General features: G+C 47.5%; 2 protein-coding genes across 9 annotated transcripts; both read left to right on the plus strand.

Annotated features, from left to right (window-relative positions):
• Positions 1 to 18,270: 18,270 nt before the first annotated feature.
• Bgn (biglycan) lies at positions 18,271 to 30,210 on the plus strand. Its single transcript, XM_021627954.2, has 8 exons — positions 18,271 to 18,428; positions 25,322 to 25,573; positions 25,939 to 26,051; positions 26,552 to 26,765; positions 27,387 to 27,497; positions 27,647 to 27,740; positions 27,878 to 28,016; positions 28,880 to 30,210. Exons 2-8 carry the CDS (start codon positions 25,333 to 25,335, stop codon positions 29,075 to 29,077), a joined length of 1,110 nt encoding a protein of 369 aa, XP_021483629.1. The 5' UTR covers positions 18,271 to 18,428; positions 25,322 to 25,332; the 3' UTR covers positions 29,078 to 30,210.
• Positions 30,211 to 37,714: 7,504 nt separating this feature from the next.
• Positions 37,715 to 108,254, plus strand: Atp2b3 (ATPase plasma membrane Ca2+ transporting 3). Of its 8 annotated transcripts, none has more exons than XM_060375259.1 (22): positions 37,715 to 37,938; positions 57,483 to 57,816; positions 62,940 to 63,137; positions 63,237 to 63,494; positions 63,951 to 64,076; positions 64,728 to 64,853; positions 68,095 to 68,136; positions 69,579 to 69,743; positions 70,355 to 70,569; positions 71,245 to 71,487; positions 72,238 to 72,479; positions 78,549 to 78,783; positions 81,002 to 81,181; positions 81,295 to 81,382; positions 81,782 to 81,888; positions 82,928 to 83,119; positions 85,247 to 85,460; positions 85,737 to 85,948; positions 87,210 to 87,317; positions 89,634 to 89,816; positions 94,525 to 94,611; positions 105,073 to 108,254. In XM_060375259.1, exons 2-22 carry the CDS (start codon positions 57,609 to 57,611, stop codon positions 105,391 to 105,393), a joined length of 3,750 nt encoding a protein of 1,249 aa, XP_060231242.1. In that variant the 5' UTR covers positions 37,715 to 37,938; positions 57,483 to 57,608; the 3' UTR covers positions 105,394 to 108,254. The 8 variants fall into 8 exon arrangements, with proteins under 8 accessions (XP_060231242.1, XP_060231243.1, XP_060231244.1 ...); XM_060375260.1 differs by having other exon boundaries at positions 57,530 to 57,816; XM_060375261.1 differs by having other exon boundaries at positions 57,544 to 57,816.
• The last annotated feature ends 35,030 nt before the right edge of the window (positions 108,255 to 143,284 follow it).

Below are 143,284 nucleotides of genomic sequence, written 5' to 3' on the forward strand. Positions count from 1 at the left end.
CCAGGGGCATCTCCAGAGACCTGGATTCTAGGCCAACCTCTGTGATGCCTAGATCAGGAGATTCAAGGACTTGAGCAAGTCTCCTGCCCTTTCTCCGTAAAATGGTGGTGGTGAAGGGGTGTTCCCTCTCTCTGGCCTTCCAGAATAAGGGAGGACTGCATACTTCAGCCTCTCAGGCCTGAGAAGTCCCTTCCACTAGCCTCAGAAATGGCTTCTCAGACAGAAGACTAGATGTTGGCCTCATCCCTGGCTCCCAAGGCAGGCCCAGTGTCTGATTTGTCTGGTGTAGTCCCAATTTTCAGGTCATAAAACAGAACCCTGCATGGCAGGAGTGGGGAAAGGACTGTGAATGGAGTTTGTGTGATTCAGAGTGGGGGCTCCTCCAGAACAGTGACTCCCAGTTCCCTCTCTCAGCAACTCTAGACTCAGGTAGGGAAATGTTGACAAACCCAGTGAAAATCTACTTGCCAGAAATTTCTTCAAACCTCAACTCCTGTCCCTAACCCTCTCCCAGGGCAACCCACACTGCCCTATGGCCCAGGATAGAGACTCAAACGTGCAGATTTTAGCCTTTAGCCCTTATTTGCCTATGCCCCTCCCCCACTACTTCCTTTTCTCCTCTTATCCAAGCCTTGCCCACAATTAACTCATTTTTTTCAGATCCCTTCCAAACATAAGTCAACACTGGACAGAACTGTAGGAAAAGCTTCCTCAATGCTGGCCCCAAACAACTGAGCCCTGTGGCAAGCTGTGCTGCTTGCCAGACCCAGACATCTGCCCCCTCATCCCACAGAGCTGGGTTTGGAGCTGGGGCAGTGGGAAGGCCAGTGGCTGATATCCAGACCACGTGTTGGAGCAGAGATTGCTGAAACGTCTGAGAGCTGTTTAAGGGACTCATGTAGACGACTCTGCCTTTTGCTCTATTCTCCACTCCTTTGCCTCTACACAGCATCACCTTCATGCAGGCCCAATCTCCTTTCTATCTGGTATTATCTTAACCCACAGGGTCCCCTTAGATCCACCTGGTGTTGGGAAAGTACAGAGGCATATGTGGCCTCGGACTCTTGATCAAGAAACCTTGAGTCTTGTGAGATGGATATAACCAGGCAGTGCCTACTACACACACACATTCTGATAAGGGATAAAGGGTACATGTTGCTCCCCATTTCACAGAGGAGAAAATAGAGGCATAGAAGAACGGGAAATGGCAGAAGCACTGGGAGCTAGCACTATCCACAAGTAGGCCAGTGTCCAGAGAGCCAAAGTCTCTTGTCTGTGGATGGGAAGCTTCCCACTACTTCCTAAGGTAGAAACCCATGGGATGAACAGGTTCTGTGGACACCAGAGTCTTCACTGTCCACAGACAGCCCTGGCACCTGGCCCATTTCCTGGGGACCTAGGAGGCTCTGGCCCTTTTGCTTTCCCTGCCATGAAGGTGGGACCTGGCAGCCTGTGGTGGGTATCCTGCCCTGTAATGGGCCTCATAGGCCCACAGTGTATGGAAACAGATGCCCTATTCATGGAGGTACTGGGCCTGGGCCAGTGGAGAGTCAATATGGGCCTTACAGGGAAAGCACAAGCTCTTGGATCCAGAAAAGAATCCCCGTCTTTCTCCTCAGGTAGAAGCAGTGGACATTGTGGGGAACTAGGCACAAGGGGCCCCTTGGTTTGGTAGAAGGACATTTTGAGAAGGGAAGGGGAGATAGAGTGGGCAGAGGTAGCTCCTAGTAACAAAGCCAGAGCCTCGGAGCTCAGGCTGGATTGTCACAGGCTGTCTTACCATCCCTGTGGCCCAATGTGTTCCATCCTATTGTGGCCACCATTCTACCTCTCCCAGCCCTTCATGTCCTCTGCTAACCAGTGGAGGCTTCCCGTGGGGGCCATGAAAGGTATGACACTCCCCATCCTGGCTCTTTGCGTGGGATTCTGCTCTGTAGGGGCCCTGGTCAGACAGGGGATGAATGGGAGAGAACAAGTGGCCCGACCAGCCTCAGCAGCTTTGCCCATCCTGCAGCCGCCACTCAGCTGGTTCTGGTCCTTCAAATGCTGTCACTGGCAGGAAGAAGAGCACCTAGCTCTGCCTCTGGAGTGCCCTTAGGTTAGAGTAGATGGGGAGAAAGCCAATTACCAGAGGCTGACCACCTGAGACATCCAGAATGAATCAGGGTTTACTAGTAGGGAGTTAATCTAGCTGTCTCAAAGCCTACTGGGACAAGAGAGTCTTGGGAGGCTGGAAATGTGGGAAGAGGTTGGCAGCAGATCTGGGTTCAAGGGGCCCCAAGTCAAGAAGTATGTGTGTGGCCTGATTAGTGCTGTGCTATGGTGGCCCTTGCTTAGGCCTAGAGAATCAGGAGGAACAAGTTGGGTGGGTGTAGGCCCTCATCCTATTCCCCGGACACAGAGTAGTGAGAGCCCTCTGAGCTACTGGGCTTCTAGGAAATGGGAATACCCAGGAATTATCAGCCTTTCTTTAAGGTGGCTGACAGTCCCTTAAAATAGCCTTCAAGCTTAAGTACCCCACAACAAGTCCTGCGTTCCAGCAGGTACTGGGGTTACCACCCCCAAAAGTGAAATGTGACAGTAGCACCTTCATCTCCTCAAAGACTTTCTCCACACATTAGGCTCCTGCTCAGCACTGGATCAGGGCAGAGAGTGATGCTGAAGCAATGCATAAGATGGTATTCTGCTTGCTCTGTGGTTCTCTGGAAAAGGAAGAATGACAGTGGATTGCCTGTGGAGAAAAGAGGCTATGACTACTCTGCCATGAGTATCCTACGGTGGGTGAGGCCTAGACTTGTAAGCCACTCCAACCCACATTGGCTCCTTTTACAGAACTGGGCAACCCAAATAGTCCTGAAGATGAGCAGCTAGACTGGGGACAGAGCTGGGCTTGGCCAACTCTAAGGAGCAAGTTCACTCAGCTCCCATCTGGAAGTCACCTGGCAGGCCAGGCCAGGCCAGTCCCCGAGGAAGAAGTCACTTCCAATAATCTCTGGGTAAACACAGAATCTGAACAATGGAATGAGCACCCATCAGGTTCAAACCCTGGTGATAGCTATCCTAGGGATCAGGAAAGAGAAGCCTAACCTAAAGTGAAGAAGCTGAAACCTTTATAAGTCATCAGGGTTCCAGGAGCCCAAGAAGGGGCAGTGATCATAGCTGAGTGCCAGGGAAGAAAGAGGCAGGATGTCAGAAAAACAAGAAGGAATCTGAAGCCCAAGAGGACCCTCCAATGCACCATAGAGCAGGCTATTCCCTCCCTGCCAGCCTTGTGTGTACAGATCCAGATGGCTATTGCACACCACAGTGTCAAAATAAAATATGTTCCAACCCTGATGGATCCTGGCCTTACCACATTCTTCCTGACAGGTGGGTAGCCTCTCTCTGCCAGCACTTATCCCAACAGCAGGCGTGAGAGGGTGCAGACCAGCTCTCGGCCACTGTGGGGCTTCTTGCCACTCTTGCTGTGGGTCCTGGTTGGCAGTGCCCCTGCTCTGGACAATCAGAAGAACTGGCTACTTCAAAGAAACGGGAGGACAGAAGATGGTGCATAGTTACCCTATGTGTATACAGAGAATGAAACTGCCAAAGTTTCAGCTTGCATGTTCCTGGGACTGTCCAACCTGGAATGGCTAGATCTGAGCAAGAACAAACTGGACAGGTAAGACCTACATGTCCATGCCTCCAAGGTGCACTGAAGCCTCTTCACCTGGGCCTGGGTCTGGGAATGGGGACTGCAGGTTTCAGAAGGCCCAAATGGTCCATTGTCTGTTGCTTTGCATTGGTCTACAACATCCATCTGCCAGAGGTCATATCTAGAAAAAGCACTGCAGAAAGTTCTCCAGCATGGATGAATCCCATGATTTGGGGTACTGGACCTACTGGGGAAGTCCCCTTTGCAATAGATTCTTCAATCGGCCTAGGTTCAGTGACAGCTAAGAAGCCACAGTGAAGCCAATTAGGAGTTCCTTGGCTAAGATGAGCATAAAGTCATGCCCAGGAAGGCTTATGCCCTGACCAAAAGTGGCTAGACCCCTATCCTACCTCCTCTCCCTTCCTCCTAGAATCAGAGGCAGCTGAAGCAGCTTAATCTAAAATTCACGGCCCACATTGCCAGCCTTGCTCTGCTCCCCCGCATGAGTTCAAATGATCTGCTCCCCCGCATGAGTTTCCTGCAGGGCCTACAGCACAGCAGCTTTCGGAGTGCAGAAGGGGTATTGACCAGGGCAGCTGGGAAGCAGTGAAGAGGCACAAGTAGCAAGGAATCATCAGTCAGCTCACCCAGTCCCTCTGTTTTCCCCACAGAGCTCAGCCAACTGCTGATGCTGGAGGTACAAGGGAACGATCTGCATGACAAGGACATCTCCGCACAGGTTTTTTGTCAGTTTAACACAAATCAGCTGGGAGAAGGAAGCCTCAAATGAACTGCTTCCATCAGATTAGCCTGTGAGGATGTCTGTGGGACTTTTTCTTGATTAAAGATGTGGGAAGGCCCAGTCAACCACAGGTTTTACCACCCCTCCAACCCAGGCAGGTAGCTCTGAGTTGTTTAATAAAGCAGACTGAGCAAACCAAGAGGAGCAAACCAATAAACAGCATTCCTCCATGATTTCTGCTTCAGTGCCTGCCTTGTGTTCCCTTGATGATGAGCTGGAAACTGTAAGTTGAAATAAACCCTTTCCTCTCCAAGTTGCTTTTGGTCATGGTGTTATCACAGCAATAGAAAGCCTACTAAAATAGTTGGCTTCTACACCCCCCCCGGCCTTTATGCAATTTAGGACCATAGGATAGTACCACTTACATTCAGAGCAGGTCCTCACTTAATCTTCTCCACACACACACACACACACACACACACACACACACACACAGGTGTGCCTCACTAATACCCTAGGTGCTTATAAATCAAATGTAGTCAGAAATCAAAATTTACCATTACCTTGAGTAAAGCCCATGATTTCTTGGAGCACACCATCTCCTGAAATGTTTCCCACCATTTGGTAGTGCTTTCTGGAGATGTGAGCTGTGGGACTCACCCTGAGTCATGACCTAGCCAGCCCGTGCTGCCAGGATCCTTGGCATAGAACGAGCATTGGACCTTCTTTATGAGGCCCAGTTCTAGGAACTGGGCACCATCTTCCTCAAAAAAAATGATAAAGTGTTCTGAATTGCAGCTATGCCTTAGTGTGCCTCCCTCAACAGCAACTAGCTTCAGGAAGACCACCCAGCACTCCAGGCATGGATCAATCTCCCATGAGTGTCCACTCTTGGGAGACATTCCCCTGACATGCATGTGGAAACTCAAAAAGAAGGAAAGGCCCCAGAAACACAGAGATAGGGCAGGAAACTACATGGGGCAGCATGGAATTGGAAAACTCCAGAGGATCTCTAGCAGTAGGCCTGATCTCAGATGGTGACAGAGGGATCTGTCGCCACCTGCTCCTCTAAGCTGTTGCCAGTTTCTAAGGCCTTCCCCTACCCGACACACCCCTCAACCTCAAGATCCTCCTACTTCAGCCATATCCATGCCTGCCCTGCTGGCACTCAGGAACCCCGTGTGGAGCTGGCTCAGAGCTGGTCTTAGCTGAGGCAATAGCTATAAGAAGGGACATGAAAAGAAGGGGCAGGACATAGACCAGTGGTGTCTGCCCTAGAGCTGCCATCACAAAGCCGCATAACTGGGTGTTCTAACACAACAGAAACCTAGAACCTAGGTACAAGAGAGCAGGTTCCCTCAGAAGGCTCTAAAATGAGATCCTTTCCCTCTGATTTGAATAGCTGGTTAGGGTGTTAGCACATACAGACATTTCACCATGACAATGACCGGAGGCAATAGGATTAAGGGGACAGAATCTTGTTCCAGAAAGAGTGGGACAGGAGAAGAGGACCTCCCCTATTAGTGGACTTGGGGAGGGGCAAGGGAGGAGATGAGGGAGGGAGGGTGTGGTTGGGAGAGGGTGAGGGAGGGGGCTACAGCTAGGATCCAAAGTGAATAAACTGTAATTTATAAAAAAAAAATTAACACATCAAAAAAAATAGTGGGACAAGCTAAGGGAGGTTAGGAGAGGGCTATCAAGAGGCTAATGAAGATCTGTGGATCGCCAAGACAGAACAGACTGGAGTGTGGACTGAAGGCAAGGGTCCACAGACAGTCCCGCCCCTCATTCCCAGGACCAGAGCCTCCCATCCTGTGTCTTCTTGTTCCAGGAAAAAGTTACCAGGACGTTTGGGTTTAATTATTCTTTTTTCCTCTCCCCCTCTTGCCAAGGGGGCAAAAGAAAGCAGACAGCAGCCTGGGAGGGGCCACCCAGCTGCTTTCCACTCTCCCCTCCCTGCTGCCTGCCGATGATGTGGGGCCTGGGCAGGGGCCTGGCTGCCAGTTAAACACAGGCTCAGCCCCTGCTTCTCCTTGACTGCAGCACTGTGGTGTTTTCTCTGCTAGTAGAAGGCATGGAGGCTGAAGCCTGCAGGGATAGGAGACAGAGGAGCTGCCTCAGTGGGTTGTCCCACAGGCACTGTGTGGGGGGGTGGTGAGAGGTCACTGAAAGAAGCTACTTTTCCTGCCTTCACCCATTCTGGCCATTACCGCTCCTCTGCTCTTTCAGTCTTGGAAGGACCAGATCTTGCTTGCCAGCAGAGTCAGGACCTCAGGGATATACCATGAAGTAACAGAGGCTCAGAGTAAAGTAGTGACCTGATCACCACCATCAGCCTAGCTTCCCTAAATCCTTCTGTCCCAGTAGATCTCTCTCTGTCTGTCTCTCTCTCTCTCTTTGTCTGTCTCTCTCTCCCCTTCTTTTTCTCTCTCTCCTCCCCACCCCCATCATCTGATTTCTACATGGAAGAAGCTAAGATCTACTTGATCTTTGCACCAGTGGGACTGTTTTAGATGCTCACATTTGTTCACATGATCAATGAAGGCCTTTTCATTCAAATGACCCAGTGGAGTTCAAGGGGCTGGGGGAACACTGATTTGCTGATGGGATAAGAGAGAGGAAAGTGGGAAAGAAAGAAGGAGAGGACTCTAGGACCTATAACAAACAGGGGCTACAGATTTTAGTCTCTGCTAGGTGCTAGGCCCAAGAGGCCAGGAGGTCATGTGACAAGGCACAGAGGAAGGGGAAGGAGTGAGAGAAGGGGTAAATGTCTACAAGAAATGGTGGACTAATGCAGCAGAGAGAACAAAGACCTCCCTCAGTTCTCTTCTTCAGAGTTTTGGGGGGTCAAAGGTAGACACAGAAGCCACATAGGATGTGGCCTGACTCAGTAGTACTATGTGTCTACTCTGAGAAGAGCTCCAGGTGGCAAGTGTCATCTAGGGACACAGCTTCATGCTTCTCTTAGGAATGGACTCAGGGCTTCTGTCGGGTATGGCTTTCTAGTGTCTACAGCTCCCTCAGTAGCTGGGCCTGGTACACTGGAGCCCTTCAGGCAACCAGCTCTCTCTGCAAGTGTGTACCACCTTACAGGAAGCTGAAGACCCTTGACTTGTCCCACAACCAGCTGGTACATGTTCCCTCCTTTCTGCAATGGAGCCTGAGGCACCCAATGCTGCTTCATAACGTCATTAAGCACATCTCAGGCTATGTGTTTACACACATGAAGCCTTCCCTGCAGTTCTTTCACTTGTCACATAGCAGGCTGAACGTCCATTTTGGGCCTCTACAACTTCTCTGGCAGATCTGTTGCTCTATCGTAACCAGTTTCAGGCAATCCCAACTCATACAGTCTCATATAGCCTCCTGAGGTTCAAGGGTCTGCAGGTGCCGCACCTAAGCCCCAATAAAATCAAGTAGGGCCACTAATATTTACCCATAGTTACTCCAGCCAAGAGAAAAAGATGCAGCCAACAAGAAGAGCTTGGGCTAGCATTGGTACCTCACGCTCAGGCCTCAGAGGTCTGGGAGAAGCTAAGAGCAACAGGAGGAGGATTCTCCTTTCCAGCTAGGGATGTAGCACCGTGCCTGTGTTTGGCAAGCCTGGGAAGCCAAGGAAGTGGGCTTCAGGCAGCTGAATCTGGGCAGTGGATGGCAGAGGGAAACCAGAGCTCTTATACAAGTCAGCAAGGGCTGGAGGTGGGTCCCAGGTACTAAGCACTGAGTATGAGGAGCTGGGAACCCACCTCCTCCCAAGTTCCCATTCCATTGTACTACTTTCTCTCTCAACCATGTCGTTCTCTCTTTCTCTCTCTGCATGCTGCTTGACCTTCTTCTCTGGATTCATATCTCCCCTTGCCACTATTTTCACAGACTCATGTTCCTGAATTCCATTTGTGACACATATGTGGCCCAGGACTCCAACATATTAACAAACACACACACACACACACACACAGAGAGAGAGAGAGAGAGAGAGAGAGAGAGAGAGACAGAGAGACAGAGAGACAGAGAGACAGAGACAGAGAGAGAGAGACAGAGAGAGACAGAGAGACAGAGAGACAGAGACAGAGAGAGAGAGACAGAGAGAGACAGAGACAGAGAGAGACAGAGACAGAGAGAGAGACAGACACATACACACAACTTGAAATACACCCTTAATTTGTGTCACCCCATCCCTAGCCTTCTTTTGTATCTAGGGCTACAATACTGTGGTTCTTCAGCCAACCTGCCCTGCCAACCTCCCCCACCACACACACACACTGCTTATTGGTGGGGGCAGGAACAGCTAAGCTAAACTCCACTTGATCTTTGCACCACTGGGACAGTTTCAGATGCCCCCACTTCTTCACATAATTGATAAAAGCCCTTTAATTCAGCAAATGACCTGGTGGAGTTCAAGAGGCTGAGGGAACACTGCTTTACACTTTAATGTAATAAATTCACCTCGTCCAAGCCTCTGCAGCCCCCACATCCACCTCAGATTTAAGCTGCATGCACTTAGATCTCTGGCTCTCCTTGCCATGGAATCCCTCACCATGCCTTACCATATTCATCAGCAAGGGGCTCAGAGACCTGGTCCCCACAGCTCCTCTGAGAGCCTCCCTACATTTCTGTCCTCATCAGAGTTCTGGCCCCAATTGTTCCAGGAACCACCTGTAGCTGAGCCCTCTTCTCTATTAGGTTTTCCTGTCCTGGGCTAGGATCTACAGTAGTATTTGGTGGCTGGTGCAGGTTGGTAGAGAAGCTTAAAGCTTTTGTCCTAAAGCAGCCAGGAGCTGGCAGCTGCTGCATATTAATACCTTTAAGGCTCCGTATCTGTTCCATATCCTATGACCCTTATCTTTGTCCACGTATGCCCATCCCAAGTCAACCTGCTCAATCCCCAGGGTTCTACACACAATTTGAAGATGGGAAACTAAGATGCAGGCAGGTAAAACAATTTGCCCAATGGCATACACCTCGCTTCCTGTGAAAGCAGGTTATATTGGGCCTGATGACAGAGTTATTACACTCACCCAGCAGGTACTGGAGACTAAACTAAGTCTTGGTCTGTGCAAAGCCAGGCCTGCCCCAGAGGCCCAGCTCTGGGGCTCTAGCAGTGACCGTTCCCTGATACAAGTCACTGACTGACTTCCTGACCAGCTTGCAGTAACAGAGTGGTAATGGCTCAGCCCGCCTGAGTCCTGAAGACAGGGCTAGCCAGTTGTACTGGGTTGAAGATATTACTCTGAGGAGGCCCCAGGCCACTGGAGCATTGTCTTTGAAGGGGCTCTAGCTGTCCTGAGCATGGCAAGCATGGCTCTTTCAAGCCTTGCCCTTCTCCCAATTCCTTCCGCCTTACTAAAAACAAAACAAATAAACAAAAGCCATTAGATTATATTCCTCCAGCTAGGCTTCAAGGTCTATTCCCTTATTTGGCCACTTCCTCCTCCTGAGGCTGACTACCGAGGTCCAGCTGTCAAAGTACTGAAGTCTAGCAATCAGAAGCCCTCTTTGACTCACGTAGTTAACATGCCCAATCAGAACTGAACACCTCATCCTAACACAGAGTTTCCTCTTTTGCCTTTATAAATCACCTTTTGATTATGGGCCTCGTCTGTCTCCTCTATCCAGAGGCAGTCCTTTGTCCCACTCTAGGACAAATATCCCTTCCCCCTCTCCTTTGTTTCCTTCCTCTTTTCCCTCTTCCTCTGTCTCCTGTCTTTGTCCTTTATCCCTGGCCCCTGGAACAAATAAATCTCCTTTGTGCTTAGAATTTGGTCTTGGGAGGTCCTGGGATGGACTTTTCTTTCAGTCTTGCCTGTGCTAAGAGAGCCACAGGGAAAAGTCTGGGGTCCCTGTTTCCACAGCTTAAGAGACCAGAGCATCACCGTGGCAAGGCAGGTAGAATCCATCAGAAGGACTGTCCCTGCTTTGGGGTATAAAAAGAGGAGAGCACAAAAAAATACCTACTAAAACTGCTCTAAAACTGCCACCAGTTCCAGCTAAGCTCTGGGCCCGTGAATTCAGTCTTGCTTTGTTCTCATTCTGTAGCAATTCCCTCCTACCCCCCCCCACCACATTCTCAGCAGAAATAGGACAAGCAGACTGGGAGTGGGGGTGACTAGGAAGCTGGTGGAATGTTTACTTTGGACTCATCCCCACATTCCTTCTCCTCTGGGGTCTAGGCCCACAGATATGGCACTTCCTGTTTGGGCTGGGTCAGAGGTCAGCAGCCCTGGAGGCGCTGGACCTGCTTTCCCAGCTTTCCCAACTCTTCCTTCCCAGCCTAGTCACTCCAGGCCCTGCCCATCCTGCTCTGGCCTCTTAGTCCATCCAGCCCCTCCCTCTTCACAGTCTCAATTCAGACCCAGAAGGCACAGGATGTGTGAGCTAGGTAGCTAAGACTTCCCATCCTCCCTCTTCTTAGCCCTGCTGAACTAATGAGTCAAGGAGGCCCGCCATGTGTCAGGGCAACAAATTCCAAGCCCTGGTCTAGACCCTTGAGGACAGGGTATGGTCTATGGTCTGTGGAACCTGAAGGCTCTAGTTACTCTACTGGAGTCTAATGAGGACCTGCATTTCAAGCCCTCTAGCCAGATGCCTGGCAGAACACTGTACATACCCCGAGGACTATAGAACCCAGCATCTACAAGTGATGGCAACTGCTATGGGATTAGTATCTAGGGTGGTCTTGGTACCAAGCATAGCATGTTGAGCAACTTATCCAGACCTGAGGTCTAAACCAAGAGGGAGGTTTGTTGTAATAGAATAGGGAGACGAGGCATGAGCTTGTGGGTTCCAGAACTTGGAAAGTGATTGCATGGGGGGAGGCAGATAAAAAGGAGTAGAGGTACAAAGTCCTGTTGAGGTCTCCTGTAGGAGACACAGATCAGCCCCATCACTCCCCATTCTCATTTTCCACTTGAACTTGACAGCTACAGAAGTACCCTCTGGTCCCCACTGCCATTACCTTCAGTCCCATTCTGTTACCTCAGTGTTCCAATTTAATTTAGAGATTTATGAGTATCTCCTTTTTTACCACATGACCCTAGGCACCCTATCTCAGCTGACACCACCAACTAGGTTTCTACTGTTGTAATCTCTCAGAGGCTCAGTACCCTGAGGTTTTGAGTTGGACTGCCTATACTGCTGGTGCCAGCCAAGTGACTACCAAAGGGAAAAGCAGGCCAAGTAAGCATGGCATCATGGAATAGAGGATGTTGGGAAGCTCAGCCTTGCCTGGGGTTCTTTTGGGGCTTGTCGCTTGCACTACAAGCCAATGTCTGTTGCTGGTCAACCCCTCTCACATCACCATAGGACTGAAGGTCCTGGCCTCCAGGTGCTGAGACCCTCTAGCTCTAAGTTCCTGGCTTTCTTGGAAAATTAGATCATCCTTGCCTCAGCTTTGCCTTGTTTGCTGGGCATCCTTAATTACTTATGATGTGGGGACATAAAGCCGTGTTCCTTTTGTCTCAACTTTATATCAGCCCAATTCTAGATCACTCTTTTAGGGCTAGTAGAGTTAGGTTGATCACAGCCCAATTCAAGCTTGATCAGGATGTGAATCAAAGAATCATCTCATAGAATTTTTAAATTTAAATTTCCTGCATCTGTGTGGGGAACATCACAGTAGGTCCTCCTTGTCCCAGGCTCTGCCACTGCTTACCAGTCTTATAGACAAACTGGAAATAACTCAGGAGCCATTTTTGAGGAGTGCCTGTCCTTTGCTGTCCTCTACCCATGCAGCTTCCAAGTTCTGGAACCCACAAGCTCATGCCTGGTCTCCCTATTCTATTACAACAAACCTCCCTCTTGGTTTAGACCTCAGGTCTGGATAAGTTGCTCAACATGCTATGCTTGGTACCAAGACCACCCTAGATACTAATCCCATAGCAGTTGCCATCACTTGTAGATGCTGGGCTCTGTAGTCCTCAGGGTATGTACTGTCCTCTGCCAGGCACCTGGCTAGAAGGCCTGAAAGGCAGGTCCTCACTAGACTCCAGTAGTGTAACAAGAGCCTTCAGGTTCCATAGACCATAGGCAGAGCCAGGCAGCATGCTTAAGGTCTAGCTTTATTCAAAATAAGAACACAGCCTCCCAGAGTGCCTCATGGTCTCTTTCTGGCTCCTCAGCTTTGAAGACCATCCACGTAAGTCACTGGACAGTCCTGGTCCACTTTCTCTCTTCTGACCATGCCCCAGACTGTGTCTTTAAAGATAGCTAGACAGAAGCAGGCTGGGCCTTCAAGGAGCCCCTTCAATCCCTGAAATTACAGCCTTGGTGGCCCAGAGGGGAGAGATGCTGTGTGATTATGTCCTCAGGGGAAGGTCAAAAAAAGCTCCTGGTGTACAGAGTGCCAGCTTTCACCAGCCACGCCTTGGCCATCAGCACTTGGAAGCTCCCAGACAGTGGAGGCTATACTCACTAGCACTACCTCAGCTATCTCTTGGGCGTGTTAGCAGAAGTGGTATCCCTAATTGCTCCACCTCCTGTACCCAGAGGGTACCCTCACACACACACACCAAACATCCATTTCATACCAGCTTGAGGCTCCAGGTCATCATTCAGTAGCCACTTTAATGGTAGTAGGAGTTGCCCTCTACAGACTATGGATCTCCTACCCTGACTGTGTTCAACCATCAAGGGCATGGGCACAGCCATGGACATAGCCAGAAGGCTGAGAGTGAGGATCTAGCAAGATTGTGAACCTGGGGCATTCTGGGCAAGATACTTGCTAAAGAAGTGGCCCTGACATGCATGTGAAATGTCTCTAGCTGGGCATTGTCCTTAAGGCTGAGGCCCCTTGCTCAGAGCTGGCTATGTGGGAGCCCACAGGAGCACTACAGAGAGTGCTGAAAGACAGCCTAGGGTACTGCCTTCTTCTCTGCAAGTCTTCCCTGCCCCCTCAGGCTAGTGCACTCATTGCCCACCATCTCTTTGATTCTCCAGGCATGGTCTTGCTCACAGTCTAGCAGTATGTAAATTCCACATGGACCAGGCCACTACCTGTTCAACTCAAGCACTGCAGATTCCCTTGAGTTCTAAAGTGTCTCCTGGGTCTCTTCAGTTTATCCAGAAGCCAGGCACTGGACTGTCCCTTAACACTGACTGGCAGAACAAACAAGAGAAGTGTTGTATAGAGCCGAGATGCAAACAGCAGTCACCCACCAGGCTGGCTGGACATACTAGGGGAACAGGACTGGGAGGGTCTTAAAACATGGACTAGCAGAAGGACCCTGAAGCCCAAAGACTCATTAGCTAAGCAGCTGGGTTGGCAGGAGCTCTGGTGGGAGGAGCCTCTGGGTCAGTTTTCTCAGCAGCTGTCACCTCTGCAAGGGGGCACCTGCCAGGCTTCCAGACCCTGCCTGCCCCCATGTATTCTCACCAAAAGTCCACATTTTGTATTCACAGAGAACCGACGTGTTCACAGCTGCTCTGTGGGTGCCCTGTCTCTCTCTCTCTCTCAGCACACATATCCCTTCAGCTTTGAAGCTAGGGCAAGAACAGCTGCAAACCAGCTGTAGGGGGACAGGCTGTAGCTGATGCCAGGTCTTTTTCCACACAGGCCAGGCTGAGATCCTTCTGCCTAGGAAAAGAGGCCTCTACCCTTTTCTTAGCTCCCTTCCTCCATGGCCCTTCCACAAGGCATAGCCTCTTCTATATATTTCATGTACTGCTTTTCTGTCAGCTCTTGCCACGGGGTTTTCCCTGGGCAAGCCAAGGGAGTAACTGCATAATGATTGGACGTAGAGCAGCTGCTGTGAACAAGACGTCAGCAGTGTCTCCTAGCCAGGTGCCCAGGCAGTGCAGGTACCCAAGACAGGTGCTCACAGAAGTACAACTTCTCCCAGAAGAAGTGCTGGCTTCTCACGAATGTGCTTCCCATATATCTAAAGGGCTAGGCTCCTCCTCACATTCTTGGCTCTAGTGAGCAAAAGAAAGGGCTTCTCAGGCTGTAATGCAGGCCAGGGGAGGCATGGTAGCTCCTCAAGATAGTCTAACCTCCCCCAAGCTTCTGGGGAATCATGTAAGCTAGAGTTGTATGGGTCCTGTCCCTGTCTGGGGTAACCTAGAGTCACATACAGAGGTGTACTGAAGATGATGAGCCCTGTCTCCCAACCCCCCATGTACAAGGTTGCCCTGGTTCCTGGGGAGTTAAAACAGCTGTGTAGTTTGTTGCCTCCTCCTTAGGAGTCCTGGAGGCTACAGGAAATGCCTATTCTTCCTTCCTGTCTTGTCTCCCCCGACTGCCCCTCTACCCCCGCCTTCCCTTCCTCCTTCAAGGCATGGGAGGCCAGAGGGTAAGAGAATGCTGCAGCTGCTGCTCTGTACTGCTAGACAGCAAGGATGTTCAGTCCCCAGCCTTGTTACAGCTGGGGTCCAGGTTGTTTCTGGGCCTCCTTGGAGAGAGCTGAGGCACGAGGAAGGGAGGGGGCAGACTCAAAGACCGAGGTGCTGCCTGGATGGTCTGGGAGTTGCCTCCAAATTAGAGGGCCAGGCTGAGTGATTCAGTGGGCCTTGGACTGGGCATGCAGTTATAGCTTATTGCATATTGCAAACCACAGACACAAGGACCTTCCAGGCACAAAACCATAGTTACCGAAGTGCTGCCCAGGCCTATCGCCTAACTTGGAGGAAGAATGTCAAAGTGCACAGTGTACTCTTCTCCTGGCCGCCATGCCAAACGGTCACTTCCTTACTACCTCAAGCTCCACCTAGGAAGGAAGACAGGCTGGCTTACTGCTCAGCCTCCCACCTACCACTGGGGCACATTTTTTTTTCTCAGGTGTTCCCTACACCCTCGGCAAGGAAAAGGCTCTCTTCTACAGGTCCTAGTCTGCTCACTCTTTGTGGCGTCTCTAGAAAGTCTTCTTGGGCCTCTCTCCGATGTTGGGTGTAGTAGCCCTGTTGAGGCCACAAAGAAGAATACATACCTGCCTTCTTGTGGAACTTGGCTTTGCCCTAGGAGTCAACTCTAGTGCAGTGGTTCTCTCAGCCTGTGGGTCATGACTCCTTTGAGAGTTGAATTAACCTTTCATTAAACTAAGAACGCCTTAGCGTAAGACCACTGAAAAACACAGATATTTACATTATAATTCATAAGAGGAGCTAAATTACAGTTATGAAGTAGCAATGGAATAATTTAATAGTTGGGGTCATCACAGCATAAGGAGCTGTGTTAAAGGATTGCAGCATTAGGAAGGTCATGAACCACTGATCTAGTGGGGCATGGCAGCTCCATCTTGTGATCACTAGCTCCAGGGTAATTCTCTTGGAAGGCTGGGACTCTTGGAGGCTTGAATAACAACTCCTAGAACAATGTAGGCTCAGGCCAGGTGGTACCATATTTAATAAGGACTTTGTACACAGGTGCCTGGGGCAGTGGGTATATATTCTGTGAGGTTTCCTCCTTAAAATGAAAATCCTACCTAGGCATGGTGGCATGTGCCTCTAATTCCAGCACTCAGGAGGTAGAGGCAGAAGGATCAGGAGTTCAAGGTCATTCTGGACTACATAGCAAATTTGAGTTCAGCATGAGCTACAAGAAGCCATTATCTCAAAAATTAAAACAAAAAAGAAAAATTTATTGAAATATACTTGCTGGGTGTAGTAATGCCCACTCCTGTAATCTCAGCATTCAGGAGGCAAATTCAGGAGAATTACCATGAGTTCAAGTTTACTTTATCTCCAAAATGGGGTGGAAAGTGATAAAAGATATATAAAACACAAAGTATGTAGTTTTTCATTCAGAGCACTTTTATTGTTTCAAACTCAAGACTCAGAACTGGCGAGATGACTCAGTGGGGCTGATTACCTCAGTTTTGGTCTCTGGGACCCACATGATGGAGGGAGAGAAACGACTTCCAGTGACTGTCTTCTGACTTCTACTCACATGTCATGGCATGTACGCCTACCCACTCCACTCCCCCCCACACAAAATAAGTAAAATGTAATAATTTTTGAAGCCCAGAAGACGCATGTACTCAGCTGTCCCTCCTCTATTCCCCTGTTCCTACTCCTCTGCTGTTTCTTTGAATCTACTGGAGAGCTTATTCTGGACATCTCACATGAACAGGCCAGACATAATGTGGCCTTTTGCCATTGGCTACACTCACCAAGCAGAATGTTCCTTATGTGCCTTGGACCTGCTTCAACCCTGGTCTCTGCTGACACGTTTAGCCTGGATGAGTAGGTATTGGAGTCCAAATCCACTGGAGATCAGGGCCGGAGTTATGACAAAGCGGCTGTGAATAGAGAATTGGAGGTTCCATGAGGCTCTGTAGCTTCTAGGCTATTACTCTGTCAATGGCTGGGTATGTTTGCGTATAGATAGAACAAAAGCAAAAGACAGGGGCTGGAAGTAGCTCAATGGGAGACCATTTGCTTGGCATACACAAGATCCTGCCCTCATTGCCAGTACTGAAAAGATGAGAAAAAAATAAAAGCCTAAAAGATGTGACAGATGGGACATGGGAAAGTACTCTGCAATCCTGGCACTCAGGAGGCAGAGATGTGGAGTTCAAGACCAGCTTCACTTACAGAGTTAGTTGAAGGCCAGCTGGAGTTACATGAGATCCTGTCTCTAAATATATATATATATATATATGAAGGAATAAGCAAACAAACAAACAAACAAAGGAAGAGAGCAGACAGAACAGAAGCAACAGACTCAGGCTGGAGGGCCTGTGTACTCATTCCTCTCCTTGTCTGGACCATGGAAACCAAAGGTAGCTACAGGCTCCCAATCCCTATCCTGCTTCTCCCATTTTCCTCCTTTCAGCAGCCTAAGGATAAGGTTCTTGAAGGAAAGCTCAACAGTGAGCTGATTCTGGCTCCAGGCAAAATCCTTACTCTGTCCTCAGCTGGGAACTTGCAGTGACCTTCACCCCTTGCCTTGCCCTCTATCCAGTGGGCCTCTACCTCCCTCTGTATCTGCCCCTTTGAGATTTTCCCCTCACCTGAAGTTTCCTTGCTTTCTCTTCCCCACTCTTGGTCCCTCATTCCTTCTTCAGATTTCAGTGTGGCTCCTTGATTCAGTCTCTTCCACCATCTAAGGGCAAAGGAGAGGTAAGACATCACTGGTTAGGTAGAAGGTACACTAGGGACCATGACTCATTTTGGCCATCCAGAAGCAGCTGAGATTTAGCAGGCTAGCCCAGTTAGGGCTAGAAAATGACCAGAGGAAATGCCCCCACCATGGCTACGGCCTCCTGGCCAGCCTTTAGGGGTTGAGCAAGAAGATGAGAAGTTTGGTTCCTCTTCTCCCAATGAGTTTTGCCAACTTCTCAAAGGCTTCAGGGATGTGAACCAAAAAGGTCTCCAGAATCTGGGAGCAAACACCTTAAAGGAGGAAGGGATGAAGAGGAAAGTCTTACAGACAGGAGCCTAGATCAAGCCTTTCGAGAAAACTACAGTCCTTTAGATCCCCAAACTACCCCCTGGTTTCAGACCAGGCAGAGGGTCTGGGTGGAATTAGAACCACTCACTGTCTTAGCCATCAGGTTACCTCCCGCTCATCTTCCTCTCACTTTCTTCTGCTTGTTAGCTGCCAGCAACCACCTCAGTATCCCCATTTGGACAGTGGAAAGTTTGACTCTGGAAAGCTGTCTGCCCAGAGACACCAAGGGTCTGTCCCTAAGTAAGTGAATGTGTGTCCTTTCAAACTGTGCTTGAGGCAGGGGCCAGAGTTGGGGGGGAGTGTGAGGGGGAGGGGTGCCACATAGCCCAGCCATCTACAAGAAAATTGCTTTCTTTGAAGCTGCCAGGGGGGCAGGAAGCCTGCCCCCTCCCTCCCAGCTGCCTTTCCTCCTTCCTTTGCTCCCTCTCTGCTCCACCAGCCCCCTCCCTCCTTCTCTCCCTCTCCACCCCTCCCTGTTTGTCCCCTCCCTGTCGGCCCGGCCCGCCCAGCCTTTAGCCTCCCTCCCACCGCCTCTGTCTCCCTCTCTCCGCGAACTGCCCAGGAGTGAGCAGCTGCTCCGGTTGGCCCTGCCTGACAGACACACCGACAGCCTGACATCCTAGCCCACCAACTAACCAGCCTGCACCTGGCTGCTTCCCCCTCCCCAGGTAGGGCCTAATCAAGCCTGAAACTGACTCCACTCTCCTCACAAAGACCTCAATCTGCCCTTGCTGTCTTCATTCCTGACTATGCTATCCCCTCAACCAACCCAAAGATGCTGGCAATCCTGTTGTCCCCCACCAGCCCTGCTGCATCTACTACCTCAACCTGTAGTCTTGTGTCTGTACCTCCACTGCCTCCTTACTTCTTTCTTTATCTCCCACGGCATCCACCAAAGGCTCCTGGTTTGTGTCGTTTCAACACCCTTTGGTCTCTATCCCATTTCAGCCTCTTCTCCCCACGCTCTCTCTCTTCCCTGAACTTTATTCCTAGCGTCCTTTCCCTTTCCCTTCTAACCTGTGCTCAGTTGCCAAGCTCACCCATGTTTTCCCTCTCTGCTTCTGGGAGGGTGGGCAGGGAACTCCCCCCTGGGCTACCTCCAGAGCATCACTGAGGCAGGGCTGGATGGCTGGCATGGTAGCTCTACCCACAGCCCTATCCCTTCATAGCAAGGTCCAGGCACAGCCTCCACTCCTGCTAGCCTTGCTTTCCCAGCTCAGCCTTTCTTGGAGGCTTGGCACCTGGCCAGGTCAGGAAGGATGGGGCCAATGCAAAACTCAGCACTGGCACAGTCTCCCCTTGAAGTAGTCTGAGAGACTTGTGCTCCCAGGCACACATCAGGCACCTTGCTCTGATATTCCACACTCACCACTGACTAATGCCCTGCTTCCACCCTCTCTTGGGCAAAGTGTGGGTCCATGGAGCCTCAGCTATAGGGATCCTAGATTGCCTGCCTGGTTACCTCAGTCCTATTTTCAGAACCCTCTCGAGCTGAGATGCACAATGAGCAGAGGGTGGGATGGAGTTAGAAAATGGAGCAATTGTGTCATGTTCTCAGGGACCAACATGGCTTGGGGCCCTGAGGTGCTGTCAAGGGATTCAGGAGAAACAAGAGAGACAGAGTCAATTGGGCATTCGCCACGTCCAGTGAAGGTTGGGGGACTGGAGTACCTTGTCACTGCCCTAGGGGTGGGACCAGGCTCCCATCTGCCCAGAGTAAGAGGTCCAGGACCCTACAAGGTGGAGCTGTAGTGGGGCCAGGCAAAGGAAATTGTCGTTAAGCCAAGGACATAGCACCTGGGTGGCTCTGGTTCCATCCTTAGGAGTTTCTGCCTGTGTTCCCCTCTTGTCTACCAGCTTTCTGCTTTGTAATGACTGGTTCTGAGACTGGTTCTGAAGATGCTCCCTAGGTGCCAACAAGATTCCCAAGGACTGGCATCCAGGCATACAATCAGCTGCCTGTGCCACCCACAGCTTAGAAGAGCTTGTGGGTGGGCAGGGGTACTTTGTGTAGAACATGACTAGCTCTACACCCACCATGACTCCCTCCTGCTCTTCCTCCTTTCCCCTGCTCTCAAGTGCCCCACCCATTTTGTAGTCTGGTCTCCACATCCCAACGGTCTTGGCAGCAGGACTTCTCCATAGTAGGGAGGTAAATTGGTTGTAGGGAGACAACCCAGGGCAGGGTCTCACTCACACCAAGGAATAGAAGCAGTGTGAATGGATGTTCCTGGACACCCAGCCATGGATGGGCCAAAGATTGCAGAGCCCCCTCCAAAGACAAACTAACTGGCTCTGGCTCTGCCTGCTAGGTTCTGGGGCAGTTAGCATCTTTCCTCGCCCCTTCCTGTTCTCCAGGGGACTCCTCCTTTTGTGTATGTGGGGGGGGGAAGGTCAGCATCACATATCACACCTTGGCCACCCACCATGTCCTTTCTTCAAATTTCATGGGGGTGGGGTATGGGGAAGGGAGGGTATGGCTCACACATTCAGATTTCAGAGGATCCTCCGGCCTTCCAGAAAGCAACAGATTCAGGTGTTCTCAGAATAAAGCTAGAGTTTTCCTCTGGGGCTTAAGAACAGGGCTTTCTTTCCTGTCCTCTTCCAGGTCAGTTAAGTCCCTTACCCCACTTTTACAGCCCACAGCCAAAGGCTCCCAGGATATGTCTGGGAATCCAAGTATGTCTCTTCACTCTAATTACCTTCTTCCTTATTGCTCTGAGTATGGGAAGCCCCAGGTGTGACCTTTCCAGCTTTTAGTTGATCTATGGGCTTATAGTTGATCCAGGAACCCAGTCAACCTGGAAAGAATGAAGCTAAGAGGGTCTTGGCCTTTCCAGCTTAATACATAGGGCTGAATCCCACCCTGGCCAGGTTCCTGACAAGTCGTAGAGATCCTGGTATTGGGTAGACAATTCAGGAACCCCTAGACATGGGAAGAAAGGGGGCTCTCTAGGGTCTGGAACCTGTTGCCTTGCTACTCTATTCCTCCAGGAGTGGGGCTTAGGATGACAGACACAGTTGACATCCCAGCCTGACTTTTACCTCACTGTCAGTCCCATGGGAAGAGTTTAGGACAAATTCTCTGAGCCTCTCAGCTTACTAGACACTTATCAAATGTCGAAAGTGTTATGGTCGCCAAGGGTGGGGTAGATAAAGAAATCACTTGAGTCTCCTTTCCTACCATTGAGAAGTGACAACATCTTCCTGTTCTTTGAAAATTCTAGCACATGGTAAGTAGGAGCCCAGACTTTGTTGGGAAGTGGGAGGAGGTAAGTGGACACATGGGTCAGGTGCAAGGGGATGAGGAAACCTGGTACTTCCAACTTACTAAGGTCATTTGCTGTCTGGCTCCTTTCCAGAAGTTTCTCAGTAGGGCAGGGAATGAGGGATAGAAAGTGGTCTCTTGATACACCCAGCACTTCTATGTATCCCAGGCACTTCTGATACCCACATTCAGATAAAGCCCACCCCTAAGACTGTTGGAGAGCTGTATCTGACTACCCAGCTACTCTGTCAGTGCCAGAGCCACAGGTACTAAGAAGTGCTCTGGCCAATGAGACTTGGATTCTGCTAACCTTGTGGCATACAGGAAAGCACACATCTCATCCCTCTGGTTGACACTCAAGTGTTAGGCTGGAGCTAGGTGGCCTTAAAAGGCAGCAGGAAGCAGGCCAGCTGTCAGCTTACCTTCAGAAGAAGGAAAAACAGTGCCTAGGGTCTCCTGTCTCTCATAAATTTCCTCACCTACACAGTCCCAGAAACCCAGTAGAACTTGGTAGAAGGGAGCACCTTGCATTTTTAGCAGTTGAGATAGGATTGTTTAGCAAGGCTCAATGCCTCAGGACAAGGCTGCTGAGACTGCACATGGTGTCTGTTCCTTGGCAGCTGCCAGTCCCACATCTACAGGCAAGCTCCCTGAGGCTGCCAGACCTCAAGCCTTGCCCCTGCCACCCTTGGCCTGGCCTAAATGCCTGGCAGAGCCCTTCCATGTTCTCAGAGACTGCCAGCAAGTCTTGCTTGGCTCTTGCCCAGAGCAATCCTGTGTGGAGAACTACACTGGCTTTCAGAGGGGCAGACAAGGAGGGCCCTATTGGGGTGGTGGCACAAGCTCCAGGAAGCCGTCTTTTCCCTTGTCCACCCCTGTGGTTGTGAAGCTCAGCTCACCATGATGACCACTTTTTTTTTTTTTTTTTTTTTTTTTTTTGCTCTGAGGAGCCCTTGCCCAGCAAGCTCAGAGCTCACTTTGATGGAACATAAGGACATAACCAAAGAGTCCAATGAAGGTAAATTGAGGCCTGGAAGCCTGGGTGGCAGGGGGAAGTGGGATGGGAGGAACTTCCGATAGGACTTACAGGATCTGACACCTTCCTGACTGCAACTTTGCCTATCTTCTCAGTGTGCAGGGATAAGGGATCAGGTTGAGGGAGTTGAAAAATGGAGGCATATAATACTATCTGCAGCACCACCACTATCACTATCACCCTACTTAGTGATTCTCCCCATCCCCTGGCTGTCTGCAGTACCCACTTATAGGCCCAGAATTTTCTAGAAGCCTCTGTCATCCATGGCCCAGCAGCAAGACTGAAAGCTCACTAGTGTGACCAAACCTGGACTCTGTTCAGGCTGAAATAAACTGGGGTCTTGGGAGAAATCAGTTCCTCTTTGTAGGCCTCAGTTCTCTCATCATAAAGTAGCAGTACTTCTGGTACAGGCACCAAGACGGCTTTGATGAAATCCCCTTCTGTGGGCTTTGTGCTTGGCATAACCCCTCCCTTGCAGAATATGGGTACCTAGTCTAGTGCCAGTTTTTGGAGTGAAAATGAAGGCTGTGCTGGGAAAACTACCTGGCCCCTATGCCTCAAGCCTTGAGCCCTGAGCCCTGAAAAGGCATGCAGACTCCATCCTGCCTCTGCATGGGCCTTGAGCCTCCGATCCCAGGTTGAGCCTGGACTGAAATTGACAACAGATTGGTATCTCCCTGTGTTACCCAGGGTCCTGTAGCTCCTTTCTCTGGGTGGAGGAGGCTTGTAATCTGAAGAGGCTATGATGCCCACAGAGGAGCATCATGTCCTCAGTGTCTGAGTGCCAAACAAGTCTTCTACAGGAGGTTCCTATATTGGAAAGGGATGCTCGGTGGAAATTTCCAGGCCACTCTGTAGTTCCAAAGGATCTAGGTTGACTCCATGCAGATGGTCTTTTGTCCAATTGTATCCCCAATCCATGCCATCTTTCCTTGTAGACTCTGGATCCTATAGCTCAGCTGAGCAGAAATTCTAGCCCTGACTCATCTAGCTCCTTCAGAGTAGCAGCTTTGGTAGAGGGGACAGGTAGGTGGGTGGTCAGTGCAGAGGGGTCGGGGCGGTGTCTTACTCCTTCCCTGCCATTCCATCTTGCTCTCTGGCTTCCCTTCAGCCTCTTTTGCCTGGTCTGGGTTGCTCTTCCTCCTCCTCCCAAGCCTTCCAGTCCTTCTGCCCTGGGCAAGATCCTACCCTGTTCTGGAGTCTGCTGGCTGAGGAAGAAATGGTCTTTCTTGCTACCCTGGAGCCAAGACCTTCTGGGGGTGGGGTGGTCCGCTGTGTCTTTCTGGGTCATTTTGGGTAGAAATCTTGAGACTACTTTGAAGGAATGAAGGAGACTGGAAACTCCTCCAGCTGAGTACTACCTGTGACCTCAGGAGTCATCATCATAACCATGTCTGTATAGAAAAAAAGGAATTGAGCAAAGCCTTTGGCTATGCCCCCTACTTTGTTGTGTGACCTTTGAGGACCTTTGAGGAAGGCTGCTCTATTCTCTCCAGGAAGCAGCTCTAACCTCTGTGCAGGCCCTTCTGTCCACTGATATACGATGGGAGCCAGGGAGCCAGGGAAGGCCTTTGAGAACCACTGGGGTTGGGTCTGTCGATGTGGATACTCTCCTCCCCCACTAACCTAGGACTTCCCAAGCAACAATACAGGGTGAGATTTCTTCTGGGACTGACAGGCATTGTATGGGCAGTACTTATGCCTAGGTCTAACCAAACCAGGGTGTTCCAGCCTCCCCCTACCCCAGCATACACACACACACACACACACACACACACACACACACACACACACCTGCTGATGCTGAGGATTTTAAAACAGCAAGCAGTCTGCCCAGCCCCCTTGTCAACTGAGTTCCTTCCACTTTTGCCTCTAGCAGTTGAGCTCAGGAAGGTCTTATTTAGCCCAGATGGAGCCCCAAATATCCCAACTTCGCCACCAAAATGTACCTCATATGACGCCTCCTTAAAATGGGCCTCCTTCAAATCTTCATGAGGCTGGGCTTCCTGTCCACCCATGAACCAGGGCAACCCCAGATATCCAAGCCTGGGAGGCTAGCAAGACCAGCACAGATTCCCTATTTGGCAGATAGAGCAAACAGACCAAAATACCCTGAGCCTTTGCCGTGGAGTTGGGGAAGGAGGGGTAGTAAGAGAGGCAGGGGCTCCAGTCTTGTCCTGAAGTCTAGGCCCTGCTTGGGTGGTTGAATGCAGTTTAAAGAAACAGGAGGTGTGGGTGCTGGGGGCAGGCTCAGGCAGTGCAAAGTCTCCACTCCCACCCCACTGCCTCAGCCTTGGGGGGGCAGGGTATCCAGACAAGTCTGACCCTGCCCTGTTACTCTGGCAGCAGCCTACTCTTCTTGGGATCCTTTCCAGGATGCCATGGCCATGGGCACAGACAAAGAGCAGAGGTAAATGTGGAAGCCCCAAGTTCTGTAGGCTGAGTCCTAGGGAATGAAAGGAAGGAAGATGAGAAGTGCTCATGGCCTTAATTCTCAGGATCCTTGTTTGGTGCTGCCGCAGTACTGGAGACTCTATCTTCCACCTCCCACCTCCCCTCCCTGCCTGCCTGCCCTCTCTCTCTCTTTCCGTTTCCCTTCCCCCCTCTCCCTCCCTTTTCCTCTCCTCCCACTTCATGCCTTGGCCTCTGGACCTTCTTAGAACAACATGGGCACTGTGGAGGGGCTCAGGCAGTGAAGGGGATGACTCATTCATCGCCCAGTTAAACTAATAGCATCTGAATCTTCCAAGCTCACTCTCAGGAGGGATTGGCCAGATGGCCTGTGGGGCTAATAGCTGGGCTTCATCTCAGTCTCCAATTGGCCTTGCTGACCCCCAATCCTCAGACAGTGAGGCAGGATCTGGCTGACTCATTGGGGGAGGAGGGCAGCCTTGAGCTAATTGGGAAGATATTTCATTGCCCAATGAAACCAAGTCCTTCCAGGAAGAGGAGGGGAGTGGAAAGAGGCGCCCTCCTGGCCAGCCAGCACTCCTACCCTGACTGGTGCCTCTTACCCACGCCTCCTCCCTCTGCTGCCTCCTATCCATCCCTGGTGAGGGATGAGCAAACATATGGCCCCCTTCTCTTCTCTCTCTCTCTCTCTCTCTCTCTCTCTCTCTCTCTCTCTCTCTCTCTCCACACACACACACACACACAGCTATCCACTGCTGCTGGGAAGACAGACTGGAGACAGCACAAAAAGGTCCAGATGGTAGTGCTGTTGTTGACCTAAAGCTCTTCTTATTTTTTACTCCCAGGAACATTGGCCATGCGTCCCCTGTGGTTACTCACCTTGCTGCTGGCCCTGAGCCAGGCCCTACCCTTTGAGCAGAAGGGCTTCTGGGACTTCACCTTGGATGATGGGCTGCTCATGATGAATGATGAGGAGGCTTCAGGCTCAGATACCACCTCAGGTGTCCCCGACCTGGACTCTTTCACACCTACTTTCAGTGCCATGTGTCCTTTTGGCTGCCACTGCCACCTGCGGGTTGTTCAATGCTCTGACTTGGGTGAGTCAATAGGCAGTTAGGGTGAGAGTATACAGAGGCCTAGGCCCTGCCTGGGATCCCCTACTAAAAGGGACACATAGGCTTTTCTGTGAGATGGGTGTAGACTGGTAGGAGTGAGAATGGTATGAGTCACCACAGGCTGAGGTGTTAGAATATGAGTATATGAGGGTATCTAGTGTCTGACACATGAAAAGCAACTAGAATATGCAAGCTCTGAAGCTGGCACCTGTTGTCTCAGAGTCTCTATATTTGTACCAGTTTTGCTGTGTGTTTCCATATGCATGTATATGCCCAGCACTTTACACTAGCTGTGACAAACAGACTGGGTGATCCAGGCTTATGCTGGTGATGGTGCTGGCCCCCAGGTCTGAAGACTGTGCCCAAGGAGATCTCACCTGACACCACACTGCTAGACCTGCAGAACAATGACATCTCTGAGCTCCGCAAGGATGACTTCAAAGGCCTTCAGCACCTCTATGTAAGCCTCCTCCTACCTCCTGCCCTTTCCAAGGAAGAGTTTGATGTTCCTGTGCCTGGGGGGGAGGGGTACTCACAAACAGGGCTGGGAACCAATGGAATCCCAAGGTAAGTCAGGAGCTGGCTAGATGGGAACACCCAAGACCATGGGTTATCAGTGTGGGTGCAAGACAAAATCCCTTCAGTTAGTCCCCTTTATGACTGAAAGCTTTGCATTTTATTGGCTCCTCTGTACAACAAACAAAGCTATATTCTCTTATAGCTCTTAGAGAAACTGCCTGGCAGAATATGCTAGGCAGTAATGGCATTCCCAGGGCAGCTTGGAGATAACCTCAGCTCATTGCCGTACACTCTGCTCACCAACACAGACTGGCCTCCTTGAGACTAAATAGGTTCAGATGTCTCTCAAGCGTCATCATTAGCAAGTTCAGGAGGCAGAGGAAAGGGGAGGTGGAGTGGGGGGGGCTGGGATGCTCACCTTGGATGTCTGCTCCGCCTTAGGCCCTGGTCCTGGTAAACAATAAGATCTCCAAGATCCATGAGAAGGCCTTTAGCCCTCTGCGGAAGCTGCAGAAACTCTACATCTCCAAGAACCACCTGGTGGAGATCCCTCCCAACCTGCCCAGCTCCCTGGTAGAGCTACGCATCCATGACAACCGTATCCGAAAAGTACCCAAGGGCGTGTTCAGCGGGCTCCGAAACATGAATTGCATTGGTGAGAGTAGTCTGTACCTTGGCATCAGGCATAAAGGAGACAGGTAGAGGAGATTTCTTCCAGCCAGGACAGCTGGGTTCTGGACTGTCCTGTGCAGTCATGGAGAAGCCCTGTGTGACTCAGAATGTTCCAGATGGTTGTTTCAGGACATGATGAGGGAGACTGGGGTGGCTACAAAGGCTCAGTTCAAGAAAAAATCTCAGACATAGTATAAAAGAAGACCAGTATGTTTCTGGAAAAAAATTGAGTTATCATTGTGGGTAAAGGGAAGGTATAGGACACAGAAACACTGGACTGATAGAGAGAAGAGAGAAGGGCAATGCATCACCACAGCAGCAGGAATTGGGTGGCTTTCTGTAAGCCCTGACTTTATTTCTGGGTCTCCACACTTTCTTCTTGTTTCCCAGATCCTGGAGTCCAAGAACAGTTCCAAAGCCCTTGAGCTAGGCTTCTTGAACAGCTGGAGTTTGTATTTAGTTAGCTGGGCAAATTCATAAGCTTCTTTTTAAGGAGGTGGGAAGACCCAGTGATCAGCAAAGCTCTAGTCCAGAAAAGAAAAGGCTCTCGTGGTATATGGGACAACACTGACCGGCTCCCGGGCTGACAACGCTTCTCTCCTAGAGATGGGTGGAAATCCCTTGGAGAACAGTGGCTTTGAACCAGGAGCCTTTGATGGCCTGAAGCTCAACTACCTTCGCATCTCAGAGGCCAAGCTCACTGGCATCCCCAAAGGTAGGAAAGTGTCAATACCTGACCTCCAGGAGCACTGATGGGGGTTTGCCCTCTGTGCTTAAGCAGGGCCTTCCTCTTGGAGCAGAGAGCAGGCCTTCTACCTGCCCCAGACCCTGCACTTACCTCCCAGCATGCTCTCTTCTGGGTAGATCTCCCTGAGACCCTGAATGAACTTCACCTGGACCACAACAAAATCCAGGCTATTGAGTTGGAGGACCTACTTCGCTACTCCAAGCTGTACAGGTGGGGCTGGGGTAGCCCTTGGGGGCTGCAGGGAACCATTAGCCAATAGGGCAGTTTATGGGGTGGCACCCAAGTCCTCTATCCCAGAGTTCTAGTCTCCTCCAACCTCTGATAGCCTCTCATTCATCTATCTTCAGGCTTGGCTTAGGCCACAACCAGATCCGGATGATTGAGAATGGGAGCCTGAGTTTTCTGCCTACCCTGAGGGAACTTCACTTGGACAATAATAAGCTGTCCCGGGTACCCGCTGGCCTGCCAGACCTCAAGCTCCTCCAGGTAAGAGCTGGCTCTCTAAGAGTGGGTGGGGTTGTGGCACCAACCTCTTAACTGCCTGGATCCCCTTGACCTCTCTTTTACAGGGGCCCAGGGTAGAGAGCAGAACAGGGACCTAGATTCTCCTCTGGGTGTCATGCCCTTATCCAAACCTCACTGGAACAGTGCCCACTCCCTCTTTGCAGGGAGGCAGTGCTAACTCCCATTTGTGGGTTATCTGAGGAAGAGGAGTCTTCCTCCCTGACTTAACTTCCAACCACATGGGCAAACTAAGTCTTTTCTAACCTTATTTTGAACCTCGAATTTTATCTCAGCTCCATTCATAACGGAAGAAAACACATTCACCCTCCCCTAGAGCCACACAAGCCAATGCCAGGCTGAGACCACCCTCTAGTGGCCAGTAACCTTTCTAACACCAGTGAGCTCCTAATGTAAGGCACTGTATTTCCTACATAGATACCATGTCAGGATCAATGTTTCCTACGGCCTCAATTTACCAAACACAGTCCCTACCCCACCCATCCCAACTCACCACTTGATTATACCCTTTACATGAGCTCCTCATCCTGACCTTTGTCTAGCCAAACACCAATGCCCTAATCACAGACAATATCCACTAACATACTTGGGTATGTCCTCCTTTCAACTGTGGGAAAAATCACCAAGTGGCCTTCAAAGGATGACCATGAAATGACACTAAGAAGTGACTGACGGCATCTAATATGGAGGCAGGCTTGACCCTGCTTACTACATCTATCCTCCATCTTGTCCACAACTTACAGCACCTGCCCAGGTTGGGACAGCTTGGGATGGGTGGTCTATGGCACTGAACCCTAACAAAAAGCCTGCATCTGCTCTACCCCCAGGTGGTCTATCTGCATTCCAACAACATCACCAAGGTGGGAATCAACGACTTCTGCCCCATGGGCTTCGGAGTCAAGAGGGCCTACTATAATGGCATCAGCCTCTTTAACAACCCTGTGCCTTACTGGGAAGTGCAGCCAGCCACCTTCCGCTGCGTCACTGACCACCTGGCCATCCAGTTTGGAAATTATAAGAAGTAGAGGCAGTGGTGGCCACCATGGTGGCCTTGGTGAGAGTCTCCGAAGGAACATAGCCTGATGTTCCACAGGGGAAGGGGAAGCAAAGAAGCAAAGCCCCAAAGACAACACCTTTGTTCCCCAACATTAACTTCCTGCTCCACCACAGCCTCTCCCTGGCTCCCCAGCATGCACATATACACATGGCCTTGCCCCCTCATCCATTCCCCTCAGCTTTTGAGATTTAACACTCACTCATATTGTCCACTCAAGGATTCTCTATTAATCTTTTTTCTTGTTCATCCTGAAATTCAGATTTCTGTGGCAGGAGGGGTAGCAAAGGTAGACACAGAACACTGCCACAGCTACTGTTCCATCCAGGCATATTTTATTCCTCTTCCTCACCCATGTCTGATTTCTAGCTCTCCTGGTCCTTTCCTGCTGCCCTTGGCAGCCACCACCTGGCTCTACTAACTCCTGGATCAGTCTCTCTTTCCAAGCCTGTTATGCTTCCTGGCATGTCTCTTCCTTCTGGGGTTGTAGATTTGTCCCCTGCCGTCTCTCTGGACCCAGTTCATCTCTCTCTCTCTCTCTCATCCACTCTTTGTCTCTGTATTTCTCTGCATCTATCTCAGTCTTCTCTGGCTATTTCTGTTTCTGTCTGTCTGTCTGTATGTATGTATGTCTCTCTCTCTCTCTTACACACACACACACACACACACACAGACACACACACACACACTGACTGTCTGCCCCAGGCTGCTTTCTGCTTCACAGGTCTCTGGCCAGTCCCTGCACAAAAAAATCTGGGGCAACTATCTCCATGATTGCCCTGCCCATCACTTGATCCCCAGCCCTGGAGGAAGCTGGAAGGTGGAGGCCCAGAATCCTGTCTACACTATCCAGGAAAGGGGCCATACTTTGTTATCAAGATGGGGAGCAGGAAGCTTCCCAGCCCCTGGAAAGGCTCAGCAGGCCACCAGAGCCCCCAGTTTTCATTGACCCCTGCCCTTTACCCAAGATGGCTAGGTCCCCCTCCCTCACCCCTGGGTCCCTTCTGTGGGAGAAGTTGGTTGGTAATCAGTTGTATCCAGCAGGAGGGAGTGCTGCTTATGAGGTCAGTTGTCTTTCAATTAAAGAAACACTGTGCAATACGACTCTGTGTGCCACTTCCCTGGGACATCACTGGGAATCAAGAGGAGAGAAGAGGTGAAACAAGGGCCTCCTCAGTCCACCTCAAAGGCTTTGCATTTCCATGCTCACCTTCTATCATTTGTGCTTCCTCTTTGTTGTTGTACTTGGCCTCAGAAGAAGGACCTCCTTACCCTCAGTTCCAGAGCTATAAAAACACATCCCAAGTGACCACATGGGCCCAGGCCCTGTCTGATTTCCCCTCCTTTTTTGGTTCTTCCATTGCCTCAACTGTTCTTAAGCTGAACCCAAAACTCAGGCCACACCTGAGGTGCCATCTGCCCTCCCAGAGTGGAGCATTTGCAAAATACCTGCTGGCTATGGAATATCAACCTAAGTCTCACTCCCTTCAGGATGGGAGCATCAATAACCAAGCAGAGAGAGTCCTGTCTGCCTGTCTAGATGGAATTCAGAGAAAAGCGTAATACTAGAATCCTGTTGCAGTCTGGGCTATGACCAGTACCTGGAAAGGGCAGAGAGGAGGAGCCCTTGGCATTAGGCAGCATATTGGTACAGCTACTTGGGCCAGCCAGCTTTCCCACCCAGCACCCCACAGATCTCTGAGAGCTGAGAGCAGGCTGTAGCTGAATCCTGAGGGAGACTCTAGTTTGGGTCCAGTGGGGACACTAGCTTCTCCCAAAAGGAACAGACCTCCAGAGGGCTGAAGTTGGCTTGAACTAAGACCAAGGCCTCCTGCTCAAGTCATAAGAACTGGGGCTTCCCTATGCAGTGGCAGCCAGCCAGCAAAAATAGAGCAGCCAAGGCCAGTATGAGTGACAGGCCAGAAGGGTGCACCCAGAGACATTGCTTGTGGATTCTCCCACACAGCCATATCCTCCTGGCCTGGTAACCAGGGCATCCAGTGTCTGTCCCCAGGTTTCTCCTTTTTTGGGGGTGGGAGGTGCTACTCAGTGTGGTGGCCCAGCGATAGAATGTCACCCAGCAGCATCATAGCACTATTCTGGGGCATGTGCTCCACAGCCTGGCAATCTCTGCTGAGCTGGGCAGACACAGGGCAAGGGCACTGGCCAAGAGCCAGGAGTCAGGGCCTCAGTCCTGTTCTTATGCTGGTGGGAAGGAGGGGCAGGCAGCAATGAGCCCTCATAGAAACAGAAAGATGAAACCCTCAGTGTGTTTCTCTAGGGGCTGTTCTTGGGGGCAGGATTCACTTCAACAGATCCTCCATAGCCCCACTGCACTCCACCCCCAATTTCTCTCTGGCTGTTCACTTTTTTTTTTTCAGTTGGCTCTCTCATTTCAGGAAAGTTTACAAACCTATCCTCTTCAGGTCTCAAATCAGGTACCCAGTAGGTCAGTGCCACCACCACCAGCTCAAGGGACAAATATTATATAGGTCTTAAGTTCAGAGAAAAGATTCCACAGACAGCTCCACACTATCTAGACCAAAGGCTTCAAGGCCCCAGGCAGGAGCCCATGAGACTAGTAGGTCACAGTTACGGGTGGACTCATCTTATAGCACTTGGTCTCGGCTACAAGGATAAAGTCCTCTGCCTCAGGACTGGAGACATGGCTCAGCAATTATGAGCATTTGCTGTTTTTGCAGAAGACCCAGGTTTGGTTCCCAGCACCCACATTGGGTAGCTCACAACTAGAAGATCCAAATTTCCTCTTTTGGGCACCAAATGCCCTCCTGTGTAGACATCAGGCTTGCACATGCTGCACATATATATACTTGGGCACATACACATAAAATAAGAATAAATATATCCTCATATATATTTAAATTGTTCAACCTCACTCTACTATTGAGTGCGTTTCAAATTATTAGGAAATAATGAATTGAAAAAAAAATCACCAGGTGAAACTAGGTGTGGAGGTTGCACTCTCTAATCCTAGCACTTGACAGGTAGAAGCAAGAGAATAAGGAGTTCAAGAGTGACCTTGGCCACATGAGACTTGGTCTCAAAAAAAGCTCACAGTTACATTCAAATAGTCCCTGGAACCCAGCAGTCTCCCCTACTTTCATTTTCATTGGGTTGGAAAGTAGGGTTATATCCTGGGCACTGGCTTTGGCTGTGATTCTGCAGAGCATAGAGGACAAGTTCCAGCCCACCATTTGCTTGAGTATGAGTTCCTGGACAGACTTTGAATAAAGAATGAAAGGAAGAGCATATTGCAGGGTCATGGCACCAAAGCAGCCTGATGTACTAAGCAGGGAACAGTGTGGTAAGGGGGAAAGAGCTGTGAGCACCAGAGCTACCAAAGGCAGTGGACATGTTCATATGGAGCTCAAAGCACAGACCACCTGGGCAGCCATCAGACTGTTGAGCATTCACATGTGCACACATGAACGTACTGAGACAAAAATACAGAGATGCACACACAAACACACAAGCTTGTGCATGAGCATGCATGAATATGTGCAAATATATGAGCACACATGTACAGAGAGAAACACATACACATAGATACAAATTAACACATACAAAAGTGTTACAAGCATATACAAGCATATACATGGTCCATGGTCTCTGGCACATATGTACACACAAGCCTGTATATGAAGACTTCTATGCTTAATGTGCATAGAAACTTAGGTAAATACACGATGTCTACAAACATGAACACATGAACATACATCAAGCAAACATATACCTACACGGGTATGCCCATTCATGCACTACAGAGAACCTCATAGACACGTGAGCACATAGAAGTACATACATATATGCATAGTTATGTATGTCATTGGAAACAACTGTTCTATAAACAGGGTAGTTGCCAAGGCGTAGCCTTTGAGAGGCATGCAGCTGGGAAAAGGGATTGTTTTCTGAGCACTTACTACAGGTCAGGTGCCTTATGCATTTAGTGGGTCCCAGCTGGAGCCTAAGCCAAATCCACTGCTTAGGTTTAAACAAGTCAGATCTTGTAGAAGGGGCAATTGGCCAGGCATCCTGGCCCAAGAGCTAGATGGAAACAAGGGCCCTGGGGAGAAAATCCCTCCTTAAGAGTCTGAGGGGAGGGAAGAAGGTGAAGGGCCTAGGAGTTGGGGCAGGAGGGCTGCTCTGAGAGTGTGGACTGTAAGGTCTCCCCATGGTAGAGGTCTTGTTTCCCTTGGCTTCTGAGGGACACACATACCTTGTGAACCCAAAGAATCCAAGGTAGCATCATGCTGAAGAGCCCCAGTGTCCCCTGCATAAGGGGTGACACTGCATAAGGGGTGAAGGGGAATACAACACACACACACACACACACACACACACACACACACGCACACACACACAGCTAACCAGAGCTTTCCAGAAGTTCCAAGTGTGCAATCTGGAATCTACTGAGGCCAAGCAGGCTAGGAAGTTGCAGGTATGCAATGAACACTCCTTTAATCCTTTGAAAGTTGAGGTTTATGATTATCCTGGGACGTTTATGACAACTTTTTGGAGATGACAAAATACACCATAACTTGTTCTTTGTGGTTTAGGGGTTATGTTGGCAGAGAGGTACTCTTTGATGAGGTCCAGGAGAATGCATCTTGCCTCTTGCAGCTCCTGGTGACTCCTGGTGCTCCTTGTCTGTGGCTACTTCACTGAAACTTTGCAGTCCATGGTCTCTGGCTCTATGTGCATGGGAAATTCTTCTCTGCCTCTGTCTTAGAAAGACACTCTCATCGCACACAGGGCCTGCCTAAAGAACCAGAGAGCATCTTCTCAGCCCACCATCATTCATTTAATCACATCTGCATAGACCCCATTTTCAAATAAAGCCCATTCCAGATATGGGAATTAGCCAGGAGGACTAAAGGTTGACACTGACCCTGAAGCCTTGGAAAGGAGCTATAGTATCAGCCAGAAAAGAGCAGAGATGAAAGGAGGAATAAATCAGGACCCACCAGAGGGACAAGGCATCTGGGTCCAACCAAGAAACTGCCACCCCAGAGGAGCCTGTGACAGCCACAACAAGTGGAAGAAGGGAATTTGAACAGGCAAAGGGCATGGCCTAGAGTTCAACGTAAGCAAGGTGGGAAGCCATAGGGTAGAGAGGGGTGCTTTGGTGGCAGTGACAGAGAATGGACTGAGGTCTCAGGAAAATGAGAGCTGCTGAGCACAAGGAGGCCAAGCAGGAAGGTATACAGCTGGCTGCTTCCTACAGGTTTCTTAAGCAAAACTGACTTTTTTTGAGGTTGCCCAAGAGTAACCATGAACAACACAAGAGAGGACCAAGATTAGATCCTGGAGTGGCAGGACCAGACACAGCGTGGGTAAGGGAAGAACCAAGAGGAAAAGACAGAAACAGGAAGGGAGCAGAGCATCTGCTTAGCGGCTGTCCCTATCATGGACATCTCTGGATCTAGCTCCCTAAGGATTCCTAGTGCAGCGAACTGGGCCAGGGCTTGGTGGAAGGAGGAACTTTCTAGCAAAGGCCACTAACAGCAGGTTCCCCCCTCTTCTCACTCTAGAGCCAGGGCCTTCAGCACTGGCACAGAAGGACAGTGACATCAAAGATCTCAATACACTGGGCAGGGCCGCAAAGGGGACTTCTTCAGTGACCTCCCCCCACTCCCCACGAGCCTCTGCTTGTTTATGGAGAATGTGGGGTGGTCAAAGAAGAACAACTGGAAAGTGGCCAGCTCTGGCGCCTGCAGCCCAGAGTTACTCTTCAGGGAAGTGAGGGATGGTTCCACTTTTAGTCCCCATATTCTAGGCAGTGGAAGTCATGGGGAGTACCAAGAGGCTCTCAAGTGTACCCAGTCCCTAAGGCACCAGCTGCTAATTGCAAGCATGCCCAAGTTCCAGGATAGCCATGGAGCCTCTAGCAGAACTACAGCCAATGGCAGTGTGCTGGGGGTTTGCGAGCTTTCACATGAAAGATAACCAGTGCCCAGGGAAAGCCACCATCGTTGCAAGAGGAAAAAAGTGTAGGGGAGGGGGTGCACTGTAGTGTGTGACCAAACAGGTGAACAGGAGTGTCAGAAAACGTGAATGAGCATGAGTGTGAAAAGAAACTAAGTGCTCATGTGTGAATGTGTGTGTGTGTGTGAGAAAGAGAGAGAGAGAGAGGGGGATAAACTCTGTGTGTGTGTGACAGTATATGTCGTTGGATATCAATAAGTATGTATGGGTGACTGTATGCAGGCCAGCTCATGTAAGTGTGAGAAAATATGTGTAAACGACCTTCTGTGAGAGTAAGTGAGCATGTGACTCTGTGTAGCACATGAGTCTGTGAATGTAGGTATCCATGAACCTGTGAGTGGTGCTTAACTAGTGTGTGGGGTGTGAGGGAGCGTGTGTGTGAGTTTGGAGAACATGAGGTTGTGTGGGTGCACTTGTGAGGATAGGTGTTGGATGAATGCAGCACTCGGTAAGCTTACAAGTATGCATGTTGGGTGACTGCCGTGTAACGGAACCCTTGAACGCACCTGTCAGGGGAGTGTAGGTAGGCGGAGAGCAAGTGAGTGTGCACTTGAATGTATGTGTCAAGTGATTGTGGGCTGGGGGTGGCGTGTGAGTGTGCGTGGTCGTGAATGTGGGTGGACTTAATATATGAGGGCAGGCAGTTGACTGAGCGTGGGATGGGGATGGGGATGGGGATGTGACTGTACCTGTCGGCGACGATGGGTGGGTGTGAATGTGTATGTTAAGTGTGGGTAGGAGTGAACAAGTGAGTGTGTAGGTTCAGTGGGGGGGGAGGCAGATACATAAGGATGTGTGTCGGGTGAAAGTAGGGTATGGGCGAGCATGTGATTCTGTATGTTGGTGAATGTGTATGTTGGGTGACTGTGGGTTGGGCTAAGCACAGGAGCGTGTGTTTTGGTGAGTGTGGGTGTGTGTGAAGCAGGAAGCATATATGTTGAGTGAGTGTGTGGGTAAGCACATGAATGAGCATGTTGGGTATGGGGTGGGTGTGAAGATGAGTGCTCATAATGGGTGAGTATGAAGTGGCTGTGTGAGTATGCACGCTGCTGAGTGTGGACTGGGTGTAAATGTGGGAGTGTTCACATTGTCTGAGTGTGGGTGGCTGTATGGGTGTGCATGGGGGTGTGCAAATGGTCTGCCTGTGCTGAGGAGTGCCAGTATCAGTCTTGGCTTTATAGGACACCAGGTCCCACTGGTTTTCCCCCAGAACTAGCTGCTTACTGTGGGGGAGGGGCTGGCAATAGGGGTATGATCTCTGGCCCAGGGTGAGACCGCAGCAAGGCAGTCTTTGTTCTTTAAATGGGTGTCTTACATGGTGGCAGAGCCTCAAAATAATAATAATAATAATAATAATAATAATAATAATAATAATAATAAATTTTTAAAAAGCCTTCTTTGAGCCCCGGGGCACATTATGTCATCCTGTCATCCTCAGTTAATGGTTTCCCCATATCCCTTATCCCAACTATCTGAGCACTCACTGCCTACCAACTGCTCCCTTTCAGTAGACTCCATTATATCCCTCATCACCTAACCCAGCCTAGTGCATAGGCTCCCTTGGTGCCCTGAGTGTTCAGGCTTCTCTGTCTCTCTCTTCAGCAGCTCCAGCAGGCCAAGTTACCCCAAGGTTTGGCTCATAGCCTTCTCAGAAGTTCAGGCCTCCTCTTCAGCCTCCTTGCCTCCTACCTCTGTTCACAGACCAAAGCAAGGTGGGGTCAGAGCTTCTGCTGTCCCAGCAGCTGGCAAGTTCAGTGCTGCAAAGACTAGTGGCAGGTGCAGCTCCAGGAACACACATGGTGCATGAGTGTTGGTGGGTACACGTGGGTGACTGTCTAGAGTATCCTCTGTATCTGTCTCTGGGTGTCCACTTGGGTGCAGCATCACCCACTTTGTCCTGGAAAATGGTGTTCATTCAATAACCTTTAGGGTCATAGAGTGAAAATCTGTTATAAGTCCCAGCTTCCCTCTGGGGAAATGTATTTGGATGCCTGCACTCCCAATGCTTACCAGGCAGTTTCAGATAACCAACCACCAACCACAGGAACCCACCAAGAGCCCAGATACCCCATGCTACAAATCAGCTCCAATGCCAGAGGGTGGAGAGGGTCCTGAGAATTATGGCAACCTGCTACTCCAGTCACATGCGAGGGAGGGGGGCTTTTTCTCTGCACCAGCAGCTTCTCTCAGCCCCCACTTTCCAACCACGCCCACCGCTATTCTGCCAGTGTCCTTGGAGGGCCATGCCAGGCTAGGAAGTGCTGGCATTCCCTCGCATCCTGGGAACAGAAGGGCGCACACCGGGCACAAGGCTCAGGAGCACCTTGTCCCCAGAGTCTGTTCGCCAGTGCACTGCCCCTCCATCCACTGCTCCTCCTCCTCCTCTACCACCTCCTCCTCCACTACCACCACCACTACCACCAGCACCACCAACCCTCCCCCCTTCCACCAGCTCCTCCACCATCACTACTACCGCTGCAGCGGCCACCACCACCACCACCACCACCACCACCACCACCACCACCACCACCACCACCACCACCAGCTCCCTCCCTCCCCCACCCCTTCCTTCCTCCCTCCCTCCGCGCTCAGAGCTGCGGCTGGAGTCAAGCGCGCAGCGTCGCCAGCCGCTGCAGGTGCGGATCGTGGGGAGCACTGGGCAACAACCATAGCCTGCCGCGGAGGGTCCTGCTCCGCACTGCTGGCCAGGCTGCCCAGTGCCAGGGCCTTTCAGTCTTTGGAGCGGATCGCTGTCACCGGGAACCCTCCCGCAGCAACAGCAACAGCCAGACCAGAGGCCGCGGTGGCGGCTGTGCCCATGCCGGGGTAAGTGGTGCCGTGGCGCACAGTTGGGCGCAGAAGGGGTGGGCGCGCAAGCAGGCGGGGGCGAGAGGGCGGCCCAGCAGGTGGCGCGGCGGCTGGTGGGGGTGGGGGGTACGAAGGATCCCGCCCAAGGCACCTGCTCCCTACTCCCTACGGGCCGGGCCTGCGTGTCCTTGCGGCACCACGGGCGCGCGTCACCCCGGGGCCTCAGAGCTGGCGGGCAGCGCCCTGCACCCGCACCTGTACCTTCACCCGCACCCTGCACCCGGCATCTCACGCGCACGCGCATCTGTGTCTAGGGAACAAGGACGCTGGGGGCTGCAGGCTGCGGGCTGCGGGCTATGGGCTACGGGCTGGGGCTCCAGGCAGGCACAGCCAGAGACGCCAGGCCTGGGCCAAGAGTCTAGCCTCTACGCACACACCTTCCCAGGGCCTCGAGGTATCCCCTCCCCCGCCTCCTAGCACTGTATCATCCTTCCCCTCACATGTTCCTACACTGTCCCCTGCACGCCCACATAGCTGCACAGCTGACCCTGCCACTGGCATGGACAGTGCCACCGGCAAGTGGCAGAGTCACACTTGAACAAGTCCTTCATCTGTGCCAACAGTTGCCTTCCCCTCTTCACCTGTGTGACCTTGGCCAGAGGGTTTCTGTGATGGGAAGACTCGGTGTTCTTGGGGTTGAAGGCTTCAGCTCTGCTATTCTGGGAGGTGGAGCCACTGACAGCATCTCTGGAGCCCAGGAAGACCTGCTCCTCTTTCTATGACCTGGTCTCCCTAGCCTCCTGTGAACCACTATGGGGCTTGGTGACTCAGCCAACAGAGGAGATGCAGAAGGCAGGGTCGGGGGTCGGAGTTCTGGTTCCTTACCTGAGCAGGACAGATAGGCAGGAACTCCTAGACTGGGAGCTCTGGCCAAGGGCTCAGGGAAGGTAGCGGAGTATGCAAGTCCCCTTCTGTCACTCTCCTGCTGCAAGGTAGGCAGGGCCAGGAGCTCCCTCTCCCCACTGAATGTTTGCCACTCCAAGGACAGACCCTGAATGAGGCTGCTACTTCTTTCACAGATGGGGCCTTGGGTTTCTGGACGAAAGTGGGTCCTGGCATGCTACAAGATCAAGTCCCCACCTCATTCTCCCCTAGTTCTCTACAAGGAGTTTGCCCCCAGCCTAGCAGATGACACCTGTACAGACACCCATAGCTCCGGGCTCTGGATCTTTGCTATTGCCCCTCCTTAGGATGTGACCATTTAAAGCAAGGGTTTGATTCTTAATCTACATGGACTTCTCTGGTGCCTAGCACAGGCCTGGCAGAGTGGGCACTTGGTTTTTGTGTGGCACATTCATGACCTTGATCCTGCTGAATCTGAAGACTCACTAATGAGATGCAATGCCTTGATTTCTGTCCCCATTTCCCAGATAGGATCATTGAGGCCCCAGGAAGGGAGGAGACTTGGCAGCACACTGAGGTCATAGATGGAAATTCCTTTGTTTTCTGTTTGTTTTGTTTGAGCTAGCTGGGGTTCTCCGGTAGATCTATGGGGGTGTTATATGAATAATACCATATCACTCCCTTTCCTGAGCATCTTTTACATCCACACATGATTCTAAGCAGGTTCCAAGACCCCTAGTGGAGCCTTCCATCAACCATCACAACAACCCTTCATAGTCAAGGAAACTAAGGCTTTCTGGCCTGGAGAGGGGACCTTGGAGGAGTGGTCCAAGAGCTGCCAAATTCTACCAGGACCCAGATTAGGCCTAGCAGAAGAGCCCAAGGGTGAATCTGAACCACCAATTCTGCACCAGAACAGAGAGCTGGTCAATCGGAAGGAAATGGGCACTTGTGGTCCTGAGACATCGATTGCCTGCCACTAGCCTCAAGGCAGGAAAGGGCCAAGGGCACAGGCAGTCTTGATCAGCTCCAACTGGTCCAATCCCAGCCCTACCAGGTGGTTTGAGTAGAGGGCAGCCATGCTCTGGCACAGAGGAAGGGAGGAAGGCAGATTGGAGCAGCGTGGGCATGGGAGGGGGTTCTGCTCAGAGCCAGAAGGAGAGCCAGTCCTTGGGGAGAGGAGTCCCCAAAGCTAGAAGCATGCTTGGAAGTGTGCCAGCTTCGGTATAGAGGGAATGCCACTATGAGCACCTAGGGGCAAGCAGGGGCACCAGCAGCCTGTGGCAGACACCCATCTTGGTCTGTAATGACAGGAGCTCCAGGGTATCTGCCAGCTCTATGCCTGATGATTTCTGTGACCTTGACTGAGTCCCTTTCCTTATCCAAATCTGGGGGCAGGGTGCACCTTGCAGGTCCTGCACTGCCATTTCAGGATCCCTAGCTGGAGATGCTAAGCTGAATCATTTGGAAAAGCAGAAGAGCTGAAAAGCTAGCTAGTGAGTGAGCAAGACAAAAGTGAGCAGGAGAGACAAGCCTGTGGATCACTGCATACTCTTTATTCCAGTTTGGCCCAGCCAACCAGAGAGGCAGCCAAAGTGGGCCATGATGAGCTGCTAAAGCCCCTATGAGTATGGCTGCTGTAAGGTAAGCTTGGTTGAACTCTTAAGAGCTAATGCAGCTATGTCCAACTTCCTCCAGCCATTTGCCCTGCTCTGCTCACCTCTCAGAGCAAGTTGGTATAACATACTCCCTTCCAATTTTAAGCTGGTAGATTCTGTGATTCAGTAATAGCTGTTGTCTCCATCCTAGGTTACTGGCACATCAAATGGCAATAATGACAGCACTAACAATGGGAGTCATCTTGTACCAGATAGTGTTCTGAGTACTCCACAGACATCCCTTGTCCTGCCCTTCAATAATAACTGAATAAAGCAAGTGCTATTATCATCTACATTTGAAAGTTTATCAGACTGAAGCCCAAAGAAATTAGGTAACTTGCTCAAGGTCACCCAGCTAGAGGATAGCAAAACCAGGACTGATTTATGTACATAGCCATCTGTTATGATGTCTCCAGAAGTTTCTTCTGTTGTCTCTAGAAGTATGTGTTGAACTTTACAGCAGGGAGCACTGGCTGAGCTGACTGTCTGGGGAAACATTCTGGGTGAAAATTATGAATTCTTAAGAACATCCTGCAGCACAGGAGCTGAGATATTGGTGTCCCCACTCCATGTTTCCACTGAGAGAAATGGATAAAAGGTGATTTCTACCCATCCAAAGCACATAGAGAATGATTATCTATGTGATGCCTTTTGGGACACACATAAAGATAACGGATGGGGACCTGGACTGTGGCACTGAAGCCCCCCTGAAGCCTCTCCAGTGCTATCTCTGAATTCAGAGTGAGCCCTAGCTGTACCCCAGGCTGTGCATGGCAAATGGAGACCTGCAATACACAGATTGCATTGTCCCTGTCTTTTCCCAACTCCTCACTGTCACCCTCCTCCCTGCCCTGACTGGGCCAGTGTAAGCCAGACCAACTGTGCCTGGCTGGAAAGCCCTCCCCTGCCAGGACACCTTCTGTTGGGTGGGAGGTGCTGGCAGCAGGCCAGGGAGAAGCCTAGGGAGAAAGGTCTAGAGCACACATCACCAGGACAGAGAAAAGGAGGTTCTCAGATGTAGAGGAATTTGGGCATCTGAGACTGTGACAAGCTTGGGAAGGGAACGAGTAAAGGTCACATGGCTGAGTACACGACAAAAATGAAACAGAGCAGACTTTTGGAGCTCAAAAGGCTCCCAGACACTTGTGCCCATACAAAATGTGTGCAAAGGGGGGATACTATCATTTACCTCAAAGTTTGTTTTTTTTTTCTTTTTAAATATTTATTACTTTTATTTTATGTGTACGTGTGTATGCCTGAGTGTATATATGTGCACCATGTGACTACACACCATGTGCATGCAGGAATCTGTGGAGGTCAGATGAAAGCATCAGCTCCCCAAGACCTACAATTACAGGCAGTTGCAAACCACCATATGGGTGCTGGGAACCAAACTGGGTCCCCTGAAAGAGCAATAAGTGCTCTTAAACACCAAGTCATCTCTCCATCCTGAAATGTGCCTTTTTCAAAGAGATATAGAACCTGCTGTTCTTGGTTCTCCCAGGAAATGGACCACCATTCCTTCAAATGTGGCTCTTTCATGGGCCACAGTCTTCAGACACTTTCTAAATCAACACTGTCTGTTATGCCAGCTACTAGCCACAGTGTCAGTTTAAATTAAAATGAAATTACAAATTTCCTTTTTTCCTTGCACTGAACGTGTTACAAGTGCTTGGTAGCCTTGTATGGCTACAGGCTTCCCTATTGGATGAGGAGGTATAAAGGTTCTCATTGCTGTCTTATGGTGCCATCTCTTAGTGTATGCAGACCTAAGTCCTGACATGGGTTCTAATGCCACCTGTGCTGCACTCCCTGTGGCTCAGGTTCTTCCACAACACCTACCAGAAATGAAGCCCTCAGGGAGTTCTGGGCACTCATGAACATTTGAGGAAGTGTTCTTTGATTAGCCAGGCTCTGATTGGCTGGCTTAACAACTGTGGACACAAGGTGCCAGGATGGGTTTGAGTGGATTGTCTCTCAGAATGAATGTGTTCCATTGTTGAGACGTAGCCAGTGATGCCAGGGAGCACATCTTATTGGTGTGATGGCCCTTGGGAATTCTGCCTCATAATCATTCAACCATATTCAACCCTGTGCCCTGTGTCTGGTTCTGCGAGGGCAGTGAGGAAAGCAAATGTGCTTCCCACCCTCGCATAGCAAATGTGCTTTACTGTGTTCATCAAAGAATCTGCTGCCACAGAAGCATCCAGCTGGATGGATCCAGCAGCTTGAGTGGAGGCTGAGAGGCAAGGCTGCATCTTTCAGGGCTCATACTTCAACTTTTGCCCTGCCCTGCCTGGCTAAGTAACTCAGATTTAGCTAAATAGTCTGAGCCCCAGTTTCTCAGGAGCCACGTGGGGCTGGTGGTTGCTAGATTGGTCATGGAAACTAGAAAATATAATGCTCAACAAGGTGCCACTCAAAGTCCCTACATGGATCCTAAGCCTCTCTCTCCTGACTCCTTGAAAGGGAGTAATGGGGGGTAGGGGAAGACACTCCAGGTTAGCCTGTCCATACCTTGGAGAGTCCATTAAGAGCGATGCTTCACAAGGGTCAACTCAGGTGCCTGGACACTCAAGAGCATAAAGCCCAACAATCTGGGAAAGGGTATTGGGCCAGGCTTCCTGCTGACTCCAGGGCCCACACACCCAGCTCGGAGCCAGCCCCAGATCCTAACACTACTAGATTCTGATGGTCCTAGTTAAGCCTCACTATGTGCAGACACTCTTTGCATTTGGGAGCTGGGAGAAGTCAGAAATAGGAAGCCACAGTTGAGAGGCCCAGGAAGCTCTGTATAAATTAGGTCAGATGTTGTTTGGGTTTTTTGTTTTGTTTTGTTTTGCTTTGTATTTGTTTGTTTTTTGAGATAGAGTTTCTTTGTGTAGACATGGCTGTCCTAGAACTCACTCTGTAGACCGGGCTGGCTTCTAACTCAGAGATATGCCTGCTTATATCTCCCAAGTTCTGTGATCACAAGTGTGCGCCACTACCACCCAGCTGGGGTTTTTTTAATTTTTTTTATTAAAAAAAATAATAATAAAGCTAATGCTTTACACAGACATACTCTTTATTTTTTTACTATTAAAAATAAAACAGAAAAAAAGCTAAGATGTAAGAAGTCCCTTTCTGAAGGGGAGGAGGACCTCCCCTATCAGTGGACTTGGGGAGGGGTATGGGAGGAGATGAGGGAGGTACGGTGGGAATGGGAGGGGACTAGGGAGGGGGCTACAAGTCCTATACAAAGTGAATAAACTGTAATTAATAAAACAATAAATACTAAAGAAGTCCCTTTCCAACCCATTGTATCACCAAAGTAGAAGCCAGTTTTCCATTCCACTGGACTTATTTCTGCTCTCTTTTCTTTGCATAACCTATTTATTTTCACATTACTGTAATTAAACCATGGGCTTTTGTGATCTGTTTTTTTTTTTTTTTTTTTTTTTTTTTACTTCACATAAGCATTTTCTTTATTAATATAATCCCTTCCTAAATTAACTTTTTTTCCCAAAATGGACATAGTTCAATTTGTTACTTACCACCCCCCCAAAAAAAAAGTCAATTTGAGCTGTGCCACAGAGAAACTGCAAATGATCACTCACTCATTTGACAGTTATTTATTAGGCACACTGATGCATCAGGGCAATCCTCAGTAATTACAATTTTTAATGGCTGAATAGTATTCTCTCAGGAGATTGTAATTCACTTAATTATTTGGCTATTTTTGGAAATGTAGGCAGCCGGATTTGTTTCACTCTTTTGATGAGACTCTGCTGAGCATCTTGAGGCAGAACACTCACCCTGTCCTGAGGACCCAGACAACAGTGCAGCTTGCCAAATGTCTCTCCAGAAGGGCTTCTGAATGTGCCAGAAGGGCTCACTCACTGCAGCCTTACCAGCTTTAGGTATTTCAGTCAAATGATCTGCCATAAGTATCTAGGTCAGAAAATATCTACTTTGCTTTGTCTTCAGCTAATTGCCATTAAGGGTGAACATTTTCTACACTTTTCTAAATTAGGTCTGTTTTGTTTTTTAGTAAATTACCTGTACTTAACTTTTATTTACTGAGGTTTTCAATGTTTTCCCTGTATGTTTGAGTTAAGAGAATTAATTTTATACAAGGGAAATAATGGTGAGATATATTAGCTCCAAAACATTTTAACCTCTTGGTTCTTTGCCTTTTGATTTCTTCCACTCATAAGATAAACACTTTTCTCAGGTCTTATATGGATTTCAGGCTTACAGAATCTCTGCTTCTTAATTAATTAAAACAAAATTTTATGTGTATGTGGTTTTGTGTGTGTGTGTGTGTGTGTGTGTGTGTGTGTGTGTGTCTGTGTCTGTGTCTGTGTGTCTGTGTGTCTGTGCCTGTGCCTGGTGTCAAAGGAAGCCAGAAGATGGTGTCAAATCATTTGGAACTGGAGCTGCATATGGTTGTAAGGCTCCATATGAGTTCTGGGAACTGAACCCAGGTCCTCTGAAAGAGCAGCAAAGAGCAGCAAAGGGCAGCCAGGACTTTTAACCACTGAGTCTTCTCTACAGCCCCATTACATGAGCTCTTTACAAAATTCTAAGTGCTATCAATTCTAGGTTTGCCCCCCTCCCCTTATTGGAGTTACAATTCTTAAGATACTTAAATCTTTTTTTTCCTGACTGGGGATTGATGCCAGGGCCTTGGGCATGTTCCCAGAGAGCTACACCCCATAATTCCTTATTATTTTTGATTTAAGGTTTTAATTTAATTTAAGGATGGCCTTAAACTTGCAGTCCTTTTGAGCTCAGCCTCTGCAACAGCTGTAATACAAGTATGTGACCCCACACCTAATAAAATATTTAAGTCTAATATCCAGGGGCCAGCATTCTCTTTAGTAGAGTCAGATGGTAAATATTTTCCACTTTGCAGAGTACATGGTTTCTATCTCAGCTACAACACTCTTTATGGAAGCACAAACATAGACACAAACCATACGGAAATGAATGAGTAAAACAATCTGCTAATAAAACTTTATTCACAAGCAAATTTTGTTGGATTTGGCCCTTGAGCTGTAGTTACTAAACCTCATTTTATTCAAAAGAAATTAATTTCAGGACTATGGGGTAAAGAGTTTATGTGTCCCTCAGCCCGGTTGCTATTTCCTTTATCAAGTAATTTGTTCCTTAGAGAGCTTATATTTGATCTCTCATCTTTCCCTCAAAATAACCTGTCCTCTGATAACATTGGAGTTCCTAGGCAGCAAAAGCACAACCTGAGCTTCTTACCTAAATAACAGAAAAGCAAGGAGGGAATCAAGGAAGAGGAGAGATGGAGAAGGCTCTGTGGCCAGCTGATGCCAGCCTTGAATGGTGGCCATAGGACTCTGTTTTTCTGAATGAATGCATTTGAAAATGAGCCATTCCATTTTCCCTTTCTGAACTCACTTGGGAACTTTGTTAGTCCCTGGACTGCCTTAGAACTCAGAATTCCTTGTGCTTTGGTATTTTGACATAAACCAGAACCAGGTTATAAAACAGTGTCAAGACAGGTCCGATATTATTGAACCAAAGTTTGCATGGCTGGCCAGCCAGGGCCATGATCATGGCATGACACATGACAGAGCAGTGAGGGGTTCTTGCTCCAGATTAGGCCATCCCTGCTGAAACCATTTGGTGTTTGCAGAGCACAGCTCTGTTTCCAGGGCAGAGCTTGGGTTCTGTGTCATATCTCATCCTCAAACTGACTACCTCTTCAGGCACAAGGGTCTTTTCCTGTCTCTGTAGGCTCTTTCCCTATTTCTCGCAGTAGAATGTGGGTTCAGATACATTACATCTTGGCTTAGTGACACAGGAATAACTGTGGCCCAGGGTTGGAGATTCCTAGGGAGTTTCAGGAGGGAGGCTGCCACTGGGAATGGAAACCCCGTGCAGAAAACAAAGGAAGAGGGTGTGGGCACATAGACGGGACAGACTCTGTTCTCAACACCTTTCCCACACAATCTAGTTTTCCTTGTGGCCTGTGACTCATTGACCCCAGCTCAATGGACAGTGGCTGGACATTTGTTTGGAAAAGGCCCAATCCTGGAGAGCAGAGCAAGAATAGCCACTATGATCTATTTTGGGGGTCCAGGGAAGAGAGAATGCAGGCCCTGGGATAGTTGCTTGGGGTCCGTGGCCTGATGGTCCCTGAGATGTCTGTTGGGCTGTCTGGGCATGTAAGTAAGGCCAGGCAGGGCCAGAACTCTCAGGATGCAGGCTGTCTCCTATGTCCCTGCCACCCTTCCGTAGAGGAGGAAGCAGAACCCGATCAGCCTCACAGGGCAGCTATCCATGGGCATCTATGGAGCACATGGAGAGTCTGGGTTGGGCCCCTGATGGGCTCTGCAGCCTGCTGAAAGGGTAAACTTAGACTTCTGACTTAGTGTTCGTGTGCCCTAATGTATAGGGGGCCCCTTCAGGGCCAAGCCCCTCCAGGGCTACCCCATGGACATACAGAACCTTTGTGGTGCAAAGCTCAGTCCATATAATCCTGATGACAACCAGGCCCTGGGTGACCTTCAGGTCCAGCGATCATAGTTAGTTGTGGTTGGTGAGGATGCTGGAGCTGTACCTAACAGCCTTTCAGGTGACCCTTCCTGTGCTGCAGCTTCTGAGGCATCCTTACTTGAGGCCACCATGGGTCACTGATCTTTACTTCCTCTGTTACTGCAATTGACAGTAGTTGGGTCAACCTGGGGAAAGGATGCCTAGAACTGAGTGTGCTGAGTTGCTGCTGCTGTGTCAGAGAGGCAACAGTGAGAATTGATTCCCATCTCTAGTTTTTTGGGTTTTTTTCTATTCCCCAGCACCCTTGCCCTTTGCTCTGCTAAGAATATCATGGTCAAGGATTTTTCAAAGTGAAGAAAGGTACCTTTGAGACCCCTGTGGCCTCATAATTCCTCACAGTGGCAAGCCCATTTCTTTACAGCTCTTTTTCCATGAAGGACTGGTCCCAGCTTGTCCTGGCTGGAAGGACTCAGCCTGGCCTGTATAGCCACAGTGGCCTCCAGCTGTCTATAATTTCCTTAATTACCTGTTTAGGCCTTCGCTATTTCCGGTTGTTAGGCTGACTCTCAGATTGGGCTGGTACCACAGTAGCCAGCAGAGCTGGGAGACTTGGGTGTGTGGGAGACAGGAGGTTTTCTGGCTGTGAAGGGCTGGAGGACTAGAACCTGCTGCCTCCTGGACAGGAGGCTTTCACAGAGGCTAGCCATGGTGGGTTTGGGTCTCTTTCCCTCTCTAGAGACCACAGTGTGGACCAGCTGTCTGTGCTTCAGGGCAGGAGGGAAGTTGGGGCCAGCATGTGCAGGACGTGTGTGGGGGTGGGGCATGGGGCTGGCTTGGCTCCTGCTGCAAAGCAGCTCTCTGAGCGCACAGCTCGCTGTAATTGGATAATTAGTGTCATTATGCTTCCTGCCCATTGGCTTCTCTAGCTCCTGCTCCCTAGCTCTCTCCCTTTTCAGCTTCTGCCTTCTCTGGCAGAAAACAAATGACTGTCCCGTTTCTCCATTTAGAGTCGTGACCCCAGCAACCATACTGCATGGCCCCAGTCAGAGAAGCATTTTTAACTTCTCTTTGTGACCCAGGGCCATTCAGCTTTGTAAGAATCACTTGCGTGGGCATTTTGACTCATCCCACAAAAAAAAATTCTGGAGACCCCAGAACAATGAGGGATCCAAGCAGGCCAAGGAATAGCCCTAAAATGGAAAAACATCCTGAGAAGCACATGAACCCCATCCTAGTCAAGCAGAATGCTCTGGCCTCAACAGTGGAGCCTGGTCCTGCCTTTTGAACTCTGGGGTCTGGCTGATGTCAGCTTCAGGACAGACAGAGGTGGAAGGTTTGGGAAAGACAAGTGAGGCCAAATTGATAGACTGAACAAAGACCTTGTCCTTCCCTGCTTTCCTTTCACTGGCCTTACGGTCAGGGGGAAGCCTCCAGAGCAATGAATCAAGACCCCTGAAGACCTGCACTGGGTGCACACCAACTCAGCAAGTAAAAACAGAGTTCTGTTTCCAGGGAGGCTGAGTGACTCTGCAGCCAGTGCATGAGCTACACAGGGACACAGCCTACTCAGCCACTTTATTAACTGTTTTAATTGGTCCTAATCAGGTGTCCATTGCTTTCCTGGATGTACTAGGCAGTCACTTAGCAGAGGAGCCATACAGAATCCTCTGAAGCCAAATTACTAAAGTTTCCAGCAGCCTCTACTCCTTGCTGGTGATTTGACCTTGAGTAAGCACTTCAATCTCTATGCTTTAGATACCTCTACTCCACAGTAGGCATCCTCATCCCTTAACATAGAACCTCATTGTGCAGAGCAATCATAATCATTCTCACAATGCCTTGGTGCACAATACTTGGCACAGTCTACTGGCTTGGCTTGCATGCGACAGGATTGACCTTTTGTCTCTTTCTTATGGTCCTCTCTTCTCCCTTCTGCTTTGACTAGAACATCTAGGACAGTGTCAAATAATACAGGTGAGAGGGATCCAGGCTACAGATGATTGCATGCTGTAGGGAACCAATAAGAGTGCAGAATTTGGAAGATACCGGAAAATTTGGGAAGCCTCCCAACTCCCCATAACCAGCTTGCATTGGGCATATAGTGGAGAAGGCTCTGGTTTTCCAGTTTCTTCGGCTTATCCTATTTAGTATATATCAGGAATAATAACAGCTTTGTCAACAAAGAAGTTCATTTCTGGGCCTGGAGAGATTAAGAGCACTGGCTGCTCTTCTAGAGGTCCTGAGTTCAATTCCCATCAACCACATGGTGGCTCATAACCACCTATAATGAGATCTGGTGCCCTCTTCTGGCATACAAGCACACCTGGAGGCAGAATAGTGTATAAATAAATAAATCTTATTATTTTTTTAAGAAGTTCATTTCTTGCTCACATAGAAGTCTAGCTGCATAACCTGTGGCTGCTGTGATGACTTCTTTGTATATGGGCTCCTACTTATATAATACACATAGATCCATATGCAAGATGACACAAGATAACTGTTCCCACCTGATCCTCACGCCAGCATTTCAGTCAATAGGAAGCAGAAGAGCAGGGAAGAACATGTCACTTCTCTTTCACACTTCAACTTAAACCTTGAAGTTGTCCCTGTCACATCTATTTATATCCAATTGGCCAGAGTGTAGTCACATGGTTTATGTAGCTGCAAGGGAGTCAAAAGAATATAGTTACTAACTAGACAGCAAGACATCTAGCTAGCAAAATATCATATAGTCTCTTCCAGAACATTCTAAGTGTTCAGTAGCACTTCCCAAAGTCATTTTTGGCACTAGAGGTTGAACTCTGGGCCTTATGATGGCTAAGCAAGGACTTTACCATGAAGCTGTGTCCCCAGCCCTCCTTTTACTTGTTTATTTAGAGACAGACTCTCACTAAGTTACCCTGGAGTATCACAAGGGTAGACCACTTGCTTAGACTAGTTGGACCACGAGCTTCACCTCTAGAACCACAAGACAGAAGCAAATGTGATCCAAGTAGGTGGGCAATAATGGTGGCAGCAGCCAGTATGAAGCAGGGATGGTGCACAAAGGCTGTGGGATGTCAGTAGGGCACATGGTGAAAGGGCTACTTAGATTGCCATTTTTCTGACAGGAGTCTCCCTATAACTGCTCATTTTCACATGACAGAATGAACCACTGATTTGACCTGTCCAGGGAGTAAGATAATATGAATTGGGACACCACAGGAAACTTCTCAGGCTCCCTGTCTACCACTTTGGACACTAATTTCAAAATGGCTTTTTTTCCTTTTGGCATTATAGAAAAAAAAAATACTACCACCACCAACAACATATAACACAAAAAAAGACATGTCCACCATTAAATCCAGCAGGCCTGAAGCATGACCCACATCCTCACTGCTATACCACCATCAACACCATCAATCTCCAGAACTTGCTCATTGAAGATGCAGCTCAGCCCCACTAAACACAGGCTCTTCATCCTCCTGCCCAGCCCTCAGCACTCATCATCCTACTGCTTCTCTCTATAAAGCTAGTGACTCTCAGGACTTCCCAGAAGTGAAGCCAGACAGGCTCTGTCCTTTTATATCAACCACATTAGAGCATGTGTGGGAATCCCCTGCCTTTTAAAGGCTGACTGATGTTTCATTATATGCAAATGGAGGGACACCCAATCTGTTTGTCCAGCCATCTATCTGTGGACATTGGGATGCTTCCACCTTTTGGCTACAGTGAGTAATGTTTTTGTGAACATGTATATATAGGTCTCTGTGGGTCTCTGCTTCCTATTCTGAGGAGATGAGAGCTAATGATGCTGAATTTTTTTTCAGAAACTGCCATGGTATATTGCATTGTAGTTGCAGCATCTATCATTCTTTCCTGAGGCCAGTTCTGACTGGAGAACTTGGGGCCCTCCCAGAACACAAATTTGGCTGGGCATTGGATGCCCTTGAAAGGTGTTTGTTTGGGTAGAGGTCCCAAACCCCCTTTTGGAGTGGGCAGTTCTCCAGGTGGGGGTAGGCTACACAGGGTTTGCCAGGGCTGTCCTATGTGAGACTAAAGCGATTGGCCATCAATAAGATGTTGATCCACCCACAAGCAATGATAGACTTAGGCATTGTCTGTATCCCTACCACCCCCATGATTCTAGGTACGGGTTTTTCTGAGATCATACTCTTTGCTGGAGCCTCTGCAGGGACTTCTTTTCCTATGTGCGTCTGTCTCTCTGTGGAATGAGCAGGGTTCCTGTGGCCTTGCTGACAGCTCCCAGCCATTCTCCAGGTGGCTTTGGTAGACTTGCCTGCCAGGACAAGACTTCAAGCAGGTAGATGTGTGAGCAGGGACGGGGTTACCATGGTGGCGGTTGACCCTCCTCTGTTGTTATTGTTTTTGCTCTCAAAGCTTAGAGCTGTTCTACAGCAGCGGCAGCAAGAGCAGAGTGTGCACAGATTGTACCAGGAACAGGGGGAGGGCTGAATGGAGCGGGGGGGGGGGGTCTGTCCCTTTAAATCTGTTTTCTCAGTTTTATTTCCTTCTCTTTTCCCATCCTCCTTCCTCAACCAGCAAAAGTGGTGGGGCTGTGAGGACCCAAGAGCTGCAGTGACAGTGTCTCTGAAATATTAATGAGGCCGTTCCATGCCTGGCTCCTTTCCCCTCTCTGGCTGCATGCAGGACTTGTCCTTGGGTGGTCACCAAGGTGCATGAAGCAGAGGGGTGGGGCAGAAGTGGACAGAAAAGCAAGGGCCCTGTGCTGAGAAGGAAGAGGTGGGAAAGCAAGGGTTAAAGCACCACCCCCAGGCCCCAAGCCAAGCCTATATCTGCCCCATCATGTTAGACCCAGGAGTGGACAGCAGCTGCCATGCAACATTCTCTCCTCCCAGACCTTCTCCTGACCTGCTCCTTAGCTAGGCCCCAGGCCCCACCCAGTGTGCAAGAGTGGCTGGGATGTCTGACTACCAGGCAGGGGCTAGGCCTCTGCTCCTGTTCCTGGACCTGCTCTCTCCACTGCATGGGGCAGGCTGGTGTTCCCTGGGTGCCTGGAGATCGAGAAAGGCCATGGCCTATTAATTCAAGGCCCCTCTCAGTGACTCACACTGCTGAGCACTAGTCATATCTGGAAGGAGAGTCCTAACTTGGTGAGTCCATAGGGAGATACTAGTGGGTGGTGAGAGGGCCCAGGGTAGAAGCATGTGCCAGTTCAGCCCAGGCTTCTGCCTCCTGCCAATCTAGATAGACTCTTGCCTTGGGTCCTGGACCTGGCCCTAGCACCAGGACATTGGCAAACCCAGGCACCATACACTGGATTTGTTCGGGGACATTGTTCTTGTCACTCAGGACCCAGAAACTATGAATGCAACTTGGGACTGGGACTTCCTGGCCTGCAGCTGCTGCTGGTGTCTGGCTGTATTTACCTCAAGAACTGTGGCAGCACTTGGTAGCCAGATGACCCATCACTAGTATGGGACATGTGTCCACACAGACTTGGCTGGTGCAAGGTGAGGGCAACCCTGGAATGTTTTTAGACCGTGTAATGAATTTCAACTCATTTTTTTTTTTTTTTTTTTAGTTCTCACATGGGAAATAGCAGTGGACTTTGCTCTCTATTCCTTGACCCTTCTGAACAGGAAGATGGGCAGCCCCACAGAACATGTAGACCAAAAGGTTCCACCTGAGCCTGCTGGGGAAGGTACTCAGGGTAACAACAAGATGTCCTAGTGTGGACAGCTAGGACTTACCTCTGGCCATTAAACAAGAGCCTGATGCCTGAGGTCTCTGGTCCCATCTGAGCCCCAGTGACCCCTGTGTGAAACAGGTATTGTGCACAGTGAACTGCAGTGAGGGTTTGAGGGTATTGTAGGTATTATTATCCCAGTCTTAAAAGTGGTATGACAAGAGGAAGCCCAGAAGCGGAGGGCCTTTCCCTTAGGAACTGCGCCATTTCCTGAAGGGCCTAGGGTCAGTGGAAGCACATATATATTAAGTCTGAGGAGCTGGCAGAGAACCCATTCAAAGTGTCCAGAGGAGGGAGAGGGAGAGAGAGAATGGGGGAAGAGAGAGAGAGAGAGAGAGAGAGAGAGAGAGAGAGAGAGAGAGAGAACCAAGAAGGAAAAGCCTTGAACTTCTGGTCAAGCATATTTGAGTCACTAGAAAAATAGGTAATCCATTTGGGCCTGAAGGGATTAAAGTGTCCAGGCCTTACTAAAAGGAAGGGTCCAGAAGTCATTTTGGATGATGGATCTAGACTTGTACTATCTTCTTCAACACCCACTGTCTCCTAAGGTAGCAACCTGTTGACAGTCACACAGTGAAGGTGAGCTGAACCAGGAAATTCAATGCATAGGGTAGAGAGGTTTCTCCTCTCTCTTGTGCCAGGCTAGAGCCAATGCCAGAAGGTCCAAGTGCCCCTCTATGGAGGTTCTCAATTCAATTAAGCCAATTAAGGTCTGAAAGATGAAAGAGTACAGAAATGGTACATTCCCTGCCCTTTCAATGCCTACAGGCCAGTCTCACAGCCAACCCAAGCAGGAAACTCTGTCAGGCCAGCAGAACTCATAGGCCTGGTCACTTCTGTTCTTGGCCATTTCAGTGATGGCTGCTGTCCTTATTAAAACTGGAGAAGGCCATCATCCCGATTTACAGACAACCCAGGGATGATGAGAACATATGCCTTCTGCTCTCTCTAGCAGCTAAGAGTCACTCAAAGGGGGCCTCCTCTTAAGTGATGCCTTCTGTCTGTCCTGTGAATGATGATGAGGAAAGCTTGACTATCCACACCTACTGGTTTCATGCTGCCCAGGATAGTGCTCCCACCTCCCAGAGCTCCAAGCTTTTTCTCTGTGAACCAGGCCCCACTCACTAATATCTCCAGTCCCATCACCATCAGGGATACACCACTCAGCATACTTGGGCAACTCAGTGGTCAGCCATGTGCTGCAAAGAATTAAAGATGCAAGGAAAGGTATTTTCTGTTTATGGCTGTGGCCAGCCCTGGGAATTAGGAATGGACTGTAGGATCTTGGGCTCATCAGCAATTAATTATGGCTGGAAAATTAACTGGTAAATAAATCCTAGAGAACATTCCACAGGAACTGTGATTAATGCAAGCCATTGGATGTCAACAGGTGGTGATGAGAGAGAAGGATGTGTTGTTGGAGCTCAGACATGGTCTCTGATAGAGTGAGTGAAGGCCACTGGTAGGTCTCTGTGGGGCATGGGGAACAGGCCAAGGACAGAATAAGAACTGGAAGGTGCTTTGAAGGAATTTGCTCTTCTGCTTGACTAGTTGCTACTTTGCTCTGAAAACCAATGGCTTAGGCACCACCACTCCAGGAAACTCTTCTTATAATCCACGATTGGTTCTGCCACATGCTTCTTCAACCCTCAGTTGCTATGCTATAGGGAAACCTGTCTGCTAGTAGATATGATGTCAGGTTTGCTTCTTTGGGGATGGGGGAAAAAGAAACTAGCTGTGGTTGCCAGTCAGGGTGTTGGGGGATACAGACCCCAGGACAGTCATACAAGAGCAGGGGTGCTGTGAGCTCCAGTGGTTCCTCTGGATACAAGGAGGTAACATGGCTTGACTTCCTCAGAAACAATGGCCTTACCTCCCTACCCAGGGTCCTTACTATGAGTCACCAAATGTCTGGCCATCTTCAGCAATGTCAACATTCCAAAGTCAGGAGCAGCTTTACACTGCTAGTGACAAAGTGCACCAGCTACATTAGGGAAGCCCTGGCCTCCACTAGAATGACTGGACCTGGGTAACTATAGCAGTGGCCTACAGGTACCTGCTCTTAAGAACATGTACACATCTCAGAGCCCACCCACCAGGCTGTTCACCTCACATTCCGAGCCTAAGAGCAGTCCCATCTCCAGGAGGGCAGAATGGATGAAAAGATTAATGGGCCCAAGGACTAAAATCCTTCATCTGGCTCCCCTTTCCCAAAGAGTCCCTGTGGAGTCTCCTTAGGCAACTCAGCTGGGAACATGCAGATCCTCAGCTGGAACCCTGGGGCTTCAAGCTCAGCATGAGTGAACATAGTACTGAGCCTTTGCCTATGAGGGCATCAGAGGCTGAGGCAAGTCCTGGCCACCCCTCCACAAGGGCTGAAAGGGTCAGAGGGCCCATGGGGACCCTCCCACATTTTCACTTGCTCGTACCTGGGTATATATAGCCTTGTTGATCTGGCATTTCCTGGCATCCTTGCCTGGCTAGGGCCTAAGAAGCCAGTGCCTAGTCAAACAAGGCAGACCTATTCATCTTCTCCAGCAGCTAGCAGAACTCAAACCTGACAAGTACTCAATTGCTTATGCGCTGGAACTTTGGGGAGCAACTGCAGCTCAGGTCAGAGATAGGAAGGGAGGAGCACCCTCAGGAGTCAGGATACCATCCTAAACCAAAGTCATCTGGGGTAGGGGAGGAAGGTATCAGTTGAAAGCTAACATGGCTACCTTGAGGCAGCAGTCTCAATTTTTTTCTGGCTCTGTCATTTCCCTTAACTAAGCCCTAGCTTCTTGTGCTGACATGAGAATAATATTTGTTCACTCCCTCCTAGGTGGTTGGTCTGGCACATTCACAGAGTGCTGGCAAAAGGAACACACTCTGCCCAGCTTCCCATGGGCCCACTGCTTGCCCCTGGCATCCCTGAGCCAGTGCTTCAGGCTGCTGCTGCTCAGCCATGCAGAAGGGTTCCAGTCCCTGCCCCTCCATCATCCTTGCTTAGCTACTTTTTTTCCTTTCAGTCTTTTCTTCCCTTTGCCCTTCCTAGAGGCCTTGCCTGAAACCCCAGGGCTTTGGACCTCTGAATTGAACCTTGTTTCTATAGCTCAGCCACACAGAGAAAAGCAATTCATTTAGTGTTGACTTCTAGCACAAAAAGCCAGTCCCCGCATGTAGTAGAGTTTAATAAATATTTGTAAGATGAGCAACTGGGAGAACGGGTAGGAGAGATGTGCATGGGATTAGGAGAAGAAGGGAAAGTCATCCTGTATTTGCCATTTTCATCCCACATCTTCCAGAGTGAAGACTGGTCTATGTAAAAATTGATGAAACAGTTAACACTGTGGTGCTTAAACTGTGAAGTGGTGACCACTTGGGATAGACATTTTCTAAGTGCCCCCCACACTGCCCACCAGATCTTGCAGATAGGCACACACACTTTTTCTTGAGAGCTGAAGCCTCCATGTTTGGACATTGTGGGAATGTTTCATTGCTCCCTGAAGCCTCTACTCTTTCTCTAGATGTGATACTTACAGTTCATGACACCTCATAGGGCTCAAGGGACCTAACCAACTGGGATCTCCTGAGTGAGGGCCATGGAGTTAACTACCTCTATTTTAGCTGTATAAGGTCCTTTTTGCCTTTTTTTTTTTTCAGGGCCTTAGGTTATTTTTTCCCCCACAGGTGGTTCTCTATCAGAAACCAAGATTGATGTCTGGGCTCTGAGTTTGAAAGAGCCAGTTTTTCTGAGCCAGGAAGGTGGTTTGCTGATAGAAAAGACTAAAGCCTTGTGCTCTGAGACTAATTCAGTTCTAGGGGGACAAATGTGGCAAGTTTGGCACATGGCCTTGGGGAAGGAGGAGGACCCCATGAACGCTGAAGATAGTAACTACAGAGGACAGCAGTTTCTTAGTTAAGTTGCACTGGTACAGAAGAGAGAGAGAAAGACAATAGTCCCAGGAAGCCCCACAAAGTGGGAAAGTGTTATGGCTTGGCAGCAATTGGGATGTTTTCAGAAAAGAAGACCTTAGTTCCTTTGTTATTCTGTTGTGGTATCAGGGTGTCAGCAGAGTCACTTGTGACCTGTGGTTGCTTTGGGCTTTCTCTTGTGTAGCACCTCCTGGTCCCCTCCACTTTCATTCCTCTTATGCCTACTCTACACTCCCTATCCATTCCTCTTTACTGCCTTCCTCCATCATCTTTTTTTTCTAATCTCTACTTGCCACTGGACCTCCTCTCTTCCTCCTCCCACCCCTAGGTACTCTGAGGGCCACAGAAACACCATTTACACACAGCATTGACAAGGAGCCCAGCTCCATGGCGCAGTCTATCCCCTGGAGCCCCGAACAGCCCAGGCCTGAGCCACTGAGGACTGCTGGGGATTTAGATCATGTCAGTGGCACTGGGCAAGTCTTATTCAGGCAAACACAGGAAGCAAGGTTTCGGGTCAAGCAAGAAGCTGCTGGGGGTGGGGGGGCACCGATCTCTTGTGCATATGAAGCAAGAGCAGCTACTGCTAACCCCTTACTTCCAAATGTGTTTGAGAGCTGGCTGGTGCTGGTGGCAGGAGGGCCCTACCACTCCCTGCTCCCCCACCTAAGAAACCCTCTGGCTCTGAGTGCTCATGATGTGTGTGTGGGGTCTATCTAGTGAGACCTGGAAGGTCAATCTGGCACTTGTGACTCACAGAGCACACTGAATGAAGATGGCCAGAGCAATCCCAGAACCCTGGGCCTTTATTTTGCTTGAACCAGTCCCTTGGCCTCCTCTTTCCTCCTTTTCCCCAGGTGTTCACACTTAGCCTCTTTTCCACCACCACCTTGCCTCACCTCAGCACTGGGATCTTAGGTGGCCGCCTGTCCCAAGCTGCATCTGAGCGGAGGCTGAATCTGTGAAAAGGCCTGACAGACAGGATGGGAGACATGGTGAACAGTTCCATCGAGTTCCACCCCAAGCCCCAGCAGCAGCGAGAAGCACCCCATGTGGGTGGCTTTGGGTGCACGCTGGCAGAGCTACGCAGCCTCATGGAGCTCCGAGGGGCTGAGGCACTGCAGAAGATACAGGAAGCCTATGGAGATGTCAGCGGGCTGTGCAGGAGACTGAAGACCTCACCTACTGAGGGTAAGTCCACCAGGTTGGGCAAGGAAAAGGTTCATGTGCTTAAACTTAGGCTCAGTTCAGAGGAACCAGAGAAAAGAAGATGCATCGTGAAAGCCCTCTGGGGATCAAGTTGCAGGGGTCTCCTTGGGAAGGAAGGGGTAGCCTAAGGATGGCACAGAGGCAACCCAAAGCTAGGGCTCAATAGTCACATGATACCATTAGCAGTGGCAGTGGTTGGGACTGAGGCGATTGCTCAGTAGGTGAAATACAAACACAAGGACATGGGTCTACATTTTCAGCTCCCATGTGAAAAGCTATGGAGTGTGTTCTTGTAATCACAGCACTGAGGAGGCACAGATAGGAAAATCCATTGTTTTGTTTATCAATCCATCTATCCAACCAATGAACTCTAGTTTCAGTGAAAGAGTCCCTCACAAAAAAATTAGGTGGAGAGCAACTGAGAAAGACGCCTGACATTGAGCGCATGCATGCATGCATGCATGCGTGCGCGCACACGAGCATGCACACACACACACACACACACTCACTCACACACGAATATAAGTGACAGCAGTAACAGGCTGTGCCAGAGAGCTACAAACCTGAGACAGTGCAGGTCTCACACTAGTAAGCCTCTGGAAAAAAAACATGGTGAGAGTAGAAGATCCAGAGTGGAGGTTGAACTGCCCTTGGGTTCTCAACTCCTTGGTCTTCTGTGAGACTAGGGTCACCAAAGAGCCAAACCTAGCCTCAGATTTCAGGAGCTGGATCCCTTTCAGGCCTGTCTGATACTGGCCTGGTAGGGTTCCTGGAGCTATCCCCATCTAATACCAGGCCTGCTTCCTAGCCAGTGCTGATTGATTTTATGAGCTGCTTACCTTAGTGGCAGCACTTTGGCCCACCTCATCCTGCAAGTCCTGGCCACCATCTGGTTTCCCTGTGCTCACTGGTTCCCCTGGCCTACCTATCACCAGATCTTACCCATTCTTGTACTCATTGCCCCCAGCCTCCTTGCTCTGCTCTTGTCCCACTCAGAGCCTCTAGGGCACACACCAGATGCTCTTACTCTAGCCTTGCCCCAAGTGGATTGAAGGAAGCATCCTCTGTCCACAGATAGTGGTACATGGGCCCAAGGAAGCATTACATATAGGAGAAGGCCGGCCCATGGGCCAAGTTAAGGACTCCAGATATGGTGGCCTCCCTGCGCCACTGTGGCCTCCCTAAGCCATCACAGTCTTCATGAACTGAGCTGTAGAGCTGCTGCACCCATGAACATCCTATTCAGCCTGCCTTCCCAACCTCCCACTCCCCACCAGTCTGAAGCAGAGTTTTGACAGGGCAGATGTCTGGGATCCGTGCCAAAGGATCTCTTTCCTTCCTCCTCCTTGTGCCCCCCCATGAGGACCTGGGGCCTCTGAGAAGGCTGAGGTAGAGGACCTTTTAGCCACAAGGGCTCTGGCCTCTCCCAGATCAAAGGAAGCAGATGGGCTTTGGCTGGCAGCTCTTCCCTCTGCCTGTCAGGCCTTGTTAAATATTTAAAATGTCAAGGCCCCTGGGAACCTGCCCGATTCTGCCACAGAGCTCCAAAACTCATCTGGTGCCTGTAAATGGGTGGGCGTGAAGAAGGGCAGGTACCCAGGTGGGTGATTCAGCCCCTGAAAGGCCTCTGAAACCCTAAGTCCACATGGCAGCCTAGGGACCAGCCCTTCCCCCTAGGCTCCTTGGGCCCAGCTGTCTGGGGCCAGGAGCAGGTGACTCTTACTCCTGCATTTCCTCGGCTCAGCAAACCTTGAACAGGCAGGCTCCTCAGCATGCCTTCTTAGTGGGAGGGGCAGGCTTAACTGTACTTTGGACCCCATTCTAATCCCCTGATGCCCAGAGGGGTTTGATAGAAGACAGGGGGGTCAGGTAGGTATGTGGCACATTGGTAGAAGGTACTTCGGCAGTTATTGCATCAATCAAGTGATCTCTCAGCCTCTGCAGAGCTTCAGACAGATTCCAGAACCCATGCTGAAGAAGGGCCTTGCCTGCTGGTCAAGAACCTCAGAGCAGGCTGGTTGGAGGGCTTTGTGCCCTGTTCCTGTCTTGTCCACTCTCCACAGGCAGTCAAAAGAAGGAGGGAGCAGATTAGCTGAGAGCTGACACAATGTGGTCCTAATCCAATTCTGATGGCATCTGGCCTCTGCTCTGGGCAAGCAGCCCATATGTGTCCATGCCAACCACCCAGACTCTGTCCCCACGTCTTGGACCTGCTAGATAGACACGTGCTTGGAACCAGAGGGACCACAGCTGCCTTCTTTAACACACACACACACACACACGCGCGCACACACACACGCACACACACACACACACACACACACACACAATGATACCACAGCAGTTGGAGAAAGGCCAACACTTCAGGGTCAATCTGAATGCAGCTGGCAGGATCAAGAAAAGGAGACGGGGAAGCTTTGCTGCAGTAGCAAGGACGATCCAAGGCCAAGGGCAAGGCAGAGGAGGAAAAGTGAGTGAGCTGCTGGGAAAAGGGGCCTAAAGGCCTCACTGGCCTTGGGGACAATCTGGGCATGGAGGTATGGAACTGTCAGAAAGCAGAATCACATGGTACAGCGGGACTCACAGGCTTTCTAGAAGTTAGAATGAATCATGTCCTCTCTCTGGGGGCTCCAGGCAAAGAGCAGTGTAAACCCTAAGTATCTAGGAGCTCAGAGTTCCAGTGCATCCTTTGTAATGTTGCATGTCTCATGGCTCTCAGTTGAAGGGGAAAAAAGGCTCAATCTAGAGGAAAGGCTGCCTCCCTTCCAGCTTCATTCTTGTCCCCACCACTGTTACCACAGAGGCTGAGGTCTCCCAGACACCCTACCGGGGAAGCTGTGGGACTTTAGAAAGAAGCCTTTGGCCCCAGCAGAAATCTGAGCTGCCAGCCCAGGCCAGGCTCAATGAGGCCAGGAAAAGAAAGGCAGGGACAGCTGCAGCCTTCAGGGTGGGAAGGACACCGTGTGGCTAGATGATGTGGACGTGCCAAGGCTGTGTTTGTTGTGACTTTTGCTCTTCTCAGCCCTTCCACTTCATTCAAGCTCCACCCTGCTCCTCTGCGGAAGGCCCACTGTCAGCAGTTTCTTATTGGTGATTGGTCTGGGGCTGAGTCTTATGAGCCGTCCTAAACTCAGCCTGCTGTGTATGCATGCCCTGTGTACTGGATGGCCCTTTTAATCACCACCCAGCTCCTTCAGCAGGTAGTAGAAGCTATGCCAGTGACTCTGGTGGGAGCGTCAAGCTGCCGTTCATCCACTAGGTGTCAGTATGGAGCTGGTCCCTTTGGGGTGTAGCACTGGAGTCCTGGCTGAACCTAAGGCAAGGCTAGATCAGCCTGCAGAGGTTTTCGAGCCCGGATAACGGTAATGGCTTCAACTTACTTGCCTGAGGTCTGTATGGAGGTTACCTCCAAGGACCTGAAGCCATGAGTTAAGGTCTTCCCTGCCCTTGAACCCTGCTTTGACTGAAGTGTCTCATGTTAGAACTGAGAGAGCCTGGACTAGAACCTCCCTTTCCTCTCCACCCCCCTTGTTTTCCCGCATGAACCATTGATAATCTCCTTAGCTTCAGCCATCCCCATCTCTCATCCTCAGGGATGACAAGTGAAATGAAAACCCTGGGGCTTCTGGGGAAGCTAGTCACTGAATTTTGCAGAGCAGTCTCTAGACAATAATAGCTCATGTTTGGCCCCATAGCCATGCTCTAAGAAGGTGTGAGTTATAGGGAAGCTATGTGCCCGAACACTGTGGGCACTGTGGGCACTGTGGACACTATGGCCACCAGACCTTGGGATATCATCTCCTCAACTCTGTCACGGTAGCTCAGCCTCTGTAGAACTCTGTTGTCCTTTCCTTGTGCTGGTCCTTTCAACCTCCAGCCTTACCAGTTTCTCTGGAACTGGTGAACAGAGTCCCTCCCTTTCCAATGGAGAGCAGCCTCCCTGCACAACCTAGAGGATCAGCTTCCTGGGCCGCAGCTTCTTCCATACTTCTGCCTTGAAGGGCTTCCAGACTCCCTCTCATCTCCTCACAAGACAGTCTCCTTCTAGGTTTGTTTTAGACCTAAGAACTTTCTCTGACACTTATTCTCTCTGCTCCTTACCTGAGAAACTTCTAGAAAGTAGGCCTCCCATCCAGCTCCAGAAGACCTTGCTCTATCTTCTTCAACAAGCTATGCTTCTGGACACTCCCATGTCCCTGGTTTCTGATTCCACTGTACCTCTTTTGCAGGTTGAGCTGTGTGGCTCTGACTGTCTTTGGAAACAGTAGGCCATAAGGAGGTGTGGCCAAGGTCCAGGGATTGCCTCACTTCCAGCCAGTGTCTCAAACACACAGTCCCATCTTGCAATCCTGTGTGTGTGCCAGAGCACTCTGAAAGAGACATGGAATCTAAGTGTTAAGAGACAGACAGCTTGTCTGATCCCTTTGGAGAGGGCCCTGGCCACTTCTTTGATGCTTGGGTGAATCTTGGGTAATATTACCTGGACCCTCTTGATAGGTGATCTCCTCACAAATCCACTGAAGCCACCTAGATACTGGACCACCCCAGCCCCAGCCCCAGCCCAGGGAGCCACTGGCTGACCTGTCCTGCTCCTGTCTCAGCTACTCTTGGCACATACTACCATACTCTTGGATCCTTGCTGCCCTCCCCCTTGTTGGCTGTTATCACTTTCCTGAAAACATTTCCCCCAGATATCCTGGACATGGAAGTGACAGCAAACATGGAAGGTGTATGGGCTGGGCTAGTGTTTCAGTAATCGAGATACCCACAGTCCCAAGGCTTCCCTCCCTAGCCCTGCTGTCGTATAAGTGCATCAGAAAATTGATAACCCCTTTTCCTGGGCTACCATCCCTTCCTTGAGCTAGGTACTCCCTGTGAGTGAGAGCTTGGCTTCCATGCTTGGTCTTGGAGCTTATAGTACCACATCTGTACTGCTCTGCCTTCTCTAAGCATCCACTCCAGAGTTCCAAGGATGCAGACTTTGGTCAGAGACTCACAAGGGCCACTCTTGCTGTAGCAGCAGCTTAGTCAGGGATGCTTATGGTACTGAGGTCTAACCTGTGTCATCTTCTGTGCTTCTTCCAATTTCCTGGGGCACTATGTAGGACTGGCAGACAACGCCAATGACTTGGAGAAACGTAGGCAGATCTATGGGCAGAACTTCATCCCCCCCAAACAGCCCAAGACCTTCCTGCAGCTGGTGTGGGAAGCCCTACAGGACGTGACTCTCATCATCCTGGAGGTGGCTGCCATTGTCTCCCTGGGTCTCTCCTTCTATGTACCGCCTGGAGAGGAAAGTGAAGGTAAGGGGCAAAGAATGTGGGCTGAAAGGAGGTCCCAGCTCTTGGTTTCCATGGCTTCACCTCTCCTTCCTTCCTATTCTCCTTTATCCTTGGACACAGCCTGTGGGAATGTGTCAGGTGGGGCAGAGGATGAAGGTGAGGCCGAGGCTGGCTGGATTGAGGGGGCTGCCATCCTACTCTCTGTCATCTGTGTGGTACTGGTCACAGCCTTCAATGACTGGAGTAAAGAAAAGCAGTTTCGAGGTCTTCAGAGCCGTATTGAACAGGAGCAGAAGTTTACTGTCATTCGAAATGGACAGCTCCTCCAGGTCCCTGTGGCAGCACTGGTGGTAGGGGACATTGCCCAGGTCAAATACGGTAAGTGTTCCCATCTTCATCCACCCTGCTAAGAAAGCCTGAATACCATTTCTGAGAAGGGTGTGCCAGAGGAACCCCTCCCAAGCTCAGACTGTCTCCCCAGTCATCTATGTGTTTTCACCCACAGGGGCCTGAGATTGGAGTGTAGAGGGTTTGGGGAACCAGAAAAGGAAGCTGAGACAGACACAACAATGCCTACAGGAAGCAGGGTAGCCTCACAGCCTCTGAAGAGGTCTTCTCCCACTACTGCAGGATACAAGTGTTGTCTTTGTTCCATGAGAGCTAGACAACATGGTTAGATGTGGATGACCCACCTCAAAGGAGGAGGCTGAAAGAAGAGAGCTCCCCAGTCCTTTCCCAGATGACAGGACCTCTCCTGGGAATGGCGGGAAGAAGCAAGGGTAGGGAGATCCCATGGATCCGTAGTCTCTGATTCTGGCCTGGCCTGGCCTGTAGGAGACCTTCTGCCTGCTGATGGTGTGCTCATCCAAGGCAATGACCTCAAGATCGACGAGAGCTCCCTGACTGGCGAGTCGGACCATGTACGCAAATCAGCAGACAAAGATCCTATGCTGCTCTCAGGTGAGGGTCACCTGTCCAAACAGCCCAGTGTATGGTCACTTTGAAAGCCATCGGTTTGGCATTCCCAGCTAAGCCATTCTGCTGGACTTGCCTTAACTAGGGTCTCCCTGAATAGCTGTTTGGGTTGGGAAGTCTGAGAATGGTACCCACTGCCATGCCAGAACAGGTCACTGGAGGCCTGATGGTGTGGCTCCAGCCATATGGCAAAGTAATGGGTCTTTTCTGCTCAAGACGGCCCTTAGTATCATGAATGGGACATCCCATGGGGAGGGCTTTCTGGAGTCAATATTGTACTCCTTACACATCTATACTTTGGAAATGACCCAGTGGGCGCTTTGTTCCTTTTCTAGAAGGTTCTCATTCAGGCTAATTTTGTCTTAATGGGAAATGTAGTATGAAAGTAGACAGAAAGACCAGAGCCCCTGGTGGGCCCTGTGAATGGCTCACTCCCATAAGGACCTGCCACTCTGTGGTCCTCTGGGTCATATCCACTACCCCAAGCCTGGAGACAGGTTGCACTCTAGACATAGGGGTCAACAGTTGCAGTGACTTCTGTCTCAGGGAAACCCTAAGAAACAGCCTATGGCTGCTGAATATGTCCTACCAGGCTGTGAAATTTTCTATATTAGTTCCTCTGTATTTCTATGCCAGGCACTCATGTCATGGAAGGTTCTGGAAGAATGGTGATAACAGCTGTTGGTGTAAACTCCCAGACAGGCATTATCTTTACATTGCTTGGGGCAGGTGGAGAAGAGGAGGAGAAGAAAGACAAGAAAGGTGAGGCAGCTATGACTTCTAATGTCAGAGATGATGAAGCAACTCCCTTGTATGTCACTGTTCTTGTTTCTTCATCTGCCTGCTGGCCAATCCAGTGAGATGGGTAGTAGGCCACCACCCTCTTCTGGGTCTTCTGATTTTTCTGGTATTTTTCCAAAAGAGCCAGCAGGTATAGGGGCAACTTTCCTTAGATGGCTATTCCCTGATGGCTTTGGTACATTTGTCCCTGGGGTGGAGTGTGCTCACAGATATGTAAGCTCTTACCTCATTATGAAAGATGCAACTGGAAGCTGGGTTTGGTGACGCATGCCTTTAATTCCAGCGCTAGGAAGACAGAGGCAGGCAGATCTCTGTGAGTTTGAGGTCAGCCTGGTCTACAAAGCAAATCCAGGATAACCAGGGCTGCACAGAAAAACCTTGTCTCAAAACAACAAAAAAGGAACAAAAGAAGAAGCTGCTGGGGAGTCTTCATGCCCACCCTGAAAGCACTCCACTCCTATAGGGAAGAAGCCCTATAGGACTTTGTGAGGGGGGTCACAAAGTCCAAATTGGAAGTCTCCTGAGCAGATAGTGATATTTTTCAAAATGATAGCCAAGGCCAAAGATGCTGGATGGGTTTGGGAAGGACAGACTCTCCAGCAAGTGATAACCCTGTCCCTGGAGACAGTAATGGCTAGAAACAAAAGATTTTAGAGTCTAGCTTCCGTATGGCCCAGGACTCCCTACCACAAAACTACTATCCTACCCCATTCTGCCATAGCACTCAAAATTGAGGCGTTACAGCGCTTCCCCACACCAGGCAGACCCCGCTTTTCTGTGACTCAGGTGAGCAATCTGTCCACAGCCCCAGGTAACCAGGGAGCAGACATTTCCAGGCGCATGCCTGTCCATTTTAGAGGACCTAGAGGCAGAGCAATCAGTCTTCGACTTGACAGGGACAAACCAGCATGAGGAAGAGCAAGTTAGTAGTCCTGACCTTAGGCAACTTCGTAAAGCCCCCTGTACTAAGGGACAGAGAAACATGAGCTGGCAGGACTGCTATAATCAAAAAAGCTTTCATTATCCATGTTTCCTGGCAGTCTGGTCATCTGACTTTCTGTATGGGCACCTCCCTGCTGCTGGTAAGCCAGGTTTCCCACCACCTGCACCAAGCACCCTATCTCTACTGAGCTTGTCCCACTGTTATCCCACAACTTTATTCTGTGCTCCAGACAAGCTTAGCTGGGCTTAGTATGAGTCCTCAAGCTAGAGGACCTTGCCTGGTGCCCTCTTAGTTCTGCCTAGTTGACAGAAGCTCCTTCCACATAAGGCCCTCTAGGAAACACACCCCTTCCCCTTGAAGGCAGGGGTCTCTCCATTGAACAGCCATAACCTGCATTTTTTTTTTTTTGGTGTCCCTGCAGCTCTTTTCCAAGCTCCTGGCCTTCTGGCTTTATCCCTTAAATATTCTTCACAGTTTGGTCCTAGGCTTCTCCCTCCTCTTTCAACTTGACTATTCCTCATCCAGATATGCCCAGACTATTTGCACTTCTCCAACACTTCTAGGTTGTAAGACTTAGGGAGTCAGAGTGGGCCAACTTCTTGTAGGAATACCCTGAGGGGCTGGAGGGAGCAGCATTTATCTTGTCCTGTGTTTTCTGTCCTCTTCTATTTTCTGAATCCTGTGGTTCTGTCAACCCATTGTCTGAAGTTGCTCCCTGTCAGCACTGTCAACCTGCCACCCTTTCCATCTATTCCTGTCTTTTATAATGACTCCTGTGTACCCTTTTCTTCTTGAGTACCTCCCTCACCTTCTGTGTTCTCCTTTACTCCAGGCTACCTCTTCTAGTTATGCTCACTCCAAACCTCACTTCCTTCATCCTCTGGAGCCTATGCTTTCTCCCTCTGCAGGTTGGCTTTGTAGTCAACCTTCCCTTAGATGTCTATAGGTCTAGAACTTCCAGGTCTATAGAGCATCCTCACTGTGCCTTGTTTTCATTGCCTTGTCATCCTGTATCCATCGGTGTCTTTCTTCTACTCTTAGAAGTCTGCCTCTTTCATGAGACTGAAGAGATTCCTCTGTGGTTAAGAGCACTTTGCTTCCCAGCACCATATTGGGCATTTTACAACCACCTGTAACTCCAGCTCCAGAGGCCCTAATGTCCTCTCCTGACATCCATTGACATGGACACACACACACACACACACACACACACACACACACACACACATAAAAAGTAATCTCCCTCACCTCTAAACTACCCCTGAACAGAGAGGGTCCAATATATGAGCAGAGAGGGTCCAATATATGAGCAGAGAGGGTCCAATATATGCCATGCTTCTGGCTGGAAGTGTCTCTCTTCTTGGGACTTCAGACCCTGGTTCCATTGTCTAGAAGCTACCTGACCCCACCCCCACCCCCCATCTGTCCTTTAAAACCCCAGGGACATGAGCTACTGGGTGGGAACTGATACTGTACTGGCCAATTCCTCCTTAAATGGGGACCAGAGCACATGTGGCTCCCAGATGAACTCCTCTGACTGCCACCTGAGCTGCGCAGCCCTCAGAAATAATGGCTGGCAGTGTGGGTCGTATCAAAACTGAGGCTTCAGGTGGAGCCACCAGTCATCCAGTCTGGTGGCTTCTACCTAGTGCTGCTAGGTGCCCAACACTTAGGCTTCCTCTGTACACTGATCCTGGACCCATAGTTTGACTGTGCCTAACAGGTCCCTGAAACAGACAGAGCTCTTAGTCCTTTTAAACACACATACCTGCTAGTGGTGGTCTCAGAGCGGAGTAGAAAACTGGGGTTGGGTACCTCCTGTTGAGTCCAAAAGACCAGACCTTTGAGGAGTGGACAGTACTTAGGGCAGCGGGCCTTCCAGAAACTGTCCACAGCCACTTCATCTGACCAGGGACCCATCCAGTCTCTGGCTTTAGAGACTTACTGTAGAGTTGAGGTAAAGGCCTAATGGGAAACACTGGCAGGGGCTTGGCCCAGGATGCCCAGAGTATATGTGGTGAACATGTGCTGGGAGGTACTGACAGATTGCTCTTGGAAAGTATAAGACATCAAGAAGGCCCCTCCATAGGCAAGGTCAAGGCTACCAGTAATGAGCCTCTCTTTCCATCCTCTACCCCATAGAGCCACAAATTACTGCATGTGCCCAAGCTCTTCCTATTCTCTTGTGCTTCTTTGTATGTCATGGACACATGGGTGTTCTCAAGTCTCTCTGTGTCTGTCATTCCTCTTCCATTGTAGGCAAGCAGCAGGATGGGGCGATGGACAATAGCCAGACCAGAGGTAACATGTGTGTGCGTGCGCGCGTGTGTGCCTACGTGCATGGCTCAAAGCAGCTGAGGAGCCTGGGGGAGGAGGGAGAGAAGGGAGGATAGGAAGGGACCACCTGCTACCATGGCAGAAGCAGTACTTAAAGACAGGTGAGTGGACCCCAAAGTCCCTTCCTGGCTTGACAGTGAAGGGGACACCCTTGGAGGATGCTCCAGTTTCTACCAGACACCGCTTTCCTAAAGCCTAGATGGGCCACCTAGAAAACAACTGGTCAGTGCCAAGGCTATCAGCATGGCTTAAGCTTATCCACAAATGAGAATTACCCATGAATGGACACCCTGAGATCACTTTGGCCAGATGATGAAACTGAGACATAGCAAGAGAGACCGTAACTTGCTAAAATTCCCTGGGTGCCAGTCCTTTGAATTTTCCAGGTAAGAGGAGTCAGCTAGAGCTTGGAAGATAACTGAAACTGGTAGGGATTTGGGTAGAGGACACATGCTCATGTCTGGGGCTCTTACTAGGTGGAATAACAGTAGGCAGGGGCTCAAAGCTATAGTGACACAACTGGACAGAGTCTGGCATATCCTCAAGGCTGCTAGGAGGACTGAAGTACGGTAAGTGGATTTGGGCTCCCAGGTGAGGTGAATGGACGCACAAGGAAAGCTAAAAAGACAAACTGGGGGACACTCCCACAACTGCTAAGTCAGGCAGCCCCTTCCTTAGTAAGAGTGGAGGAAGTAGGTAGAGTGGACCTGATTACCTTTTGGCAGTATACCTGGAGAAGCCCAAGGCCCAGGACTATGTAAAGCTTGGCAAAGAGAGAGATGAGACATACATCTCACCACCACAAAGGCAGCAAGAATGAAAATTGAGAAGTGTAAAAAGGAGGAATGAGGGGAGCCACCTGAGCCAAGAGAGAGTCAGGGAAATAGCAGAAGGACAGGACAGGCTTGTCCACAGAGCCCATGGAAAGAGGCAGTCTGAGCAGGGGTGCTTGGGATAAAAGGAGTGTATACTGGGACTCCTTAGTGTCCCTGAGGGGAAAGTGGAGGTGGCTTGGTCATCTGTGGGCAAATGAGTCAGATTTTGGTTCCAGAACATTCCTTGGACCAACCACAGGACTTCTCAGGTATTAAGATTTGGGACATTCCAAGACTGGCCATCCTGTCTGTGCACAAATTCCTTGTGCTACTGTCTGTCCACCCTTCCCACAAAAGAACCATCTCTCTGTCCCACATAGAACAATGCTGCAGCTGTGTGCTTACTGCAGGAGGGCCTGGGATTAGGAAGCAACAGAGGAAGGCCTACAGATTCCCTTTGAAAAACTTGAAATTAAAAGTGCTCCATTGAATCCCATATGATGAGACATGTCTTTCCTTGTGATAGCCTTTTTGTAGCCTCTTTACCCTCGCTCGGCCCTAATTTCATCCCAGGGTTTCTTCTATGTACAGCTAAGAAGCAGGATGGGGCTGTTGCCATGGAAATGCAGCCCCTGAAGAGTGCCGAGGGTGGGGAAATGGAGGAGCGTGAAAAGAAGAAAGCCAACGTACCCAAGAAGGAGAAGTCAGTCCTGCAAGGGAAGCTCACAAAACTGGCTGTGCAGATTGGGAAAGCAGGTACGTTCAGACAGAGGCAGCGGGCCAGAAGCCTAGAGGACACTGGGCTCCTGGAAGCAGTATCAGTTCCAGATGCTGTGAATGCAATGAACAGAATATTGTCTTGGCCCTAGGCAAGTTCATGTACAGAGAGATGGACAGTATTCTAGAAGAGTGTGGTATACTGTAGATGCAGGCCAGAGTCAACCATGACTGTACAGTCCTGGTTTGGCATCCCCACCTTAATGAGTCATAAGTCACACACTCTTTTATTACCTAGCAGACTCCCTGACTCCAGGCTTCTGGCCACATCACAGTCAAGAGGAAGTCAACTATACTAAGAACCTGCTGGCCAGAACCCCAACATCTGAAGATGACTAGTCCCTCACAAAATATGCCTCTCATACACTCAGCTTCCTGCTCTTTACATCACACTATCCTGGGGAATTGGAGCATATGCTATCCCAAAACCTCACACTCTGTGGAGTCATCCCTCAGGCTGTTTATCTTGAAAGATGACCCAAATACATCAACCCCTTTGCAAAGGCCCTGGCTGGGCTCAGGCCAGCTGTGACTATATTGTCCTCAACTTTTCTTCCCACCTTTTCTCCTGCTCTGTCATGGCTGAACAGGATTGGTGATGTCTGCTATCACTGTCATCATCCTGGTCCTCTACTTTGTGATTGAGACCTTCGTCGTGGATGGCAGGGTGTGGCTAGCAGAGTGCACACCTGTCTATGTGCAGTACTTTGTGAAGTTCTTCATTATTGGAGTCACTGTGTTGGTTGTAGCTGTCCCTGAAGGCCTTCCTCTTGCTGTCACTATCTCCTTGGCTTACTCTGTCAAGGTAATAATACTACTACTTAGAATTAATTCTATCACACAGGCCCCAAAACTAGAGTGGGATGTCATCAAGCACCTTAGATGTAGTTGGGGCTATGGAAGGCTGAGGATGTCTCTATAAGAGGGAAGGGACTGGGTGAGATGGATTTCTCTAATACATCCTAACAGAGGGTCCCCACCACACCCACTTAGCCCTTAGATGCAATGGGGAGAGGTAGAAAACAAGCTGGTATTGAGTCCTGGTTCTGGCATCAGTGGAACACTGGCAGGGAGAGTCGGAAGAGCCAAGAAATAAGGGAACTGTTGCTGCTTGCAGGGGTAGAGGCGAGAAGGCAGGGAGGCAGGAGTCTTATGAAAGGTTTGGGGACACTGGGAGGCAGTGGGAGCATAAAGACGACCCAGGGGAGTGTGGAGGAAAACTGAGCTAGCAGGAAATTGAAGAGGGAGCTCTGATAGATAGTTTTCTATGTCAGCCATGCAGAGAGTAGCTTCCTGGAAGCTCGCTGTCTCCCATCTCATGGCAGCCCTTGCATCTCACATATCTACTCTCTTAGTTTTACTACCACCTAGCCCAAAGATTACCAAGGTCACCAAATGGACTATTAGTGTCACTCACATTGTTTTTATCCTTATGAATAAACAACTAAAACACTTCCCACTTGGTCTCTGCCTCTTACAGAAAATGATGAAGGACAACAACCTGGTTCGCCACCTGGATGCCTGTGAGACCATGGGCAATGCCACAGCCATCTGTTCTGACAAGACAGGCACGCTCACCACCAACCGCATGACCGTGGTCCAGTCCTACCTAGGAGACACTCACTACAAAGAGATTCCAGCTCCCAGCGCCCTGACCCCCAAGATCCTTGACCTTCTGGTCCATGCCATCTCCATCAACAGTGCCTACACCACCAAAATACTAGTGAGCAGGGCTAGGAGGGCAGACGAGAGAAGGGGGAGGGGATGGTGGCATGGCATAAACTTCCCTAAGGGGTTCATTAGGCCCACTTATAAATTTTGGGGTGCTGGGAAAGTAGCTGAGTAGTATTGGTAAAGAATTTGCTTAGTATACATGGGGCTCTGGGTTTGCCCCACCATACTATAAAAAGAAACAGAGCGGAGGAGAAAAGTAAAAACCAAGGCTAAGGAGATGGCTCAGTCAGTAAAGTGTTTGCCTTACCAGCAGTGAGTTCATTCACCAGAACCCATGTAAAAAAAAAAAAAATTAATTAATTAAAACAAAACAAAACAAAACAAAACAAAAGGACAGGCAGCAGCCTGCTTGTAATTCCAGCACTGGGGAAGCAAAGTCAAGCAGGTCTCAAGGGCTCCAGGCCAGTGACAGAAACCATCTCAACAAAACAAGAAAAACCAAGAACTTTTGAGAGGAGCCTTTAGGGTGTTGGTTTCTTTTCTCCCTGTCACACCACAGAGTACTACTCTTGCTGCTGGGTGGGACAGGTGGGTGCTAGAAGTTCTTTTCCAAGCATGGTAAATGATGGAAAACCTGCAAAGGGCCACTTTGCAGCCAGGGCATGCCCTGTGTAACCAACGTGGGTGCCCTCCCTCTGTTCTATGCCACCGCTCCCTAGCTACACAATGGCCATGGCCTTGGGGATGGAAAAGAGGGTGCTCTGGGCCTTGATGCCAAGCTGACTGTCCTTGCCTATAGCCTCCAGAGAAGGAAGGCGCTCTCCCACGCCAGGTGGGCAACAAAACAGAGTGTGCTCTGCTGGGCTTCATCCTGGACCTGAAACGTGACTTCCAGCCTGTACGAGAGCAGATACCGGAAGATAAGCTTTACAAAGTATACACCTTCAACTCAGTTCGCAAGTCCATGAGCACAGTTATCCGCATGCCTGATGGTGGCTTCCGCCTCTTCAGCAAGGGAGCCTCAGAGATCCTTCTCAAAAAGTGAGTGAGTAACAGGAAGGAGCCAGGAACAGGGTGGCTGGGTGGCTAGGGTCTAGCTAAAGGGCACAAAATTTCTCGTTTTATTTTTTGTGATAAAACAGACCTAACATAAAATTGACCACGTTATCCATTTTAAAGTATACAGTTCAGTAGCATTAAATATATTTCTAATGTTTGCAGCCAGCACCACTATGGAACTCCAAAAGATTTCCATAAATCCCCCCAAGGAAACCCCAAGCCTCATTAAGGGGATTTTTCCTGCTACCTTCTCTACCTCTGGTAACTTCTGGCTTGTCCCTGTGGTGGAAATTTCATAAAAATGAAATTCTGTACTTTGTAGTCTTTCGTGTCTAGCTTCCATCATAGTGCATAATGTCCTCAGAGTTTCTTTATCTATCTTTAATCTCATTTGAAGGCTGAACATCTTTCATTGTGTGGCTAACAGAGTATTTGGTTCACCTATTCATCTGTCATCAGATACCCTGATTGTTTCCATATTTGGGCTCTTGTCAATAATGCTATGGTCATTCAAGTACAGGTTTGAGTTTGAGTACACATTCTCAACCTTTGGGGTAAATGCTGTCAATCAGCTTTCTGTTGCTACAATACTTGAGCTGAGCATAGTGATGCATACCTTTTAGCCAGCTGATTCAAATGATGAAGCAGGAGGATGTCTTGAATCTAGGACTTTGAAGGCAACCTGAGAAACTTAGGGGTGCCTTGTCCTCCCACTACCACCCAAAAAGGAGAAAAATCAACTTATAAAAGATTCATTTAGCTGGACAGTGGTAGTGCACACATTTAATCCCAGCACTCAGAAAGCAGAGCCAGGGATCTCTGAGTTCAAGGCCAGCCTGGTCTATGGATTGAGTTTCAGGACAGTCAGGACAACACAGAAAAATCTTTATTAAATAAACCAAAAATTTAAAAAATATATATGTATTTAGAATTACAATTTTAAAGGTTTCAGTCCATAGGCAGCTGTACCACCTCCCAACAGCACAAAACTGGAGACCAACATTCAACACATAGACCTTTTAGAAGACATTCTAGATTCAGTGTAGCATTCTGCCACTGGTCCCCAAAGGCTCATGTCCATCTCATGACAAAAAAATGTACTCAGTCTAAAAATGCACTCCCAAGATTCCTTAATGTCTTAACTGTTCCAAAAGTCCAAGCCAAAAGTCTCACTCATGGTTAGTATTGAATCCCTATATTTTTTTTTTTTTAAAAAAAACTACAAGTTATGTAGTTTTAACACACAATGGCACAGAGTAACCATTCACCTTCCAAAAGGCAGGAATGGATTCACATCGAGTACGGATTGAACCAAAGCAAGGTAGAAAGCCAGCATAACATTAAATCATGTAACTCCATATCCAATGGCATCAGAAGTATATGGTGTGAGCTACAAAGGACTTAGATAGCCCTACCTCTCTGCTCTTACCTCTGTGTCTGTCTGTCTGTCTCTGTCTCTGTCTGTCTGTCTTGGACTGGCTTTCTTCAGCAGAGTTACATGGTCTGGGCATCTCTAGCTTCCTGCAGTCTCCACTGAAGCTGCAGCTTCATCCTCACAGCTGTGTGCACTACCTAGAGGGATCCTGACATGACCCCACATCTATCTCCCAGTTGCCCAGGCTTTCCTTTAAACCCTAGGTGGCAGCATCTACAAACCCTGCAACTCTTGCATTCTGAACATCCGGAAAATCACCACACAGAGTATGTCAAGTCCTGCTACTCGATTGAGCTACATCTGATCCCACGATCCCACTTGAACAATTGCTACAGTGGCTTCTGAGTCCCTTCCTAGATGAATAAGTAGGACAATCACAGAAAAACAATTCACAGTTCACTAGACAGATTGAGACAAGTAGGGCATACTGGAACTGTCCTCTCAAAAGGCCTTACCCTACAAAGTCTTTGAAAGCAACTTGCATTTTTACATCCCTGAAGTGTGGTGGCTGTGGCCTTACTAATTTCTGAGATTCTCTCCAGACATTGGTCTATGGCATCATGAAGTAGCTACTATAACACATCTTTGTTCATTTAGTGTGTTTGTGTGTGTGTGTGTGTGTGTGTGAGAGAGAGAGAGAGAGAGAGAGAGAGAGAGAGAGAGAGGAAAGAGAGAGAGAGAATGCACACATGTGCACATGTAAGGGGGCCAGAGGACAAATGTGAGAGTTGGTTCTCTCTTTCCACAAGATGGATCCTGGGGGTCAAACTTAGGTCATCAGGCTTGAAAGCAGATGTCTTTACCTGTTGAATCATGTCACCAGCCCTCTCTTCCATCTTGCTCTGATTACATTAAGTTTGGCTTTAAAAATCCAATAATACCTATACCACAAACTGAATGCTGGCCTGCTTGAAATTTCCTCTGCCAGATTAATTAGTCTATCACCGTTAAATTTAACCTACACTGAGTGTGAGGGCATGGGCAAAAATGAAGACAATATATTTTCCATAGCATAATACAAATTGTCTCTAGTCCAATTCTCAATATTGCTTTCCTTCTCATTGAAAGCTTGCAATCATAGGTTTTAATATTTGCATCCCTATCAGCATTCTGGTCCTCTGAGTTCCCACCAGAATTACCTGGTAAGCTCTGCTTACAACCCTCTAGGCTTGCTTTCTTGTTGTTGACATTCTATTCAGTGTGAAGTAGGGTCTCCTGATAATTTTAATATAAATTTCTTGAAGACTAGAAAAACCAGTAATGATGAGAATTAGAATATGTCTAAGTTGCTGGTAGCAATATAAAATGGTATTGCCAGGGCTAGGGAGATGACTCAGTTGTTAAAGTGCCTGCCACACCAACCAAGCAAAAATAACAGAATTCATATAAAAGTTGTATAACTTGGTCCATGAATGGAAGGGCAGAGGCAGTGGTGGTGTGGAGAGAGACACATAGATGACTAGAGTTCGTTGTCTAGCCATTCTAGCTGAACGGGTGAGCTCAGGTTCAGTGGAAAACCCTGTCCAAAAACATAAAGTGAAGAGCAATGGAGGAAGATATACAATTTGTGACCTTTCACCTACACATGCATTTGCATACGTATATTTGTATACTGCATGCAAACACCCATACAAACACATACATATACCTACATACACACAGAGAGACACACACACACAAATACACAAAAATGGTGTCATCTTGGAAAATATTTTTATGTATTTTATGGTTTCTCAGGAAGTTAAACATGGTACTGGCATGTAACTCAACCGTTTTATTCCTAGGCATATACATGATAATTTACTTTGGTTGTTACCTTGACTGTACTGAGAGATATTTAGGAAACTGGTGCCAAGAACTAGGATCATTGCTGTCACCATACCTGGCTTTGTGGAAGAAATCTTAGGATTAACTTGTGGATGAAGTTAGAAATGCTTGGAAGAGCATGCTATAGAGTTGTGCTGTCTTTTTGTGCTTTAAAAATTCTAGCTACATACTGCCTACTAACTCTTCATCAAATATATGATCTTCTCTGTTCACTCTCTTGACAGTATGTGTAGATGCACAGATATTTTCAAATCACAATGAAATACAATTTGTCTGGTTTGGCTTTTAATGTTTATGTGGGGTAGCTTTTGGTTTACTTGCTTATCTATGGGTTTTATTACATTTATTTTTTAAATTATTGTTGAATTATGTGTATGGGTATCTTGCCTGTATGGATGTCTATGCACCATGTGTGTACAGTGCTCATGAAGGCTAGAAGGAGTCATTGAATCCCTTGGAACTGGGATTACAGCAGTTGTGAGCTTCCATGTGAATGCTGGGAATCAATTCAGGGTCCTCTGGAAGAACAACTACTACTCTTAACAACTAAGCTATATTTCCAGCTCCTGTTTTATTTTATTTTATTAATATATTTGAGGAGTTGGCGTATACATATGTTTATACCACATGGGCGCAGTACCCATGGAAACCAGAAGGGGGCATCACATTTCCCCTTAGAACTAAAGCTAAAGGTAATTCTATGGGTGCTGGAAATCAAACTACTGTCCTCTGGAAGAGCAGCCGGTGGGTGCTCTTAACTGCCAAGCCTTCTCTCTAGCTCCTACTTTATTTCTTTACTGTTTGTGTGAGTTCATGTGTGTGTCACATGCATATGCATGCTTACATACAAGTGGAAGTCACAGTACAACCTGTAAGAGTCTGTTTTCTCCTTTTACCGTGCGGGTCCCCAGGATGATATTCGGGTCATAAGGCAGGCAGCAAACACCTTGATACTCTGAACCATTCCATCAATCCCCATTTGTTTTGATTTTGTTTTGTTTTTCTGAGACAGGCTCTTGGCTCTTTAATCCTGCCTTATTGTCTCAAGTGCAAGGACAACAGGCATGTGCCACTATCCTGAAGTGGGGCCTCTTTCAGAGATGATAAAAATATTCTTAAAGCCCACTGTGGTGTTGGTTGCATGTATTTGAAGAAATCCTAAAAACTGTTAAATTATGCACTTTAAATGGGTGAATTGTGCAGTTTGTGGATTGTATCTCATGAAGCTGTACAAAACCTGAAGGAGGGAGGGAGCCTGAAACCTTGCCCTGAGCATCCCTCCTCCTCCTGCCCCTTCTCATTCTCCACACTTCTCCTTGATCTTAAGCTTTCTCTTTTCTTGAATCCTTGTACCTCACCACATGGGTCCTCCCATCTACCACCAAAGGACTTTGGAAACAGAATCCTCAACAGGACAGCAGAGTTCTCTGCCCCCAGACTCAGCATGCTCCATGCTCTCTACAAACCTGACCACCGATGACATCTCTACTTGGCTGCCTTACTCAGAATACTCTCCCCAAAATAACCTCTGCAGCTCATGACAAAACCTACCTCTTCCCCAAAGCAGTCCCTTACTGGTGTGGGGGGGGGGGGGCTGACCCTCTTTCTGTACTGCTCCTTTGATGGGCGCTATGGGCCTATAGCTGAGGCTGACCAACTTCCACTCTGCTGTTTGCTGACTGTGGCACATATGGAAGTTACTATTCTACCCTGCCAGCTCAGCTTCCTTATAGGATATCTGCATGCTGGAAATATAAATCTGGAAGTGCTGAGAGAATTACATGAGTAAATCCATGACCCTAGAAAGATGTGGGTTTTGTTAGTTTCTCTCTGGCTACCCTCAACCTTGACAGCCAGCTTTACCAGTCTCCTTGTGTGTCACCTGCCAGATGAGGCCCCATTCATTCAACTACAACTTTTCTGTAGCTGGCTTCCCTAAGTCTGTCCCTTTTGAAGCTCCCAGACTGTCACAGCTTGGGCTGAGGTTGTTCCTGCTGTGTGTTGTTCCTGCTCCATAGTTCCAGAGGACTGTCCACTACATTCTACACTCTTGTCCTATAGAGTCTGTAGGAAAGCTATGATAAGCCTCAGGCTGCCATCTCTCACCTGAGTCTCTTAGCCAACCAATGTGTTAGCAGTCACAGGTTGCTGGAACAAATGGCCCCAAATCTGATGGCTTAAGATTACAGAAGTCTTAGAGGATAAGACAACTGAATTGGTAAAGCTTTTGCCTCAAAAACTTTACATGGCTAGAAGTTATGTAAAAAGCTTGTCATTCCAATGATGGGGAGGCAGAGCAGAAATAGGCTGATCCTTGGGGCTCTCTAGTCAGCTAGCCTACCCTGTTTGCCAAGCTCTAGGCCAGTGAAAGATAGTCTCAAAAACAAAACAAACAAATAACAACAGTTAAGGGACAATATCCTACTTCTGGCTTACACACACATACACACACAAACAAACAAAATTTACCTCACATTTCTGGTGGCCAGATACCCAAAGTCAAGGTGAGAACCAAGCTAAGTGCGCTCTCTGAGAGTGGGAAGGGAGATTTTTGTTTTCCTTTCTTAAATTCTGCTTCTAGCAGGCAGCTGCATCACCTCAGTTTCTCACCTGTGCTCACATGGCCTTCCCCCTTATCTGTGCACCTCTGCATCATCTGTTTTTGTTTATTTGTTTATTTTTTATAGTGTCATTGGTTAAGGTCCTATCGTAATCCAGTATAACTGACATTGTTTCCTCTTGTTCACTCCCTGTACTCACCTTCCCTACCCCTCACCCCACCATCTCAGGTGTACAAACATCTTAAACAGCAATGGTGAACTCAGAGGATTTCGTCCTCGGGACCGGGATGACATGGTGAAAAAGATCATTGAGCCTATGGCTTGTGATGGCCTCCGCACCATCTGCATTGCCTACAGGGACTTCTCTGCAATCCAGGAGCCAGACTGGGACAATGAGAATGAGGTGGTGGGTGACCTTACCTGCATAGCTGTCGTGGGCATTGAGGACCCTGTGCGACCTGAGGTAGCTACCCCCTTTTCTAAAAGTTGCTCTAGTAATTCTTCCCAGGTTGGAGATTATCTAATGGGTGGCAGGGTGGCTTTTTCCCCATTGGACCCCTACACTATAGTCTTGGGGCACAAACGTGCATGGTGAGAGCCACTTTCTCCCCACATTCCAAGAGGTCACACCTCTTCCTGCCCTATTTATAGCGATATCAGCCTGCAAAACAGAGACTAAGACTCAGGACCATGGGACTTTCCTCAACGTTTTTGATCCCTTTGCAAAGCCCTCTTGTCCTTGACCTCTGTGAGTTCTCTGAGCCTGCCTTGCCCATGGGCAAGGCTCAGAATCCACTTCTACCACGGGCAAAAAATGTAGTCTGAAGGAGATCCTAGCATCTGTTGGACCCATGGACTGGAAGGGAAATGAGAGAAACTGAGGAGTTGGAAACAGTTGAATTGGGTAGATATTGGGTTGAGGGCATGGTGGGCAGTTGCCAGTCAAGGGCTTGATTGTATCTGAATGAGATTCAGGGCACACCCATGGAGATGTCAAGTAGACATGTAGCTGCAGGAATGGAGAGCTTCAAGCATAGTTTCTGACTGAAAAGAAGTTCCGGGAGTGCCTTTCTGTGTATGATGACTTCGCTGAGGACAGTTTGCAGCTGTGATAGAGCCAGATTTTGGGGGAAGGGGTCTCAAGGGGTCATATGGGTGAGGTGATCACAGAATGAAAAGGGATATCTGCCTACTGACAACCTTAACATTGAGAGATCACTAACGCCTTTGATTTGAGCACATTTCATGCTCATGCGATGGTTGCCTTTACTGGTCTTTAAAGATGGGAGATTCTTGTGAGAGTATCCTCAAGAAAAGAGTGTGAAAGGGCCCTCTATTTTCCCAGCCCTGTCTTTTGGTACCCATGATGGACTGACTTGATCCTACCCATTAGCCTGAAAGCATGTACCTGTGGGAATTGCTCTAGAGCTTTGGGTATGACAGAGAAGGAGAAGCCTTGGGTACAGGATCATTAAGCAAAGGCATTTGGGTCTAAAATGAATACTTTCCACATCTGAAGAGTAGCCACAGGCCACTGTCAGCAGAGTATTCCTGTACTCATTTGGGGATAGACTGAGAAACACAGTGAGCAGAACAGTCCTAGGCTGGGCTGGCAGCAAAGTGAGTCCCAAAGCCAGCTGTGCAGTGATAATTTTGAAGGTTTTACCTCAGAAAATGTGAAACACAGTCAAGTGTTAAGCAAGATATAACTAGGACCTAACCTCAGAGGGTACCATGGGGGTGGAAGGTGGGTTCCGGAGTAGAAGGCAGGAAGAACCTATGTCAGTCTGGGTAGTGACAGAGGGGTCCAGGGAACAAGGGCAGTTCCTTTATGGCTTAAAGTGGCTGAGAAAGAGTTTAGCAATAAAGTTACCAGGGAGACCAGACATCAGGTCCTGGCTCTGGGACAAGCACGAGGGACCAAGGACCAACAAAGCCTCTGTGGGTCTTAGTCAAACTTGCTGGGCTGGGAAAACACAGGTTGGCCACCAGATGGGGACAGAGAGCTGTGTCCACAGGCAGTCCCTCAGAGAAATGATGGAGTGGGCCTGGGAACTTTTACAGACATCTGCTCCCTGCTGTGATATAAGGGCCCTGAGGAGAAAGTAGAAAATAGGTCAAAGTAGACAAGAGGACAACAGTCTGTCCTACAGGGGAAGGTATCCAATGGAGGAAGTGTTCCTGCCACGTGGCTAGGAGATTGATAGCTTAGCGACTGTGTGCGTGGGTGGACCTTGGAGTAATGGCCGCAACTGGACCCTGGGATAACCCTGTCCAAAGCTCCTAGCTCTCGGGCTCATGATGGCCACTTGGTAGAGACAGAGAAGGCTTCCAGCCACTTTGGGAAATAAAGCTGCAGAGCTGCCTCACTCTCCTGCTTGAGAGGACGTTCTATGTACTCAAGGCCGTATGTAGTACCTTAAGACCCGAAGAGAACAGAATGTGTCCTTGCGACTGGACTTAAGGAGACATATCACAGACACGCACACACTCTGAACTCCTTACTCCAAGGACCCTGAACTGGAACTATAAGGTTCTCTATATTGACAGATTTACTGGGACTTATAATCCTGCAGATCTGTGCTAGACACAAAATAGGCTTTATTATTATTATTATTATTATTATTATTATTATTATTATTTATTTTGCCAGTGACACCCACCATTCTTATCTCTCCCAGGTCCCAGAAGCCATTCGCAAATGCCAGCGTGCTGGCATCACAGTCCGTATGGTGACTGGAGACAACATCAACACCGCCCGGGCTATCGCAGCTAAGTGTGGCATCATCCAGCCAGGGGAAGACTTCCTGTGCCTGGAAGGGAAGGAATTCAATAGAAGGATTCGAAACGAGAAAGGCGAGGTAGCTCCCTGTCCTGGGCTGATGCCTTCCCTGGCTGTCTGCTATCTTCCCAGTCCTCCCAGCCACAGTACCTGTCTGCAGTCTGACTCTGGCGTGTCCATTATTTCCTCCAGATAGAACAGGAGCGGCTGGACAAGGTGTGGCCCAAGCTTCGGGTGCTGGCCCGGTCATCTCCCACTGACAAACACACTCTAGTCAAAGGTAACTAAATGTGTTCACCCTCTTAAATATGTGGCTGCTTCTGGCATCTATGTGTATTGTCTTAGGTTCTTTTTTTTTTTTTTTTAATTATTTGTTTTAGGTTCTTGAGTGGAAGATTTTAGAGACCAATCACTAGAAAACATCCAACTAAGAGTGGCTCATAGAAAAATTGGGGAAACTGAGGGCCAAGATAGGGAGACAATCATCTAATTCATACCTTCTACCAAATCATCGGACCCTGTTTTACCGAGCAAAGGACCTTGATTAAATGGGGGCATAAAACTACCACATTAAAGCAAAGGAATGTGTTTCCCATAAGTAACCCAGTTCGTAGAAGCAGCCCATACCAACCTTTGACAGATAAGTTTCAACCTTATCCTGACCCACTCTGTGTTCCAGGTATTATTGATAGCACGACTGGTGAGCAGCGGCAGGTGGTGGCTGTGACTGGGGATGGCACCAACGACGGGCCAGCCCTCAAAAAGGCAGATGTGGGCTTTGCCATGGTAAGCCACCTGGTGCCAGAGCAGTTCCTCAGAGATATGAAATCCTTCTTTTCCTGGACTTAACTTTGCACCAGAAAGTGCCAGCGTCAGGGCAGATGACAGAGTGCTAGAACCTTCCTTCTCTCACATCTTGACCACTTGGGGCTTCATGGGATTTGACCATTAACAAATACATATGTGATTTGTTTAAAGATATTTGGTGTGAAGACACCAGGGGTGACAGTGGAGCCCAACTGTGCCAATGAAGAAAGGGAGGAACAATGAACCGTGGCTTGTCAACAATGGCAGCTGCCCATCATCACCAATTCTCGAGCCAATCCAAGTAGCCCCTGGCCCCCAAAGTGATGAGCAGAGACCACAGTGGGTTCTTCCCCTGGTTTCTCTCTGTTCTTATAGATATAACTCTTCTCACTGGGCAGGGTGGCCTTCGAGGCACTACCCATATGGTGAACCCTGTCCTCTATTCATATGGGACAATAGCCTGCTGTCACCTTCACCCACTGTAGCAGAAAGGAGGACTTTTTATTCAGTCCACATTTGGTGTCTTGGTGGGGTGGGGTAGTACAATGTTTTTGGACTTTACAACTAGGAGTAGAGAGCAAGCTGAGCTCCCCCAGGGTGGCTAGTGTCAGGCCCAAGATGGGGTGAGTAAGAGCTGTACAGACTTGATATCTGTTGCTATACCTGAGCCTGCGTGCTGGAGAAACAAGAATCTGCCATGTAGCCAGAAGATTGGCCCTTTATCCTACCCACACAGTCCACATTTCTTGGGGCTTCCTTGGGTAGCCAGACTAAGGGCAAGTGAGTAGCCAGGCTGTATGAAGGTTCATGTTGTTATCAACTATGTTGTTTAGCAGCAAAGCCCCCTCACAGCCACATCTGAAAACATGCAGCTTGTAGCTTAGGATGTATTAGATTAAAACAAGTACTGTTCAATTTGGGCCTTACTTGGAAGGGAAAGGCATAGAACCACTCCAGATGGGCTAGATGGCCAAGGAGGGTCTGACAAATAGGAACTGTGCTTGTGTGCCATCCACAGGGCATCGCAGGCACTGATGTGGCTAAGGAGGCCTCTGACATCATCCTTACCGATGACAACTTCACCAGCATTGTCAAGGCGGTCATGTGGGGCCGCAATGTCTACGACAGCATCTCCAAGTTCCTGCAGTTTCAGTTGACAGTCAATGTGGTAGCTGTGATCGTGGCCTTCACGGGTGCCTGCATTACTCAGGTGGGCATCAGGGACCTACAGGAGGCAGTGGATTTCTAAGGTCAATCGTGTGGGCTAAAGACGGCCATGTTGAGAGCAAGAGTTTTTCTTTGCTGCAGATACCTTTTATTGAAATCAAATTCACATTCCAAAAGTCTTTTCTGTTCATGGTAGTCAATTCCTTTACTTTAGTAGAATATACTAAATTCACTGTGAATATACTAAATAAGATCATCACTTCCATCTAGTTCCCGAATACATTCATCCATCCCAAAGGAAACCTGTCACCTACTAGAAGTCATTCCCCATACCCCTTTAAGCCCCTGAAAGCTGCCACCCCTTTCTGCCTTTATTTATTTCACTGTTATAGACATTTTGTATCAGTGGGAAAAAATGGCATGTGGCCTTTGGGTTTGGTTTTTACATTTTTTTTGTAAAAGGGGCACGGCACATGTATGTGCTACAGTACATATGTGGAGGCCAGAGGAAAAACTTGCATAAAGAAGTCCTTTCTCTTTCCACCCTGTGGGTCCCTAGGGAATTGAACTTAGGCCATTATGTTTGCATCTTTATCCATTTTGCCAGTTTGCCAGTTCCACATGTGGCCTTTGCACCCAGCATCTCATTCAGAATATTTTCAGGAATAATCCAAGTTAGAGCTTGGGCCAGTGTTTTATTCATTTTCATAAATACTCCAGTAGGTCTCATAGGTCTCATTTTGTTTGTCATTCATCCACTAACCAACCTTTGGACAACCTCCACTTCATTGTATTGTGAGTAGTGCTGTTCTTTCTTTTCTTTTCTGTCTCTCTCTGTTTCTCTCTCTCTCTCTCTCTCAACAGGCTCTCTCTGTGTAACAGCCTTGGCTGTCCTGGACTCACTTTGTAGAACAGGATGGCCTCAGACTCACAGAGACCTGCCTGCCTCTGTCTCCCAAGCGCTGGGATAAAAGATGTGTGCCACCACTGTCTTGCCGTATTTCCCTTTCTAAATGGTTCATCCTCTCCGTTTGTTGGAGGCCAAAATTTATTGATTTCTTTTTAGGGATGGTTGACTTTATTGTCAACAAGTAGTTACCTATTTTTACTGATTAGCTTGGTCTTTTTCAAGGATGTGTGTGTGTGTGTGTGTGTTGGCAAGGTGTAAACACACATGCATTTATGTTCGTGTAGAGGTCAGAAGTCAATTTCTGGTGTAACTTGGAAACAGCCTACTTGCCTTTTTGAAAGACAGTCTTTCAATAAGATCCCAGCCTCACTGATTAGGACAAGCTAGCTGGGCAGCAAGCCTTACAGATACTCACATCTTCACCTCCCCATCACTGAGGATACAAATTCACACCACTGCACTAAGCTTTTTTGATATAGGGTCTGGAGGTTGGGCCTAGATTCTAATGCTTGTAAAGCAAGCACTTTGATAACTCCCTAGCCCTCTAAGACATTTTCTTGATATCTACGTCATATATTAATGACATCATAATAACTATCCTAAACATTTGAAAGGACAGAATTGCATGGTTTGACATGTTCATTGTTGTACAACCATCACCTCTATTTACTCTGGGAATATTCTCATGGTCTCTAGAGGAAGCTTCACACCCATTAGCAGCCTCTCCCCATTGCCTCCCTAGCCTTGGAAATGCTCACCTGCTCTGTCTGTGAACTTCTGAGTTCATTTGATTTCACCAACTCCATCTATGGTCTTGTACACCTGGCTCCTGTGAAGCTGATTTTTAAAAAGACACTCAATGGATATGATGAGAAAGCAGGTTGGGGTCAACATTTCTGCCTCTTCCTGCCCTATGAAGTGAGAGACTGGTTTCAAAGGCTGTTACGGGGCAGTCTTGCAGGGCTGTCTTGAAAGCCCTGGTAACTAAGTTCAGACTTTGTGGTTCCTACAAAGGCTTCAGACCACACCTTTGAGATCACTGCCATCAGGCAAAAAGAGAGGGAGGTAACCAGCAATCAGAAATCCCAGTGGAAAATTTCTGCCAGCCTGAGGAAACTTGTATGACTTTCATTCTGGGAATGAAATTTCCATGGCATTGGGAAAGCTGAGCTTCTCCTCAGTAGTGGCAGGCTAGCCTATCCCTCCACCCCAAGTTTTTTCTGTGGAGGCCACAGAAAGGTGACTGCTCCATTTCTGCAGGACTCTCCTCTCAAAGCTGTGCAGATGTTGTGGGTGAACTTGATCATGGACACATTTGCCTCACTTGCCCTGGCAACCGAACCCCCAACTGAGTCACTCCTGCTGCGGAAGCCATATGGCCGGGACAAGCCTCTCATCTCACGCACCATGATGAAGAACATCCTTGGACATGCTGTCTACCAGCTCACCATCATCTTTACCCTACTCTTTGTTGGTATGTTGGACCCAAAGCACATATGATAGCCCATATCCGAGGCTTTCAGGACAGTATTGATGTGGCCTCATGTTTGGGCCCTGTCTGTAGCCTTAGTCTGGCATAGGATGGGATGCAGCACTTACAGACTGAAAAGAGCAAGCCTGCCGTGTACCTCCCTGCTACCCTTCACCATGTGTCCTACTGCACATCTCTGGGGCAGATGTGGTGAAGGAAGGTGGCCACTGCTTCGGGGAGACCTTCCCTTCTCAGCCCCTGCCTCTCTTTTACCTTCAGGAGAGCTCTTCTTCGACATTGACAGTGGAAGGAATGCACCCCTGCACTCGCCACCCTCAGAGCACTATACTATCATCTTCAACACCTTCGTCATGATGCAGCTTTTCAATGAGATCAATGCTCGCAAGATCCATGGTGAAAGGAATGTCTTTGATGGCATCTTCAGCAATCCTATCTTCTGCAGCATTGTCCTCGGCACCTTTGGAATTCAGGTAGGGAATGAATATGTAGGGGAAATGATGTTGGCCTCCCTGTCCTTGAATCTATTCTGCATTCTAGAGAAGGTGTTCCTCCAAACATTGCTGGGCTCATTTTGGTGTAACCTGCTAGCTTCCAGAGAGCTATGGAAAGAAGGCTTTTATCCTCTAATCCTGTTCACATGGCTACTAGAAATATTATGCCCTGGCTCTCTCTCTCTCTCTCTCTCTCTCTCTCTCTCTCTCTCTCTGTCAACCATCTGCATTTCTAGCACCTAACTCCTTCGATAACTATAGAAGATTCTTTAGCAAATGCTTGCTGTACACATGGTTGACATACTAAACTCTGGCTGCCACAGCGTTGTGGGCAGGTAGGCCAGCTCAATTCCTAAGAGAGGCTGAATGCTCCAAAGTGTAGTGTCTTCAAGCAAAGCTGCAAATATAATAAGTCCAACCAAGAATATAATACCAAATATAATAAGTCCAATCAAGAAATGGCTATCATACAAATGCAGTTCACTGTTTAAGAGGAGGGATATGTCATACCTTTGGCCACCCCCAAATGGCAGTAATGAATCATTGCAAGAATTTTACTGTAGTTTCCCAGGATCAAATGAATGAGAGAATCAACAGACTTCATCTTGGCTAACACAAAATAATGTCAGCCCACCACAGAATGTAGACTGGCCCTGGTTGCCTGGAACCTGGCCCTGAGATGGGTTGGGTTATAAACTATGGATTGGTTGGTTAGCATTTGAAAATCTTGCCCTTGGGTGTAAGACTACTCCTGAAGTAAACAGCAAGGAAGACAGGAAGGCAAAGACAGGGTGATCCTCATACTATAGGGTCATGCAGAGCAGGCAAATGTGAAAAAGTCTTGAAGAAGATGGAAAGATGGTCCAGAGAGCTGAGCCTCACCTCGAGACTAGAAGCACTAGAGGGGAGGTGAGTGTGAGCATGTGAAGCTACATTTTGACCCATCATGGTACACTTGGCCTTGTAGGCAGCTAGTCTGTGGAGATGTTGTTAAGCCTTTGCTGAGGGAGAAAAGAAGGGAACAAGCTGAGAAGTAAATCCAAGATATTTCCCAGAGTGTGGCCAGTCCACCCATGGGCCAGGAAGCCAGCAAGTCCTTGACTATGATCAGTTTGGTTTGGCTCCCAAAAGACAAGGTCAATCTAGAAAGCGAGGTTTATAGAACTCTGGGCAGGACATAGAGAAGTCAGGAGCTATCTTGACTGTTCTTCCACCTACCACTTTCCATTCTTTCCCTCAGATTGTCATTGTCCAATTTGGTGGGAAGCCCTTCAGCTGTTCCCCACTGTCCGCAGAACAGTGGCTCTGGTGCCTGTTTGTTGGTGTTGGGGAGCTAGTCTGGGGACAGGTGAGTGTCTACCCCCTGGTTGCTTCCATTGGTTGCCCTCAGAGTGGGTAAGAAGCCAGGAATCCTGGCTCACCTATGCTTCCTACTATCCTGACTCCCTCCCCACCGGATCCTATGACCTGGAAAGTGTGTGGTGTGTGCTCAGGATCAGGCCTATGACATACTATGCCCTGGGGGCAAGGTCACTAACTGACAACCTCAGGAATGAGAACATAGAGTTGAAATGTCATAGTGTGCTGGAAAATCATGTGGTTTCCTTTTCCATGGTTTGAAGCTAAAAAGTTTTCTCCTAAACCTGGATATTTGGGGGACTGAAGTGTTCCTTGGTATAGAGCACTTGCTTAGCTTTTTAAACAACTTGAATCCATCCCCAGCAGTGCACAAAAACAAAAACAAAAACAAGATAGAAGGAAGGATGGCCTGTGTTGCTTAGAATGTCCCAATATATTTGGAATTAAACAACACACTGCTATAAAAATCTGTAGGGCAAGTAGAGCTTAAGGAAAAATCAAGTGTTTTGACTTAATAGAACCCTTGCAGACATGAGAGGCGCAGCTTCCCCAAAGAAGTAGTTTGTAGCACCCAGTGATAAGATCAGGAAGCAACATCTTAGGTGTTGGCAGCCAGTACAATCTCAGGCACCAAGCCAGCCTGCTCCATGGTGTACAATAGGTCTCTGAAGCATTTTCTCCAGAGTTTAGGAACACTACTATGGGAAGACATGTCCAGGATTTACTTCTGTCTGTGTCTTGTTCAGCTCTGGCTGCCATAGCAAGCTACTAGAGACTGGCAGGTTATACGGAAGGCATGTATTTTCTCACAGCTCTGGAAGCTTAAAGTCTAAGATCAATTCAGTGTCTGGTAAGGGTCCCTTCCTGGATTCTGAGTGGCTACTTTCTCCCTGTGTACTACTAGGAAGTTCTCTGATATCTCTTCCCATAAGGTCACAAATCTGGTGTGAACAAGGAGCCAACTTAATGTCTTCATTTAACCTATATTATCTGACTCTTCCAAATACTTCCAAACTGATAGTTAGGCCTCACTACTAGGGGGTAAGGAGGTACCATTTAAGTTATAACACTATGAGCTTTGTTTCTTTATCCACTGGTATGTAGCCACAGAGACCACTTTGGCTATGGCAGACACTAGCCTCTGCTGGCTCCTGGCATTAATCATCAGAGACAGCTTACACAGTTTCTCCATTACATTTTCAAGCAACTTCTCTCTACTGCTGCACCTCCCATCCTGTCACACGTAGGCCTAATGGTCCAATGGAGTCCCTTCATATTCTTCAGCCTAGACTCTACATCCTCTACTCAGCCCTGCCCATGACAGCCTCTAGTTAACCTCTAACTCCCTGATATAATAGCTGCTTATAGGTCTGCCCATGGGTACATGCTGACGGCTTGTAACTCAGCCACTCAGAATATTTTTAATTATGAAAATAGTGCACATTCAGGAGGCGAGGTAGAGAGATGGAGCTACAACCAGGATGTAAAGTGAATAAATAAATGAGTAAATAGGTAAATAAATAATAAATACACATTCAAAATGACAAAACTTCAATAAAAAGGAATCCTTATAAAGGACCTTAAGGTTACTCCCATCATGCAGACAGGAATGTAAGAGGGACAGGATGATCTACTATCCTCCACCCAGACAATGAAAAGTACATTCCAGCCTTCCCTTCATTCCTCATACCCTTCCCAGATGTCTCCCTCCTAGTCACCTCTTCCTTCCTGCCAACTCCTGGTCACAAGTCCTATTCTGGGTCCTTCTTTCTCCAGGAAATGCCAGGTGCAAGCTTCCAGCAGGCTTAATCTCAGAGAATAGGATAGCCAGCTTTTCTTCCAGCAACCATAAAGGCCAACAGATATGGAGTTGCTATCATCTTGGAAGCTCATCTGAGTCCTGATATGTAGTTTTTCTTTGAGGTCAATCACATGGGTGTATAATACTCAGATGACTGGCTTCAGTGTCCATCCCCTCTGTGTCCTACAAGTATACATAGACTAGCAGGTAGCTCAAGGCCCCAACTGAGCCCCACTCACCTTAAGGAAGGATGTCCAGGCACTTAAAGATCCTTCCCACTGTCTCTTTCACATGGTGCTTTATACATTGGTTTCTCTGCTCCCCAGCCTGGATAAGACTCCATAGAGCAGAATCTGTCATGAGGAAGGAGCCATTTAGGGTCGACCAAGCCTAGGGTGTAAGCTGTATCTCTGAGAGATGGGACCTCTGGTTATTTCCTGGCCACAGTAGAGCCTCCTCTCATGGCTACCTCTGTTTTCTGCCCTTTGACTGTGGCTTTCCCAGGTCATTGCCACCATCCCCACCAGCCAGCTCAAGTGCCTGAAGGAAGCAGGGCATGGGCCTGGGAAGGATGAGATGACTGATGAGGAACTAGCCGAGGGGGAGGAAGAAATTGACCATGCTGAGCGAGAGCTCCGCAGGGGCCAGATCCTCTGGTTCCGGGGCCTCAACCGGATCCAGACACAGGTAAGCTGCTGTTTCATGTGACTTCTACTTTGCTGCCTTAGAAAGCAAGCGAGAAACAGGAACTTGGCAGGCAGACCCCAAAGCCAACAGGAAATTCCCTGGACCTATCCCCTAAGCATGCAGAAGCCATGGCTAGTTCCCCTCTTACCACATAGGGGTGCCCACCACTGGCTGGCCACTTAGATTGCCTCTCCCTGACACCCCCCTCAGTGCCTAGGTATCCTTTCTTGTAGCTGGATGAGAACATGTACTAGCAGCTAGTGAGTGTCTCAGGGGAACAGACAAGCACTTGACAAGGGCTGCTCAGGGAATAGGCAAGTTGCATTTGTGTGTAGAGGATGAAAATGGCCATTTCAAGGATCCTTAGGATCTCTGTTCACTAGAGTGTGCTGTAGTTATTGTGCAAGAGCCTCTCTAGTTAATGAACTCTGCCACCAAGTTGGTCCTAATCTTCATAGGCTGAACTGGTCAAGGCCAAAACCATCAGATAGCCAACATGAGGTAGTAGTGAAGGCTTGAAAACAAACAAACAAAAAATATGTGCAACGCTACCCTGCTCTCTGCCCCAGTCCCTTCTTGGCCAGCTTTCTTACTAAAAGGTTCCATACTTCCTGCCTGTTTTCATCTCCCCTCATACCCTCTCATGATTGCACTGTCCTCCACTGCCACGAATGGCTCTCACCACTGTTTGCAAGGCCTTCGAACTCCATGTTTCCCAGTTGCCGTCTGGAAGTGTTGCTGGTTCTGCTCATCCTAACAGCTTGCTGTTCCTTCTGAGTTTCCATCTTCTCTCTGTCTTTATTTTCCTTGTATCTCCACCTCTCACTCCAGCTATGTGTACTCTCTCATGCTAAAAATTCCTGGGAGAGCCTGCTAGGGAACTGCCTGAGCCCAAACATCCACAAGGTCACCATGCCTCCCCACATTGTTGCCTGGTCTGTACTGGTCTGTGGCCCAGGCAATTCCCTATGGCCTAGCTGGTTATCCTCTAGATGACCTTGGCACTCTTATCCTCATCTAAGGCCTTGTCTAGCTTCTCTCTGATGCCTCACTACCTCTCCTATAGATGAAGCCGCTTTGCTTCTCTGAGAATTTACCCACTAAGGCAGAATCTCCCAGACATATTCTACTTGGGAGTCTGTTTGGCAACTCACTGGGGCAGGACTTGATTCCACACCCATCCCTGTGTCTTCTTCTAGCTGTCTTGCTGCACATGGCTCAGGACTCATACCCAAGCTGTCCTTAGGGCTCCAAAGGACACACAGCTACTCCAGTACAACCCCCAGTAATCTAATGGTATCCATCCTGAGGGCGCCCCTCTTTTCCCTTTTAGGCTCTGTGGCTATGCCTGCTCCTGGCAGGACAACTGGGATCATTCCTCGCTTCCCCACCTGTCCTTGTTTATCCCTGTCCCTCTGATACCACCCTGGGGCCTGTGGAGTTTGTCTCAGTTATCCCCAGGATGAAGTTTCAGCTTCTGACCGTGGCATTCAAGCTCCAACTTCTTGACATCACCCCATTCCTCTCTATATCCCCATGGCTCTGTGCTGGTTTTCCAGATGTACACCCTGCCTATCCATACTGCTATGTCTCCCTGCTTGCTGCTATGTACCCTCGGGGCTCTCTCTTAATGCTATAAAAGCCTACTTAAAGGTTGCCAAGTCTATGACTCCTTCTCACACACTACCCCCTCCTACTACCATGGGCTGTCTGTGCAACTAAGGGCTAGACAATGACTCTGAATATGCCAGGATTCCTTGGGGAAATTACAAAGTGGAATCCTTTAGGACTAGGCAAGGTGGCACAAAAGAAGTCTAAGTTGAAGGCATTCCTCAAGGACCAATCATCCTGGGAACCTACTCCAGTGTGTCCATGGATATACAGGGACCACATGTGAGTCATGTTACCCTAGCTACTTAAGATTTAGGTAAAGCCTGGGAAAGGGGGAGCAGCCATTAGATCACTTGCCCAGGCTCCCTCTTCTTATTGGATGAGCCAGTGCCTCCAGCACAGTGCCCAGTACAGGGATGAGCACAGCATAGGTAGCTTTGGCCTGTTCCCTGTAATGAATGTTTACACTAGCGTAAATGCATAGCAACTGTTGGGGGGAGCCCTCACATCTTCCCAATGGGCATGTGTCCCCCCACCGTACCTTTCAGGGAACTGCGACTGTGGCCACTCCCAGAATCCCCTCCTGATCTGATTCAGGGCAGATCTTGTCTGTCATGCTCCAGTTCTGCTGCAAAGTCCATGAAAAGAGCCCAGAAATGACCTCAGTCCACATCAGCCTCTTTTACTTCTGTCATGTAATACAATATAAAGTTAGCATTTCTATCTGCTGAGACAGCAAACCTATCTCAACCTAGAGAGTCAGTGGCAGCTTGACCACAAATATATATTGTGCATTTGTGTGTCTGTAAGTTCCTGGGCAGGCCACTGCTATCCCATTAGCAGACGTGGGAGGCACCAGCCAGAGTCTTAGTGTTCCATGTCATTCTGACTGTTCCATGCCCATGTACATACTTTGCAAGCAAAGAGGTAGGACCCCAAGGAAAGAAGGAGTGGTCCAAAAATCAGCCTGTGAGAGCCGGGGTTAGTACAAGTTCCTCAAGCATAATTCTTGGCCCTCAATAAAGCCATATTGATTCCTCCATGGAATCTCAACTCCATGGCATTTCAAGGTGGCTTTATCATGTCTGATACACCAAGCCTCTCAAGAATGGTGAACCAGTCACTATAGCTCAACTTATTCTATATGATTCAAAGAAAGAAAGAAAGAAAGAAAGAAAGAAAGAAAGAAAGAAAGAAACCTGCTTGAAAACAGAACTAAAGCCTGTGAAAGGCTCTTTCAGTTATATGTATTTTCCAAGCAACTGGACCTAGATTTTTGGATCCTGTGAACCACAAAATTGTTCCACAGATTTCAAAGGCCTGTACAATATTTCCTGTTGCAAAGTAACTTGATTCCCACTCTCACCACTGTTTTATACTAATGTATCAATGCACCAAATGCTAGGATGATGTTCCACAAAAAAAGAGAGTGTCTCAAACCTAGAACATGTAGCTTTTAAAATATTCATGATGTGGTCTGTCTGTTTTTCATTCACCAATGACTGAGCCTTGCTCCTGCCAATGCTGGGGCCTCTGGCAGGGGTAGGGTTGTGACGAGGATAGTTTCATAGATATGATTATCCCATGGGGACATCATGTAAAACTTGGAGACTGACGCAAACTGAGGCAGCAAAGTCGGGTTTTACATTCCTTGTCTTCTCTAAAGAAGCGACCCCACACCCTAGAATCTGCAACATCATTGCTTCAAACATCTTCCCCTCCATGTGTACAACATATTCCTCCCTGATGCAGCCCTCAAAGCCTGCCTTCTCTTGAGGATGGGCGTGAGGAAGTAAGCTGTACCAGATAAAAAGTAGCACTGGGCAGGTTAAGTGGAAGGATGACGAGTCTTTCCACAGTAGGTCCAAGTTTGAAAGGCATTTTGTTTGGAGGAGGGTATCAACGGTGCAGCTGCCTCTTTTGGAGAATCCCTGTCAGCAAACATGAGGAGACTGATAGGTACCAAGTCCCCATGGCAGGGTTTCGGGTAGACCAGGCAGTTAAGAGTGCTTTGGACTCCAGAAATGCATGTTGGTTTGGCTACTTATATTATTCAATGAACTACATGGTACTTTCCAGAAATTGTATCTACTCTCAAAGATTCTCTCCCCACTGAGGACATGTTCTGGGCTGCCAGTGTGCCTTACCTCTAGCCTCCCAGAGTCTTGGCATGTGGCCTCCCAATGTCTTGAAACTTGATGTAGTTGCTCAGCTGCAATTCCTTCAGACCCTTCTTCCTGTGTTTGGCATAATGTCATGGTCAAAGACAGGGTCAGAACACCCAAAGACAATGAGTCAGGAGGCTTCTAGAAGTATTTATCCACAAGGCTCTCCCATGGGTCTCATTTTCCACATATGTATATCCCTTGCTCAAAGAGTGGGGACAAGGCAGAAGGCAGTCGCCCCACCCCCAATCATCCCAGCCCCCATGCCTTGGGGCTGTGGGAAAGTTCTAACAAGACAAAGCCTATGCTCTTGAAAGCTCTTCTTTTGCCTAAATATATTTTCTTTTGAGGATTCCCCCTTAATTCATAGAGCTGCAGAAATCTGAGTGGTTATCTACCCTACACCAATGGAGCAGGGCAGAGCAAGAGACCCTTGCTAAGAGGACCATGGACAAAGGGCAGTGATTTCCCAGGGGTCCAGGCAGGAGACTACAGCCCACATACCATTGGGGAATGCTTCCACTTTCTAATAAGAGCGTGTCATATCCCTCAGGTGTGTTGGGGCGGAAAAAAAATGTTGAGAACTACCGAAGTAGGATAAGGAAGTATTGCCAGACACAGGTACTTAATGACGAGTGGCTCTTGATGAGCGTATCGTGAATGCAAGTGACCTATGAAATGTTTGCAGTGTGTCCCCACCAGTGACCTTTCCCTCTCACACTCCTAACCACTAACCATTTGCCAAGCAAACCCTCTCTCAGTAATGGCTTTGTCAAAAGCATTGTCAGTTTCCAGGGATCAGGGCTGACCTAACTGAGGCTTTGCTGGCTCCGTATGTCCCTAGTGTGGCCCCTGCCCTCACCCAGCCCCACCCTGTGTGGTAGCCTGGCCCTCCATGCAAGCCAACCTTTATCTCATTTTCTCTCCCACAGATGGAGGTAGTGAGTACCTTCAAGAGAAGCGGGTCATTTCAGGGTGCTGTGCGCCGGCGGTCTTCAGTCCTCAGCCAGCTCCATGACGTAACCAATCTTTCTACCCCTACTCACGTAACTCTCTCTGCCGCCAAGCCCACCAGCGCTGCTGGCAGTGAGTCTTGACTTCCCTTTTCTCTCATAAATGGCACCTGGGGGAAGATAAAGCCTCCCTGACTCTGCCTTCTCTTTTCCAGTCTTGCATTTCTGCTCACGGTGGCTTTTCTGTTCCTTCTTTACTGCCCTGTCCAGTCCTTCCCGCCAGACGGTGGCTCTCCAAAGCCATATTCTCTTATGAAATAACCCCACAGCGCTGCCAGGCCTTTCGTCCTTTGCTTTATTTGGATTTTGGTTTGCATTTAGTACTCCTGCTGCCATTGGTTTTCTTTTCTTGAATTTGTCCGCATGCACCCATAGTTCTTCATGAACTCAGGTTTCTTCTGGTGGTGTCTGGTGCCAGGCTGGGGACTTGCTCCATGTTCTGGGGTAAGTGTCAGGAAAGCATGTGTCCCAGGGCTACCCTCTGGGGTAGGCAAAGGCCCACAGTATGGTATCATTTGCAGCAGAAGAATCCAGCCAATCTCCTCGGGGAAGAAAGTGACAACTTCCAGCATTCTCCTTGAGGTGGTTTCCAAAGGACACCCCTCTCTCCAGTCCCCAGGTTGGCTCAGTGGTGACCAAGGGTGCCTCTCCTGAGCAACTGGTGCCTGCCCTTCAGGCCCCACCCTGAGCCAGAATCTGTTAGAGGAGCCCTGATAACAGACACTCAGAGGCCAGGCAGGTGCTCTTTTTCTGTGTCCCCAAGCATTTCGCTCTTTCCAAACAGGCCTCAGTACTGGAGGATCTGAACCCAGTCTTATGCAATCCTCTCTACTCCTTCCTCAGAGAAGCCAGGACATTTCAATGACAAGCTCCCACCGTGCAATTCACATTTTGAAGAGAACCCTGGGGTTGGCCTAACTAGATAGAAGCTTCCATAATTGCTCACATCTTTTTACAATGACAAAGAAGAGGCCACTAGACTGCTAAACCTGTCACCCTGTGTTGCCCCCAACAGGAGAAATGCAGGCAACCATGTGGAGGTGGGGGCACTCCTACCAGGGTTGCCTGCTTTTGGTGACAAAGTCAGGAGGTTTCAAAAAGTGAACAGTAAACCTTCGAGTATGAGTCCAGGGCCGCTGCTGGGATAGTTCAATGCTAAGTCTTTCCTTTCCTTCCAGTGAGTCCCCTGCAGCTCCCTTCGGAAAATGCCACTCCCACGCAGATGGAAAGCCTTAATGACTTCACCTTTTCCCCCATCACAGACTCTTCGAGTTTCCTTTTGCTTGATTTCTTTCTTTTCTTTTCTTTCTTTTATTTATTTATTTTAGGAACTGGTGAGAGGTCCCCGGGGGGAGGTGCCCACCTCTTCCTTAAGCTCTGCTTTTGGGCCGCTGACTTTTAAGGAAAGGAAAAGGGCCCTTCAGGAATAGCACAGACGTGTGTGCACATACACCCCTTCTCCAAAGCACATGCCACATGTACCTCCAGCTTGTACAACCCCTGGACCACCCACCTGGGCCTCAGATATGGGCTGATACACATCACTGTTGGTCTGGAAAGTAGCCAGTGTTCCTGGCCTACCCAAGTGGGACCAAGGAGAATCTCAGGGCTGCTTTACCCAAAGAGGCCAGCAGGAAGCTGTACCAAATCAGTTAAGGATAGAATGGCCCATGGCCTCCCAACACACCTCAGCCATGCCCAGCTGAGCAGTAACAGCTTCCTTCTTCTAAACAATATGAAGAGTAGATGTAGGGAACACATAGATCTGCACAGCCCCTTTCCTCCCCACTGACTTTCAACACATTTTTCAGTGTCTTTCTGCACCTCCCATCTGTCAGCCTGTCTGTCTGTTTGTCCACCCGTCTGTCTACTTGTCCATCGAGTGCCTCAGTGGGAGGGCAGTTTACAAGATTCTTCTATGTATGCCTCTCCAAACCTCTTCCACAGTGCTGATCTTAGGCCTCACTGGAGCCAATCAGCGTCTGAGGCCCCTCCTTACCTGCTTCCAATACCTGAGTGAGGCCTACTTCTGCCCGCAATTCTCCCACTTCCTCCCTAAACTGTTTTCTTCCTTGGACCATAACACCTTGCTTCTCTCCCTCATTCCTTCCATGTACATCTGTTCCCCTTCTTCCCACCTTCGGATCCCAGCAGTGCCTGGTAAGTACAGTGGGAGAAACACCACCCTCCTGCTGTTCATGAGCTTTTCCAGGGGAAGCTAAGCAGATGTGAGAGGTGGGTGGCAGGGTCTCCTGAGGAGGGAGCTGCTGTGAAGGTATAGGGGTCCTGTTATCCCAAAAACCAAGGCAGGCAGCTTAAGAAAGACTCACTGTGGAGAAAGATGCCACTTGGGTCACCTGGTAACCCCAAGTGGGGCACGCTTTGCTTCTGCAAGCCACTGGCCAAAACTTATTCTTGCCACACAGCAGTTCCAGCTAGAGTTTAGAACTTAACTTCTGAGTTCTGGGAGCTCTGATAAATTGCTATACCCAGCACCCTCATAAACTAGAAGACGGGTGTTCATAAGACTCAGGATCCAATAGGCAGCCAGGCCTGGCAGAGTAAACACCTAGCTCACCCTGCTCATCTCCTTGGAACCCTTCAGAGGACCAGAGCTGCTGAAAAGGAAAGCAGGGTGAAAGCCATGGTTGAGCTCCCCTGAACAACACACAACATTGTACCAGGTGTTTTGACCACAGCTGTCCTGACTAGCCCCAAAGGTCACAAGATTTCCCAAGGAGAAGTATGGCCCCATATATGAGAAAATTTCCATCCTTATTCACTTGCTCCAGGCCAGATTGCCTTTCACCCCTCAGAGTCCAGAGGACTGTGCCTGTGGCTTTTGGGCATGGGAGAAGCTTCCTGTTGAGAGGCATTCCCATTAAGAGCCTCGGGCACTCTGGGAAGAAAATCTACTCATTCTGTGCATTTGGGGCCAGTACAAACAGTGGCCATCTTCAAACCTAGAGGGAGAGGGTAACCAGGATCCTTTGGGCACAGTATTTTCTCATCCTCTCTAACTTCCCACACTATTTGCACGCTCTTTCTCTCCCTCCCTCTCTCTCTCTCTCTTTCTCACTCACTCACTAGCTCTCTCTTGCTCTCCTGCTCTCTCCCCTCCCTCTCTTGCTGCTTCTAGACACAAGAGTCCTTCCACATTCCCACATGCCCCTTGCACAGACTGAGCTGGCCATGATCTCCTCACTTCTAGCTCCAGAATGGCCTGTGCAGCCTCTACTCTACTCAGCCATCTTTCCTCCCTTGCCTGGCCTCAAGGCTATCTCTGTCACAGCCATTTCGTTCATAGTCCTCTGGGTCTAGGACATATTATCTTCTCCCTCATGGCTGCCACATCATTTCTTGTGACCTGAACCATTTCCTGGAGGCCAGTCTGTCTGCATGGCTCAGGAAACAATGAGGCTGTAAAATCCTATTCCCTATGGGTGTCCATCATGCCCCTTCTCTCCCAGCCACACACTCACACACTAAGACTGCAGGACTTCATTCTCCTAGTGATTATCAAGAACTTCAAAAGGGTAGCTGGGGAGGGTTTTATGCACTCATCCAGCTTTGCTAAGAAGCAACAAACCCAGGGACTATGTATCTCCCTCCTAGTGAGAAGAGAGGAGCAATCTCTTTGGAAAGGCAAGCCTGGATCCTGGCGCCACCAAAGCCTCCCTTTGGGCTCCAGTGCCTAAGAGTTCTTTTCTGTCTCTTTCCCATGGAAATGCACAGACACACAGTCACACCCTTGCCCCTCTCCAGCTAAGCATCAAAGTCTAGCCCCCATCAGCTCACTCTGCAGACCCTCTCATTTCAACCAGCAGCCCAGCCCAGCCCATCCTCCAGGCAGTAGCACTGGGGCCTCTATACTCGAATGTTTACTGTTTCTGTAGTTTGAGATAAGGTGCCTCTGACGCAGACCAGCAAAGATTGAGCACCATATGGCCAGAGGGGCTTCTTCCAGGCTCTGATAAAGAATTTGGAAATTGACCACAGCAGTTGCTTCATTTTAAGGGGATTTTGCAACATGGAAACCTTTCACCCTTTGGGGAGAGGGAGCTAAACCCAGACAGGTGAGCCCTTGCAGCTTTGCTTGGAATAATCTTCCAGAGCAGTGGAAAGCATGCTCAGCATACACCAACACGGAAGGAGCTGGCAAAAGTCTTAAAATTGTCAAGAAGTTAATCAATGCTGAGCCAAATCACCCCAGTTGGGTTTCAGGGGACAGTATATTGGCAATTTATTTTCTTGTAGCTGTTTGACAATATGCACACTGGCTCCAAACTAGGGAAGGCATCAATCAATTCTCTAGTTGGGCCCTGCCCTACCCTTTCTGGAACTACAGGCTAAACCACATGGGAACAAGCTTCCAAGAAAATCCTAAAGGACACAACAAAATGCAACCTAGGTCCAGGCCTGCCTAGGAAGCCCTTGTCTGAGGCCTTACACGTAGGTGCTTTGAGTGTTGCTACATGGCCAGCAACTGAGGGCTTACTCCTGTGTTCTCTACTGCCTGACCATGTGACATGCTTGAGCCAGACTGCTGTCATCCAGAGCCAGTCTAGTCCCCATGGTCCCAGGCAGTGAGTGCCCAAAAGTAAGAAGCAACTTCCAAAAGCAGCTCACTTCTCAGTTTCCACATTTCCTGGGCCAGAATGCTAAGGCACCTGACAGATCCCTTTTCTCAAGAAACTTTTGAACTAGTATTTGGTTAAAATCAGTAGAAAGGTGAAGAAAGAGTCAGACAAAAGCATGTGAGCTTTAGTAGCAAAGCACATGAGCAAGCCCCCTGGGCCTACAGCCTCTGACAGTAATGGCCAGGTTGAGTTTCTCTCTGCCCAAAGAATAAGGAAGAAGAGTGGAGAAGGTGTCAAGCATTTTCTGCCATTGATTTTGCCGTTGTGATTCAGGAGCCTTTGCTTCTCTCTCTCTCTCTCTCTCTCTCTCTCTCTCTCTCTCTCTCTCTCTGCTTTTTATTTTCTTTTTCATTGTTTTTACTGGGATGAGCCTTCCCTCAGGTTCCTCAGTTACCAGCTTCTACCCTCTTGCTCCACATGGAATTTCCCAACACACACACACACACACACACACACACACACACACACACACACACGAGGGCTTAGGGAAGCACATGTGTAGCCCAAGAAGGCTTAAAGCTCCCATCCCTCAGGGCACCCTTGATTCCTTCCTGCTACAGCTTATAAATAGCGGATTGGTCTGAAATATCACTACCCATTGTGTGCCAAGTTAGCAGCTTTTTCCATGCATGCCCTGCTGTCTAGGCCACATGGAGAGGAGACATAACTTTCCTTTGGGGAGCAACTGGTGATTAGCAAAGAGAGTGACTATAGATGGCCACAGGCCTCCTAGGAAAGTGAAGAGGCCACTCAAAGCGTTTACAAGTGCTAGGTTCCAGGTTACTGGAAACAGACTCTCTGAGTTTGGTGTGGAAAGAGAAAGAGCAGCTATGGTAGATCTGGGAATCTATGATGGATCTATGGTTGGGGTGGTCACAGCCTAGCAAAGGTTGGGTTTGGGGTCCTTACGTGTTCAGGCAGTTCCAGCTAACTGGCTATAGCCAAGTGGGTAGAATGCTTTGGAAGAGGGAAGCTGCTATAGGAGACAGAGGCTAGGCTGGACCAGATATCTTATACCCACTCACCAAGTAAACTGAGTATGAGCAGCTTGCTGGATGTTGGAGACACCAATGAACCCTAGAAAAAAAAGTCCTATCTTGAGGGGAATGGTTAGCTTTCACTGAGAGGAGACAGAACAGAAAATAACTATGATTCAGTACTTTTGACTGGGTGCTGGAGGAACAAGGCCAAACTCACTGGAAGGGTAGGGAGAGAAGCTCACTGAAGGAAGAATCTTTGTAGCATAATAGACAGACAATGCTAATGCCCCACGAGAAGGAAATTGTCAGGAGTTGCAGGTAGTAAAAGAGACAGAATGAGAGATGCTAAGGCAGGCCCTTAGTTTGGGCTACAAGTTTTCTGTGGGAACGCTGTGGACTGTGAAGTCCATAACAGAATCAGAAAGACTAGGAAAAAATGTCTCTGTGGCAGCCAGTTTGAGCCTGGTGTGGCAGTGGTGTTGGGTGGGTGTGAAGTGGGAGATTCTGGGTGTCATTTGAAGGAAAGGAATGGCACGATTATCAAGGGTTAAGACTATTTTGGGGAGTGAGATATGGCTCAGACACCCACATCTGGACCTGAGAGAACAATGAAGACCGGTACAATGGAAGCTGTGGGTATGGAGGAGCACCTAGGCTAAGGAAGCAGCTCCTGGACATTAGGGAAGGGTCAGGGGGAAAGAGACTAGGAAGGATCTCGAAAGGCTGAGGAAGCATCAAGTATTTTGCTTGGTCAAGGACTGAATGGCAAAAGATAAAGTATCAAAAGTCTTCTTGGGGCGCCAGCCATGATGGGTTGCAGAAGTGAGGCAACAGCTGAATGTGATTGTGGAACTGGGGTGGGGAACAAGTACATGGTGATGAATGAGGTTGATGAGCCATAGCATCTTAGTTGGGTGATAAGCAACTGGAGACACCCCCTTTGCAGACTAACTTGATACTTTTGTTTTTCCCAAAAGCCTCAGCCATAATCTAGGGTTTAATCTTTCCTAGAGACATTTTTTCTATGTAAAATTATCCTGCAAAGTTGGATCTGGTGGTACATGCCTGCCATTCCAGCCCTGAGTAAGGGAGCAATGCTGAAACAAGAGATTCAGAGTCTGAAACCATCTGTATACTGGTCTGCATACTGAGACCCTGCCTCAAACAAACAAACAAACAAACAAATCCTTTCTCCTACAGGCAGATGGGCTGTAAATTAAAGTTCAATGATTTCCCACCCCCAGTCAACACCCAGGCCAGTTCTATCACTTACAAGAATATTTGTAGTCAGGTAGGGAAGTGACAGGGTCTGACTCAGTAGCCAGAAAGAGCCTTGAAACATCATCTGGACATGGGATGTTGCCGGCCACCATAGGCTCACCAGACCCTTAGTCAGAAGCTGTATGTCAGGCAGAGGCAGGATGGAGGCCCGAGGCAAACGAGGTCATCAACCTTCAGGCAGGACATGGAAGCTGTAGTGGAGGAGGGAAGGGATTCTCGTGATATGTTCTGGGGTTGGTCCCATTGGACAAGCTGACAGTGAAATGTGTAGAGAGGGTGAACTAGGAGCTAGTAAGGTGCCTCTGAAATCTGGCTAGAACCCTGGGCCCAGAAGGTCATGGAGTGAGTGAGGATATGAGAGTGAGAGCTTTAAGGGAGGTTCCTGGGAGTAGTAGGAGTAGCATGTGGAAAGGGGTCCTGGCTGGATGTGATACTCAAAGAATTGATGACATCTAGGTGATCTGATGGGCCTTGAGGGGTTGAAGGCCAGGGGGAAGTGTAGACATGGAAGCTCTGAGCATAGCAAACTGAGAAACCCAGGCAGGAGGCTGAGGGAAAGCCAGGGCAAGCTACGCTCTGGGTCACACATGGGCTCAACTCAGCCTTGGCTGCAGCTTGGCCAGAAACCCCAAACTGTAGGTCAGGAAGAAGGAATCCCAGAGTCTTGGAGATGCCTGCAGACACCTAGCACAATCCCTGCCTTCCAGAACACGTGGCCACTCTTCCAGGCATTTGCTGCTTTGCCTGAACCTTTCAGTCTTCCAGGACAGTGCCTGTGTCCTACCGCCTTCAGTTGGCTGAAAAGGCCCCAATCATAAGATCAACAGCAAACCACTCTGTTCTAGCCCCAGATTTCAATTCAGGGAAGAAAGGAGCTGGAGAAAAGCTGACTCACCCTCAGATGTTACCCTCAAGATGACTCAAAACACTGGAGTAGGTGTCCCTCTGAACCAGAGGCACAGCGCTCACTCACATATGGCATGCATGTGATCCCCAGGTGCTGGTACATCGGGCACTAGATCTGTTAGAAGGAGGAAGCAAATGGAACAGGTTAGAGCAGCAGCAACTGCAAACGGCAGGGAGGAGCCTATGAGGGTTGCCTTGTGGCCTGGGTGTCTCTCTTCACGGAAGGACTTTGGAGTCCAGCCGGGTGCTGTGAAACCCATGGATAGGTTTGAACAGGGTCTGGCCTGACCATGTGAGGTCAATTGAGGATGCTGGCTCACTGAGGAGAATGTTTGTGGCCAGCCACCTGGGCATTGCCAAAAGACTTAACAGATTCCCCCAGAGTTGAGGGCAACAACATGCAGCTCACTCTCTTTGTTGTGACATGATGAAGTTTAGTGATGTCCCCAGCATCAGCATGCCAGTCTTGCCCTAGAAAACCTGACAAAGGAAGCAGCATAGCTGTTGAATTTTCTCCTCATTAAAATTGGCGATAAGGGAAACTGTAATTTATTAAAATATAAATAAAATTTTTAAAGTGAAAAAAGAATTGGCGATTACTTTCAGTTCCATGTTAAACCTATTTAAACAACCAGTCTGAAAACAGTGGCCTGAAGAACAGCTAGCCATCCACCTATATGACAGAAAAAATAATCCTAACTGGATCTTAGATGTGGATTTAGGAAACCCTAATTTTCTAGAGCCTTTGCATTCCAAGGGCTGTGAGGTTTGCCTCATTTAAAGTGATTTAGGAGCACTGCATTTGGCCTGGCTGAGTTGTCAGCACTAAGGTCCTAACTTGGAGAGCTGAAAGGGACTCATTGTAGTCTGGGTGATTCATTGTCAACTGTTCCTATAAAGGACCAATGAGTAAACATATTTAGTTTTTCAAGCCAGGTCTCTGTTACAACTGCACAACCCTGCCCTTGTAGCGTGAAAACAGCCACAGACGGTATACAGATGAATGGGCATGGCAGCTTGCCAATAAACTTTATTTACAAAACCAGAAGAGATCTAGGATTCATTCACTTATTGGCCAGCATTTACAGATACATTATCTAAACCATGAAAACCAAATCCTAGCTCCTTTAAAAGACTTAGAAGTTATAATGTGCTCACTGCCTCACACTGGGAGGAACTAACTAGAGCTGGGGAACCCACTTATCCTCCTGGAGAATTGGCAGTCCTTCTACTGTCCTCTACGCTACCTGGAGGCCATCAGAGCTGGCTTTGTGTTTTCAGTACAGACGATTCATATGGGCAACTGTGCTGGCACTGGCCTGTCTGAAATCCAGCAGAGGCCTCTTCATTGACCTCTGGTTCTAAAAGCAGGAAGGAACCCAGCATGTGGGGCCAGGGAGAGATCAGAGTGACAGCTGTATTGTGGCTTGAAAAGATAATAAGGCAGGAGTTTGTGAGTGAACATGGAAAAGCCAAAGGAGGAAGAAGCTGAGTCTCAAGCAAGTTCTAAAAGTACTGGCCTGCAGGAGGTGCGGGTGGCTGAAGGGGATGTAAGCTTGGCTCAAGGCACATGGCTACAGTGGTAGGGAGGTCCAAGTATTGTGGGAAGTACTTCCTTATAGAATATAACACTGTATGCAAGTTGAAAACAAGAGTGGGATGGACAAGGAGCATGCAGCAAAGTGCAGGGCCGTCTAAATAGGAGCTCAAAGAGGAGGAAGGAGATAGGGGGTGGTTTGGGTGTGGGGAGAGGCCAGAAGGATAGATTGCCAAGGGCTGCTGAAGGTACCAAGTATTTAATCAGACCTGATCAGACACATGTAGCTATGATCCAGAGCTGTAAGAAGACCATGAGGCTAACTGGTAGATCAACACAGCTGAAGAGTAGCAGGCTTGCCACTTGCAATTTCAAGTGTGGACATTTTCAGTCTTGTCCTCCATGTTAGGGCCATTGTGTTCCTAGGAACAGAGCTCTGAGGAAGGTTCAGTGCCATAATCCCTAAATAGCTTCTAGTACTATACAGAGATGCAGACAGAGAAGAAGATTAACAGGGACATGCCTGAGCTCTGGAACATCCCAAGACAAAGGATCAGTAGAGAAAGTGATTTCAGAGCCACTGGTAAAGTAAAAGAGAGTCAGGCAGGAACAGCAATATTAGGGAGGCTTGAGATGTTTACAGAAATGTGATTGAAGTGTCTGGTGCACCCCTGAAAGAAGGACTAAGATGCAGGAACAGAAGTAGCCACTGGCACACTCTTTGGAGAATTTCAGTATCTTTATCTTATACCAAACTGGAATTCAAATTGAGCAAAGACCTCAGGTGCCACCTAAGCCAGTTCTGTTCCCAGGGCAAAGACCAGGAAGGTAATAGGTATCTACTCAGGTCAGGATGCTTTCAACATGAAGGCCCAGACCTGTAAAAACCCTTACCACAGCCAAGCAAAGCCACCTCATTCCCTACAAGTCCCCTAATGTGTGAACATTCATCATGCAATGTGCCAGCCTCTGATGTAGGCACAATTTTCCAGCACCAGCTAGCCATTGACTGTCTCCTCTCATTTCTTCTCCCTTACTTCTCCTCTTCCCTCTCCTCTCCCTTCTTCTCCCTTCCTTCCCTTCCCTTCTCCCATGTGGGCTATGTCCCTCCCCTCCACTTCAGATCCGGGTGGTGAAAGCATTCCGTAGCTCGCTTTATGAAGGCCTGGAGAAACCAGAATCCAAGAGCTGCATCCATAATTTCATGGCAACACCTGAGTTTCTTATCAATGACTACACCCACAACATCCCGCTCATCGATGACACGGATGTGGATGAAAATGAAGAGCGCCTGAGGGCCCCACCTCCCCCACCCCCTAACCAGAACAACAATGCCATAGACAGCGGCATCTACCTGACCATGCATGCCACCAAGTCAGCTACCTCTTCAGCATTCTCTTCCAGGCCCGGGAGCCCACTCCACAGCATGGAGACATCCCTCTAACTGAAACTTTTCTCAGCACATGTGCATGCACACACACACACACACACACACACACACACACACACACACGCACACACACGCACACACACGCACACACACATATGCAGTCACACATGCATACACAGAGAAGGGAACCCGTGCACCTGCCAAAGAGGGAAATGACTAATGTGGTTAAAGACTTTTCTTACATGGTATTGACAAGAAGCCAATTGCATTCAATAAGGGCACAGCCCACTAGGCTTCAGACCAGGCTCCCAGGATGTGGGGGAGGGAGAATGAAGGAAAATGGAGGAAGGGAGTTCTTCACCCAATGTGAAGAGAAAAGAGAGCATGAGACAAGATGCATTTCCCACCTTTTTTTCTACTGATGCTTCTCTCTCTCTCTCTTTTTTAATGAACACTAGTTCCACCCTGTGTTCACCATTTGGGTTGTACAGCATGGTAGGGGCTAGCTGAACCTATCTGGAGCTTTGCTGCACCCATATCCCCCACCCCCACAAAAGTTTATCAAAACCAAGGAGGTCACTGTGCACACTGTGCAGACAGGACACCAGGGGGAGCCACTTGCAAATGTACCTTCTACTGCAAAGCACACTAGACCCATCTGCAGACCACCTGTGTGTGTGTGTCTATATGTATGTGTGTCTATATGCATATACACATATATGGCAAAATTAATATTTAAAGAATAAGGAAGCACTTATCGGCATGATATTTCCATTCCTCTCATTAGGCATTTTCCTTTTGAAGTTTCATTTTGAATGTAGCAAGGTTCTTTTCAGGGAACAAGACTGCAAGAACATCCTCTCGGTACTGTACTTCCCTTCCCAAACCCTTGACCTAAGTATCTCCATGCCTGATCCTGCTGAGATTTCAGTGAAGGCAGTCTGGGGAGTGCTGTGCAAGGAGGCCTTGCACTTAGAACCTTTGCACTTTGAGACCTCTGCCTGTAGAGGAGAAAGACTTTTCAATGGCATTTTTATTTAAAAGGAAAATACCAAAGTATCGGTGACAGTGGTCCCCTCCAATGCACAGCAAGACAAGTTTTGGTTTTGGCTTCCTTCCACTTCATTTCCAACACCTTAATTTTGGCTGGTGGCTTTCTTTGTCCATACCCCAACTTTGAAAGCATGATGAATCCTAAGAACAGCTGTAATGAAGCACAGACAATGTGAGGCTTGACATCTACAGAGGCCACCTCAGGAAGAGTGGCCATCAAATTTAAGATGTCAACTGCAAGGACAGTCCAGATTCGTCCCTGTCATTACTCTGGACTTGCACTTTGTGCTCTGGCAAATGAGAGTGAGTACTCACTGGACCACCTCAGTGTCTGCGAGGGCACAGACATGCCACCTACCAAAGCATGCTTACAAACCAGGTCTTGCCCACAGGGCAAATACAACCCAGAAGGCAGAACTATAAAAACGGAGCCTTTTGGGAAATGGCCATCATCAACTGTTACCATTGCTCTTTTCTTGCTGGTGGCTCTTCTGGGTCTGTGGGCGCTGAGTATGAGGTCAGCAGACCTTGGGTCCACCCAGGCAGGTGAGGCTTGAAAATTCAGGTCTGACTACCCTGAGACATTTTCCCCCAGGAGCCTGTCCCAGCATTGTGGGCACCCATTGTGCCAAGCCTGCTTTCCTAGAGAAGAAGGCAGAGGAAAGAGCTCTAATGTCTGCTGGCCTGCCAAGGAAGCACAGGCTGATGAGTCTCTTCTTAGTAGAAAGCTGACCTACCCCTGTGTTCCTAGATCCTGAGTCTGGACACCCAAAGTAACACCAGTGAAACGGGCAGCATTCTGCCCTTGGAGGTTCCTTCACCTTCTGAAGTTATGGGTGTCACACTTTTCAGGAAGATGTCTAGAATCTCATTCCACTCCCACACATGCCTGTCACTTGGGCCTGAGGTTTGTCTGTTAAGACACAGATGTGAGCTTTTTGTCTACCAAGAGATAGGTGTGAGATGGAGAATAAAGACAGGCACCCTCAGGAGCTGCATTTGCCCTACTCCCCTTCCACCTCGCCCCACAGAAAGCTTGTCTCAGCTGTCTGGCATCCACAGAAAGTCAAATCAACACTTGCTATTTCCCCACTGGTCACACCAATGACAGGTGACCCCTGAGCAGCAGTAAGTCACATCTCGGGCAAAAGAATTTCGGTTACAAGAGAAACTCCACGTTAAAAATGCCAGCTACAGGTCACATAAAGCCATCCCTTTTATTCTAAAGGGCATATTGAGAATGTTTCCCATTTGTAAATTGTTCCCTGGTGTCCTTGTTTAAACCATCCCAACAAAAGGGCAACTTGGTGTGCTGAGGGTCTTTGTGTTTTTCAACAAGAAATCAAAATGTGAAGGATTGCAGTTGAAGCAGGTCAGCTGTGTCCAGCTATGCTCATGGGCTTCTTGTCATCCTCTGTTGTAGACATACAGATAGAGCAAATGGCCACTCTGTATTAAAAAGCCAACCCTCAATGCTGCTGTGTAACGTTGCCTGATGTCAGTGTCAACTGTGTGATACCCAGGCTGCCTTTGTACTGAGCTGTGGGGTTCGGAAAAGGCCCTGGGAACCTGCATCATCTGTTCTGGTTCTTGTACAGTCTTCAGGCCGAGGCCTGTCTCATCAGAAGCTTCTCTTTATAAAAGCATTATACTCTATGGAATGGCTTGGTCAACTGTGTTCAGTTCATAAATCTGTTTTACATTTTTATCTGCCTGTTACAAAGACAAACAAACTATCTTAATGAGGAAGACCACAGATGCATAATAAATTAAAGTCTGTAGTTGAATTTCCTAATTTAAAGAGTAGACCAAAATTTCTGTGTATAAAAAAAAAAAAAAGAAAAGAAAGGCTCCTAATCTGGGTCTGAGTCACATGTGTGATTTATTATTTGGTGATTTCCCATGTGGAACCAAACAAAGGTGCCTGCATGCCACTGAGCCAGGGCAGGAGAAGCCACGGTCATAGCCCACTGTGTGCTGGCCGCCCTGCTGGGTTCTATGGAGCACTTGGTCCTGTGGGCAAGAGGTGCTCTACCTGTGGCACCTCCCAGTGACTGGTTTGACCAGGTAAAGATTGCTCCAAAGATTCAGGCCACTGTCCTTGGATGGGTCACTGGGAGAATTGTGATGGTTCTTCAGAATTTTTTCACCTTTTCAAAATTAAACTCCATGCCATTTCTCAGGAGCTTCCTAGTCCTCCTCCTCAGTCTCCTATTCTGATGCCTGGCTGCAACATTCTCATATAAGGCCTTTCCTAGAAGTATGATGAGCTAAGTATTTTTGTGTGTGAGAGTGTGTGTGTGACAAGCTCATTTCACTGAGTATCGTATCCTGAAAGGTCATCCATGCTGTAGCTGATACCAGACTTCAATTCCCTTTTTAAGGCCGGATAATATTTCGTTGCTTATCCAGACATGCTGTGTCTAGCCACACAATCACAAATGCTTGGACTGCTCCATCATTTTAGGCATATTAGACTAATACTAATATGAATCTAGGTACAAATATTACTCTTTGAGACTGTTCTACTTTTGGAATTGATATATACCAAGCCACAAGATTTGGGGAGCTCATGGTAATTGTATTTAATGTGCATGTACATATGAACATGCATATTCATATATATATATATAAAGGTGCGAGTGGCTTGCTCTCTTCTCTCCCTCTCCCTCCCTCTCCCTCTCCCTCCCTCTCCCTCTCCCTCTCTCTCTCTCTCTCTCTCTCCTCTCTCTCTCTCTCTCTCTCTGTGTGTGTGTAGGGTGGAGACCAAAGGAGACCATCAGGTATCATTCCTCAGGTACTGTCCACCTTGTTTTCTGAGACAGGGTCTCTCATTGGCCTGGAGCTCACCAATTAGGCTAGACTGGCTGGCCAACAAACCCCATGAAACCTCCTGTCTGTCTGTTTAGTACTGGGATTATAAGAACCAAGCTTCTTTTTTTTTTTTTTTTTTTTTTTTTTTTTTTTTTTTACAAGGATTTTGGAGATCAAACTCGGGTCCTCATTCTTGCAAGACAAAAACTAACTTAACCAACCAAGCCAGCTCTTCGGCCACTGTGTTAAACTTTTTAAGGGCCCATCAAATTGTTTTAATATAGCATCTATGCATTTTTTGCATTCTCATCAGCAGTGTACCTGAGTTTGGATCATTGACTTTTGTTTATTCTAAAGCCACGTAAACAAAGCCTATCATTTCATGCTCACTTACTCTTAGAGCCTCTTTCCTACCTTCTCCAGATCCCCCTGAATGCTTACGTGTAGACATCCACGCTCTGTGGCACCCACTTTGGGCCAGGAGTAGCCACATAAATAGTTCTGTGGCAAGGCCTTATGAATGACCACTATCGTTTGTAAATCACAGCACTGTGACTCCTTCCACAGCATGCTGCATATTCTCATCGCCTTTTCTCCATGATATTTCTTTTCTTTTCTTTAAGATTCACTTCTATTGATGTTGATGTGTCCGTGCATGTGCAGTGCCTGTGGAGGCCAGAAGAGGGCATCAGATTCCTCACTCAGGCCCCTGGAAGAGCCTCACTTTCTCACAATCGCTGAGCCATCCCTTCATAGTATTTCTGTTTCTCTGATGCACGCAGTGTCCCTTTAGATTTACTAGCACCAAAAGACAATTTCCCAGAGCAAGAGCCAAAAAGAAGTAACATGGTCCCAAAGATCCCTTAAGCCTCTGCTTCAGCAGCAAAAAGGCAGGCAACCCAGCTTGAGGCATAAGACTAAGGAAGTCTAGACAAGACAGATTCGCTATCAACACAACTGGCTCCACATAAAAAGATAAGATGTGATGCTGCCCATAAAGCATTAATTTGGCCATAGTCAAATGGCTGGGAGCAAGAACACAGCACAGCAGTGGAGCCTGGGGAACTGGAGGAAGGTCTGTATGTCTTGGGGCTGTTTTAGAAGACTTCCCCACACTGGGCAGGGAAAAAAAACCCAGAGAATTGTCTCTTCTCACAGTTCTAGATGCTCAAAGACCAAAATCAAGGCATTAGCAAGGCCAAGTTCCCTCTGAGGGTACTGTTTCTTTTCTGGTGTCACCATCTAGGTGTTACTAGACTGATGGACTCTTCCTTCTACCTCTGCCTGTCTTCATGTGGCCTTGTCTTTTCATCTGCCTGTGTCTCTTCTCTTACTAGGATAGTGGTTTGTCGATCAAAGACCACCATAGAGGCCTCGCTTAGCTTGATTACAAATGTGAAAAGACCTTTCTAAATAAGGCCACCCTTACAAATTTCAGAGGAAGGACATGGACAGATCTTTTGAGAAACAATTCAATGCACCATAGCCAAAAAGAAAGGGGCCAAGCAATTCCCAGGACCCAGTTGCCCTCCTCCTCATTCTGTTGGGTTCATGGGCTAAGTAAGCCTCAGCCACTTATCACTATGCTATAAGATATGTTTTGCACCACAGGATTCTGGAAGCTTCAGGCTCTAGAATATCTTATCCAAGTCTGTCATGGCTGACCTTTTAAACCTAAAATAAAGGAGATAGAAGGCTTCAATTCTTTAATCTCCACTATTTTATTTACAATAGCCTTGATAACAGGAAGTAAAAAATAAAATCCAAAAGGCCCAGATTATAACAATGTCTTTAATTTTAGGATGCCTAGAAATGAGGCCTTATCCTCATTGTCCCACAGGCCAAGTGACAAGCACTGAGCTGACAGACCCAGAGGCCAACACACAAATACACCAAGTCAGGCCAGCAAGACTCCTGAGCAGTTCAACAGACATAAAGCATATGGGAAGATTCTAAAACAGCAGTTACCCTCAGGTTATCTGGTACAAAGTAGAAACTGAGTCCCAAGAAGAGAGAGGAACTGCTGAAAATCAGTGGGTTTGGAAATATGAGGTTTCTAGGTGTTTTGCACTATGTGGGGCACTCTCAGTGGAAGCCTGTCCCAACCCCCTGGGGAGTTTTATCAACTATGTCTTCCATGCTATGCTCTGAAAAGGCCCAGAGAAGGGAGAGTAGAGCAGCTTGAAGTTGACGGAGCCCTTTTAGGGTTTAAACAGCCCCATCATCCACCGCTGCTAGTCTGGAGGGAGGGTTCTGCCTTCTGAGAGCTGAGAGAACACCTTTTGTAGAACAGATGAACTCAAGGCATCTAGATGGGTACAGGGCTGAGGTGTAACTCAATGACAGAGCATTTTCCCTGCCTTCTTGCCCGAGCACAACAAGAAACAAGTAAATATGTGGGCCCAGGGAGCATCATTGAAGGCTAAAGCCTGGGGAGATAAAAAGAACCGAGAGTGAAACATCTGCACAGGGGGCAGGGCAGTCAGTGCTGAAAACAGGTCAGGCAAGCAACTTAGAAACAGCAGACTGTGGAAGGTCAGGCTGGATTTCAGCCCTTCACCCTATGCTCAGAGCCCTTGCCGTAAGCGCTGGGTCTGCCACAGGTCTCCAGGAGTCCAAGTCACACTGGGTAGGTACAGTGGAAAGAGGGTACTCTTGGGGCAATGGGACTCAGAGGCAGATCCATTTGTATAGTTTATAGCAACCACTCATTCAGGTTAAAGGCTAAGAAGGAAAAGATAAGGAAGCATGAGATGCAGAGTGTATGACAGAGCAATTATCCTTCAAATGGCCTGTGAGGAGCTGAGACCTACAAGGAAAGGACAGAGGTGTACAGCAACTGAAAAAGATGGCTGCACACTCCTCCATCCCATTACCTGGCTTGCTTGGAATAGTGGCCTGTACTTCCCAAAGCAAGTCAATGATATCTCAGAATTGGTGGTGAGAGAGCCTAGGGGGTTTCTATTAGGTCCACCACTGCAAGCACTCCCAGAGGGAATGTTAGAGGCTGGCCCTCTTCCATGTGCCTCTTGGAGACTCCCTCTACAACAGATATAGAGCCAAGGGGTCACTTTAGCATTCAAAAGAATCCAGAGGTCACCTGACCAGATGTGTATGAACAAGCCACTTAGGCAAGTTACTAAGAGGAGCTCAGAGTCATAAAGTGTCTAGTTCCAGACCCCTGTCAGGTCAAATCCTGGGCTGGTCACTTGTCATTTCAGAGACCTGAACTTCCTCCAGCCAAGGCCCCCTCCCATGCAGGTATGCAGTGAAGAGATAAATGAAGCTGCTGCCTGTGTGTTCATTAAGATGGGACCCAGGCACACATTAGACCTGTGGGGCATTGAAGACTATCCCACCCCAGTACAGCCACCTTCTTCCTCCTTTGTGCCTTTCACTGCCACCCCATCAGCCTTCCTCCCAGGAGTGAGTTTTGTCCCCAACATGACACAGAAATTGGTACACAGTAGCTGCTGAGTAAATGTTGTTTCATGCTTGCTTGTCTCAGAATGTTTACAGTGGAGAAACACTCAAATGGGAACTCATAATGAGTTTATCATTAGCACCCACAGGAGAACTTTAGGATGTGGAAGCCAGGCCACTTAGAGCTCACCAGAAAGGCCATGTTAGTTTCTTAGATTCCTCATTCTGGGAATAGATAGCACATGCACTTTGTAAAGTCAAACAATCCTTGCCCAACTGTGCCTATGTGACCACTCTCGGCCTACCAGGAACGGATGAGGTCCAAGTATTGGGATGCTCTTGATTAGAGCCCCATAAGCAACTGCTGACATTACCCCAATCTGCATGCCTGTAGGTACCAGAGTCCTTTCCAGTGGTGACAACTTAACCACATAAGGGAAAGGGGTTGCCAAGTACTGAATACAGATCAAGACCAGCCAGGCACCCAGAGAGCCCACACCAGGCTGCCATTGCCCCTATACTAGAGCCAGAGTTTCTGAAAGGGTAAGAATCAGAAGGGTGTCATAGTATAGAATGCCCCTGCCCTACATTATCTAGACACAATAAATTCCATCTATGTTGCACATTCATACTTGCTATAATTTTTTTTTAAAGTCCCTGGGGATACAGTCCCATCTGTTCTTTTGACGTGTCTGTCAATGACATCACACTTCAATTGCAGATGAGTCTTCTCAATAGGCTAAAGCAGAGGCTACTGCCCCAAGGCAGCCACCTTCCTGTGGAGCTCCAGTCTCCTGGCTGGAGGCAAATCCAGACACCATCTAGACCAGGGCTGCTGGGGACAGTCAAAGTGGCAACATGTCATCACCTTCACTAGCCATCTCCAACAGCACACCCAATCCTCTCTAGAGACTGGCTATCAACGGTGATGTGGTGGCACCATCCCCAAGCAGCCAACCATCCTGGGCTTCTTTGGATAGGCCTGGACCTGGGCCAAGGCCTTAGTAAATTTCTGTGCTAATGATATAAATCTGAATGAGATCAGACTAAATATTATCAATGGTTGGCTTTATATGGTCATCACCAAACACCTAGAAAGAAAAAGGAAAACAGGCTCTGATTAGACACCCCCCAAACCATATCAATGAGGCTACTAGAACAATAGTATTGTCCAGGTGAGGCAGAGCACACCAGGACTTGGCTGGCTGGATTAGGATAGTTTTCCTGACAAGCCAATTCAGTTCTATCCTGCTGGGGCTGATCAAAGGTTTCACAGAGTAGGGAACATTCCACACAGAAAAGGACTTGGTGATTAACTGATGGGGACAGGTCGGCGGAATTGCCCAAGATCACACAGGGAACTGCTGAAAATCTGTACCCACAACTCAAGTTCTTGTCTCCTGCCTGGAATCCCTTAAGTACAGTCTCGAATGACATTTACTAAAGACATTGGAGTCTCATTTCGAGAAACAGGCAGGCTAGGCAATCCAGGGATCTCACTTTGGTCCAGCCTGTAAAAAACCTAGAGTAGATGAGTATGTTAGATCACTCCTAAGATGGTAGCATATCCTCAGCAACCCACAGCAAGATGGGTAGGCAGTTCAGGACCAACTCATAGGCCTAGGGCCACACACTTCCTCCCAAGTCTCCTGGGGACCATCTCTGAGCTCCTTGGGAAATCCTGTCTGATGTCAGTGTTCTCATTTTCTGGGAGCTTAAAGCTGTTCCAGATTGTCTAGGCTGAGATCAGGGTTCAAGTGAGGGCCCTAGAACACCTGGCATGCCACCAGCTGGACTTCGGGGTAGCTGGGGCTTGTAGAAATCCAAGTTAAGGCACCCAAATATTCTATGTCTGAGTGACCACCGGCACACCACTCAGGGTGCAAACAGGGTTCCCAGATGACAATGCTCTATTCACAGCCCCCTCCACTGATGGCAAAAGCACCATTCCCCAAAAGGTCACCTAGAAGCTCCCACCTGGCTTCTCCTGAGCCCTGTGCTATATATACTTTGTACCCTGGCAGATTTTTATGTGGACTCATTCACTGAAATAAATTAAGTATGTTGTGATGTTTTTTTTTTCCTTGGTTCTGAGAGTTCTCCCAGCAACCAAGCCTGAAGAGGCAATGGAAACTCTAAAATAAGCCATTGGTGAGTACCATACTCATATTACTACAGGAGGGTTGCTGCCCAGGGAATGAGGTAACCAATGGGGTCAAGGCCCTAGGCTAAACGGAGGCAAAAACTGAGCCTAAGCCCACTCTCTCTGAGCCCCCAAAGACACCTTTACAGGCTCTTATAACCTCAGGTGGAAGACAATGACCTAAAAAAGCCTCCAATCCTGGCTTAGGAAGTACAAATGACACACTGTAGGCTATCTTCAAGCATGCAGGCTTACTTTTCAGGTCCTGGAGGACACATACTGTAAGTGGACCATTAGTATCAAAGAGCTAACAAGTACAGCAGCCCAAGTGCACATGGATGAATGAGTGGATAAAGACTAAGTGACTCAAATAAAAAAAAAATATTTTAAAAAAAGACTAAGTGGCTCATCCATACACTAGGATATTATTCAGCCAGCACAATGAATAAGTAACATTACCGATCCAAGCAGTCTGAAGACAGGGCCATCATGCCCACGAGATGTCCTCAGAGAGCAGAACCAGGGAGCAACAGCTTCTTCTGCTACCACCTGATTCCAAGGAAGCAAGGCCACTATTAACTGACTAAACATAGAATAACACTTTTTGTCTACACAGATGCCCCCTTTATCACACATGACCTGAGAGGAACTTCTGCCTTGACACTGTGACTTTATTAAATACATATACTCAAGGACCCTGAGTACTATAAGGACTATAAAGACTATGTGCCTAACTTATACAGGATAAGGTAGACAGAAAACCTAAATGTCAGCTCTCCCATAGAGGTCACACAGGCCAGAGAAATGCACATAAGAGACCAGGGCCTTTCTGCATGTCACTCACACAACTTCAATGCATACTTCAGCATGCTGCCTACCAATGGTAGGCATCCATCCATCCATCCATCCATCCATCCATCCATCCATCCGTCCATTCGTCCATTCGTCCATTCATCCATCCAACCCATTTACTTATTCTAGGTTATTTATGACTCCATGATCTATCTTTCTGCAGTGTCTACCTGTCCATCTGACCTACTACCTCCCTATTGTGTGTTACTATTCAGCAAGACTTTGTTAGGGCCTTTCACATGCTAAGAGAGGACTCTGCCAGTGGGCCATAGCCACAGCCTTCTTTTTAGCTTTTTTAAGACTGGATCTCAATAAGTTGTTCAGGTCAGTCTCTCTCTCTCTCTCTCTCTCTCTCTCTCTCTCTCTCTCTCTCTCTCTCTTTCTCTCTCTCTCTCTCTCTCTCTCTCTCTCTCTCTCTCTCTGAGACAGTGTTTCTCTGCACATCCGTGGCTATCTTGGAACTCACTCTGTAGACCAGGCTAGCCTTGAACTCAGAGATCTGCCTGCCTCTGCCTCCCTAGTGCTGGGATTAAAACTGTGTGTTGTCACCACCACCTGGCCTATCCAAGCTAGTCTTAAACTCACTCTATAGAGGGCCTTGAATTTGTGATTCCCTGTTCAACCTCTTGAGTGTTGGGATTACATACATACACCACCTTGATTGGCCTGAGAAGAAATCATTTGAAACCTGGTGCTTCTGAAGGCAACAGCTTTATCTGCAGAATAAAAGACATCACACCCCTATGTGATGCTCCTCCCAAGAGGGCAATATTTTCAGGAGGACCAGAGACCAGTGAGTATGTTCCTCTAGGTCATAACGAGTAATGTCAGCCTCAGCTACATCTCCATGGTCTCACAGATTAGAGGTCAGTTCCTGTTCTCATGCAGTGCAGAAAGATAGCAGCAAGATTCCGCAATATGCATGTTCCTGGCATGCCAAGAGAGGCAACTCCTGTTACATAAGCCTGCAAGAAACAGGGTGGCACAGGTTCTTAGCAACACCTACCACCAGCTCTGATTTGGGCCTGGATTATCCAAGGCCAGAATGTTGTTCCTTTCCAAGTCTTGTCATCTAGACAACCTCCACCAACATACAATTCCCAACTTCTGGGATGCTGATCAGTCTATATATATAAAAACGGCTATATAGTAACTCAAGAGCAGAGGTTTCTGTGGTTATAAGGGATTTAGGTGAAATCATAAAGGGGAACCAAAAGGACATTTGCATGGATGGAGTCATTTCACACCTGTGCTCTGGTGACAGACACATGAATGTAGATATATGATAAGATCATACAAAACTAAATATACACAAAACCAGTGATGTGTGATGCTGTCAATACCCTGGCCATGACACTGTATTATAATCTGACATAGTGTTCTCACTGGAGGTGTCTGAACAAAGGGCACATGACATCATTCTTAAATACTTTGTACAGCTGTGTGTCAATCTATAATTTCCTCCATAAAAGCTCTATCTAAAAAGACTGGAAGTCTTAGCTCTGCCCCAAACCCAAGCTTCCTCCTCTGCGGGCCATCCCTCCACTAGCCATGTACATGGGCCTGAGGTGCCAAAGTGGCACGTCCAAGTGCTCCCCTGAGTGGGCCTTCTCCTGTGCTGCTTTTGCAAATGGTCTTCTGCTGAGACTTCTGTGACCATGGAAGTTAAAAGGCTAGAACTTAACAGCTGGCTCTTCCCATAGATCTCTAAGCAGAGTGGAGCCAAATACAGTAGGAACTCATGAGGACTGGGTCTTCATCTGGTCACAAAGCCACCCTGCTTCTCTGAGGCTCAATGAGTACATATCTAGACAGGCTGCAGGCTCTGCAATGGCTTCAGAGTTCAGGAGCCCCAGAAATCACCACAGAGAAGTGCACAGAAAGACAAAAACAGAAACAAGAACTGGTGAGAACAGCCCCAGAGAGGGAAGGGGAAGTCAGGTGACACATCATGAAATATAGACTCAGGAGCCCCAGTTCCCAGATTCCTGTGTACCTGCTCCTCCTCACATGTTGCACTCTTGTGCACTGGAAGGGATATGCTTCCAGACTATGGAATCAAAAACCTGGTTAACCTGGTTAGAGCCACTAGAAACAGTTCCCAGCCTCCAGCATACGCATACCTTATGTGAATGCTAGAAGGAGTCCTGGAAGTACAAAACTCTCATCATGGGGAACTCATACTGCACAATGCTGTCTTGGAGCTCCCAGAAGGGGGAGTCCAGCTCCAAAGAGCTGCTGCTTAAAGAGTTGCTGGTTAAAGTACCTGCAAAGCACTGCAATGATTACAACAGCCAGTGCTAGCCTCCTATCCCAAGCAATACGGTGGTTCCGATAGGCAAGCCCTTTAAGGCACATGATTTCCAGTTGCACATTAAAGTGTCTTGTAGTATTGTTGGTATGAGAATGTTAAGGCCCTGTACCTGAAGATACCACACGTTCTGGTCACAAGACATGTAGAAAGCAAGTTGGAATTGACCAGGAAGCTTCCACCCCACTGGCTGTCCTTTATAGTATCAGAAGGTACTCTGCAAGCTGCTGGAAAAGAATTGTTATCAAAAGTCATAGCCAGTTATGGACCCTACATGCTACACTACCAACCAGCCAGGAAAGAGATGTTTACTGGTGCACTATTGGTAAGTCTGTTTATGGAGTAAGCAACTGCTTTCTGATTGGATTTGATACCTACTTCACAGAAGAAATTTATTTCTGGTAAATAAAGTCAGAAGGCCATGGCTGGTGGGGGGGGGGGTCACAGGCCCTAAAAGAGAGGTTACTCCTGATATTTCGCTAAATGTATATGATGTATCCATTAGATTTGCCTCTTAAATAATGATCTTTATGCCCATAGATTAGCACTGCTCTCAGCTTTAGTCAGAAAAGCTTCTTTATTCAGTGGAGAGTGGTAACTGTAGAGACTCCTAATTGGTCAGGGATGAAATTAAATGTCTGCTGAATGCTCACCTCTAAGTGGGACATCTATACTGCCCCCTCCAAAGCTTATGAAACTTGATAGAAAAGGAGGTAGAAAGAATGGAAGAGATGGAGTAAGGGGTGGAGTTTTATTAAGCACTGTCTTTTGGGCATGTCATGGTTGTTGCACTCTTGAATTCATAGTAGTTATTACCTGCATGTCAACATCTTGTCATGGAGTGGGATTCACAAAGACCTACCCCTCCCTGAGGATTTATAGGTGGTTATTGGGAGAGGGTAAGACATTTTTTTTTATACCACTGCTTTTAGTGGTATAGCCTCTGGTAAAACACCCAGGCTCCTACAAGAAAACCTCCTCCCAAGAAAGACATATAAAAGTATAAGGGGAAGAAGGGTAACAGCAGGAAGTAGTAGGGGGACAGGACAAGGTAATGATAAGAACATGATCAAAATACATTACATACACATATAAAATAATATATAAATATAAAAATAGTACAATGAAACCCATTATTTATCATTGATATATGCTAATAAAAAAGTACCTTGCAGTAAGTTAACATAGTCATTTGTGTTATTATAAAATAATTCTTGCCAGGTGTGATGGTGCACACCTTTAATGTCAGCACTTATGACGCAGAGGTGGGCAGATTTCTGTGAACTGGCCAGTCTGATGTACAGATTGAGTTCCAGGACAGCCAACAGTACACAATTAGAGCCAGTCTCAAAAAAGGAAGTTGGCTCTTCATTTTACCCCAAGAGGCTATTCATCGTCAGTTAATGAGATCCTGAACAAGAAGACTGATGTGAGATACAACACCCAAGATTCTGACTCTGTGCCCAAGGAACATGTAGAAACAGAGCCAGGGAATGTATATTCTGAAAGGTGAGCATTTGTGTTTTAATTTCCTATTCCTCATATAGTCTTTCCTTTCCTCCAGAACTTTCTGTTCTTATTCACACTCTTCACATCTATAATCTCCTGAGAAAGAACTCCAACAGGGATACAAACAGGGTTCACACCAAGTGATCAGAACTCTGTGTCATGACTCATGCTTCTGAGCCGCTCACCTGCTTTCCTGCAGACCACTGTCTCCCTCCCCTTGTCTACATCTAATTAGGGCTCCACACAATTTCCTTTCTGCTGCTCCTCCCTGCTGGGGACCAGGCAATTACAGGTGGGCTCCAGGCACCTTTTTTTAGCTCTGCTTCTGCTTCTGCTTCTGTTTTAATCTTCATCTCACCCTGTCTACAGTGAACCCTCCAGGCTTTAGGGAGTGAGGAGTGTTTTGTGGTTGTTGTTACTTCTTTATTGAAAAAAAGCAGCAGAACAAAACAGTTTGCTTCCTAATGATCAGAGTTCTGGGAAAGGATCATGACACACAACTAGTCAGTAATTTTCCATAAATATCATGGCTGTCTCTGAGGCCCCAGGATGTTGGTACAGCTGAAGGCTGGGCCCAGCATCTTTCCTCGGCAGGAACACAACTGCATTGCCCAGCTATTCAGTCCAGTACCAGCAGCAAGGAGGAGACAGGCTGCTCAGCTACCAAGATTCAGTTTCTTGCATGATTTAAGTATGACTATTGCCTAACAGTCTTTGCATCCTTGTCCTGTGGGCCCACGATGTAACTGGGAGAGTTTCTCTCTCATGATCTTCTGTCTCCATCCATCCCTGGTTCCTCTGTCCTATTCGTGACTTTACATGACTCCTCTCTGACATACTTCTCCAAGTTGTATCTTCTCAAGCCTTACATCCAGCTGGAGTGGTAGGGCATGTAGGTGGAGTTCCTTCCTACAAAGGCCCTTTTTGCTTTTGTAGCTAGTGTTTGGGGACTTGGGCCAAAGCCACCCAGCTACTTCCCTCCAAGCCTAACTGTTGGTGCCTGGAGGGCAAAGAACATAGGAGTCTTCTCTGCTTTCCTTGCCAGGATGGACAGTGGCATACCCTCTTACATACCTTAGCCAGGATGCCAATACCTGTTGTGATGGGGGAAAATCATCCTCATTGTGGTATTCAGCTGCCTCTTCCTCCAATTTCTCTGCATCCTCTGGATCAAAAGGATCATCCATTTCTTTCTTCAATAGCAATTTATCTGTATAAAGATCCTCTGGTGGCGCAGACACCACTTTCTCCTGGGTTATTTGTTAAAGGAGCTGCAGCTTTCTCTTGATTTTGAACTTTATTGCTTTCATGTTGAGGGTCTAGACAATCTCTAACGAAAGCCCATAAACTGAGTGTATTTACAGGAACCTTTTCAGGTCCAAAAACATCATAATGATCTTGCAACTTAGCCCCTATCTTTTTCCAAGTTTCTAGATTCATAGTTTCTTTTTTCAGGGAACCAGAAACAAACACTTCTCATAAATTGTAAAAATTTAAACAACTGTTGCTGGCTTACCTTAGCTCCTCTAGCATGAATCATATTCTTAAGCATAGGTACAAAAAGCATACGACCATTGACTTGACCCAAGTGTCCCGAAGATTACTCACTGCTCTACCTTTTTCCTTGTATGGAGCGCTCTCTCTTCAAGTGGTGTCACTCACATTTATCTCAGCATCCACACTGGGTGCCACCTGATGGAACCAGCCATAGGTAATTAGGGACATGGTGGAGAGAGTGGGGATTGAGAAATTACAGGTTAAAAGAAAGAGACAGAAAACTGAGGATAGTTTCAGGAAGTCTGTCAGATAGTACCAAAAGCACTAAGTTTAATCCACTGCTCATTTTTAAAGACAAAGCAAACACAGTTTGCATCAGTCCAAGGACCGGGTTCATGAAGCAGTTAAGCTTGTTTTTAAAGACATGGTCCAAGGTCTCACAGACAAGTTAAAGAAACTTGGCAAAATATCCTGCTTAGTTCTGTCTCAAGGCAAAGGCTAAAATATGGCTTTCACTGAATAATCTAAAACAAAGCAACTTGAGAAAGAACATTTGCTTCCCACACTGTTGGACACATTAATGATGTCTTGAGTACACAGGTATTGCTCCTCTATTTTGCCAGCCATGGAAATGGAAGACATGGCAACCAGGTAGGGTCATAGGCATCCAGGTTGATCTCACAGAAGAACTTGTGGTAAATTGTACAAGCAGTGGCAATGGAAATCTTGACCAGCTTGACCCCTACAGAGAAAAAGAAGGTAGAGAGTCTGTAGTGAGAGTTTTGGCTTCTTTAAAAACTCAGTTGTGTTGGAGAGATGGCTCAGAGGTTAAGAGCACTGGTTGCTCTTTCAGAGGTCCTGAGTTCAATTCCCAGCAATCACATGGTGGCTCACAACCATCTATGATGAGATCTGGTTGCCTTTTCTAGTGTGCAGGTGTAAATGCAGACAGAACACTGTATATATATAAAGAAATAAATCTTTTAAAAATAACTGAGTTGTGCTATGTGAATATGATTTTGTTTAAATCCCAAGTGTGAGATGCGGGGCTGCTTTATTTTGCCCATAGCTCTTAACTATGACTGTCTCATGCTTTTAGAGGGGCATGATCTTTGCCAGCTACAGGTAGTTTAATTCTGAGAACTCTGAGAGGGTATAAATGCTAGAGCCCAGTTCGAGACAGTGCACTCAAAGAATAAGGCAAGTGCTGTTCTCCCTACTGCTGCCCATGTTGCTGCAGCTCTGCTGCTGGTTCATCCTGCTGCTGTGTTTGCTGGTTTGCTGTTTTGCTGAACTGCTGGATATATTGACTATGAAGGTTGGAGTTGCCCCAAGAAACTAAGTCTAAAGAGGTCTATGTCCCCTTTCCTCTCTAGCCATCTTTCTTTCCTACCTAGTGTTGGGTGGAGGGGAAGTTGGAAGGGAGGTAGAGGTATAAGAACCCAAATAAAGTAGATAAAAGCTCACCAAAAGTGGTTCCCAGTGCAAGGCTTGGGTCGGCCATGGCAGCCTGTCTTTTTTTATTTTAGGCTAGGTTTCTGGGCCCATCCCAGGAAAATGGTTCTGGAGGCTGCCCTGGGAGTTACCTATTGCTGTGCAGCCAGGCGGCCTTGCTGCTGGGGAACGTGCTGCAGCTGCACTAGGTCTCTCATAGCTACTCCTTTAATGCCATAGTGGAACTCCATCTCACACCTTCAGGCACCACTCACCCTGAGAGTCCTGTAGCCCACAGCTTGGAATACAGGGACCCCCCCCACTCTCTGGTCATTCTTTGCTCTTACCTACTGGACAAATTTGTAGACTGTGATGCCTCAGTCGATCATCTTGGAAATGTAACTGCATCCCAGGAGCTTGGTTATGTTTGTCTATGTTTGTCTCAAATTTAGGGGTCTGGCCCACAGTGATGTGAAACACACTTCAGTTCAGTGAAGAACCCAGAGTGGGTATAAATACTAGAGCCTGGAGAGAGCTGGGGGACTCTGAGAAAGAAGGGGGAGGCTGGTGCTCTCCCCTGCTGCTCCTGGTTGCTATTGATGCAGTTTGATGAGAATTTGGATAGAACCTGAAACAGATTGGACTTTCCCCAAGGAACCCAATGACCCTAACCAGCAGGAAGTAACAAAGAGACCTGCACCCTCACTTTCCCCACTAACCTTCTTTCTCTCCTACCTAGTGGTGGAAGTCATGAGAAGAAATAAGGGGTAGAGAAGGGAAATAGAGGCATAAGAAACCCAAATAAAATAGTTTTAAAAGGGCACTATAAGAATCCTTCAGTGCAATGCTCACTACTCACTGTACTCTAAAGGTAAATTTCCTACTAAGAACTTTTAGCCTCACAGAACCTTGCTGCTGGATCTCTTGCTAGGTCTATAGGCTTCTCAAATGCCAAAGACTAGCAAAGCCTTGAGGCTGGGGTTTGAATGCAAACATCCTCCAGGAGGCCTTGAGACTCTGTACTTCTGAGAAGCCCCAAGTTCCTGTCTATAACATGATGTACAAAATGCTGTGCATGAGCAAGAACTCAGACTATTGCTCAGTTACCAGCTGGCACATCAGGGTCTAGACAGAAGCTTAGAAAGGACAATACGCTTCTGTGTCCGGTTCCACCAGAGCGAGCACACACCTAGAGGTCCCCAACCCACACCTCACCCAACCAAAACCGTGCCAAGATGACAGAGGAGAAAGCGTCAAGTGTCATCTGTGCCACCAAGTAGATGCCGAAACTCTTAATGTTGCAGTTAAAGATTACACTCAGGCTCTATTTTGTCAAATGTGTTGGTGTGTATCCTTAATCCCAGCATTTGGGAGGCAGAGAATGGGGAAATCCCTGTAAGTTGAGGCCAGCCTGGTCGGAATAACTTTCAGGCTAGCCAAGCATATACATTATGATTGTGTTTCAAAGGAAAAAAGAAAAAAGAGGAAGAAGAAGAGCAGGAGAAAATAAGATGACATTAAAAAACCACAGTACCCTCTACCTAAAAAGTTGGATTGGTCCTCTAAGGCTATTGTAAGAAATAAAAAATAATAGTAAACTTAGTAGCTGAAAAGAACACACATTTCTATTCTTACAGTCCTTGTGGGGAGGGGGGTCAGAAATCCAAAATGTGCCTTAAGGATCCAAGTCAATGTGTCATTAAGCCATGTTCCTAGACTTTCTAACTCCTAGAAGCTGCCTGCATTCCTCCTCATCTAGCACCTTCCTCTACCCCAAAACCAGTACCATGACATCTAACACTGGTTTCTTCACCATATGGTCTTCGCTGAGTAACTCTTGTCTCTCTCTTGCACAGACAGAGGTAGTAAAAGTGGGGCCCACCTGTCATGTTCTCTCTATCTCAAGTCCTTACACCTGCAAAATTCTTTTTTTCTACATAAGATGACTTCCACAGGTTCCGGAGATTAGGACATCTTCAGAGGACAAGGATGTAACTCCTACAAAGAGCAAGGATATATAAAATATTTCACAAAGACACCATTCGAACACCATAAAGAGCTTTTAATATTTCAAGGTCTAAGCATCAGTTACACAGACAGTTCCTACTTTAGGAGATGGCAAGTAAAGTGGCCCAGCTGGCATGATCCTCTGAATGCTTGGATCAGGAGACAGAAGACGCTGCAGTTCATTTGTGATGTGCTTTGCAATTCTTCTTGTAAGTTAAATTTACAGATCACTGAGATTTGCAATCCTGTAGTGTTCCCTTGGACCCTCTGCCATTCTTCCCAAAGTGCAAACTATAAGGAATTAAGTAACTACCCACCAGCTGAAGATACTACTGATGGAGGTGAAGTGTTTCTATAGAATCCTAGCACCTTTTTGGCCGGGAAACGGGTGCAAACCAGCAGTGTGGTCACCCCAGCAAAGTTCAGAACTTGGTGCACCCTGAGTCCTCGATGGGACCTCCCTAACAGTGTTTTCCAAAAGGCCCTTCACTCTGGCAGAGGTTGCCTGCCTCCATAGTGCACCCTGTTACTTGGAAGTACACCCTTGCCTCCTGCAGCTGGCTCCACAATGCTAGAGGAGCACACTTGGAGCTCCCAGGGTGGTTCTGGGAGGTCCTGGGGCGGACACTGCTGCCACACCATGCCACACTACGCCATGCCAAGCCACACCACACAGCATCTCACCCCCCATACCACCCCCACACCACCATAACTAAGGCTGCAATCTCCCTGAATGCAAAGGCTCAGGCACTGAGGCCAATGCTGCCTAGAAGGATGCTTGCACCTGCTTTCCTTCCACTAAGATCATCACTGAGTGCAAGCCCCGCCCCCAAGAAACTTAAGTCCCACCTCCTGGAAATACTTTCAACTCCAGACTCCTGGCTCACCCATACAAAAGGCCTGTCCCTAGAAGATTCAAAGGGCGGTGGGTCAGAAGGAATGATGAGGTGAGAGGGAAATTGGGGATTGGGGGTAGGAAAGGCAAATTCTGACCCCTCTCCAGATCAGAAACTACAGGTATTGCCCCATGAGTGTGCAGCGAGGTCACAGCTGAAGACAGAGGCATGAAGGCATATCCAGACACTGGAGCCCAAGAATCCCCATGGTCTATCCAAGGTCTTGGCCTGGTCTGGTGGCCCAGTGTCTTCGTGGCTTAAAACAGGTGGGAGTTTTGCAGCACCTGGCAAACCCTGGGTGAAAGTTCTGGGCTTTCTTTTTGAAGCATCAGAGTCTAAGCCAACAGCTTCCAATAATGGAAGATATTAGTGTTTGCAAAACCGGAATCCAGATTTCCAAGAGTTTTAAGCATGCAGTTTAGACTGCCGTCAACATCTGCTCTTCCAAGACAGTAGTGATTGATTCCTAAGGCCCTTTCTCTACCCTGAGGAGCCTCTTCCCTCAGCCATGTCTATGCCTGCCCTTCAGGGACCCAGAAAGCCCTTGTGAAGCTGTGGTAAGAAATGATGCTGGCCCAGAGCTGGTTTTAGCTGAGGCAATAGTTACAAGAAGGGAAATGAAAGGGAAGGACAGGACAGAGACCAGTGGTGTCTGCCATCACAAAGCCCCACAACTGAATCTAGAATCTAGGTACAAGATAGCAGGCATCCTCAGAAGGCCCTGAAACTGTGTACTTCCCAGTTTTATGTCAACTTGACACAGCTATGCCAAGAGCCATGCAGGATTGGCAGAAGCAAATGAGTTTCTGGGAGGCAGCCTTTTCATAACACCTAATGATGATTTTAAAGAATTTCTGACTTGATCAAGTAATTTTAAATTTCCCCTGCAGTATTGAAAAAAGAAAGAAAGAAAGAAAACTGCTAGGAGCTGTGGACCTCCCTATGTCAAGCACTTGATTTGCACCAAGAGGCAAAACAAGATCAAAACAAATCAACAATCAAGGAGATAAATTCACTCTAGGTTTAATCCAAGGATAAGGCCCAAGTATACACTATGATAAGAAAGACCATATGAATATAGAAACAGAATAAATGATTATCCATACAAGACAAGCCAGACACGTATTTCTTACAATAACCTTGACATAAAAAGCTTGCTTTGAACACATAATGAGCATTTGTAAAAAACTTCTGCTTTGAACTCTTAATGAGCATTTTGATAAAACCTTGCTTTAAACTTCTTTGCTGTAGCACCCTTTTTTCAATGTAAACAGTCCCATTTTAATGATGTACATAGATGCGGATGAATGGTGTCTTGGGGAGCTCCCTTGTTTTGTCTACCATTGTATGTGTGAGGTTTGTAAATATCTGCCTGCTCTTTCTGCCTAAGGCGTGCAGGTTTTGTATGTTTCTAAGTTATTAAGTTCGGTCAGTGATAAGCAGTCCAGAGTGTTTTATGGGCCTTCTTAATTAGTACTCTACTTTAAAACCCCTTGTATTTATAGTAAGAAACTGCAGGGCTGTGGCCACTTGCACTCTGAGTTAAAGAAGCCACCTGGCTTAACTGATTAGGACCCTCTGCTGTCTTTTCCTTAAAGGCTCTCGTGACCCTGGTAGTGAAACTCTGTTCCACCTCTTTCCAGAAAATAAATATGGTTCCTGGGGTGATTGATTCTGATTTCACTGGAGAAATTGAAATCATTATACAACCTCCTACCAAAATGGTTTAAATTCATTCAGAACAGAAATTTGCTTAGCTGCTCATAATCCCATATCAGGCTGGTGGTATGGGTACAGGAGAGCTGTTAGGCTGACCAACTCAACTAAGTCCCAGGCCCAGATCCAGGACTTTGAGTTGGACTACCCCAATATCTACCACAAATATGAACTTCTGGAGTGCGTGAAAGGGCTGCTGTCCCATTTGCTTCAGGCAGTGAGGAGCAAGTGGGTGGGAGGGCATCTCTCCCTCACCCATGTCATCACATAGCAGACTAGTAGCAGACCAGCTCTCAAGAGCTCATACCCTCAGGATGCCTCACCCTCCTCCTCCTTCTCTCCCCCCTCTCCCCACCAAACCAGGGCCAGCCCTACTGTGCTGCCCAGGAATGGCACAGGGCCTACTCTCTCAAGCGCTGCAGCTGACAAGGGGTGGGACCAGCTCTTTGAAGCCCTTGGACCCAGACATGGTCCCAGACAGCATGGCCTTTGGTGTTAACATAGGCCACAGACATCAACACAGGCTGCTGTACGTTCATGGACCCAAACATGGCTCTCAGTGGTAACACAGGCTTAGACTTCACCATGGCCTTAGGAGGCGGCACAAACTATTCACATAAGGCTGTTCCTCACTATCCTCACATCTCCAGCTCTGCCTCTCTTTATAGTGCTCAAACCATTCTGATTCTCTTTCTCTTCCATATCTCTACCACATACTTGTACATCCCATAGTGGCTCTGGTAGTGGGAGGTAGGCCATTATCTTGTTCTTTGAAACAGGGTTTCTCTGTGTAGCCCTGGCTGCTCTGGAACCTGCTTTGTAAACCGGGCTGGCCTTGAACTCACAAGGCTAGCCTGGATCCTCAGAGGATCCTCCTGCCTCCTATTCTCTGAATCCTGAGTGCCTAAATTAAAGGCATGCACCACCACACATGGTCAAGGATTTTTTTTTTTAATGAAGAGTTCAGTGGGGACCCCTTTACTGTTACTGCCCTGTGGCAGCTCTAGTCTAGAAGGAAGTTCCTTTGAATGAAGACCACACACACTAACTTCAGTAGCACTATGTAAAGACCCAGGACAATAATCTCTAGAACCTGATTTGTACATTGTTCTGTAAAATGTCACTACTAGCCAGGTGTGGTGGTGAACACCTTTAATCCCAGCACTTGGGAGACAGAGAGGCCAGTCTAGACTACATAGTGAATTCTAGGCTAGCCAGGGCTACCCATGTTAATACAACAACAAAAAGATGTCCATACTAGGAGAAACTGGCCAAAGAGTTCACAGCTGCCTGAAGCTATCTTCATAAAATCCTGTGTTATCTAATTTAAAAATAAAAAAGTAAACAAACAATACGTTGGATGAACCAGGTGGCATTGGGGGAGGCCCAAATAGCTCATGCAGATAAGTGTTGGCAGACAGCCCTGTAGGATCAAGGTTTCCACTTTCTTGGAACACAGCCCTTCCTGACCTAGCAAAGCATGGCAATTGAGGGAACTAAGAGGAAAAGTCTGAGACAAGGACCAACTGCAGGAAAGAAAATGTGAGTTTCATGTTGACATGTGTATTTTGAGGAGAAGCCAGTGTCTCCCCTGGGGTTATACTTGTCCTTGCAGTCTAGTAGCCATGATCTCCACCAAAGGATCACAGGTGAAAAGAAGAGCTGCCATGGCAGCAGGCAACTCCAAGTTCTTCCTGGAATCCTTAACCTTGAACTCAGCCTGTGGCTTCTCCTTGCACCCAGCATCAAGAGGATGAGAATTCCAGTCTGCTTCTCCATAAGATTCATTTTCAAAGACCCCTTAGGGAATCCCAGTGAGTTCTAGCTGCTGGGATTACCTATCTCTTCCCTGCATGCTGGTTATATACTGTCACTAGGGGTGCAGGGTTTTCTATATCAAAGCCACCCATCTGAGTGTGTGCATGGGAGGTAGGGCACACTACTCAGAAGTGTGCTGACTCAAGTCCTAAGCAGCCCCCTGGCCTTGGAAGCTCTAAAAGGGCCCTTTTGCCGAAAACAAAAGAGAAGGGTCTTCAGAAGAGTTCAGGCAGTGAGGAACGTCCTCCATAACCCCTAATGTGTTTTTCCCTGTTTATATGAAAAAGGGATCAGATTGTGCTCTAAAGATATGTATGAGCTCAAAAATGGCCTTGGAGGTTAGAGACAGTAGTTTAATGGTCTTCAGAGAAAAGGGAAAGCATGCCTCTAACTTGTCTCCCCCTCAGGCCCAGCACTCTCAGTGTCATCTCTCCAAAATTGAAATGCACAGCAAAGTACACAACATAAATGGGCTCAGGTCCCAGAAATAGGCTGCCCTTTCTAGGAGGTTATGGGAATATCCTCTCTGCTTCCTGTTGCCATGGTTTCCATTCTGATACCAGGCAGCCTGTTGTGTGGAAGCCATTTTGCATGATTGGATGCTGGTGATGGCCCTGTGTGCAGATGGAAGCTGCCAAAGAGAGAGATAAGAGGTAGCAAACTCCATGGTCTTAGATCCAACCAAGATCCAAAAAGGAAATGTGAGCCATCACATACTCTTGAACTCACAGATCCAAGGACTTGAAGAGAGATAGTTCAGATTAAAGCCAACAAAGCTATTCATTTGCGCATTGAGCATGTTTTGTTTTTTGTTTTTTTTTTTTTTTTTTTTTTTTTTTTTTTTTCAGAACTGTAGGGCCCATATTCTCTTCTTGCCAGAGAACTCTAGCAGAGGGCTGTCTTCCAGAGAAGGTCCCAAGCAAACTAAGTGCAATAGACTGGAAGAGCTAGAAATTTGCAAATAAGTCTTGAGTTCAGCCTGTAGCAGCCTCCCTGTTGAACCCAGAGCAGGAGGCCCTCCCTTGACACCCTCCTAGGAACGTAGAGCAAGGCCTTGCCAACTAAAGGACTCCCCCTCAGCCCACTGCTTTCTGCCCACTCTAACCTGTTTCCACCCCACCTCCTAGCTTCCCCTTGCTCTTTGGAAATGTCTCCTGGAGTCAGAAGGCTACACGTCAATACAGCTATTTTTGAGAGAAGAGAGCCAGCTATCATTTCAAGGAGGGGGGAGGCTGCTCTGTGATCTGTCCTGCCTGGAGCAGGGAGAGAAAGAGAGACACCACCACCCCACCCCACCCCACCCCACCCCCTACGGCGGAAGCCAGGCTCCAGGCTGGCCACCAGAGCCCAGGAGTGAAGGGGGGCGGGAGTTACACCTGGGCCCCGCAGCCCTCCAGCACTTCCAGACGTTCTGCTGGCCATTCCAGACCTTTCCTGTTGGTGCAGTTCACCGGAGTTTGTTTATGCCACTCACTGTGTATTCTGCACCTCCCCCCACCTCCCGCCCATTAACTTCTCTGGTCTTTTTCAGTGTTAAAATTCAGCTCAGACTCAGATCCTCTGGACGCCTTCCCCCTCCCCACCTTCTCAGAGTTGGAAAGGACTGGAATGGAATGGGAGGTAGCCTGACCTCCCATCCCTGCTTCTCCCCACCCCCTCCTTAGCTGGGTCAGGCAAGGCTCTTTTTGTGCTAAAGTTGAGGGCTGAGGTGAGGGATACTCATCTTTTTCTGGGCATGGTAATGTCTGTCTGCCCCCTCCTTTGGGACCCTTGTCTAGGTGTCACCAGTGCCTGTAGCCCAGTACCCTCTTCTGCCCCTCCTGGCCCCTCTCAGGCTCAGGCCCATGCTTTGTGCTGCAAAAGCAGAAAAGAGCTGGGGGAAGGCTCTGCTTTTCTTTCCCAGGGCCCATCATTACTTTTTCTCAGCTAGCCCTTCTGCCTTCAGAAATTTTAGCTGGCCAACAAAGGTTCCATCCAGCAACTCCAGGCCAGCAAATACCCCTCACCCCAACACCCAGCTCTTCCAAATCTTACTCCCTGTGAGCAGTCCCTGCCTAGGAAAGGGGGTGGGGTGCCAACAGTTCTCTTCTAGTGGCAGTCTTTGAACTAACCCCTCATTGGGTTCCCGGGTTAAAGTTCCCTAAAGAACTAGGGGTCTGGTCTTCAGTGTCAGTGGGTGATAGAGGCTTAGGGGAGGCAATGGTAAGGCTCTGTGTTAGATAGAAGACTTCAATGCTAGAGGATGGTCTGTACTCTTCAAGTGCAAGGATTGTGTGAGCAAGGCCAGGCCAGGCACCTGGAGAGGGCCCTGGAACCCCCAGGTACAGCAGGCTGTGGTCCTTCCTGCAACAACTCCTTATTTTCTCCCATTTTTTGGTCATTTTACAGATTACAAGGCCAACCTCAACAAATCAGTCCTGTGAGGTCAGTGAGCTTTCATCTACGTGTCTAGTTCTAGTGAATCTAGCACAGCTCAGCAGCTTCCAAGCAGTTGCAGCTCAGTCCCTCCTCTGTCCAAGGGTCAATCAGTAGTCAAGGAGCCACCCCTGAATATCCAACCTTTATCCTCTTCTGTCTTCTATGCTGGAATGTTTAAGGGCTTTTCTTCTGCCTTCCACATAAAAATGACTTTTATCTAAGAGTGTTTTGTTCTGTGAATAAGTACATTATATGAAGATATTTTGGAGTTTATCTTCAGTCATTTAGTTTTGAGCTAGATACCGTGCTTCAATCTTCTTGTCACTCTGACAGAATCCAGGACACTAACTCTGTCCAGGTGGCCCTAGGCAGGGCGTGGCCATGAAGAGCCCCAGGGCTAAACAGACAGCTCTGTAGCAAGGGTTGTGGAATGGAGATACAGAAAACATGGTTGCAGCTAGACACATCTACTTTTAAAGTCCAGGAAAAAAGGATCTCTAGAAAAGGTAGAGGTCCTTGTCACAGTTGTGATACAAATCCTTGCAAAGATAACAGACAAAAGACCTTTAGTGAATTGGTTTCAAATAACTTTTTTTCCAATCAGGCAAATTGAACATTAGAGAACTGATCAAACCAAAGCTGCTGTTAGAATAAAAGGTGAAAATAAACTCCTTCATTTGAATTCCAAATTCAGCGGAGGTGACCTGGTAATGAGGTGAAATGATCATTAGGCAAACTGGCTGAGGGTGGCCAGGGCAGCACATGAGGCCAGTGGGCAGCTGTAACCTTGATCTTCTCTCCTCTGAGAGTATGGTTGTTGGATCTTGATAGCCAGCAGAGAGCCCAAGAAAACAGTGTCAGGGTCGGCCCCAGCACAGATCCATTCAGGACCGAGACAGGCTTTCTGAGCACCTGGCAAGTGGGGAAGAGACAGGAGCAAGAGTGCTAGGGGACTTCTGCTCTTTGGGGAGCTGCAATTTGCCAGCAGTCTTTAAAGTGTTCTGATGCTCTGGAACAGGCTGTTGTGCAAAGACTGTAGCAGAGACAGTTCTCAGAGTCTCAGTTTCTTCCCTTCACCTGTTACCTAGGGGAGTTGCTAAAACCCAGTGAAGACTTTGAGGTTTATCAGCCACAGCAGGACCCTGATGCTGCTGGCTGTGGCTTTCAGGTGTTCTCTTTATCAGATGTTACTGGGTAGAGTGGAGCACACCTGTAATTTCAGCATTCTGCAAGTTGAAACAGGAAGGTTGCTAGAAGTTGGAGGCTAACCTAAGCTACACAGTGAGTACCAGGTCAGCTACAGAGTAAAACCCTATTTCCCAAAACTATTCTTTTTATTAACTAGGTGAAAAAAATAAGTTTCAAAATATCCCTAAAATAGGCAGAAGTATAAAGAACAATACAGTGAACCCCCTGTGTTTTGTGAGGTTGTTATTTGTTAGAGAACCCATGCTATCATAAAACTTCGGATTCTCCTGTCTACCTACAGGCCTCCACTGCTGAGATTACAGGCATGCATAGCCACAGCCTGTCCTTGTGCTTAGCTTTATCTTGTTTTCATCCACAAACAATACATTGGTATCTTACCTGTTCTGAACCGTTTGTGAACCAAAATATTTTGTCCATATTCTTTGCAACTTGGTTTTTATTCATTAACTTTCTCCTTATCCAAATGACACTCCGTATAAGAAACAACTTAAGGGAGGAAGAAGCTTTATTCTACTTTACCGCTAGAGGTGGTACAGCCTGTTGAAACAACCGAGGCATGACAGGAAAAGCACGAGGCACAAGAGATCATGTTGCTTCTGCACTCAGGAAGCAAACAGAGATGAAGGTTGCTGCTCAGCTTACTCCTTTTTTTTTTTTTTTTTTCTTCAGTTCAGGAGCCCAGCAAGTGTAATGGTGCTACCGAAGTTCAGGATAGAGCTTCTCACCTCCATTAAACCTCTCTAGAAATGTCCTCACAGCCGGGCATAGTGGCACACACCCCATAATTTCAGCACTCAGGGAGGCAGAGGCAGGCAGTTCACTGTGAGTTCGAGGCCAGCCTGTTCTACAAAGCAAAGTCCAGGACAGCCAAGGCTACAGAGAAGCCCTGTCTCAAAAAGACAGAAAGAAAGAAAGAAAGAAAGAAAGAAAGAAAGAAAGAAAGAAAGAAAGAAAGAAAGAAAGAAAGAAAGAAAGAAGGAAGGAAGGAAGGAAGGAAGGAAGGAAGGAAGGAAGGAAAGAAAGAAAGAAATGTTTTCACAAAAGTACCAAAAAAAAAAAAAAATACCCATAGGTGTGTTTCCATAGTGATTCTAAATCTCATTCAGTTGACAAAGAAAAAAAAAAAGCATCACCACATGCTTTTTCACTGAACATGGTACTCCTGAGCTTCTACCACAGTTTTAAGTGCACCTTGAAAAAAAAAAAAAAAAGACCTATTGTTTTCCCAGGAGTTGTCCAATTCCTTTGCTCTCCTGTACATTCCACAACCTTGCCAGCACATAATGGTCTCATATCTCAGATTTATTTTGCATATGGATAACCAGTTGTCTCCAAATTATTTTATTGCATGAACATTTCCTTCTGACCTTCAAATCTGCTAAAACAATGCTCTCTATCTCCTTCTTTAAAAGTGACTTAGCAATGGCCCTTTCTTTGTTCTTTCATATAAATTAAAGAGGACCATAATGAATACAAGTGAGACTGCAAAGAATATAAACAGAGTATTTCTGTTCACATAAAGTTCAAAAAATGAAGATTTAAAAATGACTTTAAGTGGATATTAGACATATAATATAGGATAAACATACTAAAATCTGTACACCTAAAGAAGCTAAGCAAGAAGAAGGATCCTGGGAAGATGCTTAATCCTTACTCAGAAAGGCAAACAGGATAGAAATCAGAAGAGGGAGAGGACAGGGAACAGGACAGGAGCCTACCACAGAGGGCCTCTGAAAGACTCTACCCAGCAGGTTATCAAGCAGATGCTGAGACTCACAGACAAACTTTGGTCAGAGTGCAGGGAATCTTATGGAAGAAGAGGGAGATAGAAAGACCTGGAGGGGACAGGAGCTCCACAAGGAGAACAACAGAACCAAAAAAATCTGAGCACAGGGGTCTTTTCTGAGACTGATACTCCAACCAAGACCATTCACAGAGATAACCTAGAAGCTCTGCACAGATGTAGCCCCTGGCAGCTCAGTCTCCAAGTGGGTTCACTAGTAAGGGGAACAGGTACTGTCTCTGATGTGAACTCAGTGGCTCACTCTTTGATTACCTCTCCCTGAGGGGGGCCAGCCTTACCAGGCCACAGAGGAAGACAATGCAGCCAGTCCTGATGAGACCTGATGGGCTAGGGTCAGATGGAAGTGGAGGAGGACCTCCCCTATCAGTGGACTTGGGGAGAGGCATGGGAGGAGAAGAGGGAGGGAGGGTGGAATTGGGAGGAAACGAGGGAGGCTACAGCTGGGATACAAAATGAACAAACTGTAATTAATAAAAAATAATTTTTAAAAATGATTTAAATTACAGTCGTGTTCGTTCAACAAACCAAATTGGGAAGAATTGGCATGTTCAGAACATTGATTTATAGCATGGAGAATTCTGGGTAGCCAAGGTAATGGCAACAATGAATATTTAGAACTCTCAAAATGGTTTTTTTTTATTTTAAACAAGAAAACACCCACCCTAAACCCATGCCCACAGCATAACTATAAGACAGATCAAAGCCCAAAACATAGTGACAAGGATGGGATTTTAGCTGATCCTTAGCAACACAGAAACAGAAACAACAGGCCAAATCATGTCATTAGGAGGAAGAGAGAGTACTGAGGGATGTTCTTAAAAAGGAAATTGGAAACTGAAAGTATGAGCCCTCAAGTTAAAGACAGAAAGAACCAGAAACAAACTATGAATTCCAGAGATTACTTCATTTTTTCATAGAGTCATGAATCAATAAACGTGACTCTATTTTCTGACGATTCTAGTATTGAGCAAGTATATAAATACATGGAGGTTGATGAAAATCAACTTTCTCAATGAGAAAAAAAAATTACAGATAAGCTGGTGGGAAGAAAGCTGATATGGAGTCAGTGCTGTGAAATGAGATAGATGATTTGCTCTTGGAGAGTACTTGGGTTCAGTTCCCAGCACTCACATGGTGGCTCACAACCATGTATGATTCCAGTTCCAGAAGAATCAACTCCTTCTGACTTCCGTGGGCACCAGGCATGCATGTGGTAATGATAAATACATGGAGGCAGAATGTCTGTAAACATATGTGTGTTAGCTTCCAAGTACTGTAACACATACCTGAGATAATCAACTTTAAAAGATTAAAGGTTGATTTGGGTTTATGGTTGCAACTTTCAATCCACAGTTTGCTAGCCTACTGCCATTAAAAGACCAATGGTAGCCCTGTCATATCATGATGGTAGTGGACGGCAGAACAAAACTGTTCACCTCATAGCAACCAGTAAACAAAAAAGAGAGATAAGAAGAGTCCACGGTGCTTGATAGATAGCTCAGCACTTAAAAGCGCTGGCAGCTTTTGAGGAGAGGAAGAGAAGGAGGAGAAAGGACCAGGATTTCAATATCCCTTCAATATAACTCTTCCCATGAAGGTATCACCACCGAAAGAGCCCAACTCCACCCTAATAACCACTAAGATTTCAAACCACAGCCTTTTCAAGACATTTGCCCAAGCTGTATCCTGGGAAATTTTCCAATTGAAAACAGATTAAAAATATGCATTAGTTATGCTTCTCTTGGCTGTGACCAAATACCTGACAAAAAGCAAGTTAAAGTAGGAAGAGTTTGTTTTGACTCATGGTTTGAGAGGATACAGCCTTTCACAGCAAGGAAGTCATAGAGGAAGGAACAACTTTTGACTATGACAGTAGAGTGTGGGGTTGTTTGCTTACGTGTGAGTGAATCTGAAGCAAAGAGAAGGCAGGTAATTGGACCAGGACTATAAACTTCAAGTTCCTTCCCTTAGAGATTCACTTCCTCAGCTAAGCTCCACCTCTGAAAGATTCCACAACCTCCCAAAACAGCACCACCAGTTTGGGATCGGGTATTTAAACACTTGAGCCTATGGAGGACATTTAATGTTCTAACTAGAACAGGATTCTAGAAGAAATTGATAATTCCAGTAATGGAAGATAATAAAAGTAAAGATGAGCATAGAACATTTTGTTCACCAAAAAGTAAATGGCCTGTAAGCCCACATTGAAACAAAAAGAGAGAAAATAAGCTCTTCCTCGGAGTAGAATGTCAAATAATAAATGCAGGAGTGATAAAAATAGAAAATTGCTATTTGCAGCCATGGAAATAATGATTGGCTCAAACAAAAATAATTAATAAGAGAAACCTTAAGCAGCTGCCACATCGCATTGTCACCAACAACATATAAGAGCTTCAGTTTTGCTACATCCTCATCAACCCTCACTATTGTCAGTTTAAAATTACAGCCATCTTAGTTGTTGTGTACCTCCTGTGGTTTCAATTTGCCTTCCTGTAACAAGTAATAGTGTTGAGCCTTTTTTTTTTTTTTTTTGTATGCTCTACCACTTAGATGTTGTGTTTGGAAAATTTTCTCTGTAAACGTTTTTTCCGGTTAAAAAATGGTCATTTGTCTTTTTGTTGTGAGGTCATGAAGGAGGGCTCTTTATAGTCTACACATAGCCCTTTTTAATACATAGTTTATGAACATTTTATCTCTTTTTGTAGGTTTTCTTTCTATTTCTTTTCTTTCTTTTTCTTTTTCTTTTTTTTTTTTTTTTGTAACACTGAACCATGTAAATTCAGTGGAGTCCAAATATGTGGTCTCTCTTTGGTCTTGATCTAAGAAACTATTTCCTAAACCAAGGCCAGAGAGATTTACACTTACATTTTATTCTAAGAGCTTTATAACGTTAAAGCTTAGATTTGTTTCACTTTGAGTTAGTTTTGGTTAGCTTTGAGGAGGCTCAATTTTATTCTTTGACAAGTGGATATCCCAATGTTCCTGACCTGTTTGTCAAAAAGACATTGTTTCTCTCATTGAAAGGCCTTAATGCCCTTGTCAAAATGAATTGACCATGGCTAGTACTTCTTCATTCCTAGTCTCTCAACTATATTCCAGCTGGTCTATAAACTTATCCTAATGCTACTAACACAATACAATCTTTTTCGATTGTTTCTTTGTTTGAAACGGGTCTCACTATGTACTTCTGGCTGTCCAAGAACTGACTATGTAGAGCAAGTTGGACTTGAACTCACAGAGACCCTCCCGCCTCCACCTCCCAAGTGCTAGGCTACCACATCTGGTTTACAGTTTCTATTGCTATAGCTTTATAGCAAGTTTTGAAACAAGGACAAGTGTATCTTCAAACTTTCTTCCCTTTCCAGATTAGTTTGGCCATTATGTGGTATTAAAAATGGGTATCATCACACCTGGCTGTTTGCTTGATGATAACCATTTTAACTAGGGTGAAGTAGAATTTCCAATAAAATTTTAAAACAAATTTAAAATTCCTAGAGCTAGTTGTGGTGGTACAGACATCTTTAATCGCAGCACTCAGGAGAGAGGCTGATTTCTGTGAGTTTAAGACCATGTTCCAAACCAGTTAGTTAGTTTGTACATTAGGATTTCCTACATATTAGGTCATGTCACCTTTGAATAGAGATAGTTTCATTTCCTATTTCCCAATCTGTCTGCCTTTTGCTTTGTTTTCTTAGTAACTGGGACTGGCTAAAGTCTCTAAGAATGATGTTGATTAGAAGTGGTGTAATATGGACATCTGATTTTTGATCTTGGGTAGAAAACATTCAGGCTTTTACCACTAAGTATGATATTAACCATGAGATTTTTCATAGATGTTCTTTGCTGAGATGTTTCTTACAATTTTTATCAATTTAAAATTATAAGACAGTGACAGTGGCAAACAACTTTGATCCCAACACTTTGGAGGCAGAGGCAGGCAGATCTCTGAGCTCAAGGCCAGCCTAATATACAAAGTGAGTCCCAGAACAGCCAGGGCTAAACAGAGAAACCCTGTCTAAAAAAACAAACAAACAAAAATAAAATAAAATTATGTTTTATAGAAAAGTTTTTTAAAAGACATTGTCTCCCATTTCTTTTTTATTGGGGGTGGGTGTTTGTTTGTTTGTTTGATGTTGTTTTTCTTCAAGACAGGGTTTCTCTGTGTAACAGCCATAGGTGTCCTGGATTCACTTTGTAGACCAGGCTGGCCTCTAACTCACAGAGATCTACCTGCCTCTGCCTCCCTGAGCACTGGGATTATAGGTGTGCACCAACGCACCTGGCTGTCTCCCATTTCTTAAGCATAATATAGTTTTTATTGTTTCAGTTTTTCTAATTTTAAAGTTATTTTATGTGTATGTGTGTATATCTTCATGTATGTCTGTGCACCATATCCATGTAGAAGCCTTCAGAGGTCAGAAGAAGTCCTGGATACCCTGGAACTGGAGTTACAAATGGTTGTGGGCCACCATGTGGGTGCTGGGAACTGAACCCAGATCCTTTGCTAGAGCAGCCAGTGCTCTTAGCTGCTGAGCAGTATATTGTTTCTTTTTAAGGCCTGTCCTTTAATATCTTTTAAACTGTTACACTTTATTTTTGTGAAACAGGATTCCTCCATGTAGCCATGGCTGTCCTGGAATTCACTTTGTAGACCAGGCTGGCCTTGAACTCAGAGATCTGCCTGCCTCTGCCTCCCTAATGCTGGGATTAAAGGCATATGCAATTCCATCTGGCCACATTTTTTATAAAATAATCTTGTATATCTCTATTACATTCATTTCTAGGTTATCATATATTTTGAATACTGTAAATGTTGTTTTCCTTTTTACACAAATTCTGTTTTCTTGACTTTGTATATAAATTCTGTATCTACAAATCCTGCTAAATTTTGTTACTTTGAGTAATTTATAAATAAATTCTTCTGATTTTCATATAAAGCAGCCTATCTTCTGCAAATAATTTGTAACTGTTTATCTGTCTTGCCTTACCTCACTGTTTATGGGCTCAAACAGGATGGCAAGCAGGACTGGCTGTGATCATGTACCTGATCTCAAAAGGAAAGAACTGAATGTCCCTCCATTTGTTCTGTATGGAGTTCTGGAAGCTTTATTCTGCAGTTTGATATTTTCTCTCAACTTTGGAAAGTCTCAGCCATTTTGTTTGTTTGTGTTTGTATTTATAGTTTTAGTGTTTGGAACAAGATCTTGCTTTGTAGCCTATGTTGGCCTAAAAATCATGATCTTCTGCTTGATGATTTCAAACCTTGTGTTTAATGATACCTTCAAGCAGATAATTTTTTTTCATCAGCTTTTCTAATTGTCCTCATTAGGAGACAAGCATGAATGAATTGGTATATCATTACCAGATGTAGAAGTTTTCAATGAATTTTTAAAAATCAATTATCTTTTTTTTTTCACTTTGAGAAATATTTGGTGTATTTTCAATTAGAACAGCTTGATTTTATAGAACGCTGTATTCAGTCCTATCTGATTTCCTTTAGTAAATTAACATTGCTGCTCTGGGTCTGATTGTCCTGACACTTGGGCCAATCAGTGGACCACTTACATCTGGGGGGCCCTTGTATTAGTGGGTATTGGTGGGCATCTGATTCTACTGGTGCTGTCTTTTTTTTTTTTTTTTTTTTTGAGTGTTTGGATTCTTTGGTTGGATCTCTTTCTTTCTGAGAACTTTATAATGGGAGTGCTTGATATCTGGTTGAGAGAAGGCCTCTTCCAAGAAAAAAAAATGTGTCCTGACAATTTTCAGAACCAAGGAGAATTAAAGTCTCAGTTGGGGACATTTGTAGGCTATAGTAAATCCCACAAAAACCATGAGGTGCTCACTTGGGAGTTTAAACTTCAAGCAGCTGTCCCTCCATCCATGCCAAACCTACAAATGAGGTGTTCTACCTGAGGCCTGGTGCATACAGATGAGCTCAGTAATGCTGGTTTATCCTAACAATAAACATATCTTCATGCAGATCATAGAATAGGCTATTTTCTGATAGACTTTTGCATGGTTGCTCTTGATTATTAACTTAACTGGTTTGGTTATCACCTAGAACACACACCTCAGAGTATGTCTTTGAGAGTGGTTTTGGAGAGGTTTAAAAGATCCGCAATGATTGTAGGTGGCCAGCCTCAAGGGCCAGGGGTCAGGCTGAATAAAATGTGGAAAGCGAGCTAAGCAGCATTGTTCATTTCTCTATGTTTCCTGGCTAAGTGAACAGCTTGTGTCCCAGCACCTCATGCCATGCCTTTTTGCCATACTAGATTATCTCTCTCTCTCTCTCTCTCTCTCTCTCTCTCTATATATATATATATATATATATATATATATATATATATATGTATTATACTTATATGCCTGTGCACCAGAAGAGGGCACCATACTGCACTATAGATGATTATGAGCCACAATGTGGTTGCTGGGAATTGAACTCTGGACCTTTAGAAGAGCAGCCAGTGTTTCTTAACAATCTCTCCAGCCCCCTGTATCTCTTTTAAAGCATGAGCTGAAACAAATTCTTCCTTAAGTTGTTTTGGTCAGATACTTTGTCACAGCAACAAGAAAGGTAACAAATACAGCCTCTCTGACTTTGCAAGCCTTGGGCTTTGTCATATGTCTCCATAGCCACGAGGCAACAAAAATAAAGACCAAGGTCAGCAGTGTCTGCAAATGCCTACAGGGAGAAAGTTAGACGTCCCTGGATTCCAAGGACTAGGACTTCCTTCCTTTTTGCCATCTCATTGTTGCGTTGAAAAAGTTGATTTTAAAATATTTTTTATTTTAAAATATTTTATTTCATATTTTACATACATTAAAAACCAGCTTCATTCTTGGGTTTCTCATTACATTAAGCCAAGGTGAATCTCAATTTTTATTCAGACAGTAGCCTTGTATTTTCTCTTCACAGAAATTTTGCAAAAGTAATTAGACATTCTGCCTGGTGTGATGGTACACACCTTTAATCCCACAGCCTCAGAGGCAGAGGCAAGTGGTCCTTTGTGAGTTAGAATCCAACTTGGTCTGCACAGTGAGTTCTAGGACAGCCAGGACTAAAAAGTGAGATCCTGCCTATAAAACAAAGAACAAAAATCCAATAAACAAACAACAAACCAAACTTACTAATTAGATATGTCATTAAATGGCTGTTCTTGGCTAGATAATGATAGAGATAGTGACTATTTTCTTCTCCTGTGTCACTTAGGATTAGAGGCAGATACATAGATGACAAAATGATAGTTTTGACCAAGCTAGACATTTATGTGTTGTACATTAAAGAAGTCCACAGAAAGAAGCATTAAAACTAGCTTAGAGGATCTACAAAATCATGTGGAATCAGGATTGGAAGCATCAGTATATTTCACCACACTATAATCTCTGGGTCTTCATTCTCTTGGCGCAAGATGGCAACCAGAACTTCAATCATTACATCAGAATAGAGCTGAGGAAAAGGATAAAGAAAGGAGAAACGTAAAAGGTTAAGAATAGTACTAGCACTTTTTGAAAGAGTCTCCCAAAACATATTAACCAAAGCTCTAGTAAAATCTCACCAGTCACCAGCCACCAGTGGCATGGTCACATTCAGCAGGAAAGACAGCTCTAAAGAATTGTTTTATTAAGGCAGACACAGGCTTCAAACAAGATGAAGGCTTTTACAAAGATTGGGAGTTCAAGGTCATCCTTGGCAACATAGTAAGTTCTAGGCCAATGTGGTGAGTTTTAGGCTAACCAGAGCTACATAACAATACTCTGCTTCAAAAACAACAACAACAAAATATTTTGAGAAAATATTCCAGGGGGAAGACCATATATATATAAAATGTGAACAAATCATTGAAAAGAGCTGACTCTAGCTGATTGATCCATGGGCCTTCATTAACTATTCTTTACTTCTGTTTATGTTTGACCTTTTCCATGATAAACTGTTTTCTTAAGAGTCACTGCTAAACAAATGTCTGTTGAATGAATAAGTGAAGGATTAATGAATAACCACAGTCCAAACCTGTCCTTCTATAGATAATTGAAGGATCTAGAAGGGAGGGACTGCTCAAGGTCACATGAAATACTCAAGGCTCCTAATAGTCCATGTAGATCTTCTGAAATATAGGTCTTACATTTTATACATGTACTACACTTTTCTTGAAAAAATAAAAATTGACCATTAACTGAAGGGTACTAAAATAGGAGAGGAGTAGGCCTCTCCAGGAGAAGGTAGAGACCCAGGATGTAAGCTGCACTCCAGGTGGGGGCAGATGGGCCACTTGGGAGCAGGTCAGAGGCTGCACTGTTAGAGGTTTACTCCAGGCCGAAATCACTAGAATGCCTGGTGTGTTTGAACGTCTTAAGAACATTTACACACCCGGAGGAGAGTATAGGGTTGAATTAGCGATAAGTGCGTGGGAAGCTAAGCAAACAGCAGCCCAAAGGCCAATGATTAACTCCTGGGAAAACAGAATGCTGTTCGGAGAGAGAAAGCGCCTGGTCTACATAGCTCACTGGTGAATGGCATTTATGGGGCTGCATAATTTTCAAGGAATGGAGGGCAAATTTTTTTTTCATGGAAAAGAAGCTTGGGAGTGGCACCCCACTTCCTAGTGGGTCAACTGTGAGCAAAAACTAGGGACCATACTGAGGTGTAACCAGGAGGAGACCTTGGTGGAACTAAAAAGAAACTGCATCACATGGCTGGGCTTGTCACTCTGCATGCCCTTCTACCCACCCAAAAAGGCACCAGTACCCCTACCTTTGGTTCACTCACATTTTAGATTGGCTTTTCTGATGCTTCTTTGGTCACCCTGAGGAACATCTCAGACCTCAGGCACCAACCTGTGTATGTGCTCAGCCACAAACACACCCCATCCACTCTGAGATGGGGACTCAAAGTCAGCCTTTGCTGTCAGAGGCTAAGTGGCATAGAGAACGGATATTTGAATTCTTAGATATTGTGGACAAAGCTGCAAATTCTGTGGTTATGATATCTCAGCAAGGAGAAGGGACAGATCCTCACTGTAGGGCCCAGTCTCTTGACAAGTCAG

This window comes from Meriones unguiculatus, chromosome X (genome assembly GCF_030254825.1).
Source record: "Meriones unguiculatus strain TT.TT164.6M chromosome X, Bangor_MerUng_6.1, whole genome shotgun sequence".
NCBI lineage: Eukaryota > Metazoa > Chordata > Mammalia > Rodentia > Muridae > Meriones > Meriones unguiculatus.

Bases quoted from the DNA above. Each gene is read 5' to 3' on its own strand.
- Atp2b3 (XM_060375259.1), top strand. From the start codon at position 57,609: ATGGGAGACATGGTGAACAGTTCCATCGAGTTCCACCCCAAGCCCCAG. The intron at 72,480-78,548 runs GTGAGTGAGTAA...CCACCATCTCAG, and splicing joins TCAGAGATCCTTCTCAAAAA to GTGTACAAACATCTTAAACA. The intron at 94,612-105,072 runs GTAACCAATCTT...CCTCCACTTCAG, and splicing joins TCCTCAGCCAGCTCCATGAC to ATCCGGGTGGTGAAAGCATT.
- Bgn (XM_021627954.2), top strand. From the start codon at position 25,333: ATGCGTCCCCTGTGGTTACTCACCTTGCTGCTGGCCCTGAGCCAGGCC. The intron at 26,766-27,386 runs GTGAGAGTAGTC...CTTCTCTCCTAG, and splicing joins CCGAAACATGAATTGCATTG to AGATGGGTGGAAATCCCTTG. The intron at 27,741-27,877 runs GTGGGGCTGGGG...ATCTATCTTCAG, and splicing joins CGCTACTCCAAGCTGTACAG to GCTTGGCTTAGGCCACAACC.